Source organism: Bos indicus x Bos taurus, chromosome 27, assembly GCF_003369695.1.
Source record: "Bos indicus x Bos taurus breed Angus x Brahman F1 hybrid chromosome 27, Bos_hybrid_MaternalHap_v2.0, whole genome shotgun sequence".
In the NCBI taxonomy this organism is placed as follows: Eukaryota; Metazoa; Chordata; class Mammalia; order Artiodactyla; family Bovidae; genus Bos; species Bos indicus x Bos taurus.
This window is the reverse complement of record NC_040102.1, coordinates 17,552,044-17,696,222: the sequence shown is the minus strand read 5'-3', so window position 1 is coordinate 17,696,222 and position 144,179 is coordinate 17,552,044. Positions and strand designations below refer to the sequence as shown.

The window sequence follows — 144,179 nt, the reverse complement described above, 5'->3', positions numbered from 1 at the left end:
GCATTTTGTGTTGTGTGAAATAACCACAAGTTTCCAGTGGAGTTACTTATTGTCAAGAAAAAGGATCATTCCGAGTAGGCAAGGTGTTCCAATGGTGATTCTGCTAATATTAAAAGGACAGAGGACACAGAAAAGGTCATCTAGTTGGACAGCTTGTTAGGTACCTTTGAAAGTACAGCCTCTAAGGTGCTCTGTGGGGGTGTGGCGGGGGTACAGATTACAGGGACTTAAAGGAGTATAGGAAGAAAGAAAAGGAGACAATGACTATTAAAATTCTAGGGAAGACAGACAGAAGCAGGATGATGGCTTCCGAGTATCTCAGCAAGATCAAATGAAGGGGAGCAGGAAGAAACCTGTGTTTAACTGCAAACCAAGAAGGAGAAACCAGGGCAAGAGAAAGATTTAAAATCCAGAAAAAATTTAAATAAAAAGGAAGGAACATTATCTTTTTATAAGAGCTATGATGTATTTTGTACTACCTATAGGCTACACCTTTTACTATATATTTATATAAGGCACCTCACAACAACCCAGTGAAGTAGGTGTCATTACACCCATTTTAAAGATGAGAAAACTGAGGCTTCCATGGTTAAATTCTTGACTCAAAGTCACACAAGTTTAGCATGCTCTAAAATGTCTATTTCCCTCAATAACCCACTAAGATTTTGCTCTTTTTTCTAAGAAAGAAGATGAATTAAACAGATCTCAAAGAAAAAATATATACTGAAATTAAGATGTGAGTAATTTAGTGACCTCCTAACAAAATAATTTCTATTTCTCCTAAAAAGAAGCCAAGGTAATTTTTCAAGAACGTGGAAGAAACATAAAATTGAAACCTAACGAGATACAGAGGTTTGGAAAAATTAGTGTAGGAAATCTGGTTGAGAAGTCACAAAATGTTCAAAAAAAAAAGATTATAATCTCTTATTTCTGCCAAGAAAATAAAATGTGGCCCTCAACTGAGTCATACATGAGCTCCAGGACAATTTCACTCACTTCAGTAATCACATTTTTAGTCACAGGTATTATTGATTGGATGGGCTACCCAGGCGCTTCAGCAGTGAAGAATCTGCTTGTCAATGCAGGAGACACGGGTTCGATGCCTGGGTTGGGAGGATCTCCTGGAGAAGGAAATGACAACCCACTCCAGTATTCTTGCCTGGGAAATCCCATGGACAGAGGAGCCTGGTGGGCTACAGTCTATGGGGTTGCACAGAGTCCAACATGACATAGTGACTGAACAACAACAACACTATTGATTTGACACTTAATACATCTTTTCCTTTCTTTTCTACAGATTCAGAGATGACAAAAATCAAATGACATATCCTATGCAGCAGTACAAGCCAAAGAGAACCCAAGTTTTGGAGGGACTTCCTTGGCAGTCCAGTGGTTAAGACTTTGTGTTTCTAATGCAGGAGGCATGTGTTCAATCCCCAGTTGGGGAATCAAGATTCTACATGCTGAGGAACTGGGCCAAACAAAAAACAAGGGAACCCAAGTTCTGGGGTGTTTATTTTTAACCAACTTATACAACATTCTCGTCTGGGGAAATTAATTCATTTCTAAAAGTTACTTTGAACTTGCGTTTGAAGGGACAAGAAGACTTTGTCAAAACACTGCTTTATGTTTTGAGAGAATAAATGGTAGAACAAAATGAGATTGTTATTAACCTTATAGTCCTTTCATTAGCCTCATCTTTCTGACTAGAGAGAAATGAGATGCTAGTAAAATGCTTCCTTTGCATTTTGCCGACCTAACAGAAGATGACTTTATTTAAATTATGGCTCATTTCATTGCCATGGTGCTATATATTAGAAATTGAGTACCCCATTTCTTTTGTAATAGCTTCATTATATTTGGGGGGAGTCTTTTATTTTTTAAAATAAGAAATAATGAGTGTATAAAAGTGAAATCTTTATTTTTATTGTGCCTACGATTTCAAATAAAGCATACTGCGTGTAATTATAGCATGAAATTGAATTCAAGACAATTATTATTTTCTGAGCAAAATAAGATTGCTTACAAGAGGTTTTTTCTTAATCAAATATCACTTGTTGTCAACTTTTTAAAGCTTTAGAGTAAGTCTGACACCACTTTCTAGCAAATAGAAAGAATTGGTCAAAAATGCAAACTCTTCCTAACTCTCTGTTTTCTGAGTGATCTTAACATACCCCTACTCAGAGTAATGTATTTTATGGTCTTCTGAAATATTTTCAAATTTTTTAACTTTTAGTTTGCATTGGGGTACAGCCAATTATCCCAGGGAGATCAACCCTGAATATCCACTTGAAGGACGGATGCTGAAGCTCCAGTATTTCAGTCATCTGATGAGACCAAATGACTCATTGGAAAAGTTCCTGATGTTGGGAAAGACTGAGGGCAGAAGGAGAAGAGGGCATCAGAGAATGAGATGGCTGGATGGCATCACCGATGCAATGAACATGAACTTGGGCAAACTCCGGGAGATGGTGAGGGACAAAAAAGGCCTGGAATGCTGCAGTCTAGGGGTCACAAAGAGTTGGACACGACTGGGTGACTGAACAACAACACAGCCAATTAACAATGTCATGACAGTTTCAGGTCAACAGCAAAGGAACTCAGCCACATGTATACATGTGTCCATTCTCCCCCCAAACTCAAACTTTTAATTAGCTACTCAGCATTTTTTTAATCTCTAAGCTGGTAAAATTTTTAATTAAACTCTTAAATAACAAACAGGAACAAATTCCTGAGGTTTGGGGGGAAGGGTGACGCTAGAAATAAGCAAAGGAGAGTGTGTGCGTGATGGCGCAGTCGTGTCCAGCTCTTTGCACTCCGTGGACTGTAGCCCACAAGAGTGTGTGCGTGATGGCACAGTCGTGTCCAGCTCTTTGCACTCCATGGACTGTAGCCCACAAGAGTGTGTGCGTGATGGCTCAGTCGTGTCCAGGTCTTTGCACTCCATGGACTGTAGCCCACAAGAGTGTGTGCGTGATGGCACAGTCGTGTCCAGCTCTTTGCACTCCGTGGACTGTAGCCCACAACACAAGTCAAATGAGACACAGTTGTCTGAATACTGAATGCCTTGCACTGTTTTTCATGTTCTCTTTAGAACTTATTTTGTGTGATATAAAAAAATAAGCTGAAGTGATCGCCTCTGCCCTTGAAGAATTTTCAGTCAAAGGGAAAGTACATATATAAGTGAAAATACTGAAAAGGAACACCACGATGGCATACTGGCACACTCAGCAGTCATCGAGTGGAACAACCCGCTGGTCTGGGTTATCCACTCAGGGTTTGAAAATAAAAATGATGACTGGAGCTGAGGTTAGTGACCACAGGCTGACTCTCTGAGGTCAGGGCCATGAGGAACGCTCTAGGAAATAGAGGATTTAAATCAGGGCCAAGTTGCCAAAGCAGTATTTCTTCTTGTGACATAGCCTACATTAATTTCCCTAAGTGATATTCAATACACAAAAGAATTCAGTCCTTACACTGTCTCCTTAAATTGGACAATACGCTTATTTATTGAAAACTGTTTTCAGAGAATCAACCATATGCTTTTATTTACTCTATAATTTAAGACAGGGACATACAACTTCAGTATTAAAAAGAGATGCTCAATATAGAATGATAGGTAGTTACAAGTTATAAGAGGAATTATAGATACCACTTAAAGAGCAAGAATGAAACAACTACTTTAAAAAATGGTTTGCTTTTTTAAAATCCAAAGATGCTATGAGAACTCCTAGGACACCATGTATTTAAATATATTCCATTTCCAAACAAGTGTCTAACAGCACTTTTATGAAATTGAGAGAAAAAAAATTTGCTGTTGCTCGTCCTCATATTCATACTGTAGGAACATCCTCAATTAGTTTTGGACATGGATAATGGTAACCAGTACTAGCCAAATCTTACGATTTTTATTAGGTCAATCTCAGTTTTTACCTCCTTGCCCTGGCTCTCCACAAAACTGTGAATCTGAGATCAGAGACTATGATTCAGTAAGTCTTGTGGGGACTTCCCCGGTGGTCCAGGGGTTGAGAATCCACCCTGCAATGCAGGGGACACACGTTCCATCCCTGGTCGGGGAATAAGATCCCACCTGCTGCAGAGCAACTAAGCCTCCACACCGCGACCAGAGGGTCTGTGCACCACAATGAAAGATCCCACATGACGCAATTAGGATCTGATGTGGCCAAGTAAATAAACTTAAAATCAATCAATAAATGAATACATTCTTGTGCCTGGAAAGAAGTAGGTGCATCATGAGTGATAGTGAAAGAAGGAAAAAGAAAAAGAGGGAGGAGAGGAGGAAGAGGATAAGGAAGGGAGGGAGGGCTGAGTGGAAGGAAAGAAGGAAAAGAGAGAGGGAGGGAGGGAGGAAGAGGGGGAGGGAGACAGAACAAAAATTCAGTCATGAAAAACCCAGATCCCCAACCAGTAAAACAAGTTAAGAAGGAAAGACAAAACTATTTATCCAAAATAGTACTGTATTTCAGAAATAAATCTGTATTTCAGACTTTGAAAACTGTTGTTGTTAAGGATCCTCTTAAATCCTTGGATAAGCATCCTCTGCAGTTCCTGCCTAGTGGAGAGATGGCAACAGAGGTCTGTCCTGACAGGTACAGTACAAGGGTGGTAAATCAACATATGAAGTTTAAATAAATGCCTTCCATGTGACTGGATTCCTACCATCTTTTATCGCTACCATTTTTAAACAGTAATAGGCCAACGCAGTGTTATATATTTGAAGTAGAAGAGGGAAGAATTTATGAATGCCTCCCACAGAGCCATTTTATCCAAATGCCCTCCTTTCAGCATCTAGAAATCAATCATGAGCTGTGTACAGAGACAGCTGTGGTCCTCCAGCACTATGGGATAATGAATTTTTAAATGCAGTCCCCACACTACTTCTGAGACTTAAGGAAACTTAAGAGACTCTCAAGCCCCTCTGAATGATGTTCTTGCGTACAAAAGAGAAGTATCTTGAATATTTGGCTCAGAAGAAGATCTTCATTTTTTTTCAGCGGCTTCAAAGTTTATGTTGTAAATAATGCTTCAACTTCATATGAAATTCTGAAAGTTTTACAGCATGCTAATGAAATTTGGACCTCAGGACTGTGTTTTAGAACGTGGAGATGTCTTCTGTACGTGTGCCTGTTCGCCCCAGGAGGCATCCAAAGTCTGGATGTATACATCTTTGTTGGCTGGGAAACCGGACTGTCTGCTTATTACTATGAAGTCTGAGTAACAGGACAGCCTTAAGGCTGACAAAGCTCTTCAAGGAATAATGAAAATCAGGGATTTTTTTTAAAAGATGCAAATTAAAGGTAACTTTAGAAATTAATTCAGGAAGAGCAATGAGCAGGGAATGCCATTCTCAAGCTGAAAGTCAGAAACAATGGCAGAACTGCCCAAATGGAGAAACTGCTATTTTCATAAATGGTCAGAACTAGGAGTCAAGGCTATGGTTTTCCTGTGGTCATGTATGGATGTGAGAATTGGACTGTGAAGAAGGCTGAGCGCCGAAGAATTGTTGAATAAGACTCTTGAGAGTCCCTTGGACTGCAAGAAGATCCAACCAGTCCATTCTGAAGGAGATCAGCCCTGGGATTTCTTTGGAAGGAATGATGCTAAAGCTGAAACTCCAGTACTTTGGCCACCTCATGCGAAGAGTTGACTCATTGGAAAAGACTCTGATGCTGGGAGGGATTGGGGGCAGGAGGAGAAGGGGATGACAGAGGATGAGATGGCTGGATGGCATCACTGGCTCGATGGACGTGAGTCTGAGTGAACTCGGGGAGTTGGTGATGGACAGGGAGGCCTGGCGTGCTGCGATTCATGGGGTCGCAAAGAGTCGGACATGACTGAGCGACTGAACTGAACTGAACTGATACAAAGTATTTGCCCAAGAGAGTCCTGGTTTAACACTACTATACAATGACGCCCGTGATTTAACATTCACCCTAGAAAATTTTATTTTTAATGAAGAATCACTATTAACAGTTACAGCAAAGTAAGTCAGAATGCTTTTGATAGACTTTCTCTTTGTACATCCAGCTTTGACACAGGTCTCATATAGATGGTACGGGGCACGTGTACAGTGAACAGAGTTCTCCCTTTAGTGGGTGGTTATATCTGAGAGACTGAAACCCACCACTCTTTTCCCAATATTTTCTAAATGCAGCATAACTAACCCCCTCCTTTCAAGAACAGTTTGTGGGTTCTCTGATAAATGGAATGTTCTCAGCAATCCCACTTCTGAGTATACATCCAAAGGAAATGAAAACAGGGTATCAAAAACACAACTACATTCCCGCATTCACTGCTGCATTATTCAAAACAGCCAAGATAAGGGCATGACCTAAGTGTCCATTACAGAATGAACGAATGGGTCAAGAAGATGTGGTATATATACAATGGAGTATTACTCAGCCGTGAGAAAGGAGGAAATTCTGCTGTTTGTGACAACATGGATGAACCCTGAGGGCATTCCGGCAAGCAAACTAAACAGATGAATACTGTGTGATCTTATTTATATGTAGAATCTAAAAACAAAGTGAAACTCACATAAACAGAACAGAAAAGTTGCTGTTCGAGGCTAGAAGGGTGAGGAAAATAGGGAGAGATTGGTAAAAGGTATAATATGAATAGGGTCTGAGGATTCAATGTAAAACAGGATGACTAGAGTTGACAGCACTGTATTATATATCTGAAATCTGCTAAGACTGTAGAACTGAAATGTTCTCACACACAAAGATATGAAGTGATAAGTGTGTTAACTAACTAGATGAGGGAATCCTTTCACCATGTGTATGAGTTTCAAATCACCACAATGTCCACTTTAAATATCTTTCAGCTTTGTCAATTTTATTTCAACAAAGCCAACTTTTAAAATGAAATATTCTCCAACATCAGCAGCTGTGGTATGCCAGCTTTTTCTAATCTTAACAGTGATAGCTGTATTCTAATTACCAACCCTGCAGACTACCTTGGTCTAGCAGACAAATTGCGAGGTAGCAATTGTCTGTCCCTCAACTTGGGAAATGCCAAGAAGCCACCGGACTGAAAATCTGTAGGTCAGTGAGAATATGGAAAGGTACAAGCTAAGTGTATACAGCTTAAATGTAGGGATAGAGGCAGAGTAGTTTGGCCATAGAATACAGATAGTTTTTCTTTTTTTTTTTTTTTTTAAACTCACTGGTTAATCACTGGGATTTCCATCACTATAAGACTATGGTGTTGCCCAGCAGTGTAAATCAGCAATAGAAGTCATTTCTGACGTGCACTCATGTTTTACGAGATGTTTTTAGAGATAATAGAATATAATGATTCACACTACACTCTTGAAGACATATAGACATATAGACACATAGATATACATATATAACTTGATTTGAATTCCAGATGTGCTTGCTATTCCAGCTTAAAGACCTTGAACAAATTTCTGTGTCTCAGTTTCTCACCTATAAAGTGATGAAAATACCACTGCCAAGTTTATAGAAGTGAGTTAAAAGACCAGTGAGTCAACATAGGTAAAACACTCAGAACTGCATGTACTTGGCACAAGGGTTACGTAAGTGTAAGACATCATTGCTTATTAAGCACCTAATATATGCTGAACATTGTACAGAATCTAAAATTAAAACGTTGACTGCCTTCCATTTTAATAGAATTCTAATTCTTGATTACAGTACTTACAACTATAGATGAAAAGTATTGGTTTAAGAAAAAAAATCAAGAAGTTTCAAAAGCACTCATAGAAACCAATTTTAAAAAATACTGCAGGCATTAAACACACACTTCAATTGGGCATACTTTTTATTTCATCGCCACCATTTCTAATAAGAAATCCTTGGTAACCATCTGAAAACTTTATCCAGGGACAACACAGGAAACAGAACTAACCTATATAGAGAAGGTAATAGCTTCCATTTATTACATGCAGACTTTGTGCCAGCCACTGTTCTAAGCACTTTGCGGACCTAATTCATTCACACAACTCCAAGAGGTCTCTTCCAGGCTGGGCCAGACTCCGCAGGGCAATCCTGGCTTCACTCCCAACAACAGTCCACAGGGCAAACTGGATGTGGAGCAGAGAGCTGGGCGAAGAGTCCTCCTCCCGAAGCACTGTTGCTTCATTTTTGTTTCTATGTTTCTCTGCGGAACTGAACAGCCACAGAGGAGTGGTACTTATGAGGGTAGTGGGGCAGGCAAAAAGGGGGTGGAACTCATCAGATAACAAGAGACCAAATTCCAACAAAAGCAGCAAGAAGTCTCCCCACCAGGCTATACATACTCTTAGATTTTACCCCCAGTCAAATTAGCAGGACCTCATCCAGGGTTCCCAGGTGGTGCTAGTTGTAAAGAACCCGCAGGCCAACGCAGGAGACGCAAGGGACAGCAGGCCCAATCCCTGGGTCAGGAAGATCCCCTGGAGGAGGAAATGGCAACCCACTCCAGTATTCTTGCCTGGAGAATCCCCATGGACAGAAGAGCCTGGTGGGCTACAGTCCATGGGGTCGCAAAGAGTCGGACAGGGCTGAAGTGACTTAGAACACAAAAAACCCAGGATTAAGAAGACACAGAAGAAATGCAAAACCGCAGCAGCAGAAACTCAATCAGCTTGGGAGGGTCTGCCCAGACACCTTGATATCTGCAACGGACGCTGATCCACAGACAGGGAGCGAGCACAGCGGCCTGACAGATGTTAACAGACCCAGCTGGACTCAGAATCTTCTGGGGTCCTTATCCTGGATCTGCTCGTTGTCGGGGTCAAAATGACTATGCTGGACAAACCAACTACCTTTGGTAAATCACTCCTGGTTCCAGCTCTCCTCACTTCACCCCAGGAGCCCTTCTATACCCTGACTACTCACGCAGGAGAAAGAAGTCTGGGTACAGACTGCTTAGAGTCAGCAAAGGCCATCTTTCCTTTGCTATCTGTCAATTTTTTTAATTAACCTATTTTTCCAAGATTCAGATAGGCATGATTTTATGCAACCTAGCACACTAATTGATAATCATGTGAAAATCACTGATTAATTCATAAAAATGTTTACACTGAAAGCTGACAGTTGCACGGACGGATGGTGGCTGTTTATGAGTCTTTATGTTCTTCTGTCTTTTGGGGAAACTAACCTTATGATTTTTACAATGTGTATTCTGAACTTAAACGTACTATGTGAATATATTTATTTGAACAGAACATGAGTGAGGCATACTTAATATATCTTATAAAATCTGTATGGAGTGACAAGTACCAAATACTGTTCTCACCATTTTGATCAATGAGCTCATTAAAAGTTGTATCCAAGGAGAATAAAATACAGTATACAGATTTTAAAAATGCACTGATGTTTTATTACTAACTATTAAGGTCCACTAGAAGGATATGTTACGCCACGTGAACATGAAAAATGGTCCAGTGACATGAACAGAGAGTTCAAAAACTAGGAAATGCAACATATAAACACATTCATGAAAAATTAAAGGAAAGTGCAAATAAAATACATTTCCCTTTTAAATCTCTTCAATTAGGAAAAAATGGTTTTAAATTATAATATTTCATGCTGTCAAGGGAACAAAGAAATGGGGATGCTCATGCGTATCTGATCGTGTTTTTAAATGCTCCAACACTTTCAGAAAGCAATTCGGCATTATGTTGGAACCATAAAAAATATTCATACTTCCTGTGCCAGAACCCCCTTTTATGTAAATCTCTCTTAAGGAAATAACCTGAAACACTGAAAAAGTTATAAATCTGATTCAGTATTATTTATTATAGCACCCACATAGAAATAAATTCCCAAAGATAAAGAAATAATCAAATTATAGCAAATTCCAATCAGTAGAACATAATGCATCCTAATACATTTAATAATTATAAATGCTTATGCAGCAATATGAAAATGCTCATGACATAATGGTAAATAACAACCTCCTATCATTTGGGAGCAACTGGTAGAAATAAAGACGAATAATATATTTTTTAAAAAAACTATTCATACAATTCCATAAAAACAAGTGTGTATGTGGGAAAAGATGATAAAAATTTACAAAATGGATCTAAGTAATTATTTTAGCATGATGGCTTTGCTTTTTATCTTTCTTCACAATTTTTGATGCAATTATACTACTCTTTAAATAATAAATATACTTTGAAGAATTCCTGAGTTAACTATATGAATTTAAAGAGACACAGAATGTCATACATTGGGAAATTTAAAAGTATTTTTTCCTAAAGAACACCAAGGTCAAGAAAAAATTGAATGCATAACAACATACTGTTTAGAAAACTGTGAAAATCAATACATTTCATATTAATTCCCATGGATCTAATCAAAACAAAGCTAGAGTCCTAAATTTAAATACTTTTTCTAAGAAAAACGGAAAAATAAACTTTATCAACTAAAGAATGTTTTAAACACACAAAGTGAAAGGAAAGAAGGAAGGAGGGAGGGAGGGAGAAAGAAAAGCAAGAGATGCAATTTAATGTATATATACATTTTGGGCAAAATTTATAGAAATTGCTACCTAAGTCTAGGATCAGATAGAAAGGAAAATATAATTTTATAATTTAATGTTTGAAATGTTTAGCTTCCTTAGAAGCTATTCGACATTACAAATTAGTGTACAATGTAGTGTAGCAAATTTCAACTGTATCTCATATCTAAAGGAATATGATCTGGTAATTAGGATGTGAAATAAAAAAGTAGTCCATTCATTTTGGAGCAAGATTTCAGAAAGCAGGACCCAGCTTTGTAGGTTTTATTTTCCTGTGGGGTGGGGCGGGGGGAGGGGGTGGTAGGTAGAGAACAGTAAAAATGGAAACAATGGTCAATATAAAAGAATGAAAGAGTATTCCAACTTCAGCCAAATGAGTGTGATTCCATAAGGACTTAAGTACTTGTCAGACAATAAGTGATCGGGAAAACAAAACAGGAGCCTAGACTCAGTTTGTGTTCCTCAACTGGAAACTCTTAAGAAATTGGATTCAAATTTTCTTTGGGAGCTTCTCAAATCAATTGGGAGGGAGTTTGAGAAAGCTCCACATCCTCCTCCTTGAGAGACACAGGTGGACAGAGAAGGAGGAGCTGTCCAACAAGGTCAAAGAGACCTCCATGGTTGACCAGAAGGACGGGACAAGTCAGCGCATCCACTACACACAGGTATACAGAGTTGGCAAGAAAAGCAGGGACTGGGGAACAGACAAACGTATTGAAAGCTCAGTGCAGGCATGATGAACCCTAGGCTTAGGAGAGTAACATTAATTTCAGACACCATAGGTGGTTGATATCTACTCATTTTCTGCCGCCAGGATATATAGTCTTAAGTATGTGCAGCTGAACGGGACCAGTGTAGGCTGTAGCTGAACACCATCACCACAGGTTAAAAGAGATTTTATATAGAGAGGCACTGGGCTTCCCCAGTGGCTCAGTGGTAAAGCCTGCAACGCAGGAGACGTGGGTTCAATCCCTGGGTCACAAAGATCTCTTGGAGTAGGAAATGGCAACCCACTTCAGTATCCTTGCCTGGAGAATCCCACGGACAGAGGAGCCTGGCGGGCTACAGTCCATGGGGTTGCAAAGAGTTGTCCATGACTGAGCACCCACACACACACTGTACATACGTATGTATACGTACCTATTTGTATGCATACATGTGTGTATGGTTTCCCAGGTGGCTCAGTGGTAAAGAATCTGCCTGCAATGCAGGAGACAGGAGTTCGATCCCTGGGTCAAGAAGATCCCCTGGAGAAGGAAGTGGCAACCCACTCCAATATTCTTGCCTGAGAAACCCCATGGACAGAGAAGCCTGGTGGTTATAGTCCATGGGGTCACAAAAGTCAGACACAACTGTGCGACTGAGCGTGCAGGCACATGTATGTATATGCACATCATTTCATAATGTCAGAAGATTACTTTGCTTAGCAAAGGGTCAACATTTACTCCCAATTAAATATCTGGAAACAGGAAGAAACAGTTTCTTCCTCAATAAAACAAAATTCCTTTAAAGGTTAATATTAAAACTCAATCCAAAATCCTAGTCATTCCCTTTAAAAATGGGACGAAAATCAGAATGTCAACTACTGCCATTCTGTAGTATTTGTGAAGTTTGGATGATATACTAAGATATAACCAGAAATGTTGGGATTGGAAAAGAAATTAACAAAATATTATCATTTGCTTATAATAAAATAAATAAGAAACTTATTGAAATGTCACTTGGATTTTTTAATGACCTTATGAAAAAGAAAATGATACAAAAGAAAACCTCAGTAATGGGCACAACTGTCAACAACACACAGCTGAAAATAATGAAAATTAAATGTTGTATTTGTATTAGAAATTTTGAGAATGAAAGTAAAAGTATAATACATGATCCTATGCAAGAGAAACTAAAAATCTTTTTTATAAGCACTTTCTAAAAATTAACAAGGTTTTCTGACTTCTAGATAGCTCTCCACTTGTGTCCCTATACTAAAATAAAACTTCGTTGAGACCGCTAGTTTACTCTTTTCCAAACCCAAGGTTTCATGTCAGTTCTCATCCTACTGGACCTCTTCTCACGACTTATACGTGCCAGCCACGCCCTGTTTGGAAAATCTTATCCTCCCCTGGACTATTCAAAATTCTTTCTCTTCTAGTCTCCTCTAAGCTCTAATTTCTGCTTCCCATCTGCTTTGACTTTCCCTTTCTAGATATTAATATCTTAATTTTGAGCTCCCTCAGTGTTTTTCCTTATTATCACTTGCCACCAAAACTAAAATATCTGTTTATGTACTCTAGTTTGACCTTTACCACGACTAGCATATCTGCTACACACTCTAGACAGCAAGCATCCAATTTACTTTTGAAGAGCCAGTACCTTCTTAGCACAGAGCTCAGCACTTAGCAGATACTTAATAAATGTTTGTTAAATAAATGAACAAATTAAAAATTATCTTACACTGACTTATAAACTAAATTCTAAATAAAATTTTGGAAAGGATTTCTAAAGTGTTTTCCAAAATGTTCTGAAACACTATGGTTAAAATATTCTTAAATGTAAGAATAGCTTTTAAAAAAAGGAATCTGAGAGGGTTCTCCTAGACTATATTACTCATCACCAGTGAAAGTCATCTGGAAAAACCACTATGAGATACGACTACAGATACCATAGAATGTCTGAAATTAAAACAATCGACTTACGAGGGTTGCCAAGTATGTGACAAAACTGTAATTCTCACATGCTGGTGCTGCAAATGTATAATTGTATAGAACTTTAGGAAACCATGCACCAATTTCTTTAAAAGTTGTATATACCACATGACTCGGTCAATTTTAGGAAAGTTTTCAGGAAGTCCAAAGAAAATAAAAGCATATGTCTGAACAAAAAGTCATACAAAAATGTTTAACGGCAACTTTGTTTGCAGAGAAGGGAGGAAGAAAGGAAGACCAGAAAAGTCAATGTGATAACTTTCTACATAAAACTTTTTTTTTTTAAGCTCTAAGACAGTTAATATATGAGGAAGAGCTATATTAAGGTAGTAGGAATTGGGAAGCACAAGCAGGTCTTATCTAGGGTGGGTGACTGACCGAGTATAGGAGCAAAACTACACACATGCATTGAATTTTTGCCCTTAGCTGGACTTTGTGTTCCCAGAATGGGTTTTGCTTAGTAGATAAGTTGTAAGCAAGGATGCTTGTTTGTTTGGGGTGATGTCAGTCAGACTGACTGAATGAATGGAAGAATGGACTATCTGAGTAGAAGACATCAATCTAAAATTAAATCTTCCTCAAACCTGCCCAGAGCAACTTATGCTATCCTTTCAAGGGTGAGATGACTGATAGCAAAGCAGCAAGTACATGGATTCTTAAATAAATCTACGTGTGTGGTTCAGATTTATGCTATTCCATGAATTCTTTCCGATACACAGAGATACAGCTTGTTGCTGATGTCTCTGCGGTCCACCAAAAACATTTTCAGTGTATTTGTTTTTCCTCTGTACTTCTACATGGCATATGAAATTATTTATTCCCCACAATGGTCTAGAATCATATGGGCAGTACAGAACAAGCCACGGAGCAAGACAACTGAAATGTAAAACAAGTGACGGAGATGTGGCCAATGCGAGACAATCCTAAGACGGGCTGGGGTTGGGGTTCATAGACAAAGACCACAAACCCGTAATTTATCCTCGAAACAGGAGGCAGTTTTTAAGGCACAAGGTGTGAGTCTATACCAGTATAAACAGATGACTGGATAAATAAATAAATGAGAGGAAAGAGGCAAATCTCTCTTGCAGAAGAATTTCAAGTAATTTATGGAGATACTTCACCCTTGATGTGGGGGCAAAAATCACAATTCCGTTGAGTTGCACATAGCGACTTCCTTCCAAAGAGCACAGTGTGGAAAAGAGTGGAAGAAAAGCAACTTTCAATGGAGAAACCTAATCAACACTTCCTCAGTCAAGTGATCACTGTTAAGATCTACAATAATAAATCATTCTGACAGCATGTACCCTTGATATGATATGATGAAAATGGCCCATCACCCCTATTCTCTTCCTCCCCAAAACCCATCATCCCAGTGTAGTCATGAGAAAAACACTAGGCAAATTCCAATAGTGGGACATACTGCAGAATAATTAAGTATTCTCAAAACTGTCAAGGTTATTGAAATCAAGGGAAGTCTGACAAACTCTCCCCAGCAAGATGACCCTAAGGTGATAGGGCAAGTGAATTTAACGTGGGTTCTTGAATGAGATCTTGAAACAGAAAAAGGGCATAGATAAAAGTAGGAAAATCTGAATCAAATATGGACTTTAACAATAATGTATCAAAATAGGCTTATTAATTGCACAAAGCCTGGTAGGCTCCAGTCCATGGAGTCGCTAAGAGTCAGGCATGACTGAGCGACTTCACTTTCACTTTTCACTTTCATTCATTGGAGAAGGAAATGGCAACCCACTCCAGTGTTCTTGCCTGGAAAATCCCAGGGACAGAGGAGACTAGTGGGCTGCCGTCTATGGGGTCACACAGAGTCGGACACGACTGAAGCGACTTAGCAGCAGCAGCAGCAGCATGGTACTAGTATGACTTCCCTTGTGGCTCAGATGGTTAAGCGTCTGTCTACAATGTGGGAGACCTGGGTTCGATCCCTGGGTCGGGAAGATTCCCTGGAGAAGGAAATGGCAACCCACTCCAGTACTAGTATAAAGGGCTTCCCTGGTGACTCAGTGGTAAAGATCCACCTGCCAATGCAGGTGACGTGGGTTCAATCCCTGGGTCAAGAAGATCCCCTGGAGAAGCAAATGACAATCCACTCCAGTATTCTTACCTTGAAAATCCCATAGACAGAGGAGCCTGGCGGGCTACAGTTCAGAGGGTCACAAAAGAGTCAGACGTGACTTAGCTACTAGACCACCACCACCACCATAGTAATATAAGATGCTAATAATAGTGGAAACTGGATATGGAGGATGTGAGAACTCTCTGTACTCATTTTTTCTGTAAATCTAAAACTGTTCTGAAAACAAAATTTATTATTGAAAGCTGCAAGATGCAATCATCTAGGCAAAGGGTGAAAACATTCAAAATCAATCCCTGAAGGATCAGAAAAGTTTCAAGAGCAGACTTTTATGGTGAATATTTATAATCTTTCCCAAGTATGCATCACTGGGCTTTTATCATTTATAATTTCTACAGAATTTCAGTTGTGTTCAATTCACCCACCATTACTTTTGCTTCTTTTAAGCTAAAACTGTATTTATTTTTTGACCAAGTGATACCATCACACAGTCCTCAAGTATGAAAAGTACGCCCACCAAAAAGTCTACCTCCCAGACTCGGACACCAGTTGTTATTACTTCTTTGTGTATCTGCCAGAGATAGTTTATATGTCCATCAAGAAAATATGTGTGTGTGTGTTTCCTTTCTTCTATTTCTAGACAAATGCCTGCATACCACATATGCTGTTCTGCAAGTTGCTTTTTCTAAGTAGCCATACATCTTTGAGATTTTTTTAAGTAATTAATAAGCTTTGTTATTTTAAAAGTGTAAGAAAGGCCAAGAATTATGCTCAAAGAAGAGGTGAAACTAGAACTGTAGTTGACAAAGCAGGATGTATGGATGCAAGAATGGAGGAATGAGGTAATATATGCTCGTCGGGGTGGGGGTGAGGAGGATTAAACTTGACTGTATACATTCTATAGGCTCGTATAAGCAAAGGTAACTAATTATCAGTATTGCATTATAAATGTCCATAGGAAAAATATGTGCTTTAATGTGATCTAATATAGGGACTGAACTTACATTCTCTTGTGAAAAATGAGGAGAAACAAATCCCTGAATAAGAGAAGGAAGCTCCAAACAGAAGGCGTCCTAAAAATAACTCCAGGCAGGCAGAGTCTCCTTAAAGTCATTGATGGGAATTCCCTGGTGGTCCAGTGGTTAGCAATCCACACTTTGACTGCAGGGGGCACAAATTCAATCCCTGGTTGGGGAACTGAGATTTCACATGCCACACAGCATAATGTGCACACTCAAAATGGAACATTTGATTACGGTTCATGAGGGGAGACATTTTTGTCCATTCTGTTCACTGCCTGTCCCCGGAGCCCACAATATATATTTAGTTAGTTGCTTAAGATGTATTTGTTGAATGAACCAATCAGTAGAGCTTAACATCAATCGAGGTTAATCAATAAATAGAAGTAGAATAAATGACAAATTAAGAAGGAAAAATCAGAGTGCTAAGAGACCCACAAAGGCAGCACTGTGCAATGAGTTACAACACCAGGATTACCAGTTTCCAAGCTCACTTGGGGAGGCTGCCTGAAAGTGAAGTCAAAGTGTCATTTGCTCAGTTGTGTCAGACTCCTTCCGACCCATGGACTGTAGCCGCCAGGCTCCTCTGTCTATGGGATTCTTTGCTGAAACTTAGATTTCTCATTTCTAAAACTGTATCAGTAATGCACCACAGTGAAAAGTATATGCCATACTGAGTTACTGTAAAGATAAAATGCACATACATACCCACACACAAAACATATATACATGTACATGTAAATATAGCATATTCAATTATATCAATATGTATTTTGTATATATTAATACATATATATATATACATACATACATACATACAGAGAAAGATTACCATGTTGCTTAGTCTTTAAAACAGTGGTTATGATTATAATCAATGATAGTGGGAATGACTTCAGTGATGCCATGGAAATCTGGGAACTGGGCATTTCAAGAAAGAAGTTAGTAAAAAATCATAATCTTATATAGCAAAATTAAACTCAAACACAACTATAAAGGTAAATGGATAGATTCACCTGTTAATAGAAAAAACTACAACTAGAGTCCATGAGCTGCAAGGAAAGATCCCATGTGTCACAACCAAGACCTCACACAGCCAAATAAATAAAATTTAAATTTAAAAAAAGAAAATCTGGTTCCTATTGCTAAAAAATAAAAAACTGCCTCCAAAGAGAAGCTAAGAGGAAGCGACAGATCATGACTGCATGTAAATTACTAGACAATGATAGAGAGCAGACTGTTACACACAAAAACAAACACAGACTCAACTATGAATATCAGACTACATGACTCAAGGCAAGTGGAAAGAGAAGGGCACTCGGTAATGATACAGATATAATTCACAGTGAGAATATAACTCTCATAAACCTTTATTTTGTGAAATTAAACTGTAAACTAAAACTGCAAGAACCAATGGAAGTGCCATCATAATGACAGATTTTTCACCTACTCACCCAGCTCCACAACAGATCAAGGAAATCAGGAATAATGGATACAACTGACTGAATAGTATAATGAAGATTTTTTTATATTTGTATGTATCAAACTCTATAAGCTAAAAACATTTACAGGGAATATTTATTGGAAAGCGTATTTCAGGGACTGCCCTGGTGGTCTAGTGGTTAAGACTTCCCCCTTCCAATACAGGGGGCATGGGTTTGATCCCTGGTTGGGGAACTAGATCCAACATGCTGTGCAGTTGTGGCAAAAAGAAAATGTATTTTATACCATGCCAAAATCATGACTTCAGAGATTTCAAAAAAAAAATTATAAATAATGCCACTAGAATATCTTTAAAGTAGCAATAACAAAAATACTCAAACTATGAGATAATAAAGCTTTATACACAGACAAATGTAAACCTTAAACTTTGATAGTCTAGTAAAAGTGAATATAAAATAATTATGCATTCAAAGAAAAGACTACAAAAAGAGAAACTATTAAAATAAAGCAACCAATAACAAAAATAATATCCCAGGGTCAGAGAGCTTCACAGGTGAATTCTATTAAACATTTAGAGAAAAGCTAATGCCTATCCTTCTAAAACTCTTTCAAAAAACTGCAGAAGAAGGAACACTTACAAACTCATCCTACGAGGCCACCATCACCCTGATACCAAAATCAGACAAAGACAACAACAAAAAAAGAAAATTACAGGCCAATATCATTGATGAACATAGATGCAAAAATCCTCAACAAAATTCTAGTGAACAGAACTCAACAACACATTAAAAATATCATATACCATGATCAAGTTGGGTTTATTCCAGGGATGCAAGGATTCTCCAATATACTCAAGTCAATCAATGTGATACACCATAGTAACAAATTGAAAGATAAAAACCATATGATAGGGAACTCCCTGGCGCTCCAGTGGTTAAGAGTCTGCCCGCAATGCAGGGGATACAGGTTCAATCCCTGGTTGAGGAACTACGATCCCACATCCCACACAGTAACTAAGCCCAAGGGCCACAATTACTGAGCCTTGCATGCCACAAGTAGACAGTCTGAAAACAAACAAACAAAAATATGATAATCTCAACAGATGCAGAAAAAAAACTTTGACAAAATTCAGCACCCATTTATGATTAAAACTCTTCAAAAATGGGCATAGAAGGAACCTACCTCAACATAGTAAGGCCATATATGATAAACCCACAGAAAACATTATTCTCAATGGTGAAAAACGGAAAGGATTCCCTCTAAGATCAGGAAAAAGACAAGAGTACCCACTCTCACCACTATTATTCAAAACAGTTTGGAAGTCCTAGATACGGCAAATAGAGAAGAAAAAGAAATAAAAGGAATCCAGATCAGAAAAGAAGTAAAACTCTCACTGTTTGCAGATGACATGATACTATACACAGAAAACCCTAAAGATACTATCAGAAAATTACTAGAGCTAATCAGTGAATCTAGCAAAGTCACAGGATACAAAATCAGTACTCAAAAATCACTTGCATTTCTATATACTAACAATGAAAAATCAGAAAAAGAAATTAAGAGATTAATCCCATTCACCACTGCAACAAAAAGAATAAAGTATCTAGAAATAAATCTACCTAAGGAGACAAACGGAGAAGGCAATGGTACCCCACTCCAGTACTCTTGCCTGAAAAATACCATGGGCGGAGGAGCCTGGTAGGCTACAGTCCATGGGGTCACTAAGAGTTGGACACAACTGAGCGACTTCACTTTCACTTTTCACTTTCATGCATTGGAGAAGGAAATGGCAACCCACTCCAATGTTCTTGCCTGGAGAATCCCAGGGACGGGGGAGCCTAGTGGGCTGCTGTCTATGGGGTCACACAGAGTCGGACACAAGTGAAGCGACTTAGCAGCAGCTGCAGCAGCAAGGAGACAAAAGAACTGTATCCAAAAAACTATAAGACACTGATGAAAGAAATCAATGACAACATAAACAGATGGAGAGATATTCCATGTTCCTGGGTTGGAAGAATCAATACTGTGAAAATGACTAAACTACGAAATGCGATCCACAGATTCAATGTGATCCCTATCAAATCACCAGTGGCATTTTTCACACAACTAGAACAAAAAATTTTACAATTCATTTGGAAATATAAAAGACACCGAATAACCAAAGAAATCTTGACAAAGAAGAACGAAGCTGGGGAAATCAACCTTCCTGCCTTCAGACTATAGTACAGAGTTGCAATCATCAAGACAGGATGATACTGGCACAAAAACAGAAACAAAGCCCAATGGAACAAGACAGAGAGCCCAGAGGTACACCCACACACCTCTGAGCACTTTATGTTGACAAAGAGGTCAAGAATATAAAATGGGGCAAAGATAAATTCTTCAATAAGTGGTGCTGGGAAAACTGGACATGTTCATGTAAAAGAATGAAACTAGAACACTTCCTAACACCATACTGAAGTGGTTTGCCATTCTGTTCTCCAATGTGACAAAATGTTGGCCACTGGAGAAGGGAACAGCAAACCACTTCAGTATTCTTGCCTTGAGAATCCCATGAACAGTGTGAAAAGGCAAAAAGACATGACAATTAGAGATGAACTCCACAGATCAGTCGGTGCCCAATATGCTACTGGAGATCAGTTCAGTTCAGTCACTCAGTCATGTCTGACTCTTTGTGACTCCGTGAACTGCAGCACACCAGGCCTCCCTGTCCATCACCATCTCCCGGAGTTCATTCAAACTCATGTCCATTGAGTCCGTGATGCCATCCAGCCATCTCATCCTCTGTCGTCCCCTTCTGCTCCTGCCCCCAATCCCTCCCAGCATCAGAGTCTTTTCCAATGAGTCAACTCTTCGCATGAGGTGGCCAAAGTACTGGAGTTTCAGCTTTAGCATCATTCCTTCCAAAGAAATCCCAGGGCTCATCTCCTTCAGAATGGACTGGTTGGATCTCCTTGCAGTCCAAGGGACTCTCAAGAGTCTTCTCCAACACCACAGTTCAAAAGCATCAATTCTTCGGCGCTCAGCCTTCTTCACAGTCCAACTCTCACATCCATACATGACCACTGGAAAAACCATAGCCTTGACTAGATGGACCTTTGTTGGCAAAGTAATGTCTCTGCTTTTCAATATGCTATATAGGTTGGTCATAACTTTCCTTCCAAGGAGTAAGTGTCTTTTAATTTCATGGCTGCAGTCACCATCTTCAGTGATTTTGGAGCCCCCAAAAATAAAGTCTGACACTGTTTCCCCATCTATTTGCCATGAAGTGATGGGACAAGATGCCATGATCTTAGTTTTCTGTATGTTGAGCTTTAAGCCAACTTTTTCACTCTCCTGTTTCACTTTCATCAAGAGGCTTTTTAGATCCTCTTCACTTTCTGCCATAAAGGTGGTATCATCTGTATATCTGAGGTCATTGATATTTCTCCCAGCAAACTTGATTGCAGCTTGTGCTTCTTCCAGCCCAGCATTTCTCATGATGTACTCTGCATAGAAGTTAAATAAGCAGGGTGACAATATACAGCCTTAACGTACTCCTTTTTCTATTTGGAACTAGTCTGTTGTTCCATGTCCAGTTCTAAATGTTGCTTCCTGACCTGCATACAACTTTCTCAAGAGGCAGGTCAGGTGGTCTGGTATTCCCATCTCTTGAAGAATTGTCCACAGTTTATTGTGATCCACACAGTCAAAGCCTTTGGCATAGTCAATAAAGGAGAAATAGATGTTTTACTGGAACGCTCTTAGAGAAATAACTCCAGAAAGAATGAAGAGATGGAGCCAAAGCCAAAACAACAGCCAGCTGTAGATGTGACTGGTGATGGAGTAAAGTCTGATCCTGTAAAAAACAATACTGCATAGGAACATGGAATATTAAGTCCAGGCAAATTGGAAGTGGTCAAAGAGAAGATGACAAGAGTAAACATCAACATTTTAGAAATCAGTGAACTAAAATGGACTGGAATGGGTGAATTTAACCCAGATAACCATTACATCTACTACTGTGGGCAAGAATCCCTTAGAAGAAATGGAATAGCCATAACAGTCCAAAAAAGAGTCCAAAATGCTGTACTTAGGTACAATCTCAAAAATGACAAAATGATTTCTGTTCGTTTCCTAGGCTCACCATTCAATATCACGGTAATCCAAGTCTATGCCCCAACCACTAATGCTGAAGAAGCGGAAGTTGAACGGTTCTATGAAGACCTACAAGACCTGCTAGAACTAATATGCAACAAAGATGTCCTTTTCATTATAGGAGACTGGAATGCAAAAGTAGGAAGTCAAGAGATACCTGGAGTAACAGGCAAATTTGGCCTAGGAGTACAGAAGGAAGCAGGGCAAAGGCTAATAGAGTTTTGCCAAGAGAATGCACTGGTCATAGCAAACACCCTCTTCAAACAACACAAGAGAAGACTCTACACATGGACATTACCAGATGTGACGTCAACACCAAAATCAGATTGACTATATTCTTTGTAGCCAAAGATGGAGAAGCTCTATCAATCAGCAAAAACAAGACTGAAAGCTGACTATGGCTCAGATCATGAATTCCTTATTGCCAAATTCAGACTTAAATGGAAGAAAGTAGGGAAAACCACTAGACCATCAGGTATGACCCAAATCAAATCCCTTATGATTATATACTGAAAGTGATATATAGATTCAAGGGATTAGATCTGATAGAGTGCCTGAAGAATTATGGATGGAGGTTTGTGACACTGTACTGGATGCAGGGATCAAGACCATCCCCAAGAAAAAGAAATGCAAAAGGCAAAATGGTTATCTGAGGAGTCCTAATAGCTGAGAAAGAAGAGAAGCTAAAGGCAAAGGAGAAAAGGAAAGATATTCCCAACTGAATGCAGAGTTCCAAAGAACAGCAAGAAGAGATAAGAAAGCCTTCCTCAGTGATCAATGCAAAGAAATAGAGGGAAAGAACAGCATGGGAAACACTAGAGATCTCTTTAAGAAAATCAGAGATACCAAGGGAACATTTCATGCAAAGATGGGCACAATTAAAGACAGAAACAGTATGGACTTAACCAAAGCAGAAAATGTTAAGAGATGGCAAGAATTCACAGAAGAGCCATATAAAAAAGATCATCATGACCCAGATAATCACGATGGTGTGATCACTCACCTAGAGCCAGACATACTGGAATGTGAAGTCAAGTAGGCCTTAGAAAGCATCACTACGAACAAAGCCGGTGGAGGTGATGGAATTCCAGTTGAGCTATTTCAAATCCTAAAAGATGATGCTGTGAAAGTGCTGCACTCAATATGCCAGCAAATTTGGAAAACTCAGCAGTGGTCACAGGACTGGAAAAGGTCAGTTTTCATTCCAATCCCAAAGAAAGGCAATGCCAAAGAATGCTCGAACTACCACACAACTGCACTCACCTCACACGCTAGCAAAGTAATGCTCAAAATTCTCCAAGCCAGGCTTCAAGGTCAACCGTGAACTTCCAGATGTTCAAGCTGGATTTAGAAAAGGCAGAGGAACCAAACATCAAATTGCCAACATCTTCTGGATCATCGAAAAAGCAAGAGAGTTCAAAAAAACACATCTACTTTTGCTTTATTAACTACACCAAAGCCTTTGACTGTGTAGATCACAACCAACTATGGAAAATTCTGAAAGAGATGGGAATACCAGACCACCTGAACTGCCTCCTGAGAAATCTGCATGCAGGTCAAGAAGCAAAAGTTATAACTGGACATGAAACAACAGACTGGTTCCAAATCGGGAAAGAAGTATGTCGAGGCTATATATTGTCACCCTGCTTATGTAACTTCTATGCAGAGTACATCATGTGAAATGCCAGGCTGGATGAAGCACAAGCTGGAATCAAGATTGCCGGGAGAAATATCAATAACTTCAGATGTGCAGATGACACCACGCTTATGGCAGAAAGTGAAGAAGAACTAAAGAGCCTCTTGATGAAAGTGAAAGAGGAGAGTGAAAAAGTTGGCTTAAACCTCAACATTCAGAAAACTAAGATCATGGCATCCAGTTCCATCACTTCATGGCAAATAGATGGGGACACAGTGGAAAAAGTGAGAGACTTTATTTTGGTGGGCTCCAAAATCACTGCAGATGGTGCTTGGAGCCATGAAATTAAAAGACACTTGCTCCTTGGAAGAAAAGTCATGACTAACCTAGATAGCATATTAAAAAGCAGAGACATTACTTTGCAGACAAAAGTCCATCTAGTCAAAGTTATGGCTTTTCCAGTAATTATGTATGGATGTGAGAGTTGGACTATAAAGAAAGCTGAGTGCTAAAGAACTGATGCTTTTGAATGGTGGTGTTGGAGAAGACTCTTGACAGTCCCTTGGACTGCAAGGCAATCCAACCAGTCCATCCTAAAGGAAATCACTCCTGAATACTCATTGGAAGATGATGCTAAACCTGAAGCTCCAATACTTTGGCCACCTGATGTGAAGAACAGATTCATTGGAAAAGACCCTGATGCTGGGACAGATTGAAGGCAGGAGGAGAAGGGGACGACAGAGGATGAAATGGTTGGATGGCATCACTGACTCAATTGAGGTGAGTTTGAGCAAGCTCTGGGAGTTGGGGATGGAAAGGGAAGTCTGGCATGCTGTAGTCCATGGGGTCACAAAGAATCAGACACGACTAAGCAACTGAACTAACACCATACACAAGGATAAACTTAAAATGGATTAAGACCTAAATGTAAGACAAAACACTATAAAACTGTCAGAGGCAAAGAGAACACTCTTTGACATAAATCACAGCAAGATCTTCTATGACCCACCTACTAGAATAATGGAAAAACAAAAATAAACAAATGGGATCTAATTAAACTTAAAAACTTTTTGCACAGTGAAGGAAATAAGGTGAAAAGACAACCTTCAGAATGGGAGAAAATAATAGCAAAGGAAACAAAGAACAAATAGTTAATTTCCAAAATATACCAGCAGCTCATACAGGTCAATACGAGAAAAACAAACAACCCAATCAAATATTGGAAAAAGACATAAACAGACATTTCTTCAAGGAAGACATTCGGATGGCTAACAAAGACATGAAAATATGCTCAACATTGCTCATTATTAGCAAAACGCAAATCAAAACTTCAATGAGATATCATGTCACACCAGTCAGAATGACCATCATCAAAAAGTCTATAAACAATAAATGCTGGAGAGGGTATGGAGAAAACGGAACTCTCTTGCACTGTTTGGTGGGAATGTAAATTGATACAGTCACTATGGAAGATGGTATGGAGATTCTTAAAAAACTAGAAATAAAACCACCATACGACCCAGCAAGCCCAACTCCTAGGCATATACCTTGAGGAAACCAAAATTGAAAAAGACACACATACCCCAATGTTCACTGCCACAGTATTGACAACAGCTAGAACATGGATGCAACCTAGACGTCCACTGACAGATGAATGGATAAAGAAGCTGTGGTACATATATCCGATGGAATATTACTCAGCCATAAAAAAGAATGCATTTGAGTCAGTTCTAATGAGGTGGATGAACCTAGAGCCTATTATACAGAGGTAAGTCAGTCATAGAGAGAAAAACAAGTATCATATACTCACACATATGTATGGAATCTAGAAAGACAGCACTGATGAAATTATTTGCATGGCAGCAGTGGAGACGCAGAGAACAGACCATGGACACGGGGTTGGGAAAGGAAGGAGAGGGAGGGATGGATGCGTGGAGAGAGTAACACAAAAACTTACATTACCATGTGTAAAATAGATAGCCAGTGGGAATTTGCTGTGTGACTCAGGGAACTCAAACTGGTGCTCTCTAACAACCTAGAGTGTGGGATGGGGAGGGAGGTGGGTGGGAGGGGACATATGCGTGCCTATGGCTGATTCATGTTGATGTTTGGCAGAAACACAATTCGGTAAAGTTATTATCCTTAAAAAAAAAAAGCCACTGAGAACAAAAAAAAGAAAAAGAAAATCATAAAGTGGTAAACAACTACAATTGTAAAATTGATATAGTAACAGCTTTTTCAAAATTTATTCGTATTTTTTCATTTATTCCCTCAGTTAATAAAAACCAATGAAACTGTTGAATTACCTAATGTTAACAATGACTTTCAGTGTGACATACTCATTTTTCTGTTTTACACAATTCCCTAACTTTGGGGCTTTCCCCAGTGGCTCAGTGGTAAAGAATCTACCTGCAGTGCAGGAGCCATATGAGATGCGGGTTTGATCCCTGGGTTGGGAAGATTCCCTGGAGGAGGGCATGGCAACCCACTCCAATATTTCTGCCTGGAGAATCCCGTGGACAGAGAAGCCTGGCAGGCTACAGTTCACAGGGTTACAAAGAGTCAGACATGACTGAAGCAACAGCACAGACTGGTTTTGCATCATTTTGAATGATACTCTTAGATGTTGTTTTATCTCATTAAGAATTTCTTCTCAGTATCCTAAATAAAAATGTACACCCCATGAATGTTCTTTTCCTTAGTGTAACTAAGTTCTTGTATAGCAAGAAGAAAAGAAAAGAAAAAAAAAAACTGGCTCTGGCCATGTTAAACAGGAACAGAATTTGTTGGAAGCGACCTATAACTTCCTGGCTCAAAGTGAAGGCTTAAGAAACAGATTTATTTATAAAAAGGATAAGATGCCAAGGCAGTCTTAGGGATCTGAGCTATAAGGACTGAGTGTCTCACCAGACTGCATGATCTAAAATAAATACTCTCCAACTATTTTCTTTTAATTTTCCTGTCCCGGGGCCATTCTACTCAAGACATAGTGACCTAGAAGATTTCAACCTCATCTTGTAACTAGAGCAGGGAAGAGCAATTGTTTTTCAGCACACCAAGAAGGAACACAATGGCTAAAGAGGTCTTTGCCCAAGAGGAAATTAAGATACTGATTATCAAAAGAGCCAAGACCAGCCAACCAGCTTTCATCACACTCAGGGTCCTGCCCCAGTCGCTCCTCCCCACTTCTCCCTTTTCTCGTCTTCGCTTACCTTCTCATCGTACACACACTGTGGAAATTTTATCCCTCACCCCTGCCAGCAGGGCCTCAGTTATCATCTATCAATATATTCTGCAAATTCTCAAATCTGTATCTTAATCTCAGACCTCTTCCTCAAGCTTCAGATATTTATTCCCAAGGATCTACTATAAATTTCTTCATTTAAAAAGGCGGCATCTCAAACACTCACATTCCAAATTAAATTCATTTCTCATTCCACCACTGCACCCTGGAGTATTTCTTGGAATGGCCATGATGACTGCATGAGCAGTGACTACGAGAAAGGATGGAGTCTATTGGAAATGGAACCACTGATACAGATTCTGGAACGGTTTCAGGCAAAGAAATGCCTGAGGTGAGACTCATGGACTAGCAGGAGGTGACAATAGTCAATTCCAAGAAGTGTGTGGGAGGCAAGAGAAGAGGCCTTGGGATAAACAGGGAAGTTTCATTAAAAAAAAAAAAAGTTACCTGAGCAAAATGTCTGATATCAAAAAAAGAATATGAAGTGGGCAGTTCAATATGGATGAAGCACAGAAGAGTATGAGCGTATCTGTGTGTGTGAATGTGTATGCGTGTGCATCTGCAATAAGGAAATGAGGTCTACTTCCTAAGGACTAGCGTTGAGACTTCGCTGGCGGTCCAGTCGCTAATACTCCATACTCCCAGTACAGAGGGCTAGTGTTCCATCCCTGGTCCAGGAACTAAATCCCACATAACGCACCTAAGAGTTTGCATATCACAACTAAAGATAAAAGGTTAGGGCTGATCGAGCATAAAGGGTATGTGACCTATTTGGGGAGCCATAGGAAAATATTAGGAAAGAAACTCATCTGTAAAATGTAATTTTGGAAAAATCTAGAAAATGAATTGGTAAGGTTGGAAGCAAGAAGACTAATCCGAAACTAGTGTAATGTTCCCTGTTGAGAAATGAGTGCGCTTAGGTAGATGTGGTTATGCAGATAGAAAGGAAGGGAATTATTTAAAAAGAAACTTCAGAAACTGAACTTCAACTTGGGAAAGAATTGAATACAACGTGAGAAGCAAATGATTGCTGGCTTTAGAAACTGACGTGTTGGTGATGTCATTTGTTAATGTTGGAAATAAAAAGGAAAAAGGGGTTTAGAGGGGGCAGTGGGAATGACTAAAATTTACGCTTTGAAACATTTAGTTGGAGGATCCTATAGGGGAAGTGCAGTAGACTGTCAGATGTACATAGGTTTGTATCTCGAGAGAGAGGGCCGAGTTGGAGCTGATAAATTTAGGAGTCATGAACCATGGACATGATACCATGGCATTAAGTCAGTAAATGAAAAAGATGAGTGACCAAAACGGAGACCTAGAATAGCTTTGAAAGAAGAGTCCTAGAAAGAGCATTGCAAAGGATGGCCTCAGAGAGTGGGGGAAAAGATAGCAAGTGTTCTCTAGAAATTCAAAAAATGTGAGCTTTTAAAGTAAAAGCAAAAAATAAAAAATAAAGTAAAAGCAAAGCTTTTAGGGTTGTACTCAGGACCAAGTATATTTCTGTTCTTGGGGAAAGCAGTTTTAGTGCTATGATGGTGACTGTGTTCACTTTGGAATAGATTAGCACATGAAGGAGATACAAAAAAAATAAAGAAACACAAGTTTTGATTTTGGTTTTAGTTTGTGTTACAGTTGGAAAAGAAACACATGTTTAACTGCTGATAAGAAGTAGATTATAAAGGCTGAGAATGTAATAGGAAAGGGTAATAGGACCATGGTTCCTGAGTTACTGGAAGGAGACAGGATACAGAATATAGATTAGAAAAATAGAATTACCTAGAAAGTATAGCCTTGTACACTATTTTAGAGGAAAAGCAGACGATGGACCTGGATACAGACACTTGCACAGCACTGGTTTTGTGCGTTAGGACATTGTGGGGAACCTTCTGTTTCTGCAGGGTTTGCTACAGGAGGTGAAATGGGGCAGGGTTTGGGAGTCGGGGTTTGAGGAGAGTAGAAACTGCCTGAAATACCTCATGAAGCGAAACTGACAAGAAACGAGCAGAAACTCCTAATTACTGAGGTCAGATACCATGAATTCAGAGTGGCTCAAATTTCTAAAGTTGTGCAATTATTTAAATTCTGATTTACTTAAATCACTGACTGATTCTCCCATCTGAACAGGTGGGCAAGGCAAACCTCTAAATGCTGACACACTGGGATCTGGGCATGATGGACTAGAGATATTTAAAAGAATCTTCAAAGCGATACATCACGAAGAGGGTCATTTTTAAGATTTCATGGTACAACAATTCTTGATGACAAAGTGCAGTGGGAAATAACGGCTAAAATGAAAGGAAAACCATGGTCTCTCATGATACAGAAGTTAGGGGATTTAGAAATTAAGGTAATGAATGTGTCAACCATATGAACCCTGAAGTCATTTTTAGATGATGCTGTAGGATTCAGGAAGTAGAAAACACGATCCGGATTTTTTAATCTCCAGTGAATAATGTAGGGTGACAAGAAGCACAATGATAAGAGCAATAAGATAAGTCAGAGGATGTCTAGCTGGAGGTCATGAGCCTCAAAAAGCACATTTCATGAAAAGGTATTAGAACAGCTATACACAAGTGGCCATTCTGAGGTTTTTAGTTTGCAGGACAATGATTGACCTCAATCTAAAGAGCTGAAGGCAAAATGCTGTACTTGGTGGAAACCCAAGTTTTAGTTAAAATAAGTAGATTAGAATAATAGTTAAAGAAATGTATCAAAGATCTAAGGACCAATGAAGGTCTAGGGTCACAATGACAATTTCTGGACACAGTAGAAAAGATGTGATAGGGGAGATGAGCAGAGATTATTGGGATAAGAAGACAGAGGACCAGAAATGCTAACATCTTGAGAGGTTAGTAAGAAGAGCAGGGATTTTAGAGATGGTGAGTGTATGTAGCCCCAACTTTTCAAATTGATTAAACCTAGAATTTTCCTAATCCTGACTGCAGGGGCTGGGTGGGGGGTGGTAACTCAAACCTGTGATCACATGCTTCTCTACAAAATACATTTCCTCATCTCTTGGCAAGCACACCACTGTAAGGCAAAGCCACAGGTATGAAACAGAGGTCATCTGCAGAAGCAAGCACAGGCCTGGAGACTAAGAGATACGCTAATGAACTGAAACTCAACATTTCAGCCTTTGGGTGAGAGTGTCCCCAAGGATGAGGAACGCAGCCAGAGAGTCTCCTTGGCTACGTGGCAGTGGCCCTCTAAATGCATCCCCAGTCACTACACAGAGTCTCAGATTGATTCTGAGCCCACAGTGGTCTCAGACTTACAGGCAGAGGAGCAGAGTGATTAAGACTCTTGATCTACTGCTGCGCTGGCTTTGGGCAGTTATCTTACTTTTCTCACTTTCGATGCTTATCTGCAAAACAGATGTAGCTTCCTCCCTGAGTTGTTGTGAGGATTCAACTAAACAGATCTGAAACACCTGGCACAAAGGTGGAATAAAATATGTGTTCAATAAATGGTGGCTTCTATTATTGCTTCCCCCCTACCCCCAAATAATGTTCTGGCAAGAAGCACACAGAGCTCTTCTGAGCCTGTGCTCATAGGACCTCGCTGAAAGGTGGTGGGGGGGGGGGGAAATAAATCCAAGTTTAGAATAGGTGTCTCACTTCCTTCACTGAATTTTCCTGGTACTAAGCCAGTCTTCTCTCCCTGCCTACTCCTGCCTTTAAAAAAAAAAAAAAAAAACTGCAATCCGGTAGTATTTTGGACCTCGGCACTGGAAATTCTAATTCTTAATTCCAGGGAGGGACCACACAGTTCTGTATTTTCAATACCTCATGGAGGAATCTGGTGCACAGCCAGGATTTCAGATCACTGTAGACTAGAAAGTCATGAGTATCTTTGTCAGTATAGGCGTTAGGTGAAAATGACATTCGTAGTGAACAAGCAGTATCTCACAGATTTCACCTCTAAATAAGGGAAAGTTTGGAATAACCTCTGTATCATTTGGCTCAGTTGTCAGTCTTTACTTCCAGCTGAACGTCCAGACCAGGACTGGTTTATTCTTTAGTCGCAGATCATTTCAGATAATGAAGGTCTTGAAGGTCTACCCAGACTTCACCCCACCCTCTCCCAAATTACTTCACATTCTTGCCTCAATGTCTCTGCTTCTTCTTTGCCTTTATTTGTTTCAAAATCCAAAGCTAAAAATAAAAGTCTGTGTTTCCTTTTTAGTAGATATTACATCTACACACAGTACATAATTCAGAAAATCTGAATTGCATATAGTGGAAAGTAGATTTCCTTTTCTGTTTCCTCGCCACCTACTCCCACTACTTGGAGACAAGCATTGTTAACCGTTTCTGGAATATCCTTTGCAAGATAAACATGTTTTTACATACACATGGAGTGGATTATACCTGTTTTGCCTATTTTTCACATTACAATGGGTACTGGAGACTTTTCTATATCAGTATATATAGACAGTTATCCTTTATAAGAGCTGTATGTTCTCCAATGTTTGAATAGAACAACGTTTTATTTAGTTTTCTTGTTTAAAAAAAAAAAAAACTACCATTTTCAGGCAGCTTTATTTATACCAGGAAGAAACAATATTCACACATTATGTTTAAAAAGCAAGGCAAGGAGGGGAACTTATGGGACAGCAAGACTAGGAAGAATAGCAGACTGTTTGGTTTTTTTATGAAAAAAAACCTTTTTTGTGACACAGAAAAGAGTATTTGTGACAGATATAGATTACTATATAGACAGATTTTTATGAAACAAAATAGAGAAATACCTCTGATCCCATCACCCAACTTAAGAAATAAAATACGACCCATAACTTTGAGGCTCCCTGTCTGTCCCTGTCCATTCTATCTGCCAGCCTCTGCTTCTCTTAATCGTTCCATTAACATACTTATTGAATTTTATATTATAGAATTGTACTGTATATTTTTTTGTGACTTGCTTCTTTTATTTATCCTTTTCTAGGATTCAACCTTTCTGACATATGTAGTTTCACTGCAATATAATGTCCAATTCATGGACACTGGACAATTTCATTATCCATTTTTCACAAATGAATGTTTGCATTGCTTGCAGGTTTTTGTTTTTACTATTATTAGCAATGCTGCTTTTACATGATTTTTTGTATGAGGATTCCTTGTATTCCTTGTATAAATGGGCAAACATTTCTCCAGTGCATACGCTAGGATTGAATGTGCTCATATTCAATTTATAAGATAAAACCAATTGTACCAATTTATATTCTATAGTTTCAGTGTCCCCCTTGTCCTACATCTTGTCAAAATTTGCTATTGTCATACTTCAAATCTTTATCAATGTATTGAACATATTATGTTACTTCACTGATTATCAATATGCCTTTCACTGGTTATGAATTAGAGCATCTTTTATATATTAAAATATACAACCAAACATAATATTTTTATATATTTACTGAACATTTCTATTTCTTCCATGAAACACCAGTTTGTATCTTTTGTCCACTTTTCCATTATTTCCTCTACTGTGAAAATTTTTTTTCAAATTTTGCCTATTTTGATTGGTTTAATACTTCATTTATTTTGAATAGTACTCAAGTTTTCAATTTCATGTATAATATGACCAAAAAAATCTTCTCCTGGCATATGGATTGCATTTTTCCTTTATTATATCTTTTGATGAAAAGAAATTGATAACTTTAATGGAGTCAAATTTATCAAACTTTTCTTTTATGCTTTGCACTTTGTACATGTTATTTAAGAAATCTTTTCCTACCTGAAGACTATAATGAAATTACTCTACATTTTCTTCCAATTTCCTAAGTTTTCTTTTCACATTTAAATTATCAGCACATACTAAAGTTAATTCATGCACACACAGATAGGTATATAGACAGATGGATAGAGAGAGAGTTGTTTATGGAATAAGACACATTTTCTCCCCTGATGCTCAGCGCCCAACTCATCACTGATCAAATATTCACACCTTCATCATGGTGTTCCTCGACTATCAAATTTCTGGTATCTATTGGCCTGTCCTTGTGCCAAGACCAGTATCGTATTCTCTGTAGATTATAATGAATCTTTATATTTAATAAAGCCTATCTTCCCACTTCATTCCATTTGAAGAATTTTCCGTCACTCTTGGCTCTTTGCACTACCATGTAAATTTTTAAATTAATTTTTCCCATTTCCTCATAAGTTCTGTTGGATTTTAGTCAGAAATGTGGTCTCTGTGATACTGATATTTTTTTAATATGTTGATATTTGCTTTATGGCCAAATATATGTCAATATATATAAATCACCTGTGTGCATTTGGGAGAAAAAAGTTAGTATACCTCAATGTTACAGAAGTTGATGCATATCCATTGTATAAATATACGAGTTTTTTCCTTCAGTTTCTATGCTTTCACTGGTATTTCTTTTCCTGCTTAATCTCTCAATTACTGAGTAAGTTTGCTAAAGCTTCTCACTGTGAAGATGGATTTGTCAATATCTCCTTGTAGTTACATCAATTTTTGTTTTATATATTTTCAAGTTATTCCATCAGTTATGTACGCTTTTAGAATTATTATATCTGTTAACTATGAGTAAACTCTTTTTCCCTTCTAACGCTTTTTCCATAAATACATTTAGTTGCTACTTCGGCCACCTCATGTGAAGAGTTGACTCACTGGAAAAGACTCTGATGTTGCGAGGGATTGGGGGCAGGAGGAGAAGGGGACGACAGAGGATGAGATGGCTGGATGGCATCACTGACTCGATGGACGTGCGTCTGAGTGAACTCCGGGAGTTGGTGATGGACAGGGAGGCCTGGCGTGCTGCGACTCATGGGGTTGCAAAGAGTCGGACACGACTGAGCGACTAATCTGATCTAATCTGATTATAACTATATAAATTTCTCTTGGTTAGTATTTACACAATATATCTTTTCTGTCTCTTTGTCTCCATCCTTTTATTATCCTTAAAGTTGAAGTCTGTCTTGCACAGAGCTGGATTTGTCTTGTTATCAAGTATGACAACTTGATTCTTTTTTGTAAGAGTTCAATTAATTTACATTAATTATTAGCATTTTTTACTCATGGTATACAATGATATTTTTATTTTCTATTTGTTTTATCTTTCTATGTCTTTTTTCTCCCTTCTTTTGAAATAACAATCTTTTCTCATTCTATATTTTTTCCCTCTACTGATTTAGAAGATATGCATTTTATCCTTTTCATGGTTACTACTGAAATGTTTAATATAGAATCTCTATGCCTCACGCCACCTCAGGGCCACTTTGTTGCACAACTCCACAAGGTAAAGCACAGGAGGAGCCCAGCCCCACACTCTAAAATCTTTAACAATAAACGAATCTTTAAAAGCTTTAACCCCATCAGCCTCCTCCTGGTTGAAAAACTATTTTTGCCCTATGTTTTAGCTTTCTCTATATTTTTAATCTTACATATTAGATATTTTGATTATTTTTTATTCAGTCAATGTTTGCTACAATTTATCCACAATTTCTTTTACTTTTCCTTCTGTCTTGAATCTCAGACCTTCATTTCAAGATTCTTTTTCCGTTAAGTGCATCCTTTAGGCAATACTTTAGTGAGGTCTTTCTTTTTTATAATAAGCATTGACTTTTATATTTGAAAAAAAAGTTTCATGCTTGTTCTTGAGAGTTTTATGATATATACAATATTTACAGTTATAGCCCCTAAACACTTTGAAAATATTAATATAATTCTACTGTTGACCATCTATCTCCATCGTCACCGTGGAACCTAGCTGAGAGTCTAATTGTTCCTTTGTAGGTAATCTGTCTTTTTAACTGAGCTCTTCCATGATTATTACTATTGTTGTTGTTAACTTTATTTGTAGAGCTGTTTTAGGTTTATAGAAAAATTGAACAGCAAGTACAAAGAATTCCCATATACCCCTCACCATCTCCATGACCAACCAGTTTCCCCTCTAGTTTTAACATTTAGCACTAATGTGGTATGGGTTTCCCAGGTGGCTCAGTGGGTAAAGAATCCACCTGCCAACGCAGGAGATGTGGGTTCTATCCCTGGGTTGGGAAGATTCCCTGGAGAAGGAAATGTCAACCCACTCCATTATTCTTGCCTGGGAAATCCCATGGACAGAAAGCTTGGGGGGCTACAGTGCATGGGGTCACAAAAGACTTGGATGTGACTTAACAACTAAACAACAACTCGTGTGGTATGTATGTTACAATCAATGAGCCAATGTGATGCATTAATATGAACTGAAGTACACAGTTTATATTAGGGCGCATTCTTCCTGTTGTGTATTGTACAGAGCTTCATAAATGTATGATGAATGGTCACAACATCGCTCCACTGCCCTGAACATGCCCTGTGCTCCCTCCCTCCCTACCCTTGGTGAACACTGATCTTTTTACTATCTTCACAGTTTTGACTTTTCCAGAATGTCATGTAGTTAGAATCACACAGTATGTAGTCTTTTCAAATTGGCTTCTTCCACACAAAACTCAGCTTTTAAGGTCCCTCCATGTCTTTTCATGACTTGACAGCCTGAGGTCTGTGGGGCCTCCTTACAAATTCATCTAAGATGCAAGCATACCTCTAAAGTAAGCTTCTATTTTTTTTTATTTTTTTAAAAAATGTAATTGAAGTATAGTTGATTCACAATGTCATGTTAGTTTCAGGTGTGTAGCACAGTGATTCAGTTAAACATATATATATATATATTTTGGATTCTTTTCCTTTAAAATATTGAGTATAGTTCCCTATGTTATACAGAAGGTCCTTATTGGTTATCTATTTCATATATAGTTGTGTGTGTGTGTGTGTGTTGTGTCCAATTCTTTGTGACTCTTTGGACTGTAGCTCACCAGCTCCTTTGTCCATGGGATTCTCCAAACAAGAATACTGGAGTAGGTTGCCATGCCCTTCTCCAGGAGATCTTCCCAACCCAGGAACTGAACCCAAGTCTCTCTTGCATGGCAGGCAGATTCTTTACCCAATGAGCCATCAAAGAAGCCCAAATATAGTAGTATGCATGTGTTAACCCACAAGCCAGACAGAGAAAGACAAATATATGATATCACTTACATGTGGAATCAAAAAAATGATAACAAATGAACTTATTTGCAAAACAAAAACAGACCCACAGACATAGAAAATAAATTTATGGTTGCCAAAAGGGAAAGATGGGGGTAAGAATAAGTGAGGGGATGGGATTAACATATGCATGCTTCTACTTCCCTGGAGGAAGCAGTCTAGTTTCATAGGAGGAAAGACTATTCTCCCTGATGGTAGAACACTGATCCTGCCCCTTGTGAATCAACTGTCAGCCCACTGTGCTAAGGAGCACGTAACTCTTTTCTTGGCACGCCTGAACACTGCAGGGGCTTTTACACTGGCTGCAACGGACTCTTAGAAACCCAATAGCACTACTGTCTGCTTCTGTTAGTTCAATTTAAAAATCTTACCTATTTCCCATCTGTCCCTGTCAGTGGGCAAAGGGTTATTTTCCAATACACCTGACCATGTGATAAAATCATATACAATAGAGTCATTCTTATCCTAAAGGAAATCAGTCCTGAAAATTCATTGGAAGGACTGATGCTGAAGCTGAAGCTCCAGGGCTTCAGCCACCTGATGCAAAGAGCTGACTCACTGGAAAAGACCCTGACGCTGGGAAAGATTGAAGGCAGGAAGAGAGAGAAGGGGACGACACAGGATGAAATGGTTGGATGGCATCACCGACTCATATGGACATGAGTTTGAGTAGACTCCAGGAGTTGGTGATGGACAGGGAGGCCTGGCGTGCTGCAGTCCATGGGGTCACAAAGAGTCAGACACGACTGAGCAACTTAACTGACTAAAATAAGATTATCTTCAAATGTTGGATTAGCCAAAATCTCACTATAATTTTCACCAATCTATGATTACCTTCATTCTAATATTGTTTCCATAGCTGTTATTCAAAGCCAGTCATCCTCAAGGCAGTGTTAGTATTATTTGAGAAGCACAAATAAAGATTTCCCAGCTGAAAAATTTCCTTCCCACTAAGCTGCCACTAGGGAAGGAAAGAAATTAACATTTATTGAGTTTCTTCTAAATGTGAAGCATTCTCATAAAAAGTTATCTCATTTAATCCTCACAACACCCTGCAAGATGGGTATCATAATCTAAATTTTGACACTTGGGGACACTAAAAGCTGCCAGTTCCCTCTGCAGGGAAGGGATTCTGCCCTTTGTTATTCCTTCAGGACAGCCCAGCAGTGGACCCAACAGAGGGACTCAACAAAAGGTCAGCTGAATAAATGAGACTTGAAAAGTCTAAAAAGAAAAAACTGAGGTCAAAAACTTTCTAAGAAACCAAGGAAAAATTCAAACCCCATACTGATTCCAAATTCCTATTGCTGCTGCTGCTAAGTCGCGTCAGTCGTGTCTGACTCTGCAACCCCATGGACTGTAGGCCGCCAGGATCCTCTGTCCATGGAATTTTTCAGGCAAGAATACTGGAGTGGGTTGCCATTTCCTTCTCCAGGGGAATCTTCCCGACCCAGGGATCGAACCCAGGTCTCCATCTTTGGAGGCAGATGCTTTACAATCTGAGCCACTAGGGAAGCCCCAACCTTTATTAAGAGCCTAAATTAATATGCATCCCTGATAGCTCAGTTGGCAATGCAGGAGACCCCGGTTCAATTCCTGGGCCGGGAAGATCCACTGGAGAAGGGACAGGCTACCCACTCCAGTATACTTGAGCTTCCCTTGTGGCTCAGCTGGTAAAGAATCCACCTGCAATGTAGGAGACCTGGGTTCGATCCCTGGGTTGGGAAGATCCAGCTGGTAAACAATCTGCCTGCAATGTGGGAGACCTGGGTTCGATCCCATTCCAGTATTCTGGCCCAGAGAATTCTATGGACTGTATAGTCCATGGGGTTGCAAAGAGTCAGACACAACTGAGCGACTTTCACACACTCACACACAAACTACGACTTCCCTGGAAAAAAAAAGACTTCCCTGATAGTCCAGTGGTTAAGACTCTGCTTCCACTGTAGGGGGCATTGGTTCAATCCCAAATAGGGGAACAAAGATCCCATGCATACCACCCAGCCAAAAAAAAGGGCGAAAAAATCCTAAATTACATGAGGTGCTAAGATTGTGCTACTTGAAAAACTTACATCATGGCATAACTCAAACATTGCAAAAAAGTAAAAAAAAGTATGTGCTCTGCATTTTAATCAGTACCAGGGACACAGTTGAGATACAATAATATTACCTCCCTTTTCCTATCTGAATAGAGCTACGTTAGACCTTTCTGGAGCCAGTTCTCTCTTGGATCATCCAGACCACGGACATCACTGACATCTCACATGTGGGGCTAACATGTCAGTGCATTTTCTTGGCTTGAACCTATAGCAGTACTTTCCAAGACTGTATTCTGTTCTTTGAATTGTGTGCCCATCACTATGGTATTATTACGAAAGAAGAACCAGACCAAAAGCAACATTTGGCGTACATTTAGCATGTAGCAGACCTGGACCCAGCCACCCAGCTAAGCGTGAAGGACTTGGAATCCAGTCCAGCTCTCCTGGATTTCCATTTCACAGTAAGTTAAAAAGTAAAGAAAGGTGAGAGGCAGGGAGTAAAACTGATTTTAGCATTCCAACCGAAGATAAACCATATTTCTGTTACATCAGTGAAATCTAAATGCAGAGTCAAGTGGGAAAAGAAATAGAGAAGGAAAAGGAGGAGACAGGGGAGAAGACACTCTTTCCTAACTTTTCACTTACTGACTCCATCACAGCCCAAAATTGCACAAACCCACTGAGCTCGCCAAATCTGTCCTTCCACTCAGCTTGCACACTTCTAACATCTTTTCACACACAAGTGCTCCCAGCAACTTTCCCTGTTACTGGTACAATGGGCTGCTTGGAATTGGCCTTCCAATCATAGAAGGATCTACCCAAACCAGAGTGCATAAAATAGACCCCAATTCTAATGAGCCCTAAGGAGTTTACTGAAAATCTTTTATGCCTCCAATTTTGCTTGTAAACACGTCATCTTACTCCCAGAAGAAAGGTATTTTGCCAATAGCAACTAGAATATGTCATAAACAGGATCAATACAGTGTGTCTGCCTGGAATGAGTCCCCTGGGCCACTGGCTGGGGCTCCACCAGATGGTCTCAAGGCACCGAGGTGCCTGTTCTGGTCCGGAGAGAGGTTGCCTCAGCCCCTGGAGCTAAGCTGGCACTCAGTGGACAAATTGCTTTCAGGTAAGAAGTGAAGGTCCTTCCCTCACCTTCTCCTTCTCCGCTGCATATACACTTAAGTATTCGTTTTCTATCTCTGCTGTAATGAATAACCACAAACCCGGTGATTTAAAATAACACAAGTTTCTCATCTCACAGTTCTGGCAATCAACAGTCTAAAATCCTTTTTTCCTAGATTAAAATCATGGTGTGGGTAAGCCGGCTTTCCTTCTGGAAAATCTAGGGGAAAACCTGTTTCTCTGACTTTTCCCACCTCTAGAAGCCACATACATTCCTTGGCTTGTAGCCCTTTTCTTCATCTTCAAGGCCAAGAGAGTAGTATCATTTCTCCCTTCTGACCTCTGCTTAATCCTGACATCTTCTCCACAATTCCCCTGGCCATCATTTCCAGTTCTTCTCATAGTCTATGACGGGCTTAATCACTTAGTCATGTCTGACTCTTTGCGACCCCATGAAGCCCACCAGGCTCCTCTGTCCCTGAGATTCGCCAGGCAAGAATACTGGAGTGGGTTGCTATGCCCTCCTCCAGGGGATCTTCCTGACCCAGGGATCGAACCCAGGTCTTCTGCCTTGCAGGCAACTTCTTTACTGTCGGAGCCACCAGGGAAGCCCGTAGTCTATGACACACTCCACTAAATGGTTACTTCAGACAGCTGTGGCAGGATATACAGAAGGGAGCGTTCAGCTACTGAAGCCCACACACCCTACACCCCATGCTCTGCTGCAATGAGAGGCCACCGCAATGAGAAACCTGTGCACCAGAAGGAGAGAGGAGCCCCCACTTGCCACAACTAGAGAAAAGCCTGCACAGCAGTGAAGACCCAGTACAGCCATAAATCAATCAATAAATAAAACTTTTTTAAAAAGGGGGTGGGGAATACAAAAAACCCCGAATAGCCAAAGCAATCTTGAGAAAGAAAAATGGAACTGGAGGAATCAACCTGCCTGACTTCAGGCTCTACTACAAAGCCACAGTCATCAAGACAGTATGGTACTGGCACAAAGACAGAAATATAGAACAATGGAACAAAATAGAAAGCCCAGAGATAAATCCACGCACCTATGGACACCTTATCTTTGACAAAGGAGGCAAGAATATACAATGGATTAAAGACAATCTCTTTAACAAGTGGTGCTGGGAAATCTGGTCAACCACTTGTAAAAGAATGAAACTAGAATACTTTCTAACACCATACACAAAAACAAAGTCCAAATGGATTAAAGATCTAAACGTAAGACCAGAAACTATAAAACTCCTACAGGAGAACATAGGCAAAACACTCTCTGACATACATCACAGCAGGATCCTCTATGACCCACCTCCCAGAATATTGGAAATAAAAGCAAAAATAAATAAATGGGACCTAATTAAACTTAAAAGCTTCTGCACAACAAAGGAAACTATAAGCAAGGTGAAAAGATAGCCTTCAAAATGGGAGAAAATAGCAAATGAAGCAACTGACAAACAACTAATCTCAAAAATATACAAGCAACTCCTACAGCTCAATTCCAGAAAAATAAATGACCCAATCAAAAAACGGGCCAAAGAATTAAATAGACATTTATCTAAAGAAGACATACAGGTGGCTAACAAACACATGAAAAGATGCTCAACATCACTCATTATCAGAGAAATGCAAATCAAAACCACTATGAGGTACCATTTCACGCCAGTCAGAATGGCTGCGATCCAAAAGTCTACAAGCAATAAATGCTGGAGAGGATGTGGAGAAAAGGGAACCCTCTTACACTGTTGGTGGGAATGCAAACTAGTACAGCCACTATGGAGAACAGTGTGGAGATTCCTTAAAAACCTGGAAATAGAACTGCCTTATGATCCAGCAATCCCACTCTTGGGCATACACACTGAGGAAACCAGAATTGAAAGAGACATGTGTACCCCAATGTTCATCGCAGCACTGTTTATAATAGCCAGGACATGGAAGCGACCTAGATGTCCATCAGTAGATGAATGGATAAGAAAGCTGTGGTACATATACATAATGGAGTATTACTCAGCCATTAAAAAGAATACATTTGAATCAGTTCTAATGAGGTGGATGAAACTGGAGCCTATTATACAGAGTGAAGTAAGCCAGAAAGAAAAACACCAATATAGTATACTAACGCATATATACGGAATTTAGAAAGATGGTAACAATAACCCTGTATATGAAACAGCAAAAGAGACGCTGATGTATAGAACAGTCTTTTGGACTCTGTGGGAGAGGGAGAGGGTGGGATGATTTGGGACAATGGCATTGAAACATGAATAATATCATATATGAAATGAGTCGCCAGTCCAGGTTCGATGCATGATACCGGATGCTTGGGGCTGGTGCACTGGGACGACCCAGAGGGATGGTATGGGGAGGGAGGAGGGTTCAGGATGGGGAACACATGTATACCTGTGGCAGATTCATTTTGATATATGGTAAAACCAATACAATATTGTAAAGTTAAAAAATAAAATAAATAAAAAGGAGGTGGGGGAGTATTGATCAGTGTGGTTCAGACCACGACAGCCAGGCTGTAGGCTTTCTTCAAGCATGAGGCTGACACCATCCCATGTGCAATCACGAGCTTTATGGATCGCAATCATCCAAAATCCCTCTTACCAGGCATGAGGTGAGGGCAAGTAAGTGCTATCCTTCTCCCACAAAAGGGGGATGGTAGTAGTAGTGTTAGTTGCTCAACTGTGTTCAACTCTTTGTGACCCTATGGACTGTAACCTGCCAGGCTCCTCTGACCATGGGGCTTCTCCAGGCAAGAATACTGGAGCGGGTTGCCATTCCCTTCTCCAGGGGATCTTCCCAACCCAGGGATGGAACCAGGGTCTCCTGCATTGCAGGTGGATTCTTTACCATCTGAGTCATCAGGGAATACAAGTCACAAGAATAACTTGTGTGCTTGGGACCTGTGTACTTTCTCCAAAGAAAGCCTGCAACTTCCCTATAAACCTCCAGCTGCATCAGCTTTTAACACTGGCCCACCTAAAGCAAGAGTAAACGAAAAAGCTATTTTTTTTCCAACTTCTTTGCAAGTTTAACACAAGGAAAAATGAGGAAATTGTCACATAGATGATCTTGATCCTCAGTGGAAGCCTGAAAGAAAGGAGCTCCATTTTAACATCCTGTCATATACAGTCAGTTCTGCTAGGATGCTACATATGTGTTCCTAAAAATCACCACATAAAAACCACAGGGCTTAAAGGTTTATGGACATAATATTTAAAAACTTTTTCAGTGACACATTTAAAAAAATAGAATTCTAATAAATATAGGAGCACAGTTTTTCGCTTGTTGAATGGTTAAGAAATACATAAATGGGTTGCAATAAATACGACACTTTACCTTGAAAAGACTTATGGTGTGCTTGTGGACACAGGCATCAGAAAGATTGCAACTTGTGAGTTACTGTGAAGTGGTGAAAGGAGAGTCACCAGGAGGGAGAGGAAAGGAGGGGACTCAGATGGAAGGATGGACTCCAAAGGTTAACGATGTGGCTTGTAACATGTGTAGTGAATGCAGGTAGCTGGCAGAGGTTTGAGGTGGGTGTGTGTGTGTGTGGGTGTGTGTGGGTGTGTGTGGGTGTGTGTGGGTGTGTGGGTGTGTGTGTTCCTGCTCTGTGCATTCCTTGCTGGCTAGGCTTAGCTGAATGCAGTTTACTGCGTTTGCCTAGTGTTTCTTGTGGATGAAATCATGCATAAGCAAACATGAGATTTCTGTTATGCTCGAATTATTATCTGATACATCCATTGTGTTGGAACAAATTTGCATTTTCAAAACAAGCATTATAGCAAAACTGAACATATTTGTGTATGAGTGTTCTGATAAGATCCTCCTAAGGGAGATAAGCCAAAGGACAGTAGCCTATCAAACTACTACGCACAAGTTGTTTTCACTTTTCAGGCATCTCTGGGTATCACTGGACAGATGTTGAGAACTAAGAATCATTCCCCTACATTAAAGGTAAAATGGAGAAGAGAGTGGGAAGATGTCTCAGGGAGACGCAAGAGGAAATGTAAGCAAGGAAGCAGTCTATCACAGTATGAAGTAAAGTAAAAGTGAAGTCGCTCAGTTGTGTCCAAGTCTTTGCAACCCTGTGGACTGTAGCCCACCAGGCTCCTCCACCCATGGGATTCTCCAGGCAAGAATGCTGGAGTGGGTTGCCAAATCCTTCTCCAGGGAATCTTCCCGACTCAGGGATCGAACCCAGGTCTCCCACATTGCAAACAGACGCTTTAACCTCTGAGCCTTCCACTGAATTTCTGGTTCAAAAACATCTACCTACATACTGTAGGTATGATTCCAACCATATGAAACTCTGGAAAAAGCAAAACTATGGAGACAGTGGGACGTCCCACGTAGCCCAATGGCTAAGACTCTGAGCGCCCAATGCAGGGGGGCTGGCTTCCATCCCTGGTAGGGGAACTAGATCCCGTATGCCACAATTAAAACTCAGTGCAGTCAAAGAAATTAAATAAGCAAATAAATTACTATGTAGGCAGTAAAGAGGGGCTTCCCAGGTGGCTCAGTGGGAAAGAACCCGCCTGTCAAGCAGGAGACATGGGTTCGATCTCTGGGCTAGGAAGATCTCCTGAAGAAAGGAATGGCTATGCACTCCGGTGGCTCAGACGGTAAAGCATCTGTGTACAATGCAGTAGACCCAGGTTCGACCCCTGGGTGGGGAAGATCTCCTGGAGAAGGCAATGGCAACCCACTCCAGTATTCTTGCCTGGAAAATCCCACAGATGGAGGAGCCTGGTAGGCTACAGTCCATGGGGGGGTCACAAAGAGTCTGACACGACTGAGCGACTTCACTTTCACTTTCATTCTTGCCTGGAGAATCCCATGGACAGAGGAGCCTGGTGGGCTACAGTCCATGGGGTTGTCAAGAGTCATACATGATTTAGCGACTGAACAATGACGACAGGAAGAAGGTCAGTGGTTGCCAGGATTTAGGTAAGGAGAGATGAGTAAGCAGAGCTCAGAGAATTTTTAGGGCAGGGAAGCTATTTTGCATGACACCACAACAGTAGATACCTGTCATTACACATTTGTCAAAACCCATAGAATGTACAACCGCAAGAGTGAACCCTAACGTCAACTCTGAGCTTTAGGTAACAATAACGTGTCAATGTAGGTCCATCAGTTATAGGAAAGGTACCACTCTGCTGGGGAATCTTGATGGTGGGGGAGGCTGTGCGTGTGAGGGTGTCAGGGGGATATATGGGAAAATCTCTATTTTCTGCTTAATTGTGCTGCTAACCTAAAACAGTTCTAAAGAATAAAGTCCGTTTTTTTTTTTTTTTAATCCTTCCTTTGAAAAGAACTTAAATGAAGACATTACAAATATGTGTGGAGTATGAGTTCAATGCAGCAACCAGTTGTCAACAGAAAAGCCTTAAGACTTTCTCAAGCAATACTGTTCCTGCTATAGAGAATTTCCAACCCGTGTTTCTCAGTCATAGTACCCTGAAGAGAAGTTGAGAGCATCCAAAGGGGGAATCAGATTCGCATCTCTTACACCGATCAGCCACAAGCCCCTGCGGCATGTAACTTGTACGTCTGAACCAGTTTATCCTGAGAACAAACAAGAAGCACTAGTTTTTGCATCCTGCATAATGCTGACTGTGAGGACTAGCCTGGTGACTCGGAGAATAAAGGATCCACCTGCAATGCAGGCAACCCGGGTTCCATTCCTGGGTTGGGAAGATCCTCTGGAGAAGGGGATGGCAACCCACTCCATTACTGTCGCCTGGAGAATTCCATGGACAGAGGTGCCTGGCGGGCCACAGTCCATAGGGCCTCAAAGAGTCGGGCACGGCTGAGTGCAGAGAGGCAGGTAAGTGTACTAAGGGATTACAGGGAGCAAGCCCAGAAGAAAGCATGTCCATATGAGGATGTGTTTTGCAAAAAGGAAGGTGAGAAGGAAAGTGCAGCACAGGGCTTACAGAGGCCTAATCTAGTTACAACTAATGGGGAGAGATCCTGGGGCTAGGCTAGCAGAGCAGGTCCTGGATGAGACAGAAAGTGGTGTTTTGAGTGCAGAACTCATGTTGCTGCCTCCAGTGCCTTTGTCTCATCATCTTAACAACCACAATGGCAATATATTATCTTGTTCTTTTCTTCCCAGAGAGCACAGGGCCTCCCCTCTTCCCAACTCCTCATCCCCTCCTCATCCCTGCCATCACTTCCAACATCCCTAGTTCAGTTCAGTCGCTCAGTCATGTCCAACTCTTTGTGACCCCATGGACTGCAGCACACCAGGCTTCCCTATCCATCACTTACTCCCGGAGCTAACCGCTAGCTGGGTACTGGGTTGAACTCCAACATCTCTAACCTTGCTGCTACTGGACATGGGAGCTGTTTTAGCTACTTATTCCTAGACTTCTAAGCCATCCTGTTATTATTTAAGGCGTAGTTGTCACAAAATAGATGCAGAGTTAAGGAATCATAAATTTTAAAATACATATATAACTTAGGGGGCATAAATTGGGAAGCTGGGATTGACATATACACACTACTATATATAAAAGATAACTAATAAGAGCCTACTGTATAGCACAGGGAACTCTACTTGGTGCTCTGTAAATACCAGTATGGGAATGGAGTCTAGAAGAGAGTGGATATATGTACATGCATGGCTGATTCACTTTGCTGTACAGCAGAAACTAACACAACATTGTAAATCAACTATACTCCAATAAAAAGTTCCTAAAAACTAAAATAAAAAACCAAGAACATGAAAAAATACATAAGAATTCTTTCACCTTATATCTTTATAATTGCTTTTTAAATTTTGCTTTTAATTACTTATTCATGCTTAAATTACATGGTTTTAGTGTTGATTCCATAATTGCTTATGTACATTATCAAATTCCAAAGCTAAAACTGCTTTCCTCAATTTGGTGCAAACTTATTCGGAAACTGAGTTGGAAGCCATGTCCCAAGCGGTGCCAGAGACACTTTGCTAGCCACAAGTGTGCGTGAATCTGTGGAGCAGAGACCACTTAATCAGCAAGCGCTGTTACCTAAAGAAAAAAGGAAACTTTCTCCACTATTTAATCCACAGTATTTTGGGCTTATCTTTGTTACAACACTTAACTGCTACACAACAACCTAAAGGTCACCAATCTGAAATTAGCATGTTGGTTTCACTGTTTCTATTTAAAATGTGTATACAAATATTTGAGTGGGTTTCTTTATTTAAATAAGATGCCCTTTCAGCTCACTGGTTTTTTCCCTCTCATTAAATCTTAATTAGCATGCAAAACAATTAGCTGGTCAGCACTGGCCCAAATCCACTAAACTGTTTTCCTTCCCTTTGTTTCCAGTCATTTAATAGTAAGTTTCTTAACTACCAACTTTTTCAAACAGTGTTTGTTTCTCTCAGATAATGTACAGGAGCAGCCCTCAAGGCTGTCCCTGTGTAGATTTCAGTAGAAGGAAAAGACAAAGAATCTTGAGTCTCTTTTTAAAAAGATCTTTCTAAATTGTACTAAGGGGATAAACATATACAAAATATAAAACTCTGGGAATTCTTTTTTATTTTATTCTTTATAATTCTTGAATTTCTAATCAGTCTAGCCTTGATCCATTCACTAGCTTTTTATTAATATTCTAAACATGCTAACCAAGACACTGAAACTCTATCCAATCAAACCAGACTGTCAGGAACATACTGATAGACCTCCAGATGAGTCAGTCAGCAAATCCTGAGCTATATTGAGAAAACTACTGGTTATCTGAGGATCCAGAGTACTGATACTTGATTAGAAATATCATTGGTACCCTCTGGCTACTTAACAACCAAAAACAATGAGATAATCCGCAAATCTTCACAGGGAGAAAGCTATTGGTTGAGAACCCAGAGTATTAATATTTGGTTTAAAATACTGGTGGTATCCTCTAGTCACTTAACAACCAAGAACATGGTTTTATTATATGTTATCCTCTGTTTTATGCCTACATTTTGCTATCATTGTAAGATCTTAAATTTTGTGCCCCCCAAAAGTAAATGTTTTTCCACTTACTTGGTCAACTAAATGCAGAATGAAGAAAGAGAAGAAGGAAACTCAAACATGGGAAGGAAAAAAAAAAATTGAGTGTAACGTAGCATCTTATTCCTTCCCACCTGTGATTTTTCTCTTAGAAATTCTTTATGAATGAATTCGGTACATTAAAATAGTACAATATTTCCCAGTACATCGATGACTTCTCTTAATTCAAATACTTTTTCCAACAGACTTTTATTTGATATTCTTCTACCCTTCTGATCTGCTGCTGCTTTAAGCTAACCTGAGGATTTCTTCCAAAGCTCAATACTTGGTCCTATGTTCTTGATCTCCAGTCTTTTCTAGATATAAAGTGATGTCATTTCTCACTTCCATTATTTTATATATATGACAATCACTGTAAAAACCCTTCATGCAGTCTGAATCTGTCAAAAAAACTGATTTTCTGTCTCTAAAAGCCAAGGAAGGGACTTGCCTGGTGATGCAGTGGCCAAGACTCTGCACTTCCAATAGAGGGGGCCGGGGTTCCATCCCTGGTTGGGGAACTAGACTCCACCTGCTGCCAACTAAGAGTTTGAATGCCACAACTAAAGATCCTGTATGCCTCAACAAAGATCAACAATCCCGTGTGCCACAACTAAGACCCGGCACAGCCTAATTAATTCATTTAAAATAATAAATCAATAAAAGCCAAGGGATTCACTGTTCTTTCCCCACTATGTGCCACTGCTGCTGCTGCTGCTAAGTCGCTTCAGTCGTGTCCGACTCTGTGCGACCCCATAGACGGCAGCCCACCAGGCTCCCCCATCCCTGGGATTCTCCAGGCAAGAACACTGGAGTGGGTTGCCATTTCCTTCTCCAATGCATGAAAGTGAAAAGTGAAAGGGAAGTTGCTCGGCCGTGTCCAACTCTTAGCAACCCCATGGACTACAGCCTACCAGGCTCCTCCACCCATGGGGTTTTCCAGGCAAGAGTACCGGAGAGGGGTGCGATTGCCTTCTCCAATTATGTGCCACAACCTCCCTCAAATGCAAACGTTTTATCAAACAAACTGGATTCTTCACTTAATTTCTACTGAAGAAAAATAAAGCCCAGTGGTTAAAGAAAACAGACTCTGAAGTCAGTACAGCTAGGTGGATATTGTACACCTGGCCTCTTCCACTTGACAAACTTGTGGCATTGGGCAACTCCTTTAACCTTTTCACAGTAGCATAAACATTATACACAATACTTTGCCTACAACAGATGTTTAATAAACGTGAGAAAATATTTTCCACCTGGGATACATTATCCAACAGAATATAATCTTAGTAGAGAGAAAACACATATGCATAGAAAATACTTCAAGTCACAGGTGTTCTCTCTGCCTCTGTTTCATCAATGCCCTAAAGAAGCTTCAAAGCAATGGCTTAATTACCTAAGCATGAAGGTGTGATAATCAGTCATCAGGGTGGAAAGCTGGGGTACAGCCCTGAGAGGGCCATGCTTCTAGGAAAAGGGAAAGAATCTGAACCCAGGCAGCCAAGATACCATCCATAAATGGAAGATAAAGGTGGTAAAACTGAAAAGAGGTGCATAAAATAGAATGTGATTTCTAGCAGGCACAACTGCATCGATGAGTCTTCCACAGCATGCCCCTTTTAAAGACTTATTCTTTGCATCTTCATTAAGGAGCTAGTAAGAAAGAAGATCAAATTATCTGTTCAACTCCTGAAGAGTTCAAAAGAACACTGCTGTACATTTAGTATGTGAAGGATACATTTTCTTCTCCAACTATGATAATGGTTAAAAATAACAGACTTGGAGCCAGACCACTTGGGTTCAAATTCTATTTCTACTCCTTGCTGGCTCTTTGAACATGGTCAAAGTCAAGCAACCTCTCTGTGCTTCATTTTCCCACCTGGAAACTGGTCATAACAATGGTAACTATATCTCTGGATTGTTGTGAGAATGAGTAAATGTGTTCAAGGATTTAGGATAATCCCATACAAAGAGTAAGTGCTATAAGCATTTGCTTTCATCATTATTACTATTATCATTCTATTTTCAACACAATTCTTTTCTCGAAGGAATTGTCCCACTGATGACAGCAGAAACCAATTTAAATACTAGTGATGAGGTCAAAAGTAATTCCCTGCCTGTTGGGATTGTTTATCAGAGGGTGGAGCTTGCTCTTTATCAGCTATACTCATATCAGCTGTACAGACACGTATGTATGATGTTGAGCGCTGAGGGGAGGCCAAACCTGGGCCCTAAATGGACATTCATAACCAAACTCCACTGCATCTATCTTCACTCTGAATCAACTTACAAAGCATGTGCTTTACAGCATTTTAAGCCACATTAACTGATAGTGTTCACCACCTGAGTCACAGCATTCTTCTCCCTTCTGACATACAGGCAGATAAACTCTTGCAAAGAGTAGCAAGGAACAGCCCAAGACTTCACCACTGTTTCAACAATGCAAAAGTACAAACATTTCATCAGCTTCAACAAATTTCATTTTTATCATCCTTTCCTTGGTATGCAAAATGCCCGTGTTGTTCTACAGGCAAAGGCAAGCCATACCAGAGGAGGTCGTTATCAAGCCTTAAGTAGAACTTGAAATGGCGTTCCTTGTTTGGAGCGTCTTTCCTCTTTGACAGAAAACGAATTTATTTCTTGTGTTTTTAGTTGAAGGCGTAACAAGCATACAAAGACCAGGGCTGCTTTCGCCATTACATCCTCAACGCCAAGCACAATACGATGGGTAGATGCTCAACATTTGTTGAATGAGTAAAATTCATGTCAGGCAGGCAAAGTCTGGGCTTTTAGGGTCCTCAAAATACCCGGACATCTATCAGCTACCACGTGTTGGACAGACTTCGGTTTTAGAATGTATGCCACGTCGTTTACACAAATTACTGGCTAATTCACCGAAACCGAAAAAGTAGATTAATTTCCTGCCACACGAGGAAACCGGGCCTGAGTTAGAAATGAGGTTTCCCGAGGTGGGACGGGGGAGACAAAGGGCCTAGGGTGGCTGCGACCCCGGAGCCCAGACGGCGCCCCAACTCGCGAGGCACAGGGGATCCGGGGGGGAGCTCGTCCCGGCCGGGGGGCGCCCGGCCTCCGGGATGGAGACCCGCCCGGGAGGTGGAAGGGCTCGGCGGGGGCGCGGGACCCCAGGCCCGGCCGGCGTCGCGGGCTCCTCGCCACACCGCCTACCTCATCCGATGGTGCCTGGCGACGCGCTCCGGGCGATGGAAGTCGTGCCGTCGGGGAGGCAGCTCACGGGCCTGCGGGAGTCGCAGCCGCGGTTCCCGTGAAGTAAGCGCCCCCGGCCCCTGGCGCCCACGCGCCGCTGGGACACTCGCGCCTCCGCCGGCCACGCGGCGCCCCGGCCTCCGCTCCGCCCACCCCGCCCAACCGCTCTGCGGTTTTGGGAGCGCGGCTTCCCGCAGCTCTACGAACAGGAATTCCGAGCACACATGGGCACATCTGAGCGTGTTCAGGTGCGCTCACTGAGTGTCGTGTTGGGCTTCCCTGGTGGCTCAGCTGGTAAAGAATCACCTACAATGCGGGAGACCTGGGTTCGATCCCTGAGTCAGGAAGATCCCCTGGACGCGAGCCTAGAAACCCACTTCAGTATTCCTGCCTGGAGAATCCCGTGGACAAGAGGAGCCTGGCGGGATACAGTCCACGGGGTCACAAAGCGTCAGACATGACTGAGGGACTAAGAACAACACAGCACAGCAAGGCTCTGAGAGTTAAAATAACTTGGGGAAGTTGAAACATGACTTTGTGGTGAAGTTAAGAGCTCCAGCCAAGGACTATCTAGTTTCAGAGCCCAACTGCTGCTCCCCAATTCCTCCCAGGATAGATTTTTCTGGGGCATAAATACAGTGCCTCTGGCAAGACCATAGGGCACAGAAAAACATGTTCTTTCACTTGTCTTAAAGCTGTGTCTGCTTCTTCAGAAATGTCGGTGAGTAAGACATTCTGGACTCCCTGCCATGCACATTAAATTTTGTAGAGGGATGTTATGGCCTTCAAACACGTGCCCACAGGGTCCGCAGGCAGTTTTCCCACCTGCAGAGATATTCCTGGGGAATAATTAGAAATGTACCCAAAGGTTTATGAATATGTGCGTTCATCACAGTGCCGGTCATGAAATAGCTACAAATGGAGAACAATCTAAATGTCCCACAGTAGGGAAATGATTAAACAAATTAGGGATACTCAAATGGTAAAATATCACTCCCCATTAAGAACTATGTTTTCCAAACCAATTACTTTTAATACATGATCCTATATTATTTCTGGATGCTGAAGGAAAAAAAAAGAGTCGTAAGAAACATTATAAGACTAATTTAGGAATTTTTAATATGGACTGTTTATTAAATATCATCAAATAATTACATCAATTACTGAGTACATTTTTATATAAATGAAATTTAACAAATGTACTAAATTCTTAGAAGATACATACTTACACATTTAAAGATAAAAAGCTGTATTTTTAAGAAATATGATGAGAAGGCAGTCCACAATATAATTTAGGGTAATTAATTTTCATTTTGCTTGAAATATATATATATATATATACACACACACACATAGAAAAAAAATTAGAAAGACACATACCAAAAATTAACATTGGTTATCTCTGTGTAGTGAGAGTAATCTTTTATTTTTTGCACATTTGTGCACACTTCTATTTTCCTATTGTGACCTATAATTATTTTGTTTCCTCCTCTCCAAGGCACAGAGAGAAATCTAAGACTAGGAAAAGATTGACACATCATTGAGTTAAATTAGTATAAGAGAGCCTTGTATTCAAAGTAAGATAAGGCACCAATACACACAAAGAATAATTAGATCAAAGTTACATTTATGTTGTAAGGGAAGGGATAATTAAAGTAGCAAAATAGATAAAAACCTTACTTGAAGAATGAAGTTTTATTGGAAAATTTCAGGACAAGAGAAATATTATATAATATTTCATTTTTAAGTTACTCTAAGGCAAACAAACAAACAAAAAAAATGTTTTAAAGGTTATCAAACTGCAGTCCTGAGTGGAATCTTGGGTGATGTCCTCCAACCTTAGGATAGACTGTCCCCTCTCCTCCAGCCAGCTGGGGGGATACGTGGTGGTTTACTCGCCAAGTCATGTCCGACTCTCGTGACCCCATAGACTATAGTCTGCCAGGCTCTCTGTCCATGAGATTTTCCAGGCAAGAGTACTGGCATGGGTTCCCATTCCCTTCTCCGGGAATCTTCCCAACCAAGGGATCAAACCTGGGTCTCCTGCATTGAAAGCAGATTCTTTACCAGTTGAGCCACCAGGGAAGCCCCTGTGAGGATGTAGGGAAGGAAATGGCTATGATTGTGCATTCTATCTGGTGATATTCACTGCAAGAAGCTACCAGTGCCTTGCTGTCTCCTGGGGAAATTGTCCATTCAGGAAAAGGTGGAATAGAGCGATTCAGGAAGGAGAGAGGAAGTTAATGGATGGATAATAGGCAGCTTGAGTGATGGGAGCAGGTTCTTTGTGGGACTCCCTTTATGTTGAAGGAAATGCTTTTATCACATGTTTTGTCTGAGACAGGGAGACCCAGGTCCTTGAACAGTGCAAGGGGGTGTCTTCGCCAAGCAAGGAAGTATATCTTTTCATTTTTCTGCTGGCCAGTCTTGCTCCCATCCTTCCTACCACATCTGCTTGGCTTGGAATTTATATCTAGAAAGCTTGGGTGAAAATTTTCTTGCAAGTTTTATATCATTATTTACACAAACCCAGAAGGATAAGAAAAATGTAGATTTAATCTTCCCCATCCCTCCCCTGCACACACACTCAATCAGTGGCAGTCCAGTGTAGATAGGGATGCAGCCAAGATCTACTCAGGATAACTTTCTCAGAGGAGAGGGAAAAAAAAAAAAGGCTGGTTTCCTTGGCAATATCAACCCCTCTGGGACATAGAGAAAAAATAAATAAAAAGGCCATTGCCAAGATTATTCTACAATTAAGTGTAATGTGCACTAAATTAAAATGTATTACTTTTACATTCATTTATCCAAATATTTAAAAATTCAATTTTTTGTAATTGAAGATGGCATACTCCACATCTGCTTGGTGTCTGTTTATATTTTGCTTCTTAGCTTTTTGAGAGAACAAATCAAGAAATAAAATTTAATAAAATAAGAAATAGAAAGACTTCCCTCTCAGCCCAGTGGTTAAGACTCTGTGCCTCCACAGCAGGAGGCACAGGTTCGATCCCTCGTCAGAGAAGTTCCACGTGCCTCAGGGTGCAATCAAAAAAAGAAAGAGAGAAATATAGCCACGGATTATCTAAAACAGATGTGACTGGTTCACCTTTCCACAATCCTCTGAATATACCTGATGTCAGGGTGAAAATGCAAATAGGGAACACAAAGAGCAGAAGAGGACAGTATCTGGGATTCATAGTCTAGTTCGTATCTGCTCCCTGCCTTTGAGGGCACAGGATTAAGATGTATAAGGTTGAATGACCAAAGAGGTCTAGATTAAAGAGAAGGGTGAACAGAGACCCCCAAAATAAGCCCAGTTACTTATTGACCTCCTTCTATGACTTTCTATGCTGATTAAGAGGTCCCATTATCAAACTTTCCTCATTTATTCTCTAATTTAGAAATTAAAATTTGTGAGAAACTTTTTCTTAATAATTAGCAGTCATTCATAGGTTAGATCCATGCGTTTTCTTGTCAAAGACTAAAAATACTGACACAAACTTATCTGAGTGGGAAGAGTGGATGAAGGTGTGCCCTCTGTGATAGGTGACATCCTGCAATGGGAGCAAGGAAGAAAAAAAAAAACCTTAGGGACAGAGCACTAAGAATGTGGAGCCTGAGTGAGACAAGACAAAAGAGATTCTGCTCAGTCACTATCCTCTTCCTACACCCTGGCATGTTGGGATAAAGAAAAAGCTTGATTTGGTCTTTCAGAGATGAAAAATCTTCTGCTTATAGAAAATAGCAAAAGCTCGGAAAATAACCTAATATAAAACTCAAAAGGTAAAGAATCAGCCTGCAATGCAGGAGACTGTGTCCGATCCCTGGGTCAGGAAGATCCCCTGCAGAAGGAAATGGCAACTCATTCCAGTATTCTTGCCTGGGAAATACCATGGACAGAGGAACCTGGAGGCCACAGTTTGTGGGGTCACAAAGAGCCAGACACGACTGAGCAACTAACACACAAAACTCAAAAAATCACTCAGCACCCACAGCCTTGATATTTGCTCTGTCACCTTTGTATATATTAACAAACAACAGAAGGCTCCATGATCTTGTGAATATGGTAATGTGAATGCCACGATGATATTCACACATATCTTTGTAGCATTCTGAACACATAACTCTTCCTGAGGACCAACTCTTCAGGCCCCACAGGATGGGAAGAAAAGCACTTTTTCAGAGAAGGCCGAGTCATGAACAATAAGGAGAACCCATGCCCCCAGCCCCCTGGAGCTTTACACAGAGCTTTACACAGAGCTTTACACATAAGACAGACACATGCAAATAGTAGAGCTTTTTAGAGTCAAATAAATAAATACACTTGAAAAAAATGACATAGATTTATAAACCTGGCCTATGACAATGGGATTCAGGTTACTAGGAACTAGTTCTATCTTTACATTTTCAGTGATCAGCACATATAGGGGGCAGTCTAGATAATGAATTTGATTCAAGACAGGATAAAGTCAGCTTTCTCCTATTGGTGTTAGAAGTTGATTATCCAATTTGGCTGTTCAGTGGGGGCTCAAGACAATGGAAACTCTTGAGGGTTGTGGGGGGGGGGGCGGTGCTTTCTTTCAGATCACCTGATGTTAATACTATCAATGCATTAATCATCCTAATGAATGGTTACAGCTGGTCTTAGACCTCACTCTCCGAGAAGGCTGAGGGCGTCTCCCTCAGACGTGGTGATTCAGCGAGCAGATGACAAGAGGGCCTGTGTTGGTCCCTTCGTTTGGGAGACAAGGGGAGAAGATGGGCCTGAGAGCCTCTTGGAAAGAGGCTGGAGGGAAGCTGTAGATGAGGGACTCGTCTGTCACGTTGTAGAACGCTATATGTCCGGACTCATAGTCTAAGAAAATGCCAACCTTATGCACTGGCTCTCTGACGTGTTGGCCTTTCAAAGGTGATGAGACCCAAAGACTATAATCATCGCCAATCTTTAAGCCTATAAGTGAGAAGAGGTCCCCAGGAGGCTTGGGGAGATTCCCCTTCCTGCTCACTGAGTCCTTACAGATGCCCACCTCCCACTCGGTCTTGTTGCCTACTTCCACCTCCCAGTAGTGTCTCCCGCAGGTGAAGACCTGAGTGCCCAGCACCGTGGCAGACTGGTCAAATCTTTCAGGGTTGTCAGGCAACTGCTGTCGGATTCCTCCATGTTTCACACTTTTCAGATCCTCAGACAAGACTAGGTAGGCATTGGCTGTGGCTGGATCTAGGGTTATATCCGCTGCAAAAGGAGAAAAGAATGAATCCCCATTTGCATTCTAGAAAACTCTCTTACGTATGTGGAATTTAAATTAAGGTCTTAGTATCTAGTCCTTTTTTTTTTTTTTTTTTGACTGAGCCACTCAGCATGCAGGATCTTAGTTCCCCTACCAGGGACAGAACCCATAACCCCTGCAATAGAAGCATGGAATCTTAACCACTGGATCACGAGGGAAGCCCCTAGTCCTATTGTTTAAAATTTAATTTAGGTGACGGTGGTGGGAATTTTTGTCCTAATTGGAACAGTGTCTCTGAGACCCTTCTTTTACTGTATTACAAAACATAGAGAGTGGATCTCTAAAAGGAAACCAATAAATCATGTGGAGAATGATACTGGATCTCTGATAATGGAGTGGAAGTGGTTCTGTTTCGTATAGATCAGTCTTATGGACTCTGTGGGAGAGGGAGAGGGTGGGGAGATTTGGGAGAATGGCACTGAAACATGTATAATATCATGTATGAAACGAGTCGCCAGTCCAGGTTCGATGCACGATACTGGATGCTTGGGGCTGGTGCACTGGGACGACCCAGAGGGAGGGTATGGGGAGAGAGGAGGGAGGAGGGTTCAGGATGGGGAACACAGGTATACCTGTGGTGGATTCATTTCTATATTTGGCAAAACTAATACAATATTGTAAAGTTTAAAAATAAAATAAAATAAAAAAAAAAAAAGACACTTGTAGAATTAAGAGCTGTTTATCCACACAGGTCATATCTTTTGTCATTTGTATTTGTTTTAGCCAGGGTTGGTTATGGTTCTTGAGTTTGAGTGGGAGAAAAAGTTATCGGTTACTGAACTACTTGGTGCCAGGCATTTTCTGTACATTATCTCATTTAATCATGGCAAATATTATTATCTTCTTTCCATTTTTATAAAAGAAAAAAATACTGAGGTTCGTAGAGGTTAGGAAACTGGGCCAAGATTACAAAGTTGCCGAGTGTTTGAATAGCAATTCCTAATCCGCATTTTTCATTATCTCAAGCTTAAATGTATTAATAACTTCCTATGAGTTAGGGCTCCCCAGATGGCGCTAGTGGTAAAGAATCTACCTGCTCATGTAGGAGACACAAGAGTCACAGGTTGGATCTCTGGATCTGGAAGATTTGCCTGGAGTAGGCAATGGCAACCCACTTCAGTATTCTTGCCTGAGGAATCCCATGGACAGAGGAGCCTGGTGGGCTACAGTCCATGGGGTCACAAAGAGTCGGACCTGACTGAGCACAGATATAGTGCAACTGCCAATGATCATTCAATGAAACTCGTTTTGAACCCCGTGAGAGACCACCTCTCCCAGCCTCCTGGGAGTAACTATCATTGATTATCCAGACAAGATCAGGCACCCCCATCATATCATTTTATACTTTTCTTTGTAGATCAAATCCCAATCATCACTATCTGTTTGATTAACATCAGTCTCCTCAATCTCACTGTAAGATCTACAAAAGCAGAAGTAAATGTCTCATTCATCATTGTAAATATGTGCATGCGTGCTGCATGTGTGCTAAGTCGCATCAGTTGTGTCTGCCTCTGTGCAACCCTGCCAGGCTCCTCTATCCATGGGATTCTCCAGGCAAGAATACTGGACTGGGTTGCCATGCCCTCCTCCAGCGGTCTTCCTGACCCAGGGATCAAACCCGTGCCTCTTATGTCTCTCTTATGCATTGGCATGTGGGTTCTTTACCACTTTGCACCACAGAACCTAAGAGCACAGTCCCTACTATAGCACATAGTAGGCACTTCTCAAATATCTGTTGAGTCCAGCATCCATTAGGCCTTTCTCTGAAGGTCAGATTGTCAACAAGATAAAAGGTGAAACCTAGTGCTCACCTCTCTAAGTCTTAGCCAGTGTAAATATTTGGAGCATTCTAAAAGGATAGTTCTTTGAATGTTCCCTCACTGAGATTTAAGAGTTTAGATCAGCTTTTATCCTCACAAGAACAGAGGGAGCAACGCAGAACCCCCTGAGGAGGTCTGTGTGTGTGCATGTACAAGGAGACAGGATGGACAAAACAGGACCATGCAAACAGAGGAAGGAGCAGGACTCAGACAGAAAACAAAGTCAGATCAAACATCAGTCAAGTCTCAGTGCTTCTGCCCATTCCAGCAGAGATGGTCTGTGCCCACCCTGCACCCATCAACTCTGAAAGCCCCTAGAGGGTTGACAAATCATGCTGACTTACTGCTGAATTTTCTTAGCATCTCCCTCATTCCTGTGATGTGGCACAGAGTCAGCTCCGTGCTGATGGCCTCCGGACACTGAAGCAAGAGGGGCTCGCTCCTACGGGAGGGCAGAGACGGTCACTTGGTCTCCTCCGCACAGACCGCATGACCTGCTCCAACGTGAGAATCCAGCCCTTTCTGCCCCAACAGCACGGACACTTTCATCCCCTCTCTGAAAACCTATTGCATCAGCACCACCACCCCATTCCTTACACGGCTGAACACAGAAGAAAAACCTACCTTTCCAGTATTCCTCTCACATCCTAAGGGTATAAAAGAAAGAAAGTTAGTTTTCTGCACTCTGAGCGCTAGCAAAGACAATCCATTTTGAATACAGTCCTTTGCAGATTTCATAGAGTCCCCTTCCCATGGCTCAAGAATACTTTGAATGGGAGATCGTGTGGCAGAAAAAAGTCTCGAACTTCTTCTAGGATGAGTGCTTGTGAATGTGAAATGTTTCTCACAATAACTAAAGATCTCTTTTTCTCATACCATCCTTTGTCAACAGAACTTGGCTGAGAAAGGAGTCAAACTATTGGCCTTTTTATCTAATGATGTCTCTGGGAGGTAGAAATAAGCAAAGGGAAGTAGCTTTGTGAGAGGTGAAACTAAGCCTGTGTATGGTTAGACTGGGTTATTGTACGTGCTAAGTCTCACTTCAGTCGTGTCCGACTCTTAGCGACCCCATGGACTGTAGCCCACCAGGCTCCTCTGTCCATGGGATTCTCCAGGCAAGAATACTGGAGTGGGTTGCTGTGCTGTCCTCCGGGGGATCTTCCTGACCCAGCGATGGAACCCAGGTCTCTTAGGTCTTCTGCATTGGCAGGCAGGTTTTTTTTTACCAGCAGTGCCACCTAGAAAGCCTGAACTGGCTTATTGGGAAGGCAATAAATTAAATAGCAGCATTCTGGGGAGCTAGTCTAGGAAAGTGATTTGAAGCCGGAAACAGGAAACTGGAACACAGCTTATGTTTAGAAAGGTCCCAAAGAACTCAATAGTAGCCTAGAAAGTTAGTAGAGGAAAGATGGTGAGGAATGTGGACTCAGTACACAAATACATGGGTTCTATCACCTACTAGCTATTTGACAGGCAAATTATCTGAACTACTAAATAACTGCCACTATTACCTGGATGAAAGTCAAGTTTTGGGGAGAATGGATACATGTATATGGATGGCTGAGTCCCTTTGCTGTTCACCTGAAACTATCATAACATTGTTAATGGGCTATACTCCAATATGAAATAAAAAGTTAAAAGAAAACAAAATAACTGCCTCCATTAACCCGTTTTAGGGCTTCCCTGGTGGCTCAGAGGTTAAAGCGTCTGCCTCCAATGTGGGAGACCCGAGTTTGAACCCTGGGTTGGGAAGATCCCCTGGAGAAGGAAATGGTAACCCACTCCAGTATTCTTGCCTGGAGAATCCCATGGACGGAGAAGCCTGGTGGGCTACAGTCCATGGGGTCACAAAGAGTCGGACACGACTGAGCAACTTCACTTCACTTCAACCCATTTTATCACTACCAATCACCTATAGTAAATATCATAATAGTTAAATATCATAATAGTTAAATAATAGTTATATCATAATAGTTAAATATCATAATAGTTAAATAATAGTATTTAACCTCATCGGGTCTTTTTGAAGATGTAATTTAAAGTGCCCAGTACACAATGTTCATTAAATATAAAATATTTGGCAAAGCTGAGATTGCAATAAGGCAGGTACACAAAAAAATTGGAGTCATAATTTGACTTGTTTGGATGGACATTCCTCTTTTCTTTTTTTACCTTTTCCTTTTCAAAATTTTATTTACACTATACAGAGAACAGTCATTCTTTAAGAAAGTTTTCTTGGGGGGCCAGAACTTAATTTTTCTTTTTTTTTTTTTTCAGAACTTAATTTTTCAAGTAAATAAAGAAAACTTTATTCTGTGCAACTTGAAATATGATAGATGACATAAGGGTTTTTTTTTTTCATTCGTTTCTCCAATGTTCTTACCTCGAAAGACTCTATAATCGAGTTCTGACACGTGGACTCTATCTGTTCCATCATTTTGCTCAGGCTTCGCATCTGCTGGGTCAGCCTGATCTCATTGTCCCGCAGTTTCTTCAGGTTCTCTCGTTCCTCCATTTCCAGCAGCTGCAGCTGCAGCTGCTCCTCCTCCTTCAGGAACTGGTGCATTTTTGCATATTCTGACAGGACAACCTGCTTACAGGTCTTTGTCTCTTCCTGCCGTCACACCAGCATGCACACACGCGCGCGCGCACACACACACACACACACACGGACAATAAAGTTAGTCACAGAATCACTTAAGTAGATTTTTAACTCTTACAAAGTCCTAGAGTTTCACTGTGACAATTCTTGAAACCTGACACATAACACACACATTCTGTTGACTAGCTAGGTGGATAGTTTGATATTTTAGGAGCTGTGTGTTGTAGCTTAGAGTAGTAAAAAAAAAAAATCAAAAATTCTACTCCTAGGAGATTGTCATTCTAGTGGAAGCAACAAAAAATAAACAAGCAAATTATGATAGGTGGTGATAAGTACTATTATTTTTTAAAAGTAAAGCAAAATAAAGTTAAGACAAAAATTAAGGTGGGGGAAGCGTGCATTAATTTATTCAACAAACATTTAGTCAATGAAAGTAGACAATGGATCACATACTAGGAATAGAAATGAACATCACCAATGCTCCCATGTAAGAAGTCAGAGGTTACTGAGATAATCAAAAACATGCTTTTAAAAAATCTAATTAGACATTTAGTTCTGCTTTTTGCTATACAGCTTAAATTCTAGTCTGCAGCTAACCTCCAGCTCTTGTTCAGGTGTACCAATCCACACCGTATTTTGCTTCAATTTTCCTTCCTCTTTGTTTCTTTTTTATCTGCCCTTTTTCCCCTAAATCATTTGAGATATTCTTTTTTTCAATCAGTTTCCATTCTATGTGATATATCTATAACGTATATTTCATAATTATAATCAGAGCAGAAATATAGGTAGCCACCATGTGGTATAGGTACACAGAAGGGAAAAATAAGCCAGCCAGGCGATGGGAGAATTGAGCTGAGTCTTCAGATGGACAAACAGAGGTAGGCAGCCCAGAGCAAGGATACTCCACACTGCAGCACTGGAGATGGTAAATTCTGTCATTTCCTTCTGATGCTCCGTGAAGCATCCCTCTAGGCCCCCTTGTAGAATCACATACAAAATGGAAAAGTAAAACAGATACTGACCTTACACAATATCACTCTCTCCTTCTCATGGTTTAATATAACCTCTGTTTCCTTTCTCTTTTTACACAAAATGTCTAGTATTTCCTGGAGTTTCTCCTGCAATAGAAACAAACTCTTTGTGGTAAATGAGCAGAGCACCAGGTCATGAAGGGGTCTTGAGGACCACTAACAAGATGACTGAGACTTTAGATCAAAAGGGGAAAAAGGATCCATGCCCAGATTTGTGATATGGTGCCTGGAGATTAACACCCATGACTGTCACCCATAGAAAATATTATGGCAGTTGGGGCTTCCCTGGTGGCTCAGACAGTAAAGAATCTGCCTGCAAGGTGGGAGATCTGGGCTTGATCCTTGGGTCAGGAAGATCCCCTGGAGAAGGACATGGCAACCCACTCAGGTATTCTTGCCTGGAGAATCCCATGGACAGAGGAACCTGGTGGGCAGAGTCGGACGTAACTGAGCAACTAACATCACCTTATGTGATAGAATCTGATTTGTGTTCTGAAATTTATATGGAGCCTCCCATCTTACTTTATGATGCTCCTCAGCCTCACTGGAGAGATTCATTCTGTTTACTCCATGGCCTTGGGTTAAGAAGTTGTGGCCCCCCGGCTCCTCGTCAGACAACATCCTGGTGGCAGCCAGCATCCTCTCATAGCTGCCCTGGTTGCCCTCACTCTGCAGCACCTGGGATCTGAGCTGCTTGCCGATGCCAGCCAGCCTCCCCAGACGCTCGTTGGGCTGGAAATGCGGGATCTCCAAGGTCCTCCAGCACTCAGGACATGACAAGGGGGTGTTATGTTCCTCCCAGCTTCTCAGGAGACACACCAGACAAAAGCTGTGCCCACACTCGGTGGTCACTGGGCTGGTGAAATAGTCCAAGCAGATGAAACAGGTCAGCTCCTCTCTGAGATTCTCCATCAGATCTGCTGTAGACATTTTCTCAAAGAAGGACATCTCAGCAAGTCTCTATTCTGGGATTTGAAAATGCTCCCCCAGAGTCTATTGTTTCGAGTAACAAGTGGGTAATCATTTGCTATGTTGTTATTACACAAAATTCTTACTCTCCTCTGTGACTAATTTCACCCATTGACACAAAGCCAATTATGACTTAATTTGGAACTCCTGTATGCTGGGTTCATCATCAACCCCAAACTTTTAAGGAATGTCATGCAAGCCACATGCTGGATTCTGAAGATACTTGCTGCTAAGAGTTGTCATTTCAAGAGTTGATTACTATGTATAAATAGTACCATCAAACCACTGAGACACATTGGTTTTAGGCTGGAGGGTTGGGTATGCTATGCTAAGTCACTTTAGTCGTGTCCAACTCTGTGTGACCCCATAGACGGCAGCTACCAGGCTCCCCCGTCCCTGGGATTCTCCAGGCAAGAACTCTGGAGTGGGTTGCCATTTCCTTCTCCAATGCATGATTGAAAGTGAAAAGTGAAAGCGAAGTCGCTCAGTCATGTCCAACTCCTAGCGACCCCATGGACTGCAGCCCACCAGGATCCTCCATCCATGGGACTCTCCAGGCAAGAGTACTGGAGTGGGGTGCCATTGCCTTCTCCGGAGGGTTGGGTAATTTGGTATAAACCAGTACAGAGATTTAAATTATAATGATCTCTGATAATATCGGAATTGGAGTCTCAGCCAAATCTTTCCACTAATGGAATCTAGTTGAGATACTGAAGGAAGAAAACTATAGTATACATTCCTTCTCTCTTTAGGGCCTTTTCTTTCTTTGCCCAAAGCCTACAAGCTTTTCGCTCCTTTATCAGGTACTGTGTCCTTTGATTTAATTTTATTTATTCCCCCAATTGAGACTAATGCCACTGAAGCATTCCCTGACTTTTGATGTACAGTGGATTACTAGAGTTACATGTATTGCTCTGCCCTACAGACCATGATACTCACCTCTCTGCCACCACAGAAAGCACCAAGAACATCTTTGTTGTTGGAAGTTGCCACGGGGAGCCATGACACTGTGGAGTGGATGGAAAGAAATTGTATTTCAGGATAAACATAATTTTGCCCATTTCTTTTCACCCTTTGAAAATTTTTAAACTAGACGTTCTTAAACCTCATCACTTCTTACTGTACAGAAATTAAGTATGTAGATGTTATTTTTATACTGATGAAAAAACTAAATGTTCGATTTGCAGACTGTGTACAACCACCTCTGAAATTAGTGCTGAATCCTATACATTTGCTGTCATATGTTCAGAAGAATCGAGTCTTGTCATGGCACGTCCTCCACTCCCTGCATACCAGGAAGTGGAATCTTAAAAGCTCTTCCTCAGAGTCTAACCAGCTCTATACCCCCATCATGTTCATCATACTTTATTTCTATTTTTCTCTTCTCACTCTCCAACTTGGCAACCTTTCATGGTTCTCCGTACTCGTGTTATCCTAATAATTTCTTTCTGACATTCATGCTCCCAACTGATTCTTCTTTCCCAATCATCTCCAACAAGATGTTAAATGTTTCCTTATCCTGAACTTTTGTCAAAAGACGTTTTCAAGCCTGAAATGATTCTGCCTCCACCTTCCATCCTCCTAGTCAAAACTCATTTTTCTAAAGTCATTAATGTTTTAATCATATGTATATGGGAATGACTGGAGTGAGAATTTATGCTAGAAAAAAGAAGCACCAGAGCAAAGAGTTATACCAAAGTTTGGGGTCATGAAATATCTAGTGTTCAGATTTCTTATAGGCTAGAAATTAGGGGCACAGCTTCAAAATACTGTTAGAAATTAGTCTTGAGTAAGGGTCTTGCAAACACACACATACATGAGATAAAAACTACACTGCCATGAATTGCCATCTCTGGGAAAAGGATTTATGTTACCATGTACAGTCGATGTGTTAATTTCCCACACAAACTCAGAGTCTTTCACACTGACCAGAATTATTAGAATAAGCCCTTCATCACAGAGCCCGTATTCCAGTTTGGAATGAGGGGACTCTCGTGTTCTGAGTCGACTCACACTGATCTGTTTCATCCCACTTCCCTCTTCCAAATAAACCCCTTCCGTAACTCAACACAATAACCATATCTTATTCATCACTGACTAAAAGAACCTTTTGCTCATAGAAAGGACTCAGTTTCCCTGTAAATAAGTTTCAGATGAATAGGTAGGGGAACCATATTGTTGTAGAATCACAATCTTCTGTCTAACTGGAAGCCAAGAGGTCATACAGTCCAACCACCTTCTAAAGATGATGAAGAAATGGAGACTAATAAATTGTGTTAGTTCCCTGAATACTTAGTGTAGGAGTCAAGCCTGGGCTAGGAAGCTGGGTCTCCCTCCTGCCTGTCATTCTTTTCTGTCTACACTATGCTGCAACTTGCTTATTGTCTTCTTTTAAAAAATAATTTCTATTTATTTTGGCCACGCCTTGTAGCACATAGAATATTAGTTCCCAGTCCAAGATTGAACCCAAGCTACCTGCATTGGCAATGCTGGGTCTTAACCACTGGACTGCTAGGGAAGTCCCACTTACTTACTGGCTCAAGTGTCTTTCAGAAGGAAATTAGAGAGCTCTCATTATGGTGTGATCCTGTGATAAGCATCTGCAATCAATGGCTACACACTCACTATTGGGAAAGCAGACTTCTTTACCTTCTGTCTGAACACCTTGATTAGATTTAATTCAAGATGAAGTTTATAGAGTGGGCCAGCTTTCCCAAAACCCATTATACCAACCCTCCGAGCCCTGTACAGCCAGACAGGATTTCTGAGATTAACAACTCAAACAGCTGCTTCTCTGGCCTGTCTCCTCCTGCAGAGGTAACCAAGAGGTAACTCAAGAGGTCCGCAGTCACAACTATCACCCACTTGCAGCTAGGTGTGAAACACACAGAAAAGAGGAACCTCAAATACACAGGGAGGGCTAAGAGTTCCCAGGTGGTCCAGTGGTTAGGACTCCACGCTGACACTGCCAACGTTGAAGATTCAGCCCCTGATCCCGGAAGATCTTGTAAGGCATGTAAAAAGAGCCTTAAAAAAAAAAAAAGTGGTAGAATTTAAATTTCTTGACTGCTTTGGCATTTTTGTAGAAGAAATATTTCCTTCTTGATGAAAAACCAGGGAAAACTTCATTTGACCTGGACCTTTAAACTAACAGCTTAGGCACATTTCAAATAAAGGAATTAGCTACTATTTAGAAGTGAGAAAGCTGTGGGGATATTTGAAGAATAAAATACAAGATCTGACAGTGGGTCAAGGTATTATCATAACAAAAAATATAGATTGTAACATTCTCTTTATCTAAGACAAATTAAAAGACCCTGTTTGGCTTGTAAATATTCGCCTTTGTTATTCTTTCTAGGTAGCCTGTTGTTTCTACCCACTACACCTGGAGGGCAGATCAGAGGGGAGGGAGCTAGTGCTAAAAATTCACACTCCGTTCAAAGTTGTAACCCAGCAGCTCCTGCTGAGTTACCAAGGTCGGAGGCTGAGAGTTGCCTTCCAGAGCTCTGACAATTTATATGTCTTATGTGAGAATTTAGGCTGAGGTGTTTTGTTTGTTTTTCTGGAGAATAAACCCTTTATTTGTTCATCCCTTTACGTTAAGAAAAGTCAACTGTTGAAAATGTACTTGTTCCGGGCTTCATGCTGAATGCTTTATGTACTTTATCTTCTAAAGAGATAAAAAGGGAAGCCAAGGAAAAGAAGAAAAACATCTGAGTTAGGAAGCCTGAGCAGGAAAATTTTTAAAAAGCAGTTTGAACAAATAGTGAAAAATAAGGATAAAAAGACATAGTCTAAATTTAGGTTGGACTATTAAGAAAAAGGAGTTATAGTTTAACTTCCCTCTCCATTTTATTTGTTTTTTCGGTTCCAATCTTTTTTCTTTAATTATTCTTTAAAATTCATTTTTCATTGGAGGATAATTGCTTTACAATGATGTGTCTGTTTCTGCTGTATAACGACATGAATCAGCCATAAGTACACATATATATCCCCGCTCTTTCCCCTTTTTTAATGGGGAGGATGGGATTTGAGATTATTACAGATAAATAATTTTGAGTACCATGCAAACAGGATTTAATATTGGTAAAGGATAATGCTAGATTGAAAAAAGAGAATGCAAAAGTAACTATTTTTTTTTAATTTATTTATTTTTAATTGAAGGATAATTGCTTTACAGTATTGTGTTGGTTTCTGCCGAACAGCAACATGAATCAGCCATAGGTATACATATGTCCACTCCCTCCTGAACGTCCCTTCCACCTCCCTCCCCAAGGTCGCTAGTTTTGTGTCTTGCTTTTATCATGTGACACTCTTTAGGAGATGCCTATCACTTAATCCTCCAGGAATTATTAAACATCTTTATGTTCCAGGTGTACTATACCCAGTAAATTAGAAAAACAATTATCTCACATAGACATGTATTTTATAGGTAAGGAAACAGATGCTTTTGTGTGTATATGTTGCTTCCTCATCTTTTTAATGGGAAGGTCTGCTTTTCTCAAGGAATTATTAACGTTTATTCCTAAGATTCTCACACCAAAAAAACAGTTATCTTTAGGGGAAAAAAGAATGAGAGTAGCTAGTATAAAATGAGAACTTTGGCTCTTTGCCAAACACCATTCTCTCTCTGTCCATTTTTTTTGTTGTTGTTTGTGGCCACGTGTACAGCTTGAGGGATCTTAGTTCCCAAACCAGGGATGAAACTCCACTCCTTCACAATGGGGCTTCCCTGGTGGCTCGGACAGTAAAAACATCTGCCTGTAATGTGGGAGATTGAAGTGAGATTCATGGGTCGGGAAGATCCCCTGGAGAAGGAAATGGCAACTCACTCCAGTATTCTTGCCTGGAGAATTCGATGGACAGAGGAGCCTGGCGGGCTACAGTCCATGGGGTTGCAAAGAGTCAGATACAGCTGAGCAACTGAGAACATACAGCACTCACAGATGAAACCGTTTACCTCAGTTTGGAACTCAAACCCAGCCAAAACCCAGTTTGGGACTTAACACCACACGGCTGGGACTCAAGCCCAGCCAAAACCCTGTTTGAGACTTGTACCCACGTGGCTGGGACTTGAGCCCAGCCAAAACCCGCAGTACCTGGTTTCAGGACCTAATGAAGCTCAGGTTGTTGATGTCTCATCACAGAAAGAATTCAGTGAGAGACAAAGTAAAATGTGAGAACTGGATTTATTCAGATACAGAGAGAAACACATTCCACAGACAGAGTGTGGGCCATTGCAGAGGGTGAATGCACTGTGAAATTTGGTGTGATTTGTTTTTATAGGGGGAGGATTATTCCAACTATTTTGGAGATTTCCAGGATTTGGGCCACCGCCCACTCCTTGGTCTTTTAACAGTGCCTAGAACTGTCATGGGATCTCTGGGTGCATCATTTTGCTTTGTTGATTGAGGATTAAGGTCTAGTCTTGTCTGCCATCTTGGTCCCATTTGATTCTAATCAGTTTTATTGTGTCCTTGGGCTATGTCATTCTTTCAAAAGTTGTGGTGCTGGTGGTGATTTAGTCGCTAAGTTGTGTCTTGCGACCCCATGGACTGTAGCCCGCCAGGCTCCTCTGTCCATGGGATTTCCCAGGCAAGAATACTGGATTGTGTTGCCATTTCCTTCTCCAGGGGATCTTCCCAACCCAGGGATGGAACCCAGGTCTCTTGCATTGCAGGCAGATTCTCTACCAATTGAAGCCCTGTCCCTTTCCCTCCTGTTACACAATTGAGCAACTAATACTTCACAGTGGGAACACAGAGTCTTAATCCCTGGACTACCAGGGATTCCTTCTCAACACTTTTTATATTTTTACTTAATGCTCCCAGTGGCCCTCAGTTCAGTTCAGTTCAGTCACTCAGTCGTGTCCGATTCTTTGCGACCCCATGAATTGCAGCACGCCATGCCTCCCTGTCCATTACCAACTCCCGGAGTTCACTCAGACTCATGTCCATCGAGTCAGTGATGCCATCCAGCCATCTCATCCTCTGTCGTCCCCTTCTCCTCCTGCCCCCAATCCTTCCCAGCATCAGAGTCTTTTCCAATGAGTCAACTCTTCGCATGAGGTGGCCAAAGTACTGGAGTTTCAGCTTTAGCATCATTCCTTCCAAAGAAATCCCAGGGCTCATCTCCTTCAGAATGGACTGGTTGGATGTCCTTGAGGTCCAAGGGACTCTCAAGAGTCTTCTCCAACACCACAGTTCAAAAGCATCAATTCTTCAGCGCTCAGCCTTCTTCACAGTCCAACTCTCACATCCATACACGACCACTGGAAAAACCATAGCCCTGACTAGACGGACCTTAGTTGGCAAAGTAATGTCTCTGCTTTTGAATATGCTATCTAGGTTGGTCATAACTTTTTTTCCAGGGAGTAGCGTCTTTTAATTTCATGGCTGCAGTCACCATCTGCAGTGATTTTGGAGCCCCCAAAAATAAAGTCTGACACCGTTTCCACTGTTTCCCCATCTATTTCCCATGAAGTGATGGGAGGAGGTATATATTAGTTCTAGTCCCACTTACAGATGAGAAAACAAACCTTGCTTGTGAACCTTGCCCTAGATATTCAAGGTGGCCTAACTCCAGTTGTTGTTTAGTTGAGAAGTTGTGTCTGACTCTTTTGCAACCCCATGGACTATAGCCCACCAGGCTCCTCTGTCCATGGGATTTCCCAGGCAAGAATACGGGAGTGGGTTGCCATTTCCTTCTCCAGGGGATCTTCTCAACCCAGGGATCAAACCCAAGGTACTAGGGCATCCCTGTTGCCTTACTCCAGAGTCCCTGCTACTACCCACAGAGCTGTACTTCCATTTCCACAGGATTGAATGAGCCACAAACTTTAAACTCGAGGAGTATACAACTGTGACCAAAAGCAGGTTTGTTGGTTGTGCAAAGATCCAGTCAAATCAAACACTGAAGGTCAATGGGGTGTCTCCCCCTCCAACTATCCAATGGTAATTGGTGCTAGATACTGCCAGGTGGCGCTCCGCCCATGTTTATTGATTGCAGCCACAGAGGTTAAGTTCCTAAGAGGTTAAGCTTATGACATAGCTTAAGAGAGCAAGTGGAATCTCTTGAGAAAAACAAAATGACACTTTTCCTCACCACCCTTGCCCTTTCTTGGATATTGAGGTGCAAAGATCTAAGAAAATACCTGTTGGGCTAGGGCATGAATTATAGTTGGGAGAATCCTAGAGTTGGAGGTCTTAGGCATAGCTGGGAATTCATGAATTATAGTAATTCATGACAATAATCAGGTACTGTGTTTAAGTGTGCTTGACAAAAATTGCTGCAAGTATAAGAACTAAGTGCTAAGCACCCTTAAGGAGCTGTTAAAGGGAAGGTTAAAAAACAAACAAACAAAAAAAGACTTTTAGAAATGCTTGTGGAGGAGCATCCCCAAAAGATCGAATCTTTCCTGGCAAAGCAGCTGGGGACACAAAGCATGGTTCACGGTCACAGGTTAGGCTAGGTCATTGAGGTTTCATATATGCAACCATATAGATGCTCCAAAATGTTTCTTTTTAAATCCTTTCAGTATCTTATTAGAGTCGTCGTTCTCAAACTTAATTGTATATATTCACCTGGTGAGTTACACAAAACCTGTAGCCTATAGATTACCTCCAGAGGTTCTGATTGACTTGGTTTAGACATAAAATTAAAATATGTTTGCTTCTTCGAAGGAAAGTTATGACAAACCTAGACAGTGTATTAAAATCAGAGACATCACTTTACCGACAAAGTCCGTTCAGTCAACCTATAGTTTTTCCTGCAGTCATGCACGGATGTGAGAGTTGAACCATAAAGAAGGCTGAGCAATGAAGAACTGATGCTTTCCAATTATGGTGCTGGAGAAGACTCTTGAGAGTCCCTGGGACTGCAAAGAGATCCAACCAGTCAGTCCTAAAGGAAATCAACCCTGATTATTCATTGGAAGGACTGATACTTGAAGTTGAAGCTCCAATACTTTGGCCACCTGATGCAAAGAGCCAACTCATTGAGAAAGACCCTGATGCGGGGAAAAATTGGAGGCAAAAAGAGAAGAGGGTCACAAAGAGTCAGACATGAGTTAGGAACTGAACAACAGTGCCCTAACTGGTACAGTACTTCTCAACATCATGTTGAACTTGTTGAAAATATAAATTCTTGAGCACCACCCCAGACTTACTGAATGAAAACCTCTAGGGTGGAGCCTAGCAATCCCTGTTTTAACAAGATCTCCTCTTGACACGGATGAACTGTAAAGTTTGGAAGCCACAGCTTTAGGCATCACAATTGTTAGAGCTCTCCAGAAGACTCCAATAAGCAGTGAAACTTGAGAAGCAGGACTTTAGTGAAAAAAACTACTCCCTAGGACTGGGTTCCACCGCAATGCAGACTGGTTCCTTGGTCATGTTTTCACCCTGCCTTTTACCAAAATCATACGTCTACCTCCTTGTCTTAGAAACAAGAATTACCAGCAGGAATGTGAATGGAGAGTAACATTCTGAGAAGAACATTCTGGGTAGAGGAATTGAAGTCCCACACAACTTAATGGGGTAAGAATGGCAATTAAAGCCAATATTTTATAATAACTATAAATGGAATATAACCTTTAAAAATCATGAATCCTTATATTGTACACCTGTAACTTATATTGTGGGGCTTCCCTAGTAGCTCAGTTGGTAAAGAATCTGCATGCAAAGCAGGAGACCCAGATTCGACCCCTGGGTCAGAAAGATCCCCTGGAGAAGGAAATGGCAACCCACTCCAGTATTCTTGCCTGGAGAATTCCATGGACAGAGGAGCCTGGTGGGCTACAGTCCATGGGGTTGCACAGAGTCGGACATGACTGATGCGACTTAGCAGCAGCAACAGGAATTTGGAATCAGTATGGAGTTCGAATTTTTCCTTGGTTTCTTAGAAAGTTTTTGACCTCAGTTTTTTCTTTTTAGACTTTTCAAGTCTCATTTATTCAGCTGACCTTTTGTTGAGTCCCTCTGTTGGGTCCACTGCTGGGCTGTCCTGAAGGAATAACAAAGGGCAGAATCCCTTCCCTGCAGAGGGAACTGGTCCACGGGGTTGCAAAGAGTTGGACACGATTGGGCGACTCACTTTCACTTTCACTTCAATTTATATTGTACATCAGTATACTTCAATCTTAAAATGTGAAAAACAGTGGGGACAAAAGACAGCGTTAAGTGAGAAGATAAGAATGTGATTATGAGTTGACTTTGAGACAAATTTCTGATCTTGCAAAATACCAGGTTAAAGTGAGATTTCTTTCTTCTTAACCCCTCTCTGCCTTCCTCAAAAGGACACTGGCTGCCTTGGCTCTACCAGATCTCCTGGAAGAGGTGACTTGTTCTATCTGTTCACACAATTTGAAGAAACCACTTGCCGTTGAATGTGGACACAAGTCTTGCTGTGATTGCCTCTTATGAAATTGGAAAGGAATCTGATTACAGCACCTGCTTTAAGTATAAAGAAATTTGCAAGGGAAGGGACTTCCCTGGAGGTCCAGTGGTTAAGACTCTGCCCTTCCATTGTAGAGACACGGATTTGATCCCTGGTCAGGGAACTAAGATCCTGCACACTGCATGGCATATTCAAAAATTTTTTTGAATAAAAAATAAAATAAATGTACAAGATAAGTGATCTGAGGTGTAACCTGCAGCTGAGGATGACGGCTGAGACAGCAAAATCCTCACATGATGGATTTAAAGGCTAGCATATGTGAGATCTACCAAGAAAAACTGAAGAGGTTCTGTGTGAGACATCAGATGCTCTTTTGTGAGATCTGTTTTATGTCTCAGGAACACAAGCCTCATGGTGCTTACCACTGAGAAGATGAAAGATTTCAAGGTAAAATTGTCTTTTAAAATTTCAGGGATTCATTCTTATCATTCTTTCCTCTTTAAATACCTTGGGTTTTCAAAATCATACAGATTGAAATCATTTTGCTATCCCTGATCTGTCAAATATGGAGATTTGGGAGCCCCAAAGACCTCATTTTTGTTTTACAGTAAAACTTCTATCTCAAGCATGCATACTTATCTTTAAAAAATGCAAGTAACAACAGTTGTTATCATTGTGGGGAGGAATGAACAGTGACTAGGTGAGGCTGAGGGTGGCATCTGAGAAGTTGATAATGTTCTATAATAATATTGTTTTGGGGTATGGTCATATGGATATTCATTTTTTGATAATCACTGAGCTATAATTCTTAAGTATAATTTTTTAAAATAATTCTTAAGTATAGGTATAGCACTTCACAATAATAAAAGTTTTTTAAAGAAAAAAAAAGACCCCATTTTGACAAGGAGTAATTAATTTTCACTTTAGAACTCATTCCTGAGTTTGTGCTATAACTTCTATTACATAGATCTAGCATAGCAACCTCCAAGAGGAGTTAAAAGCAAGCTCTCCTTTTCTGAATGAGATCCAGGAAATCCCAGATTTTCTGTATAAGACATTAGAGTCTCACAAGACAGCCCCTTCCTCAGAAGAGAGAACTCTATTGAGTCAAGGAAGAAAATCATGTAAAAACCTATAATTATGTGTATATGTTGCTGAGAGGGGAGGCAAACTGTATTCAGTTTTAGGAATAGGAAGCTATAGGGCTGCTAACATAGTCAATAAAATTCAAAGCCCTACCAGGGTCTCTGAAAAGATCCTAATCATCATTCTGGCAGATGCATCTGGTCATTATGTCACTCTGTGAAGGGTGAAAGGGAACTGCAAAATAATCACTTGGGAAGGGATTGATTAGAATGAAGGTAAGATGTCAGTTTGCTTGATAAATACCCTGGATTCCCGCAGCCCCAGCACTCAAACCCAGTGGAAGTTTCCAGCAAAATATAAACTCACTTAACTAAGAAGCAAATTATCTCCTAGTTGGTTAACCTTTTAACCAATCATAACCACACTCTTAACGTTTACATCTACTAAACACATAAACATGTATTAAATATTAAACACTTAAACATCTACTTAGTGTCATTTCTAAGGTTTAAGAGTACATAGCTTATGGTAATAGCCATATAATTGTAATCTAAAATATACAATTGAGACACTGATTTCAGATTTGTGAATTTAAGTAGAGACCCAAATATATTGGGCTTCCCATGTGGTGCTAGTGGTAAAGAACCCACCTGCCAAGGCAGGAGATTCAAGAGATGCAGATTTGATCCTTGGGTTGGGAAGATCCCTTGCAGAAGGGTACTGCAACCCACTCCAGTATTCTTGCCTGGAAAATCCTGTGGACAAAAGAGCCCAGTGGGCTACAGTCCATAGGGTTGCAAAGAGTCAGACATGACTGAAGCAACATAACAGGCACCAAATATATACAATGCACTGTAATATATAAAAACTCCAGATTTACTGTATGGATTTATGTATGCTGCTGCTGCTGCTAAGTTGCTTCAGTCGTGTCCGATTCTGTGTGACCCCATAGACGGCAGCCCACCAGGCTCCTCTGTCCCTGGGATTCTCCAGGCAAGAATACTGGAGTGGGTTGCCATTTCCTTCTCCAATGAATGAAAGTGAAAAGTGAAAGTGAAGTCGCTTAGTCGTGTCTGATTCCTAGCAACCCCATGGACTGCAGCCCACCAGGCTCCTCTGTCCATGGGATTTTCCAGGCAAGAGTACTGGAGTGGGGTGCCATTGCCTTCTCCATGGATTTATGTATACATACGGGTTTATGTATGGATGTGAGAGTTGGACTAGAAAGAAAACTGAGCGCTGAATTGATTCTTTTGAACTGTGGTATTGGAGAAGACTCTTGAGAGTCCCTTGGACTGCAAGGAGATCAAACCAGTCAATCCCAAAGGAAATCAGTCCTGAATATTCATTGGAAGGACTGATGCTAAATCTGAAGCTCCAATACTTTGGCCACCTGATGCGAAGAACTAACTCATTGGAAAAGACCCTGATGCTAGGAAAGGTTGAAGACAGGAGGAGAAGGGGATGACAGAGGATGAGATGTTTGGATGGCATCACCGACTTGATGGACATGAGTTTGAACAAGCTCTGGGAGTTGGGGATTATAGGAAAGACTGGCGTGCGGCAGTTCACAGGGTCGCAAAGAGTCAGACATGACTGAGTGACTGAACTGAACCCAGGTTTACTATTTTTATAAGCTTAATTTATCACAAGAATTTAATGCTTGGGGGAGATTTTTATTAAAAAAATAATTTTATTTATTTATTTTTGGCTGTGCTGGGTCTTTGTTGCTGCACAGGCTCTTCTCTAGTTGTGGCGAGTGGGGGCTACTCTCCAGTTGCAGTGCAAGGGCTTCTCATGTGCTGGCTTCTGCCATTGCTGAGCATGGGTTCTAGGTCACGTGGGTTTCAGTAGTTGTGGCTCCTGGGCTCCAGAGCACTGGCTCAGTAGTTGCGGCACACGGGCTTAGTTGCTCTGCAGCACGTGGGATCCTCCCGGACTAGGGGTCGAACCAGAGTGTCCTGCGTTGGCAGGTGGATTCTTTACCACTGAGCCTCTTAAGAAGTTTGGGCAGGGGGAGGTTGGGTAGGGGTTGGGGCGGTGGATTTTTAAGTGAAATGATTGAAATACTTAAAGATATTGACTATACTATTGGGGGCCTATGAAAGTACTTTGTGATAAATTTTAATTTAAATTTGAGGTACTTTCTTTTATAAGTTGGCAAAAATTTTTAGTTACTAGAAGTAAGGAAGTATTGTAAAGCTTGGTTGTGATTCAAATCCAATATCTGTAATTTTCTGTACTGAGTGCTCTGGGTCACTTACTCAACCTCAAAATCATTAGCTTTATCAACCATAAAATGTATTGATAAAATGTTTCTCACAAGATGGTGGGAAGTGGTGGTGGTGGTGGTTTAGTCTCTAAGCTGTGCTTGACTCTTCGTGACCCCAGGCTCCTCTATCTATGTGATTTCCCAGGCAAGAATACTGGAGTGGACTGCCATTTCTTTCTGCAGGATATCTTCCTGACCCAGGGATCGAACCAGATCTCCTACACTCCAGGCCAATTCTTTACTGATCAGCTTTATCAGCTATAAAACATATTGATAAAGTGTTTCTCACAGGATCATGGGAAATATACAGATATAAAAAGAGCTTAACATATTGTGTTGCATAGCACTTTCTAGAATTATCTTAGTTTAAATATGTGGTCTTCCAGAATAATTTACTATTTACTTAGAGTCTAGACTTCCCTGGTGGCTCAGATGGTAAAGCATCTGCTTAAAATGCAGGAGACCCAGGTTCGATCCCTGGGTCGGGAAGATCCCCTGGAGAATGAAATGGCAACCCACTCCAGTATTCTTGCCTGGAAAATCCCATGGACGGGGGTCCCTGGTAGCCGACACTCCACGGGGTTGCAAAGAGTTGGACACGACTGAGCGACTTCACTTTCTTTCTTAGAGTCTAAGATAGACCTCATATGTCTCCACGACATGAGAATTTTGCTTGATGTTTTACCTTTCAATTCAAAGGTTATGTTTTCCTGTCTCAGAATGAAATCATATAAATTATAAAAGCTCAGGACAATAAGAATAAATGACCAAATAATTGATAAAATCATCACATAATTTGGCTGCATCAAATGTTAAACGAAAAATGAGGACTGAGTAGAAAAAGGAAAGAGATGGAGGCTGAGGAGGGAGGGATACTTAGAAAAGAATGCGAGTGATTTGAAGGAGAAGAGGGTTTGGTGGGGAGTGTCATTTGAGATAAAGAGAAAGGATGTATACTTAAGATTCCATAGGGTGGAACTAGGTTTTGGAAGATCAGATAGCAAGCAGAAGAATTTTTTCATTGTCCTGTCTGGTAGTTTTAAAACCACCACCACAAAAAAAAAAAAAAAAAACAAAACAGGCATTGATATTTGATCAGTGGCACACTGATTGATGCAAAATATTTAAATTAAATTTTAAAAACACAAACTTTTCAGAGACAGAATTATAAAACTTGTGGAGTTGTGCAGATTGTCCTTCTGCTGAGGTCATGATAAGTCACTTCAGTCTGTCTGGCTCTTTGAGAGCTTAGCAGGCAACTAGCCCATGGGTCTCAGAGTCTGACAAGATTGAGCGGCTTAGGATGCTCGAACAGACGCACGGACTGTAGACCCCCAGGCTACTCTATCCAGGGTTATTCTCCAAGCAAGAATACTCTAGTGGGTTGCCATTTCCTTCTCCAGGGGATCTTCCCAACCTAGGGATTGAACCAGAGTCTCTTATGTTTCCTGCACAGGCAGGTTCTAGCTCCATCTGGGAAGCCATCCAGTGAGGTCAACTAAGAGCTATCTGAGATTACCCTTGACCTCCCATTCTAGAGCACATTCCTTAGTCAGGCAGCTGTTTCTCTCTTTCCTACCTACAAATAAAGCAATGATCACTTCTTTCAGCAAACAATGAACTCGGGCATTGTTCTCTAATAAAAACTATTCAATGGTTTAGGATAAAATGGGATGGCTAAGGAAAGAACTGAATCAGTCTCAGGTAATGCTTGTGAAGAATTTCTTCCTGTGAAAATTGTCACTATATACATGATGTTCATGAAGAACAAAAATAAACCACCAACAAAAACATTTATGTAGTGCCTACCAGGTAGTAACCCCTTAATTAGACCTTGATGGTGGTGTAGTCGCTAAGTCCTGTCTGACTCTTTTGACCCCATGGACTGTAGCCCACCAGGCTACATGGGATTCTCTAGGCTCGAGTGCGTTGCCATTTCCTTCTCCAGTGGATCTTCCCAACCCACGGATTGAATTCCGGTCTCCTGCATTGCAGGCAGATTCTTTACCAGCTGAGCCACAAGGGAAGACATTGGAGGTATAGGAAAGAATGAAATATGCACCTGGCCACAGAGACTGAAATGCCTGAAGAAGGTCCCTGACTATTGGGCATTTCTAAGAACTCATTAAAATGCAAATTAGGGCTCCACCTCAGATCTACCCCAAGAAGACTGTTAGGGCGGGGCCCAGAAATCCGTTTGAATAAGCTGAGATGATCCTAGTGTTCACTGAACTTTGATAACCTCTGGCCTAGATTTATTGTATGGATAGGATGTGAAATGTGACCAGTTCCCTACCTGATGATGAGAGGGAGGGATTGAGGGAGTAGCTGAATAGATCAAAGCTCCTAGGTTTCCATTTTTCTTGCTCTTTCCCCGAAAGGAAATACTCAGGATTACAAAGAAAGGGAAGCTTTTCTCTGAAGAAAATCATGTGCGTGCTCAGTCGCCCAGTCGTGTCAGACTCTCTGCGACCCCATGGACTGTAGCCCGCCAGGCTCCTTTGTCTATGGAATTCTCCAGGCAAGAATACTGGAGTGGGTTGCCAATCCCTTCTCCAGGGGATCTTCCCCACCCAGGGATCGAACCGAGGCTTCCCACATTGCAGACGGATTCCTCACCCTTTGAGTCACCAGGGAAGCTTCCTTAATCATGGTTTTCTTTAAATACCTAAGCTTGATTTTAGTATTCAGGGAAGCTTTAGGAACATATATACAATGCAATGGTATAAAAGGGTAAGAGAAAAAAGCCAGGGCAAAAAATAAATAAAATTATAAAAAAACAAGAATAGGTACGAATTTGGTGCATAGATAACGTACTCATGATCTCCTACTTTGTTTTCACCTGGCTCCTGTAAAAATATTTTATCTCTATTCTCTGTCCTTCACTGATTTCTCTTTGTGCTGGTTTGATTTAAAATATTTACTCAGTGTTAGATAAAATAGATACAGAGGAAATGATTATAAATGGTGGGAAGGTATTTCAAGTTGGATAGTTAGAGAAAGGAATCTCAGAGGAAGTGATATTTGAGCTGAGAACTGTAGGGAGGAAAGAGGGCTGAAAGAAAAAGCGAACGTGTTAGTTGCTCAGTGACCCCAAGACTGTAGCCCGACTCTTTGTGACCCCAACGATTGTAGCCCACCAGTCTTCTCTATCCATCGGATTCTCTGGGCAGGAGGCCAGATCATCTAGAACTGTGTTAGCCTTTGAATTTTATCCTAAGTGCCATGGGAAGTTATTAGAAATGATTAGAGGGAATTCTCTCCAATGGTAGGACCCTGAGATTTCACTGCTGAGGATGCCAGTTCAATCCCTGGTGGGGGAACTACAATCCTGAAAGCCACACAGCCAAATTAAAAAAAAAAAAAGAAACTCGATTAAGGTTTTAGTATAGTATTCTGGTTGTTGAATTCACAGACTGAGGGAACAAACTTATGGTTGCCAGGGTACAAGGATCAGGTGAGGGATAGTTGGGGAGTTTGGGATGGACATGTCTACGCTGATATATTAAAAATGGATAACCCACAGGGGCTTACTATATAGCATGTGGAACTCTGCTTATTGTTATGTGGCAACCTGGATGGGGGTCTGGGGGAGAATGGATACGTGTTTATGTGTGGCTGAGTCCCTTGCTCTCCACCTGAAACTGTCACAACATTGTTAATGGGCTATATTTCAATATAAAATAAAAAATTGTTTTTTTTTTTTTTTTTTTTAAAAAAGCTCTTACCCCCCAAAAGATAGTATTCTGGCTGTTGTGCTGATGATTTAGAGATAGGAGTGGGGCAGGATTGAGTATGAACTAATAGAGGTGAGGAATTGATGGTGGCTTACATGGTGCTTCCAAATGAAATTTTAAAGTGAGTTTGGGGTCTGACTCAAGAATACTGGAATGGGTTGCCATTTCCTCCTCCAGGGGATCTTTCTGACCCAGGGGTCAAACAGGCATCTGTGCATTTGCTGGCAAATTCTTTATCATCTGAGCCACCAGGGAGTTGGGGGAGGGAAAGCATTATTGATTAAAATCCACAAGTGTTACAGGTATGTTAATGTGGGGTGCTTATTAGACATTGAATTGCAGATGAGTTGGGAGTGCCGGGTCTAGGTAGATGATTAAATAAACGTTTGGAAGTAAATGTGGATTACCTAGGGAGATATTAGAACTAGAAGGAAAGGAACCAACACTGACCCTTGAAGCCTGTGAAAATTTAGAGGTTCAAGAGGATTCAAAGCCAAAAAAAAAAAAAAGAATGCTGAGAAACAGGCAAATTAAGTAGAAGGGATGTCATTTACAAGATCCTGATTGCAAAGAAAGGAAACTGTTCCTGGCCAACTATTTTGACTGCTGAGAGCTCAAGATAAGGCCAGGAGTTACCACTGACTTTCTAAAAGCCTTCATTTTTGTAATGGATCAGTGTTCTGCTTTGGTTTTTCAGTCTACATTATGTTCAGGGAGGCAAGACAAGCTCAAGGATTTGAAAGGACCCAGTAAAAAACAACTGGACTAAATTCAAATCCAGATGATAAGTAGAGGATAAATATTTGCAATTTGTATAATAAGGGGATGGTCTATTTAATGTATATCTTAAAATTAAGAAAAAAAGACCAAAAACCTGTCAGGTAAAAAACAGCTGAAAGGCTTAAACATGGTTCACAGAAATATTAAAAATAAACATTTTTATGAAGAACCTTTTCTAAACAGTTCTTCAAGACAAGAGGCATGATTTTAAAAATTTGCATATCTCTTTAATTTTTGATTTATATCTATTCTAACATTCTATCCATTGCAATGTTATTTTAGCTGGAGTCCATGAAGAAAATCTGTCCTCACACTAGGACATAGTTGGGAAAGGGGAGATCATTCTATACCTTTTCAGATAATTATTTGTTTTTAAATCATATTAATGAATGTTGTGTCCTCGGTAACACCAAAGTTCACTGATTTTATACTTTGAATCCACTTTACCCTTTCATAATCTTGTAATATCATGCATTGAGCTTTTAGAAAATAACTTGTTCAGTCACTCAGTTGTGTGACTCTTTGTGACCCCATGGACTGCACCATACCAGGTTTCTCTGTCCTTCACCATCTCTGGGAGCTTGCTCAAACTCATGTCCATTGACTTGGTGATGGCATTCAGCTATCTCATCCTCTGTTGTCCCCTTCTCCCACCTTCTAACTTTCCCAGCATCAGGGTCTTTTCCATCAGACATTTCTTCATATCAGGTGGCCAAAGTATTGGAGATTCAGCTTCAGCATCAGTCCTTCGAATGAATATTCAAGACTGATTTCCCTTAGGATGGACTGGTTGATCTCCTTGCAGTCCAAGGGACTCTCAATCCTTTTCTCCAACACCACAGTTCAAAAGCATCAATTCTTTGGTATAAAGATCAACCATCTTTATACTCACCTCTCACATCCATACAAGACTGCTGGAAAAATCATTGCTTTGACCATATAGACCTTGGTTGGCAAAGAAATGTCTCTGTTTTTTAATACATTGTTTAGGTTTGTCATAGCTTTTCTTCCAAGGAGCAAGCATCTTTTAATTGGTTCACTGAATTTGCAGGTTTTCCAAATGTGGACAGATTTCATTTTACAATAGCAAAAACAATGAGTTGTTAATATCTCTACTAATTTCATCAGAAAAGACCAAGTATCGGGAAGCTGTCAAGCTTAGAATAGTAGATACAGGTTTTCTAAAACTCTCATTTTTGCTTAAAAGCTCAGATTTTATCACTGGGAACTAATGCACTTAGTTTCCTTGAGATGACAGTGTTTGAAAAAACGTCTTTCCAAATCACTACATGTGAATGACCACAGTCTTTCTACTAAAAATGACCTATGAAAAAAATAGCACTAGTATAGCTTGCAACTTAATCAGAAAAAATGCATTTTTGTGAGACATCCATTGTTTTTCCATAAGCAACATAAATGTTTTACACATTTCTATCTTGTCACCTGGTATGCTAAATCCTATCTTTTTTTTTTTTTTTTGACAGCATGGCTCAGCATTTGAGATCATAGATCCCTGACCAGGGATCGAACTTGTGTTCCCTGAATTTGAAGTGCAGAGTTTTAACCACAGGATTGTGGGAAGTCCCTAAATTCTGTCCTCAATGGTTGAGATTTAATATTTTACCACAGCAACAAGAAATATGAATGTTTTTAATTAAAACAGATTTTTTTTTTTTAAAAACTGGAAGTCTACAAATAGGTAGAGAAATACAGTAAATGACTGTGGTCCTGTTTGCTGCTACTTCCTTGATGGTAGGACACCAGCAGTTTTATCTACTATCAGTGCAAATGTCAACATAGTGAAAAGGCAAATCAAGTCTGCTGCTTTAGCATGTACCCTAGCAAAATAACAATGTCTTCATACATTGAATATATAAGAATAACAGCTTCAGAATTTTTATTGTTTCATGTATCTTAAAAATTAAAAAAGAGTAAAAGGCCTAGATGATGTCATGGTCCATGCATGGGCTGGAAAAGAATTTTCAGACATCAGGCAGAATGAGAAGAGAATAAAGTTTATTAGAGAGAGAGAGACAGAACAGTATTAGAATAGTGGGTTGGTTCAAGGGAGAGCCGAACACTTCGGCAGGCTTGCAGCCAATATTCATAGCCTCAAGACAGAAAATTCCTACTGGAATGGTGTCATTAGGTGTCAGGAAACTGGCCGGTTTAGATCTGGAGGCTCATGGCAACAATTGCTATGGGGCTTGGTCAGTTCCAGAGATTTTTATCCTGGGATCTTGGTACAGGGCTTCACACCTGTGACCTTGGTATAGGGCTCCACAGTAGATGGTCAAGTTTGGGCGGAATTGCAAGTATGAGAGGCAAAAAGAAGCCAATGAATCCAGAAATAAAAGTTTTGGAGTTCTGCTTTCTTTCAAGTTAATTCTTTGCAAGAGATGTTGTTAAAAAGAGCTGGCTAATGAGACAGAATGGGCAAATGTAAATCTGGTGTTACAGTGTCATCGGCAATGGCTACAGATGGGGTTAGACAAGGAAACTAAGGCGATTCCTCATTGGGAAAGATTTCCAAATTCAGTAGGTAATACATTTTAATAATATAATTAAAATATATCTAGTGAAAAGGTAGAATTGTTGCTCAAACGTTATCAGAATTGTCTGGAAATGGGGATGCACGGATTATAGATCACTTGTTCTGTTTTCTTAAAATATATTTGTATATATGCACATATGTGCATATGTATTACCTACATGTATTTATGCACATACTTTGTTGTTTAGTAGCTCAGTCCCGTCCCTCTGGCAAGTTCCTCTGTCCAGGGACTTTCCCAGACAAGAATACTGGAGCTGATTGCCATTTCCTTCTCCAGGGGCGGGCGTGGGGGGTGGGGGTGGGGGTCTTCCTCACCTAGAGATGGGACCTGTGTCTCCTGCATTGCAGGCAGATTGTTTACCACTTAGCCACCCAGAAAGCGAAAATATGTACATTTGTGCTGTGTTGCGCTTAGCCGCTTCAGTCTTGTCTTGACTCTACGACCCCATGGACTGTAGCCCGCAAGGCTGCTCTGTCCACGGGATTCTCCAGGCAAGAATAACTGGAGTGGGTTGCCATGCCCTTCTCCAGGGAATCTTACTGACCAGGGATCTAACCGATGTCTCTTACGTCTCCTGCATTGGCAGGCAGGTTCTTTACCACTAGCGCCACGGCCAGATCCCATATGTACATATAAATACGTGCAATTTCCCTTCAGTATTTTTGAAAAGGTTTATTTACTTGGGGTTTGTGGCTTCCCTCATGCCTGCAATGCGGGCGACCTGGGTTCCATCCCTGGGTTGGGAAGATCCCCAGGAAATGACAACCCACTCCAGTATTCTTGTTTGGAGAATCCCATGGACAGAGGAGCCTGGTAGGTTATAGTCATGGGGTCGCAAAGAGTCAGAGACAACAGAGCGACTTAACTTTCTTTTTTTTCTTTCATTTATTTTTTTAGCAAACATCCTTCAACGGCCTAGTCTCTGGTGTGACACGCCTTACCCTTCAGGCACAAAAATGGCGCCTCAGCCAGGCGCATGCGCACTTGTGGAGCTCCAGGGCGCGCCTCTCAGGCAGAAAGAAGCTTGCGCGCCTCCAAGCCAGACGTGAAAAGGAGTGCCTCCTTGGAACGCGGCGACACACCACTTCCCGTCCGTCTGGTTTAAGAAGCCCTCACTTTGTGGATCTCTGCGAGCAACTAGGTGAGTGAGGGATTCCTTTGGCTTGTGACTGGAGTGCCTGAGGCTAGGCTCTGTCTGCTTTTAGTTCCAGAAGTTCCTTTCCTGCTCTTTGCCACAGTGTGCTTTCCTTTGAGCGTGATTTTTCTTCTTTTCTTTTTTTAATGACTTACTGGGAAGCACTTTGCTATTTTGTCACTTGTTAATTATTTTCAATAACTTGAAATTCTCGGAGAACTTGACCATTGGTGGAATTCATCGTGTCTCGTTCCTCAGGCTCGTGGTTGCAGAAGGTTTGCTGGATCCAAAGAGTCCAGGACCCTTGACTGCGGAGGACGGAGGCTGCCGAGTGCGTCTGCCCTAGAACCCCGCACTCCTTTCCCGTTCGGCGTGTGGGGAGGTGTATACCGCCTTAGAAACAGCCTGATCATCTCCACCGAGGACCACCTGCCGGGATGTCCAAAAGGCCCCGCTCCCAGTTAGAGCAAGACACCCCAGGAGGTGTCCGCTGTGAGACACGCCCGCAGCCACCGCAGCTGTTCCGCAGTGGTGACCAAATGGCGGTTTGTGGCCACAGCCTCCCGCCCCAGGAGCGTGGGAGTCCCGTGGTGGTGAATGAAGTGCCAGAGGCGGCCGAGAAGTACAGGGTAAGCTTCGTACAGATCCCAGACCACCCTGCCATTTTGGCTGCCTCCTCTTTTCATTAATTACCTTATTTGTTTGGGGAACAGGTATTCTGATCCTTCAAGGCCATTCCCTTAGTTGATGTTGATCAACGGAATACTAGATAAGTACCATATGCAGACCTTCCACATGTAGTCAGGGCTATTGGCCTTTCAGTTGTCTAAGGTTAGGAATCTAGCTGTTGTAAAGCAATTACTGTGATATATTTCTCTGCAGAAGTTATTCCAGGAGATGTTGGACACATTGAAGGAGAAACTTGAAGCAGCTAAAATCATACTGGCTGATGAACAAGAAAGAATGGTGATGATGCAGGTCAGTGCTTATCTTGATTCTTGGGCGGAAATTACCTATAATGTTGGCTAGCAAATAACATAAACAGCATCATAAGACCAATGGCACAGCAGGAAAAGTTACTTAAAAATCCATAGGTAGGAAAAGTATTAATTTCTTCATGTATAAAGAGCTCTTAAAAGTCAATAAGCAGGGGACTTCCCTGGAGCTCCAGTAGTTAAGACTGGACACAGTTCCACTTCAAGGGACATGGGTTCAGTTCCTGTTCAGGGAACTAAGATACTGCAACAAAAACAAAATGTCAGTAGGAGAAGACTAGAAACTCCATAGAGAAATGATCAAAGACATGAGCGCTTGCAGAAAAGCAAATGCAGATAATCTTTTGAGTAGACTGAATTGGTTCATACGCTCGTGTTAAGAGAAATACAAATTAACTATATTAAATTTGTTAGGGAGATGGCATTTTTATACCTTATTTATAAATATAAAAAAGACTGATAATGCAGTTAACAATGCTGTAGGAGATTGAGCATCATTTGTACTTTGGATGTGGCAGTGTAAATCCTGAAGGCATTTAAAGGTCAATGTAAGAATTTCTATTCGGGGCGTGTCAATTAGGAGTTTGGCATTGACATGCACTGCAGGAGGATTGCAGGCCGATTCTTTACTGCTGAGCCACCCAGGAAGCCCTAACATATTCACAGTACTATATATAAAATAGAAAATTAACAAGGACCTACTCTAAAGCACAGGGAACTATAGTCAATATCTTGTAAAAGTCTGTTAAGGGAACAGAAGCTGAAAAATAATATATAGACTGTAAGAGGGTGAGACCACAGGTAGGGAGTACCTGAAGGGGACTGTTTGCAATATTCAGGGCCACGTGATGGTGAACTGTGGCGGGAGGGGTAGTGGAAGTGGTGAGAACAGTCAGGGTCTTGATAAATCTTCACTCAGTAGTGTCATGAGGTTAAATATGGTCATTTTGTTGTGGTTGTTTTGGCTGCATCATGCTGCATGTGGAATCTTAGTTCCCTGACCAGGGATCGAACCAGTGCCCCTTCAGTGGAAATGCAGAGTCCTAACCACTGGACCTCCAGGGAAGTCCCTAAATACAGTTGTTAAGCCAACTACTCCCAATATATGTCTCTAGCTCAGACTTTCCAAGTAGTGGGCTTTCATGTCCAACTTTCTGCCTAGTATCTCTCCTTGGATGGCTGACTTATCAAAATCAACATATCCTAAACTGAGTTGCTGATACACTTCCCCATGTCTAGAATCTGTCCCATCCATAGTTCGCATTTTATGTTTTGGCAGCTCTGTTCTTTATCTAAAAACCTTGGGGTCACCCGTTGATTCCTCTTCTCTCATCCACTGTCCAAAGCATCAGCAAAAGCTGTTGGTCCTACCTTCCAGTTTTCCTGATCTCCTGCTCTTTGGTCCTGAAGTTGTGTAGATTCCTCAGTTTCCTGTCAATGAACATGTCTCTATCTGCATTTCATGTTCTAAAATTGTGTTGATACCTTGGCTGATGTTGACCCTGAAATTCCCTTTGTCCTTTGTATCTATGCCTATTATTTCCTCTCCAGTACTTTCTATTTCCTTGGGTTTATATTAGAATTATAGATGGAAAAGGATGTCTATAGTATTTAACCTGAAATCTCATTTCTGTGTCTATGATGAAGAAAGAGGAGCAGAATTTTAAAGAAATGATTGAGTCTGAATATAGCATAAGGATCCGGTTGATGACTGAAGAAAATGAGATGAATTTGCAAAGCCTGCAAGGCAGATTCAACCTGAATTTAAGACAAACCAGTCAGAACCAACTGATGGAGTTTGCCACGAACCTAAAGGAGAAGTTCCAGGAAACACTACAGGTGAGATATGCAACGTGGCATCCTTACAATATTTGGGAAATGAAAGAAAGAAGAGCTAAAATGTCACAACCACTGACAACTATGCTTTTATTAAAATAATGTGTATATATATAGTCACCCCACAGTTCTATTCCTGATAATTTGTTTTGCAGATACATTTGCATGCATATAAAAAGACACATTCATAAGGGATGTTGTAAAATGATTTCAGTACAGAGCCATGGCTTAGAGAAAGTCTCTGAAGCCAAACCGATGTGATTCCTAACTGGGTTCTGTAATTTACTAGTCTCATTGGCCACTTTCCCTGGTGGCTCAATGGTAAAGAATTCACCTTCGTTTGGTCCCTGGTCTGGGAAGATCCCCTGGAGGAGGAAATAGCAATGCGATCCAGTATTCCTACCTGGGAAATCCCACAGACAGAGGAGTCTGGTGGGCTACAGTCCATGGGATCACAAACTGTTAGACACAAATGAATGACCGAATGACAATAGGTGGCTTTAGACATTCTGCTTAAGCTCTGGCTTACTTTCCTTAGATGTAAAATGATAATGGCCCTGAGTTCATAATATTGTGTGATAATCTACATGAAGCTCTTTAAATAGTGTTTGTACATGTGTTCATTATTGTGTAATGTAAATGTAAGTTTAAGTGTTGTTATTACTTTAACATTTGTTGATAGCAGGAGAGTGGATTCAACCTGTATCCATCAATATTGGACTCATGAAATGCATTGTATAGGACATACAATGGAATGCTCTTTAACCTTTAGAAAAGATAACATGGCTTTAATATGTATGGATAAGGAATGCTCTCCAAGAGCATATTATCTATTAAGAAAAAAAGCAAGTTGCCAGATCAGCAGTGGAATATGACATCACTTGTGTTAAGAAAAAAATAGCATGAACATTCTCATACGTGCCTAGATGGAGCATCTTTGCAAGAGTAGGAAGGAACCTCGTATCAGTGGTTTGATTATGTTTTTTATTATTGGTTGAATTTAATATTTAATTAAATTATAGTAAGTCTTAGTTTTAATGAAGGAAATAAGAAACTTCCTGAACAAAACTGAACAGCCAAAAAAAGAAAGTGACCTGTTTTAGGTCCAAGTTGTGAACTGGTTAAGTAGATAGAAGGATACTGTCCACATCAACATAGATACAGTATGTCAGAGAATCAAGGGTCTGTTGAGGTGTCTTGCTTGACACAGAGGAATATCCTGGCCTTACCCAGTTACGTCTGTTTCTGGGTTGGCAGGCAATAGAGTGGGTTTTTAACGAGATGGTTGAATTAGCCAGTAAGAGAAACTGCCAGTTGTTGAATAGTAATAAAGAGATGCTTCTGCAGAGACTGAACTTTCTGGGGAGAGAGAACATGAAGAAACTGAAGGAGAGTGAAGTCAGGCTTTCTGAACAGATCTGCAGCCTCCAGCAGATCACCACAGAGCTCGAGAGGAAGTGTAGGCAGCCTGCCTCAGTGTTGCTCCAGGTAAGAGTCTGGAAATAACCTTCACTACAGTATTTGAGAAATGAGACGTGGATAGTACTCATTAGGAGTCAGTGCTAGAATACAGTACCCAGTGATCTTCAGGCCTACTTGAAGACTGTCAAAAGCATTATGACTCATCCTAAAATCATAGTATGTACAGAGCTGCTTCACTGATCAATAGTTAAGTTTGAATTGACATGCCCTTTACTAGGGTAAGTGGGCTTCCCCAGTGACTCAGTGGTAAAGAATCTGCCTGCAGTGCAGATTTCCAGCCCTGGGTTGAGAAGATCCCCTGGAGGAAGAAATGGCAACCCTCTTCAGTGTTCTTGCTTGGGAAATCCCATAGACAGGGGAGCCTAGTGGGTATACTCCATAGGGTCACAAAGAGTTTGTCACGACTCACTGCGTGCGCGCACGCGCCCACACACACACAGACACACACACACTGGGAGTAAGAATGCAGAGTCCAGAGCATTCAGACTCAGCACACACACACACACACACACACACACACGCAGAGTCCAGTGAGTGCCAAGGCATTCCCAGTATTGTATATTTTAAATTTTGTTCAGGAGCATGCTTTGGGACTTCCTTGGTGGTTTGGATGGTAAAGAATTTGCCTACAATGCAGGAGATCTGGGTTCGATCCCTGGGTTGGGAAGATCCCCTGGAGGAGGGCATGGCAACCCACTCTAGTATTCTTGCCTGGAGAATCCCATGGACAGAGGAGCCTGGTGGACTACAGTCTGTGGGATTGCAAAGAGTCAGACACGATTGAGCAACTAAGCACAGCACAACATGGTTACCATTTTCAATAAGTACATTTTTATATTTTAAAGACTATACAAAAAAAAAACACTATTCAGATGCACTTGGACATAAACAGTTAGGTTCTGTCGTAGAGCCAAGCCTCGTTCCAGACGGCACAGACAGGTGTGACCCAGTTACGTTCAGTTCCTGACCTCGTTCCAGCCACCGTCCCCAGCGTCACAGGCTAAGTTCCTGCCGCCCCCAGTATAGAAATCAGGTAAATGGGCAGAATTTGAATGAGGAGCATCCTCTATGTGAAGTAGAGAGGATTATTTCCCTTGGGAATATAACAGTGATTTCAAGCATTTTTTTGATTTCCTGTTCAGTGTTGAAATTTGATATCTGAGAATTAGCACCATGAGGCTGAAGAAATTACTTGGAAATCGAGTTTTGTTATTATGAGAGAAAATATTTTCATGAGGACAAGTCACAAAAGGCTTGGCTCAAATACCCCCTAGTAATTTTTTTCCTCTTTTTTCATCCTATAGAATGCAAAATATGCTTTGGAAAGGTAAGTTAATCATTTTGGAAACATTTGGGTCAGATTGACAGTCTGATATGTGAGCACACAAGGGTGGAGTTTTGGGATGCGGGTAGCAATGAGAACCACCTACTGGATGGAGGAGCCTGAGGTCTGCATGGATAACTGAGATTATCATTTCTTTAACAGGAGTGAGTCACTACTATATCAGTTTCTACAGCCCGCCCAAATCACAGACCTGAGTTTGTGCCAAATAACAGGAATGAGCAAAATGCTCAAAGTGCTGCAAAGTAAGTTGACACATGTCCATGATCACAGGACATTTTATATTTGTATAAATTCCAGACAGCTGAAGGATTTAAAGAGACTCTGTATTTGCAGATATTTCTCCCATGGTTTGTATTTTCGTATACCTAGTAGTATCTTTTGAAGAGCAGAAGTTTTAGATTTTGAAGTTCAGTTTATCATTTTCTTTCCTATGGTTTGTTCTTTCTGTGGCCTAAGAAATTTACCGCAACAAAGATTTCCTTCTAGAAGTTTTACAGTTTTAGTTTTTGCTCTTAGGTCTTATTCATTTGAAGTTACTATTTACGTACTATTCAAGACATGGTACAGCTCTCCTCCTTTTTTGTATATATGTGTATTCAGTTGTTCTAACATCATTTGTTGAAAATCACTTGAAAATGAACAGACCTGTTTTGAGTCTAATAGATTCATTGATCGTTATTTATACTTTTGGTAATATCATACTGGCTTGATTGATTATTCTATAGAAAGTCTTAAAATTGGGCACTGTGAGTTCTCCAGATTTTTTCTTTAAAAATAATTTTGGCTACTCTAAATCTTTCTCCACATAAATTTCAAAGTGAGCTTGTTGACTTCTACAAAAAGCCTGCTGGGGTTTTGGTTGGTGTTACACTGAGTCTGTAGAACAACTTGGGGATAAGGTGATATATCTCCACTTATTTAGGTCATCTTTGATTTCTCTCAACGGTGTTCTATAGTTTTCAGCTAATATTGTACATATTTAATTAGGCAGATACGTAAGTGTTTTTTAGTTCTATTAGTGAAATTAAATATCAGTTTATTTCTTCCTTTCTAGTCTGTAAGCCTTTTCTGTATTTTTCTTAACCTATTGCACTTACTAGGACCTTCAATGCTTCAATGTAATGGTGAATAGGAGTGGTAAGAATCTTTTTCTTGATCTTAGGGAGAAAAGATTGACCATTAATGTTAGCTGTAGGTTTTTCCACAGCTGCCTTTTGTCATGTTGAGGAAGTTCCCCATCTATTCCTGATTCAGTAAGATTTCGTATCATGAACAGATGGTGAACTTAAGAGATGTTTTTGTCTGTATCTACCAAAATATCCATTTTTTCTTTGTTAATGTGAATTATGTTTGCTTCATATGTTGAGCCAACTTTGCATTCCCAGGATAATGTTTTATCCATTTTATATATTGCCAAAGTGTATGTACTTTGGCAAGTGTTCTTTTAATGTTTTTAAAAGAATTTTTGCATTTATGTTAATGCATATTTTCTGTAGCTTTCTTTCCTTGTAATCATCCATTGGCATTTTAATACTTTATTTTATATTTTAATATTAAAAATTTTATATTTTAATATTAAAATTTCAATATTTTAATATTTTATTTCTAGATAATCTTATTTAGTTGTCAAACCCACTTAGTCTTGCTTTTTTTAGTTTCCTGTATTCTATAGGACTAGAAGTTTTTCTTTTTTCTTTAAATATAGAAGTAAAATTTATTGTAGAGTTTATGCCTGGCAATTCCAGTAAGTAAAGTTCTTCAGATTTTTTTCTGCTAGTCTCACTTTGAGTGTGTGGTTAATGATTTTTTTTCAATAGTGAGCTTTCCTTTTTTCCTTAGATATTATTTTTATAAGTTCTTTTCAGATAGGAATAAAAGGTGTACATTCTTCCAGAGACAATTTGCATTTATTTCTGCCAGTCTTCTGAAAATCCTAGGATCTTGGGACAAGCTGAAATTTAAAATTTAAGGCTTGTGGTTTTTAAGACCACTTTAATACTGATGTGAATTAGGTCCAGAGATGCATCTTCACTTGCCCATAAAAGTTTCTAGTGGATTAGGTGGTAAAGAAAAAAATCAATGACTGCTACAGTTTTATGGCTTGACCAACTATAAAGTGATATGTTCCACTAAAAAGTAGAAACTGGGAAGGGATAGGTTTGGAGTTCCATTTTGGATGGAGAATGTTTGAAATTCCTGTGTTTTGTCCAGCTGGTATTTGTCATCTTTTTAAAGGAGTAAGTCATGAACATATCAGTTCAGTTTAGTCCCTCAGTCGTGTCTGACTCGGCGACCCCATGGACTGCAGCATGCCAGGCCTCCCTGTCCATCACCAACTCCTGGAGCTTGCTCAAACTCATGTCCATCGAGTCACTGATGCCATCCAACCATCTCATGAACATATAGAAGATATTTAAAACTGAGGCTAAATGAAGTCACTTAGGGTAAAAGAATATGCAGGGAGTAAAAAGGAAGATCCTGGGCCGATCTCTGAGAAGTCACAATATTTAGAGGCTGAACAGAAGGAGATGAGAAGGACCAGTTAGAGATATGAAGACACCTACCACTTTCAGTCAAGTATGAGAAATCACAGTGAGCCTTCTTGACTTCAGCTTGATTTTTCTGGAGGATTCTCACAGGTTTTCAGGCCTCTAATATATTCACTTTTGATTTACTCAGTGTTAGGGTCCTGCAGGCAGCAGTTCCCAGATGTTTCTGCTGCGCCCTGGTGATATTTAAGATAAGGAAGGAAGTTCAGTCACAGGCCAGAGTCATGAATCAACTGCTCTATAGGAGACTCCAGTGCTCCCGTTGGTTCCAGGCTTGGGGAAGATCTTTAGGGAGTTTAGATTTGAGTCTCAGGTGATACTGGGCCAGGACTGGGTGTCAGGTCATTCTTATGGCCTGGCAGAATTCCTTTCTGGTTTGAGAGGTGCTTTTCAACTCTCCGTAGTCCATTATTCATTGTTTTGTTCTTCTTCCTCAGATTGACCGCATCTCCTTCCATTATCTTACTGACTTTGTTTCTCTGTGATGTCCATTTGTTTAAAAATTTTATTTATTTGTGTATTTATTTTTGACCGCGCTGGCTCTTTGTTGCTGCACACAGGCTTTCCCTAGTTGTGGGAAATGGACTTCTCCCTGTCGTGGCGTCTCTTGTGGTGGGACCCCGCTTAGGCACATGGGTTTCAGTAGTTGCAACACACGGGCTCAGTAGTTACGGCTCACAGGCTGAGTTGCTCTGCAGCATGGGGAATCTTCCCGGACCAGGGGTCACACCCATGTCTCCTGCATTGGCAGGTGGATTCTTAATCACTGGACCACCAGAGAAGTCCCTCCATTACTTGAAACAGAGCTCAGAGGTCCCTTCATCTGGACTCTCCTAGATTGCCTCTCCAGTATTTGTGGCTGAGACTGGTGCCATCTCATTAGGAAGCCCCTGATGTTTGAAGTCATCAGTCACTGGCATTGACGAACCCCTCGGGTAACTAAATTTCTTTCTCCCTGCAGGACCTATAACTTTGGACCCTAAAACAGCTCATCCCTATCTGGTCTTGTCCGAGGATCTAAGGAGTGTGAGACTTAGAAACGTGCAGCGGGGTGTACCCGGTCACCCTGAGAGATTTGATTTCAGTGCCACCGTGCTGGGTGCGCAGAGCTTCACCTCAGGGCGGCACTACTGGGAGGTGGACGTGGGCAGGGCGGCGCAGTGGCAGCTGGGCGTGTACAGGAGCTCCACCGTCAGAAACAGCTCCGGAAATAAGGTCTTGCTCACAGGATCTCTCATGGGAACCGATCACACCTTCTGGACTTTCCCCCCTTTCAAAAGGGTCTCCTTGAGAGAGCAAGTGCACAGAGTTGGAGTTTTCCTGGACTACGAGTATGAGCAGATATCGTTCTATGATGCCACAAAGAGCTCCCTCATCTATAATTTCTCTTATCTCGCCTTCCAGGGAGCTCTCAGGCCTATATTTTCTCTCAGTATCTCCAGTGGAGGTGTGAATTCAGACTCTTTGAGTATCTGCCTCCCTCATGTTTCTCCTTGTAGTGATACTCTTAGCCCTCAGCCCTCTTCGGTGTGAAATCTAATAACCACGAGAGCCCAGAATGTTACAAGCATGACTTTGTATAAATAATTTTTCAAAATAAGCCAGTAGAAGATTTTTAGCACTTGAGTTGGAGCCCAGTTGAGCACCCCAGAGCTTTTGCATTCATGTAGCCCATAGCCTCGCATAGAGTCGGACATGACTAAAGCAGCTTAGTGTGAGGGCACAGCACGGCTTTCGATACCCTTTTCATGGAAGTGGTTGGATTTAAGCTGAATCATGAATGATAATAACTAAAGGACCCCATGCTAATTAGAACAGCAAGTGCCTATGTAGTGTAAGATTGGGAAATTAGAGAAGAAAATAGTCTGGGATCCTTAGGACTGGGTTAAGGACTCTTGAGATTTCAGAAAATAGAATTGGGTATAATCAAGACTTTAGATTTGAGAATGTCATCAAAGTGACATGTGGAATGGAGACATCCTATTCCTGATGTTGCCAAGAGTTCTATCATCATTCCACATGAAGGACAACTTAATTTCCCCGGATACCTTATCTTGGTGGGGAGGATGTGTTTCAGAAAATGTGAGTATTTCCAAGTTGTTTCAAGTATTCTATTTCGTTCTTATAAGAAAATTAAATTTCTTAGAAGAAATTAGACAGTTTGATGCTTTGTAACGGTGTCTTGTGTTTGCCTTTGTCTTTCTCTATTTGATCACCCACTGAAAATTTTTTTCTGCGGCCTTGCTCGGGGGTTCGTACAATGCTAAGAAGACAATGAAATATTTATTAGAGGGACTTTTAATGAAAGGTTTATCATGCTGGATCTCCATGTTTTTAACAGCCTGTAAGTGTGTATTAATCCTTATTATTCGAATGTAGAAACTGAGGCTCAAAGGTGATCTTGGCTGAAGTGTTTCTCTGCAAAGCAGCTATACTTGATATAATGACAAATACTGGAACATCACTGCACCAGTTACAGCTTCTTATATACAAACAACAGTTGCAATTTATAAAAATTCTGTTTACTTTTTTATTTTTAGTTTCTGGCTATGCTGGGTCTTTATTGAGTGCAGGCTTTCTCTAGTTACAGCGAGTGGAGGCTATTCTTTACTGTCACTGCAGTGAGTCAGGGCTATTCCTTATTGTAGTTCCAGTCAGCAGGGGCTCCTCTAGTTGTGGTGCTCAGGCTTCTCATTGCATTGGCTTCTCTTGTTGCAGAGCTCGGGTTCTGGAGTGTGGACTCACTAGTAGTGATGCACAGGCTTAGTTGCCCCTCGGCATGTGGAATCTTCCTGGACCAAGGCTTGAACCCCCATTGCCTGCATTGGTTGGTGGATTCTTAACCACTGGACCATCAGGGAAGTCTTTTTTTTTTTTTTTTTTTTTTAATGTTTTGGCCACATTGCAGTGTGTGAAACTTCTCTCACCAGGGATCGAACCCATGTCCCCTGCTGCAGTGGAAGCACAGAATCTTAACCACTGAACCCACCAGGGAAGTCTGCGACTTTATATTTATTTGGACAGTTCTTTGATTGCCTTTCCATGAGATTTAAGTACCATGCCTATTTCTGTTCATTCTTTTGTGTTAAACAGTCCTTAGACCATGAATTCTCAAATATGTATTGTAAATGAGGAAGAAAGCATTAAGTAGTGCTGTATATTATGGCGCTGGGTAAGTGACGCTTAGAAGTTAAAAGTCCTGGAAGAGAGCTGCACTCGTGTCAGAACCAAAAGGTCAATAAACAGATTCAGGCGAACTGGTGGTTGAGTTTGTTACAGCAGCCACAGTGAAGTACCACAGACTGAGTGGCTTACACCTCAAAAGTGCCTTTACTCGTAGTTCTGAAGGCTAGCAATGACGGTGTTGGCAGGTTCGGTTCCTTCTGAAGACGGCTGCATGCCTCTCTCCTGGCTTCTCGTGGTTGGCTGGAAATCTTTGTTCCCTTACAGATGTACCACTCCCCTTTTCTGCCTCGGTCTTCACGTGATGTTCTCCCTGTGTCTGGTCTTTGGCCTTTAAAAAAAATAAATAAGGGCATTAATCACATTGGATTAGGGGTTCACCCTACTGTATGGGCTCATTTTAACTTAATAGTGACCCTGTTTCCAAACAAAGTACAAGGAGTTAGGAATTTTTTCTTGGAGGTGGGTGGTGGTATAGCAGTTGAAGCTTATGTGTGTGCTAAGTCACTTCAGTTGTGTCCAGCTCTGTGTGACCATGTGGACTCCAGGCTGCCAAGCTCCTCTGTCCAAACAAGAATACTGGAGTGGGTTGCTGTGCCCTCCTCCAGGGGATCTTTCTGACCCAGGGGATCTTTCTGACCCACATCTCTTAATGTCTGCCTGCATTGGCAGTTGGGTTCTTTACCACTAGTGCCACCTGGGAAGCCCAAGGTGGGGGATGACAATTCAACCCACAGCATAAGGGTTAATGTAAACATAGTCTTTCATGTACAACAGCGAGTTTGTAAATTCTGTGTATCCTATAAGCACCTGAGGTTTTTTTTTTTAATCCCAGTATTCATCACCTCTTACATTCCCCCACTACACATACATAAATTACATCAAGATCTCTGAGATTAGGGACTTCCCTGGCAGTTGCTGATGGCTCAGACGGTAAAGAATCCACCTGCAATGCAGGAGACCTGGGTTCTATCCCTGCGTCAGGAAGATCCCCTGGAGAAGGAAATGGCAACCCACTCCAGTATTCTTGCCTGGAGAGTCCCATGGACAGAGGAACCTAGCAGGCTATAGTCCTTGGGACTGTGAGTCAGACATAACTGAGTGACTAATATTTTTTCCGGCAGTCCAGTGGTTAAGACTTGGCATTCTAATGCGGGAATGCAGGGGTTGCAAGTTCAGTCCCTGGTCAGAGAGTTAAGATCACACATCCCTTGTGGCCAAAAAACCAAAACGAAAAAAACAAAAAAGATTTCTGGAATTGGAATCTAGGCATCACTTTTCCAAAGCTCTGTGGGTGATTTGCAACATGCAGCCAAGATTAAGAAGTAAGTTTAGTAAAGGCAAACAGAGAACAGCTGATTTGGTCAGTGACTACACCGCCTTTCGTGTGGCTTGTAATTTTAATCTGTCAGAGGTGCTGGATGTGTGGTGCTAGTGCTGGGGGGTCAGGCTGTTAGATCAGAGATCAAGGTGAGCCTGGACGCCTTCCTTAGTAACAAGCATGTGTAGTTCACATGACTGGGACTGCCAGTCAGCCTGCTCTCTTAGGAAGATTGTTGACTGGCTCAGGGGCAGTTGGAAGGTACTCTAAGAAACTATATGTCTTGGAAAACTGGACTCAGTAAGAGCTAGGCACTCTCAGGCCATTGGAAAAAGCTTCCAGTGGTTTAGAATAGGGGTCCCCAGTCCCCAGAATCAGGCCACACAGCAGGAGGTGAGCAGCAGGGGAGGGATATATGCATAGCTATTATCTGAATATATATGTATATGTATGTCTGTATTTTAAAGAGAATGAGGGGGAGACCAAGGCTTCCTTCCCACTGATTCTGCATTATGATGAGTTGTATAATTATTTCATTATATATCACGGTGTAATCAGAATAGAAATAAAATGCACAATAAATGCAATGCATTTGATCATCCCCAAACTGTCCCCCTTCCCCCACCTGGGTCCGTGGAAAAACTGTCTTCCATGAAACCGTCTCTGATGCCAAAAGGGCCGGGGACCACTGCTTTAGAACACCTTGGGTTATCCCTCGACACTGGGAACATATCTACCCTTAGAACATTTCAAGTATGATAAGTGTATGTTGGGCAAAAAACTTAAGTAAAAAAATGCAGTTCCATTCTGTAGTTATAACTTGAAATGACTTCTCTGTCCCTATATAGATCACTTAAGTTGTGAGACTGTTTATAGCTGAACTGCTAACACATTTCTGGGATGAGCCCAGGAAGGCTCACAGCCCATACCGGTCTAGACCTACTAGCCTCCGCTGGGAGTCAGGGCAGTCTGCTTGAAATAATCTGGGGTTAAAAGAAGAAAAGGTAAGTGACCTCACTGCAGTAATTCTCTTAATCTTGAATAAAGATAAGGAATTGGGATAGAGGAGATAATGAATTCATGGAGAATGGGCAAGTGGTTTGAAACTTTGATTTCTTGGAGTGCCTGATTAGAATGTGATAAATGCCATCACTGGTACACTGAAGTTAAAAAGCACATGGATGGGAAATGAAGACAGTTGGCATTTTATCTGTCCTGACCGATGGGAAAGTATACAATGGAGTGGGACATTTGCCCTGAAGAGAACCAAATGTGAGATGAGAAACTCACCGCAAGTGAGAGGAATTATGTGCAATAGATAAATGTGGTACAGTAACAAAAAGATTGAATTTAAGTATTACATGTTAAAATTTAAGTTGGTATATCTACTGTCTGCAAGGTAAGGTTCCAAATGCTTTATATGCATTACCTCATCTGAGTCTTGTAACTCTGAGATAGATGTTGTTTTATTGAGTCAAAAATATGCTAAAAACCTAGAGATAGTGTTACAAACTCTTGAAAAACCAGGCTATTCATTTCTTTCCACCCAGATTGTATCTCCTTAAAGGTATTCAGTGAGATCTGAGATTGACTGGAGGGGAAGGTGTGGGAAGTTGAGTAACGATATGAAAGTGAAATCCATGTTTCTCGAAAGAAGCAGTTGAGGACTTCCCTGTTGGTCTGGGTCAGGGAACTAGATCCCATATGTCGCCACTGAGGGAAAAAAAGATCCTGCATGCCTCAATTAAGACCCATAAGACCCAGCCCAACCAAATGAGTAAATATTTTTTTTTTTTTTTAAAGAAGCAGTCTTTGGAGATTTAATGTAAAATTGTTTTCCTGGAAAGTATTTGTGTATTTGTATAATATTTTGAAACGTTATGTAAGCTTTTTTCCCCCCTAAATGAGTACTTAGTTTTGTGTTCATCCTAATGAATATTCTAACCTGGTAATCTTTAGTGTATATGTGGGTGTTGTTTCAGATAGTACTGTAGTGATTCCAGATGCTGGTGGGTTTTCTCTTTGAAAAAGGGAGTGGTCTAAGCATTGTTGTCCAGTTGCTAAGCTGTGTCCATCTCTTTGTGACCCCATGAACTGCAGCACAGCAGGCTTCCTTGTCCTTCACTATCTCCCTGAGTTTGCTCAGACTTGTGTCCATTGAGTTGGTGATGCCATCCAACCATCTCATCCTCTGTCATCCCCTTCTCCTCCTGGCCCCAGTCTTTCCCGGCATCAGGATCTTTTCCAGTGAGTTGGCTCTTCACATCAGGGGGCCAAAGTATTGGCATCAGTCCTTTCAGTGAATTTGGTGGCAATCTCCTTATCTCTGTGGTCTGTGACATTTCTGAAGCTAAAAGCTATTTCTGTGTTTGATGTTGAGATTCAGAACTTCAAACATGTGAATTTATTTCAGGGACTATAAATGTGAACTTCCTCTGAGAATATGCTTTCTTTATTTTCATTATGGAATTTCTTGGCTTGTGTAGGTAGAGGCGAGGGTACTAGTTTCCTGGACGATTTGGGGAACTAGACGAGGTATATGACATACCAGCCCTCTTTTCAAACAGTTTAAAAAGTACATGTGAATATCCAACAGATGTCTTGCCTTTCCTAGTCAGAGCCAGCTATATTCCCAAATGTGCCAACCTCATGTTTTATGTGAACTTCACAGGTTCACTTTGTCTCAATTTACTTTGAAAATCACTGGCCCCTTTAGTTGGTTCCCATTCTGTGTTCAGCAATACCTTCAATATATATCCCAGGTCAAACTCTTAACCAGGTTCCCTCTTGCCATACGAGTCTAAGCTCTTCTTTCTTACCTAGACTAGCATGGCAGCCTTCTAAGTATGGCTTTCATTCTTGCCTTCCTCCATCTGTCTTTCACAAAGAAAGCCCTCTCCTGAATATTCTATCTCGTCCTGTCTCATTTTCTTACCTCTTACTCTCCATTATTTCCTTTATAGCATCAATCATTACCTGAAGTAATATTATTTAATTTATCTTTCTTCCCTCCGTGGCATGTAAACTATATCATGGCAAGGACTTTGTAAGAATGGTGAATAAGATAACCAACAAATATTTATTAGGTGATTTCTGTATGCTAGGTATTTGACATGAGAAGACAACTCAGATACCTGACATCATTAGTGGATGAAGGCCAACCTTAGAGCTTTGGAGTACAGTTTTGCTTATTGGGCTTCCCAGGTGGCTCTTGTGATAAAGAATCCACCTGCCAATGCAAGAGACATGAGATGCGAGTTCGATCCCTGGGTTGGAAAGATCCCATGCCCTACTAGAGAAGGGCATGGCAACTCACTCTAGTATTCTTGCCTAGAGGATCCTGTGGACAAAGGAGCCTGCTGGGCTATAGTCCATAGGGTTGCAAAGAGTCAAACATGACTGAAGCAACTTAGCACACACATAATTGCTTATTTTTATTTTTTGTAAAGATGGCAGCTCCTAATGAAATAAACTCCTCCAGTGTCATTTCACCATCCAGTTTTACTGAGTATGTCTCTCAATACATGATTTTAAAAATCTGAACTCGGTGTTTTCTGTTTGTCGCTGTTGTTTGCACAGCATTTTATTCTTGCATGGATGGAATATAGTAATCCTGGCCTTAGGGGCAAAGGTCACATAAAGTTTCTGCTAACCAGAGGCTATAGCTACTAGATTAAAAAATAGACCGTTACAGGTTGAAATTGTGTATAAATTAGAAATTCTAAGAGCCATTTCCAAAATTCTCCATGGCTTGCCCATGAGTGTCAAAATCCAAATTCTCTTCAGCCCTGTTTTAGTTAATGGTTTGTCAGCTTTGAAGCACTTGCCGTTTTTCTCATTGGGTACATTTCTCTAAATGAGAGTTCTTATGCAAGGATCAGAACTCTTCTGTCATTTTAAAAAACTAGGTCCAAGAGAAGAAGCTACCTAATATCACTGAGTGTCCAAAAATATATATTGGCTGGTTGAGAACACAATGGGTTCTCCCCCTACCGCAGTGGGGGGTTAGTGGCTTTTCTTTTTGTTTGACAGTGCAGTCATACTTTCATAGAAGATACTTAAAGAATGTATTTTTCCTTTAGAAAAGATGTCTTTATTTACCAGTGTTTCTCTGGTGATTTAAGAAATACTTGTAAAGTGAACGACAGAGACCAACAGTAAGAAGTAGAATTTAAAGGAAAACTTCAGAACTCATTAAATTATCCTCGGAGAGATGAAAAGATTCTAGAAATAGTGTGTTTCTATTAAAAAAATTTTTTTAAAGAACTTAACCATATGAAAAAACTATAGTAACGAAATTCAGATAAAGAGTTTGAAGGAAAAAACCTCCCACAGGAGAGAACAAGAAGATGAAAAATAGCTGAAAAAGCAAAGGTAAATCAATCTATTTATATCTATCTAATCTAGGAACTTTGCCGCCTGACCAGTGGGAGTTCCAAAGAGAGAACAGAAAGTACGGGAAGGACAGGACAATTTCAAACAAATTTTAAATGGATGGGTTTTACATTAAAGGGGCCTCTTAGAAGCCAGGGTGCTGAGTGAAGACATACACACCAAGGCAAAACATCAGGGATAAAGAGAAGACCCTAACAACGTCCAAAAGGAGAGGAAATAGGGTGCAGATGTAATTTTCAGAATGGCTTTGTACTCATCAATGTTGATAGTAGAAAATGGAGGTCAAAAGGCTATAAGTAGAGTCTCAAATAGGGAAGTTAGTGAAGACTCTTAACATGATTTTAGGGCCCGAGTCAGATAATTTTCAAGGTGTGTTTTGCAAGGCGGAGGACTGATGGAAGTTGAGCCACAGTTATGACATCAGAGCACAGGATGTTCCTCCCAGAAGGCAATGTACCTAATGAGGTACCTAATGAGTGTGATGCTGCTGTTTCTGCTTATCAGGCTGTTCATAGGCTTGTCTTTCAGGAGTAAATTGCCTAAAACCAATTGTTAAATTACCTTTGTTTGGTCTTAAGTATTAACAAAAGTGTGGGCCATTAGGTTGTTTTTAGTTCCCATTTTTCGTTTTTGGCTTCTGGGCCCGTGGGATTTTAGTTCCCTGACCAGAGTTTGAACCCGAATCCCCCGTCTTGGAAGCACAGCATCCTAACCACTGAGCTGCCAGCAAAGTCCCATCAGTTCTCAATTCTTAGATAAGAAAAATTTTCCTAGTAGTTTCCAAGGGACTTCCCCTTACCTTAACCAGTATGTTTCTGTACATTTCATATGCAGAGATAGAGCAACATGGAGCAAATGTACCCAATGAGAATACTTCTCTGTATCTGTGGGTAGGTGGTGAGATACAGGGTCATACAAAAATGGGATCATTTTAAAGATGCTACTTTTTTTCCTTTGTATGATCCAAATAATTAGTTCCATTTTTCTGAGAGCCATTATTCAGCCTCCTGTTTTCTTACATTAAATCAGTGTGTGTGCATGCGTGCTCGGTCGTGTCTGACTCTTTTCAACCCTGTAGACTGTAGCCCACCAGGCTCCGCTGTCCATGAGGCTCTCCAGGCAAGAATACTGGAGTGGGCTGCCATTTCCTCCTCCAGAGGATCTTCCCCACCCAGGTACTCAACCCACTTCTCCTGCGGCTCCTGCCTTGGGAGGTGGACTCTTTACCACTGTGCCACCTGGGGAGCCCTCATGTCAGTGTGCGTCTCTTTTCATCTAAATCTCTGGAGATTCTTTTGTGTTAGTTCTCTTGACTTATTGCTCTCCTGGAGCCTGCAAGCCAATTATTACATTTTCAGGAATACTGACAGTCAGCTGACATCATGTTCATACCTTGAGATCCGTCACACTGGATGTATTCACACCACAGAAGTCAGTGAGTGCTCCCCTTAGGGCTGCACACTCCCAGCTGGCTGCCAAACACTGACTAGTACACCACTGCCTGTGTGTCCCACTCTTAAGTATTTCGTTTTATAAGTAATTTTTCAGGAAAACAAAAAGAATGGTTGAACTTAGCTGTTCATTTGCTATAAGAAATGCCGTTTCTTATAAGCCCTCTAAGGTTATGAAACCAAAAAATGTTATGAAAAACATTGAGTTTTAAGTTTCCATGTGTTTGGAAACTGTGCTCAGTTAGATTTTGATATTTTTTGACTCTTGTACTTTAACTCACCTGGCTGCTACCTGTTCCTTTTTTTCTTTAGCTCTATGTTTGTATTTTATCCTGGAGGATAGCTGATTAACAATGTTGTGATAGTTTCATGTGAACAACAAGGGGACTCAGCCGCACACGCACGTGTCCGTTCTTCCCCAAACCCCTCCCATCCAGGCTGCCACGTACCACTGGGTACAGTTCCCTGTGCCGTACGGTAGGACCTGGTTGCTTATCCATTCCTTAGTTATGTCTTTGTCTTCAAGATCTCACGAGCCTTTGAGTAAGCTGACTGGCTGGTGCAGAAAAGCTGATGAACTCCCGCTGGAGATCTTCTTGCCCATCTGAGTAGTTAAAAGCTTCATTTGTAGTCAGATCATTTAAATGAGAATTCAGATGACAACACTGTTATCCTCTGAGCTCATTCTGTGTTGTACTTCTGCTTATGCTTTTTCCAAAATCACCTTTCTACCTGTCCTCCAGTGTGGCTTTCAGAACATCTGACAAACACCTGAAAAAGTGCCTGGTAGCTGCTTAGTATTGGTGACTTGTGATGCAATTAGACAACTGCCAAATTATATATGAGGCAATTTCTTAGTTCCCTAGGACTACCTGCTGTGATAGATTATTACACACTGACCGACTTAACAGATTTATTCGCTCACAGTTCTGGAGACCAGAAGTCTGTGTTTTGGTAGGATGTGTTCCTTCTTAAGGCAGTAGGGAAAATCTGTCCCAGCCTTTTCCAGCCTCTGATATCCAGGCAGTGCTTTCTTTTCTTTCTCTTTTTTTTTAAGGTGGTCCTTTCTTACAGCTGCATTGCTCTACCTCTGCCCCATCTTCAAATGGCTTCCTTCCCGTCCTCCGTGTCTCAGATAAAGACACTTGCCATCGGATCTACTACCCATGGAGTTGCCTAGATCTGCAAGGACCAGATGGTCACAGTCACAGGTCCTGGGAATGAAAGCATGTACATACCCTGATTTTTTTTTTGGTTGCACTGGGTCTTTGTTGCTGTGAGTGGTTTTTCTCTAGTCATGTCAAGTGGGGGTATCTGTGTTGCGGTGCATGGGCTTCTCACTTTGGTGGCTTCTCCTGTTTGCAGCCTCGGGCTCTAAACTGTGATGGTTTCACTAATTGCAGCTGGTGGGCTGTAGAGCACAGGCTCAGTAGTTGTGGCGCATGGGCTTAGTTGCTCCATGGCATGTAGGGTCTTCCCGGACTAGGGATCGAACCCATAACCCTGCATTGGCAAGTGGATTCTTATCCACTGCACCACCAGGTCTACATGTCTTTCTGAGGGCCACCACTCAACCCAGTTACAGGTTCTAGTGCTAGAAAAATGAACAAAACACTGAGCTGATAAGAAGTTTACAGTCTAGACAAACACATAACCGGAGAGCTACAATCTTGTAGAGTCATACCAAGTATTAGCAGAACCCAGAGGAGGGGTACTTTAACTCATTATAGTATATACTGAGTGAGGCGAATTTTTAAAAGAATCTGAGAGGGGGCCAAGCTTCTTCTAAGCAGAAGTTTAAAAGATAAATTTGAGTTATCTAGGACAGCAGCGCCCAACCCTTTTGGCACCAGGGATTGGTCTCATGGAAGACAGTTTTTCCTTGAATGAGGGATTGGGAAGGGGACATGCTTTCGGGATGATCCAAGTGCTCTACATTTATTGTGCACTTTATTGCTGTTACATCTGCTCCATCTCAGATCTTCAGGCATTAGATCCCAAAGGCTGGGCACCCCTGATCTAGGACAGTGTGGGTGACTTGGAGAAGGTCATCTTGGCAAAAAGAACAGCCACTTGAAGTCAAAGACAAGTAGGTGTTTTGAGTAGGAAAATTCCAAGGAGTTCAGTATTGCTAGAATGGAAAATTGCTCGTGGGTAGTGGTGAGTAAAGCTAAGACAGGAAGTGATGAGGGCCTCTCTGATTTGATGTGCTGTGAGATCATCTGGGGCCCTTGTTCTAGTGCAGACTCTGGTGAGGCAGACAGGAAATGTGCCTGCAATTCTGCATCTCTGAATGCAGATGCTGACGCTGTGTATCTCCAGACCTTACAGAGCCACACAGATTTAGACCAGTAGGCCGAAGTCCTGCAGGTGTAGGAGGAAATGAATGAAGCAGGGCAGAGTTAACTGGAGTGATCCAGAGAGCCTTTCCACTCCAAGAAAATGTTGCTTGATGGAAACATCTGTTTCTACCAGATCTTCTCATTATTTTCCAAGAGAAATAGGAATCAGTGTTTTTATCTGAAATTGTTCTAACAACTGAAAAAAAAAGTTGATCAGCTAGTTCTAACTGTTGAGCTGTGTCAGGACCTTCGGCATGCTTTCAAGAAGAGTGTCCCTGTGGCAGAGTGCAACGAAAGAATAGTCAAGAAATAACCTGGGATTTCCCTGGTGGTCCAGTGGCTAAAACTCAGCCCTCTCAATGCAGGGGGCCTGGATTCAATCCCTGGTCAGGGGACTAGATCCCATGGAAGGGCTTGAATGTAAACCTTTAAAATCAGGCTCTAATTTTTATTTGGCAAAATCAAGTAACTTTGAGTTACTTCAAGTCATCCTTGAAGGGATGTCATCCTTGAAGAGGTGGCAAGAATACACAGAACTATACAAAAAAGATCTTCATGACCCAGATAATCACGATGGTGTGATCATTCACCTAGAGCCAGACATCTTGGCATTCGAAGTCAAGTAGTCCTTAGGAAGCATCACTACGAACAAAGCTATGGAGGTGATGGAATTCCAGTTGATCTATTTCAAATCCTAGAAGATGATGCTGTGAAAGTGCTGCACTCAATATGCCAGCAAATTTGGAAAACTCAGCAGTGGCCACAGGACTGAAAAAGGTCAGTTTTCATTCCAATCCCAAAGAAAGGCAATGCCAAAGAATGTTCAAACTACTGCACAGTTGCACTCATCTCACATGCTAGTAAAGTAATGTTCAAAATTCTCCAAGCCAGGCTTCAACAATATGTGAACTGTGAACTTGCAGATGTTCAAGAAAAGGCAGAGGAGCCAGAGATCAAATTGCCAACATCCGCTGGATCATCGGAAAAGCAAGAGAGTTCCAGGAAAACATCTATTTCTGCTTTATTGACTATGCCGAAGCCTTTGACTGTGTGGGCCACAACAAACTGGAAAATTCTGAAAGAGATGGGAATACCAGACCACATGATCTGCCTCCTGAGAAATCTGTATGCAGGTCAAGAAGCAGCAGTTAGAACTGGACATGGAACAACAGACTGGTTCCAAGCTGGGAAATGAGTACATCAAGGCTGTATATTGTCACCTGGCTTACTTATATGCAGAGTACATCATGTGAAATGCCGGCTGGATGAAACACAAGCTAGAATCAAGATTGCTGGGAGAAATATCAATGACCTCAGATATGCAGATGATACCACCCTTATGGCAGAAAGCAAAGAAGAACTAAAGATCCTCTTGATGAAGGTGAAAGAGGAGAGTGAAAAAGTTGCCTTAAAACTCAACATTCAGAAAACTAAGATCATGGCATCTTGTCCCATCACTAAATGGCAAATAGATGGGGAAACAGTGACAGACTTTAGCTTTATGGGCTCCAAAATCACTGGAGATGGTGACTGTAGCCATGAAATTAAAAGACGTTTGTTTACTCCTTGGAAGGAAAGTTATGACCAACCTAGATAGCATATTAAGAAGCAAAGACATTACTTTGCCAGCAAAGGTCCATCTAATTAAAGCTATGGTTTTTCCAGTAGTCATGTATGGATGTGAGAGTTGAACTATAAAGAAAGCTGAGCACCGAAGAATTGATGCTTTTGAACTGTGGTGTTGGAGAAGACTCTTGTGGACTGCAAGGAGATCAAATCAGTCCATCCTAAAGGAAATCAGTCCTGAATATTCATTGGAAAGACTGATGCTGAAGTCAAAACTCCAATACTTTGACCACCTGATGAGAAGAGCTGACTCATTTGAAAAGACCCTGATGCTGGGAAAGATGAAGGGCAGGAGGAGAATGGGATGACAGAGGATGAGATGGTTGGATGGCATCACCGATTCAGTGGACATGAGTTTGAGTAAACTCCAGGAGTTGGCGATGGACAGGGAGGCCTGGCGTGCTACAGTCCATGGGGTCGCAAAGAGTCAGACACAACTGAGCAACTGAACTGAACTGAAGGGCCGCCTTGATGGTATTCTCAGGAAGTGGGGTTGCAATGTAGTCCCCCTGTCAACTGAAAGAATGGTTCTAACACCTCCTCCCCGCAAGGAAGAAGGCAGTTCACTGGAGATGTTTGCATCCATCCTGTTTTCCCATAGAGGGTTGGGGACAGAATTGTATGGTTCAAGTAAGCCGGTTTGTTGATTTAACGAATATGCTATGATTCAACTAATATGCTATGAAATAGGTGTTTGTTGAACGTCCTACAAGACTGACCGAATGTTTTTTTTACACTTAAGAAAGGAACTAAATGTATTATCTTCCTTCAAATTTTGTCATCAACAATGCCTTTTGACAGCTTATGGAAAACACTGGAAGTTTGTGTTGTTAAGTGTCTGAGCTGTCATGAGCGACTACCTCCAGCTCCATCACACAAATACAACTGTAATTAATTTGATGTGGAGAATTTCTTGCAGTTCCCCTTCCACTATTAAGGTTTTAATTTGTGTAACTGGAATCATACTATGTATAATTATAAAATGCACTCTGTTTGCTTTGATGACTAAATTATAAGACAACTTGTTTTTAAAATGTGTTTTTTGAATAAATAATACACTTTTCTACATCTACTCACCATCCAACCAAGTATTTCTCTCTGGAGAGTCTGTAAATATACAAACGTATATAGTTCTTTTTAACAAACTAATTACAGTACTTTTTCACATTTTTTTCTTCACAAAATAATACATCATGGAATTATCTGTTTTCAAAATTTTACTGAAATACATGATATTATAACAGACAGCCTTGTATAACATCATTTCATGTAATGCATGTTCAATTATATTTTAGAGGGAAATTCCTAGTAGAGTCAAAAAGCATATGCCTTATGATTTTTATATATGTCATTATTCTCCACAGAAATACCAACATACATTTTAACTTAAAATTGTTTCTTTCCCTTTGACTCAGTATGATCCTTCTTATAAGCATTCTTAATGCATTTAATCATTTTTTAGAAATATGCATGTATAATATATGTGTATATATATAAGCATAAGTTTGTGTGTATATATATATTTTACAAGTTGATAACCTTTATTATAATAGATTCTACAGCCTTGTGTCCTTTTAAACACGTAAATGGTAACTGAATTTTCAGATGTGCTTTACAAATGGAGTACTTTACTGCTGAGCTCAGAAACTGAAGGACCCTCAGAAGAGGCTGGGGCCTGGCTGGAGGCCACGGATGGTGTGTGTTGAGTGGATGCCATCACTAGCAGAGGATACCGTCACAGTTGCCAATTGTGGGTCTGTGGGTCTTGTTTCATGCACACACATACATATAAATATATGAGTGTATGTGTGTGTATATACACCTACACATATGTACATAGGGAGAATGACTAAAGAATAATTAAACATCTGTGAACCCATCACCTAATTTGAAGAAAGAATGTGTGTGTGTGTGTGTGTATGTATGTATATTACTAGTGTCTTAAATGCTTTCTATGGGCTCTTCCCTGATAGTTTCTCTCTTCCTCCTTTCTCAAAATAATAATATTTTAAATTTTGCATTTGTATCTTTTACATGTTTTTGTTGTCTTGTTTCTTTGTTTTCGTTTTTGGCTGTGCCCCCATGGCATGTGGAATTCTTGTTCCTTGACCAGGGATCAAACCTATGCCCCCCTGCATTGGAAGGGAAGAGTCTTAACCACAGGACCACCTGTTGTCTGTGTGTTGTTTTTTTTTTTTTTAATTTATAAAAGTTGTCTATGTATTAAGGAAGTTATTCTTTTCTAATATTAGTTGTAGACTTCTCCCAATTACGTTTGTTTTATGTTGCTTTGTATAGTTTTTGCAGTTTCTCAGTTTTGTGCTATGTTTAGAAAAACCCTCCCCAATGTGACATTATTTTTTTAATCCCCCTTTTATGATTAGTTTTCTTTTACTCTTGTCAGCTGGTATCTTTGCATATGCTCCTTTCTGAATTTTAGAATCAGTATTCAGTCCTTCCTTAGAATATCACTCCCATCATAGATGTTTCTTGATATTATTTCCGGCCATCTGTGAAATCTTACATTTACCCTTTTTCAGAATCTTCATCAATAGAGGCCGTTTGTTGAATAATTAACAATCTAACCTTGGAATTTTCAGTTTACCTGATGCTGTAGCTGTGGAGTTTGCAGAAAACAGTTCCTAATGCAGACTGCAAAGAATATCTAGCCTGGAAGAATCTTAATGGATTTGAATGTGCTGTTTTCATTCTTAAAGAGTGTTAATACAGAAAATTTGGGTTGACTACATCAATTTCTACCACCTGGAGGTAAACCAGTGTTGTTAATATTTTAATGTATTTCCTTTCAATTTATTCCTTTATGAATGTATACATATTTTTAATCTTAAAAATAAATTAGGAAGAAAAAAATCAATTAGGATTAAGATATTTAGTATTTTATGTCCTGCTGATTTCATATTATAACGTGTAAATATCTTCCTGTGTCAATACAAGTCTCAATCATTTTAATGACTGTATTGCTCCATTCTGTCAGTTTACCATAAATGAATTACCCCATGTTTTGGTTGGATTCAGTTAAGTTACTTATAATTTTGTTTATCTGTACATATGACAGGAAGTATGGCCTGGTTTAAGTCACACATAGTTCTGTGTTTGGGATGGAAGTTCTTGCAAAGTGCTTTTCAAGTGGGAGTGATAAAGAAGTAGAGACTTGGAAACTTCTGGTATACCTGTAGAACAGAGTCAGACCTTGTAAAAATAATGTAGCATTTATGGTCAGTGGTGAGAAAAGATCTTACATTTAAAAAAGTGTTTCTATTCAGTTACTTGATTCATGTTAAAAGAACAAATCATGCTTGGAGAAGTCCATGATGCAAACTGGTTTGTTTGGGTTTGATGAGGAGGAGCCAGTGGCAGCATATGGATTCAGAGCCTACACAGGCCCTCATTCAGTGATGTGTAAAGTTAGACCCATCCATCAAGAGACAGAGCTTACAGCTGTGCTTCTTGAACCGCCCTGTTCAACACTACCCACTAGCCACGTGTGGCTATTTAAATTTAGATTCATTAAAATGAAAGTGAAAGAAAAAATTCAGTTCTTCAGCCATACTGGCCACATTTCAAGTACCCAATTCTTGCGACCAGTGGTCCCCACATTGGACAGCGGTGTAGCTACAGAATAGTTCTATCATTGCAGAAAGCACTGTTCTAAAAAATCAAATAGAGCATTGTACAAAATACACAGGGGTCAGAGAATGCGTTGGAAGGATCCTGTCAGAAGGGTTTAAAAAAAAATACATTTTTATTGCTTTTGGCTACAGAGTGTGGCCAACTTACTTCCTCGAGCAGGGATTGAACTTGTGCAGTTTGCACTGGGAGCACAGATTTTTAACTACTGGACTGCCAGGGAATCCTAGACAACTATTTTTGTAGTCCATTCAAAGATAGCGTTAGTAAGAAGGGAAAAAAAAAAGAAGATTGATGGGAGGTGATGTTCAGTTGTTATGGGGTATTAAACATGGTACTCTATTTTTTAACTTGGAGAACTGGGAGATAGAAATATCATGGAGAGAAATACAGGACACATAAGGGACAGCAGGTGGAAGAGGCAAGATGCTCTGGGATTATGCCCCCTGGATACTTGGGACTGTCCAGATAAGGCAGATCAAAGCAGGGGCACATAGAAAGAGCGTTAGAAGCATGAGTAGATGTTTGGGACAATTAGTTTGTCTTTTTTGTCCGTTTTTATTTATTTGGTTATTTATTTGAGGGACATGTTTGTTTTTCATTTTGACTTTTATTTCTGACTGAGTATGCTCAAGCCTATTAGGGAGCTATTTAAAAAAAAATTAGTTAAAATTTATTTTGAGTAACCCATACTTAAGTGTACAGCTCCATTAACTTTTACACATTTATGTACCAGTGACTCTACCACTTAAGGTTTTGATTCAGGTTTCTGACATTCTCCAAGGTCATCTGGTGCAGCTTCTTAGATAATACCGAACTTCCCCCACAGTAACCACCGCGCTGACTTCTACTGGTCATTAGTTTTGCCTGTCCCTAAATCTCATGTGAATGCACTGATAAAATACTGGTCTTGAGATATTCCATGCTATTTCTTGTATTGGTAGTTGTTTTATTATTGTTGGCATCCTGTGTAGTACCTCATGGTAAAAACAAATGATAGTTTTTATCTCTTCTCCCATTCGCAGACATTTGGATTATTTCCAGTTTTTAGCTTTTGTGGGAAAAAAACGGCTATAAGTGTTCTTGTGTACATTTTTCTCATAGACACATTGATGCCACTTGGGTAGATGTTTAGAAGTGGAGTTGCTGGGCCATAGAGTTCTGCTGCTGCTGCTAAGTCACTTCAGTCGTGTTTGACTCTGTGCGATTCCATAGACAGCATCCCACCAGGCTCTGCTGTCCCTGGGATTTTCTAGGCAAGAACACTTGAATTTTTGAATACTAAAATCCCTAGCATTTTGTAAATGTAACATTAGCAACAACTAAGTAAAATAATGAAAGGGCAAAAAAAGTTTTTCATTCGTTGAGAGAAAAAAAACCTTCAAAGTTACTTGTGGGAACATTAATAATAAAGTTTACTTAACGACCTTAAAAATGGGAAGACATACTGTGCTTCTTGATGGGACACTTTATGTCATCAGATCAGATCAGATCAGTCGCTCAGTCGTGTCTGACTCTTTGTGACCCCATGAATCGCAGCATGCCAGGCCTCCCTGTCCATCACCATCTCCCGGAGTTCACTCAGACTCACGTCCTTCGAGTCAGTGATGCCATCCAGCCATCTCATCCTCTGTCGTCCCCTTCTCCTCCTGCCCGCAATCCCTCCCAGCATCAGAGTCTTTTCCAATGAGTCAACTCTTCGCATGAGGTGGCCAAAGTACTGGAGTTTCAGCTTTAGCATCATTGCTTCCAAAGAAATCCCAGGGCTGATCTCCTTCAGAATGGACTGGTTGGATCTCCTTGCAGTCCAAGGGACTCTCAAGAGTCTTCTCCAACACCACAGTTCAAAAGCATCAATTCTTCGGCGCTCAGCCTTCTTCACAGTCCAACTCTCACATCCATACATATGCCAATTCTCAACTAATTTCTAAAGTGATTCAAAATATAATCCCTTTAGGATTTTCTTGGAACATACCAAATGGTTCTAAAGTGTATATGCAATAATAAATGTGTGAAAAAGAGGCAATAAAAAGTATCCAGTGAGATGGGGACTCCCAACCAGGTATAGACAATAAATTATTCAATAAACAGTTTGGGACAGTTGACTCTCCCTTTAAGAATAAAGTATATACCCTTGCCTCAAACTCAGTAATACATTCCAGATGGATTAAGGGTAAATGCAAACAAATTAATCCAACACTGTGAAAGAGACTACAGAAAAAAGTAGCCTTATAGTTTTGAACTAGGAAAGGCTTTTCTAAGCAAGACATAAATCCTAGATACCATAAAATAAAGGTTGAACTATTTAAAATGACATAAAGTTAAAGACAAATGGCAAACTAGGGAAACTGTTCTGCAACATATATGACAAAGTATTAATAGTCTTAAGAGCTCCAACAAATCAATAAAGAAAAGACAGAGTCCAATAGAAAAATAAGAACACAAAAAAGTATTTCACAATGGCAGACATCAAATAGTAAATATGCCTTTTCCTTCACTAATAATGCATGAAATACAAATTCAGGTGTTAAGAAGAGAATGATTTTTTTTTTTTTACATGTGCAGATATATATAGCATCTTTGTGCCAAGGTTATGGGGAAACAGATACTCTCATAATTGCTTGGAGATGGTGTATGTGAGTACAACTTTATAGGGCACCCTGGAAAAATCTGTTTAAATACTTTGGTTTTGATCCAACAAGTTCACTTCTAGGACTTAACCCATGGAAATTATTGAACGGGTATACAAATATGGATGACAAGGCATTCCTTTTAACATTGTTAAAAGAAGGGAAAAATGTCAATAGGGGAATTCCTAAATAAATTATGAAATGTTATGGGATTGTTAAATAGGGGATGGTTTCATGGATTTTTTTTGGTGGGGGGGCACACTGTTTGCCTTGTAAGACCTTCGTCAGACCCATGCTCCTGCAATAGAAGTGCAGAGTCTTAACCATTGGACCATTAGGGAAGTTTCTAGGATGGATGGATGGATGGATGGATGGAAGTATGGAAAAGATTACTGAAATATATCTTTGAGCAAAATGATGAAAGAAGCTTCCATAAAAACTTGTTTGTATTGAAAACTCTGGGCTAAAAAATTTACATGGATCCTCTTATTTAATCTTTAGAATACTGATATCAAAACATTTATTACAAATATATCTTAATAAGAACTTGCCTTAAGTGTACAGTACAGTAATAACCAAACTTTGTGAAATAAGTCTATCTTGAGATAGCATTTTTTACCTGTGAGGTTGGCAAAAATCCGAAGTTTTGACAGCCTACTGTGTTAGGGCTGTGGAAATAGGCACTGTCTTATTGTTGTAAGACTATGAAGTTCTTTATACCAACCACATGGGCCTTCTTTCATGTCTTTCCTCAGGAACTTCCACTTGAAACTTCCTTTGTGCAGAGCCCAGCGGCTGTTATTCATTTATCAGAGCAAAGTTTAACCTCACCTCCTTAAGGAAGTCTTCACCTCCCACCCCTCAGACTCCTGCCTTAAGCATTCATATTATACTTTCTTAGCACCTCTCTCGTTCCTGTTGTTCAGTCACTAAGTCGTGTCAGGCTCTTTGCAACCCCATGGACTGCAGTGCACCAGGCTTGCCTGTCCTTCACTATCTCCCGGAGTTTGCTCAAACTCATGCCCATTGAGTCAGTGATGCCATCCAACCACCTCATCCTCTGTCGTCCCTTCTCCTCCTGCCTTCAGTCTTTCCCAGCATCAGTCTTTTTCCAGTGAGTCAGTTCTTCACATCAGGTGGGCCAAGTATTGGAGCTTCAGCTTCAGCATCAGCCCTTCCAGTGAATATTCAGGACTGATTTCCTTTAGGATGGACTGGTTGGATCTCCTTGCAGTCCAAAGGACTCTCAGAGTCTTCTCCAGTACCACAATTTGAAAGCATTAATTCTTCAGCGCTCAGCCTTCTTTATGGTCCAACTCTCATATCTGTACATGACTACTGGAAATAGCTTTAACTATAGGGACCTTTACCTGCAAAATGATGTTTCTGCTTTTTAACACCTCTCTTAAATGGTATTTATTCATCTATTATTTATTTTTCCCAATCAAATTGGAAATTTGTGAGGTCAGTAGCCTTAACTATCATTTCTTCCAGTACTTGGCACCTAGTAGGTACAGAAAAGGAAAGTTAGTTGCACGGACGTGTCTGACTCTTTGTGATCCCATGAACTGTAGCCCACCGGGTCCTCTGTCCATGGAATTCTCCAGGCAAGAGTACTGGAGAGGGTAGCCATTCCCTTCTCCAGGGGATCTTCTGACCCAGGGATCGAACCCCATTCTCCTGCATTGCAGGCAGGTTCTTACCAACTGAGCTACTAGGGAAGTCCCAATTATATTCCAATTAAAAACTACTTTTAGTTGTGGGTGCCATTTAATTAAAATCTCTTAGCCTGAATTTCCTCAAGAAAATACACATCTCTTTGGGATGTTTCACCTATTAGATGGGTACCATGAAGTATGTAACATAGTGTGTGATACAGAGAAAACCCTCAAAAAAGGGGAAGCTATTCTAATTATTTGGGAGAAGGCAATGGCACCCCACTCCAGTACTCTTGCCTGGCAAATCCCATGGACGGAGGAGCCTGGTGGCCTACAGTCCATGGGGTCGCTAAGAGTCGGAAATGACTGAAGCGACTTAGCAACAGCAGCATTCTAATATTTAATTACAGTTATCATTACCAATGCAGTGTGTACCTCATTGGCTCATGACAGATCAATAATTATGAAAGGCAAGTCATCCTTATCTGCCTCACTGTTATCGAAATAGCTATCCTCTGTCTAAACCCTTATTTCCTTAATATTTTTCTTTACAATGACTGACTTCTTAAATGTCTACCATAATCTCATGCTAAATTAATATCCACAAAATTATTAGTTTTTGTAACATTTTCTGCAATAAATCATTATCTAATAAAAAATGTTGCTAGTAATCACAGATAATCGTCATGAGAAGGTGCTGCTTGACTCAATCTTTAGAAAATGCTGAGGTAATCACTTGATGTTTATCATTTCTCTTCTTTGCATGTCTCAATTGCACCTATTAAAATTATTTATCTCCATGTTTATCTTCATCATTAACTGGGATCTCTAAGGGCAAGGATTGTGACTGTAAATTCTATTGCCAGTGATTACCAAGATACTTGCTCAGAACAGCAGCTCAATAAATGTTTGCTAAATGAATTAAACAGCTTTTGAGTACCTACACTGATTAAGGAATGTGCTCAGCATGTTGGCAGAATTCAAAGAATAATCAGACACAGATTCCCAATTAAAAAGATAACAAACTAAAGGGGAAATACTTTTTTTAATAAAAATGCATATGTTAGGTACATTTTATATGTATATTATGCACATACAGTTAATTTTCATGAATGTTAATAATAGTAAAGATAAATTACTTTCAACTCAAAATTATACTCAAGCTGTATCTTAAAAGTTAAAGATGTGAATTATTAATATGTGTGTATCAATGCCAATTTAAGATTTTAAGGAAATACTAGAAAAAGTCATGTCAGAAAGAGAATTGCAAGTGCAAAGCCACTGAGATGGGAAAGTGAGGAAGATGTAATTAGGTACTGAAATTACAGTAGAGAATAGTATAAATGAGTTGATAAAGTTGATAATATGTAGAGTTCTTGACAGTTCATAGAAATGAAAACACAAATGTCTTTAAAATGGGAGAATGATTAACAAAATGTTTAATTTCATTTATATTTAAAAAAATATAAAGGTTACAATGGGATATCATTTTTTGTGTTGGCTAGCGTGAAGGAGAATGGTGCCCTTATCCACTGTTAATGGAAGTATAAATTGGTATAATGACTTCAGAAGGAAATGTGCCAATATCGTTAAAATTTTAAATACATTTACTCTTGGATCCAGCAGTCTCACTCCTAAGATTTTATTCTCCATATGAGCAATTGCACATATGAGCAATGCTACCCATACAAGAACATTTATTGCAGTAGTGTTTAAAATCACAAAATCCTAGTACCCTAAGTACACTGTCAATGGAGGTCATAATTATTCAAGAAATACCTATGCCATGTTTATGAAGAAGAGAGTTTTCCAAAAATTAATGTGAAATGACTCCCAAAATACCATAGATGCAAAAGATACACAAATGTGTATAAGTTGTTCCCACTTAAAGGGAGAAAAAATAATAATTTGGTGTGTGTGTGTGTGCACGCACACATCTGCCTATCCCATAAATGCACACATGCTTAGGTGGGCTTATAATAATGCTAGAAAAATACAAAAGAAATTGCTCAAGTGGTAATTGCCTCTCTGGATAGAAACTGGATATCCGGAGAGATAGGAGAGAACATTCCTTTCCCTTTATACTAGCTGTTGAATTTTATAATCCTTGAGCCAGATGGGATTTTTCAAGCAATAGTACCAGAGTGAGTTGCCATTTCCTTCTCCAGGGGATCTTCCTGACTCGGGGATCTCCTGGGTCTCTTGCAATGGCAAGCAGATCCTTTAATACTGAGCCACCTGGGAAGTTCAGAAAATATTTAGTACTTACTAAGCCCCAGGTCCTTTCATAATTGCTGGAGATAAAGCATCTACTCTCATGGAATTTACATTGCATATGTACATGTTATAAACATTTTGAAATCTCATAGGACAAATATGATTAATGTAATATAGCCAAAATAAATATGAATTTTTAAAAATTTCATCCCAATATAAATTTTTTTTCAATTTCATCCCTGTATATAAAGGCTGAAATAATTTTTTTAGCTCTTGCTAATCTAAAACTAGTTTTTAGAATAAAACAAAATCATTAAAATGTATTATTTTTACAGTAAGTACAAGTAAAACTATATATTTAAACTTACTTTTACATTTAGCAGTTCAATTAAGTTCAGTCGCTCAGTCGTGTCCGACTCTTTGCGACCCCATGAATCACAGCATGCCAGGCCTCCCTGTCCATCACCAACTCCCGGAGTTCACTCAGACTCACGTCCATGGAGTCAGTGATGCCATCCAGCCATCTCATCCTCTGTCGTCCCCTTCTGCTCCTGCCCCCAGTCCCTCCCAGCATCAGAGTCTTTTCCAGTGAGTCAATTCTTCACATGAGGTGGCCAAAGTACTGGAGTTTCAGCTTTAGCATCATTGCTTCCAAAGAAATCCCAGGGCTGATCTTCAGAATGGACTGGTTGGATCTCCTTGCAGTCCAAGAGACTCTCAAGAGTCTTCTCCAACACCACAGTTGAAAAGCATCAATTCTTCGGCGCTCAGCCTTCTTCACAGTCCAACTTTCACATCCATACATGACCACAGGAAAAACCATAGCCTTGACTAGACGAAACTGTTGGCAAAGTGATGTCTCTGCTTTTGAATATGCTATCTATAGGGTTGGTCATAACTTTCCTTCCAAGGAGTAAGCGTCTTAATTTCATGGCTGCAGTCACCATCTGCAGTGATTTTGGAGCCCCCAAAAATAAAGTCTGACACTGTTTCCACTGTTTCCCCATCTATTTCCCATGAAGTGATGGGACCAGATGCCATGATCTAAGTTTTCTGAATGTTGAGCTTTAAGCCAACTTTTTCACTCTCCTCTTTCACCTTCATCAAGAGGCTTTTGAGTTCCTCTTCACTTTCTGCCATAAGGGTGGTGTCATCTGCATATCTGAGGTTATTGATATTTCTTCCGGCAATCTTGATTCCAGCTTGTGCTTCTTCCAGTCCAGGGTTTCTCATGATGTACTCTGCATATAAGTTAAATAAGCAGATTGACAATATACAGCCTTGACGTACTCCTTTTCCTATTTGGAACCAGTCTGTTGTTCCATGTCCAGTTCTAACTTTTGCTTCCTGACCTGCATACAAATTTCTCAAGAGGCAGATCAGGTGGTCTGGTATTCCCATCTCTTTCAGAATTTTTCACGGTTTATTGTGATCCACACAGTCAAAGGCTTTGGCATAGTCAATAAAGCAGAAATAGATGTTTTCCTGGAACTCTCTTGCTTTTTCCATGATCCAGCAGATGTTGGCAATTTGATCTCTGGTTCCTCTGCCTTTTCTAAAACCAGCTTGAACATCAGGAAGTTCACGGTTCACATATTGCTGAAGCCTGGCTTGGAGAATTTTGAGCATTACTTTACTAGCGTGCAGTTTAGCACGCTTTACTTTATTGAGCAATTACTTTACTACTTGTGCAATTTAGCAGTTAGAAAGCCAAATCTTAAAAAGTTGGGGATCAGATAAAGGCTGCTAGAACTCGGATGCTAGATTTACAAGTTTAAGAATGAAAAACTCAAACTTGGTGGATTAAGTCAAAGTATTACAGTAGTTTTTTCAAACAAGTTTTATGAACCTGAATGAACAAAAGGGACAGCATAGGTGAGGCAAGAGCAGCAAAAAGAGGGAGCCCAAACAGAATGGTTCAAACTTCAGGTTTGGAGGTTTAAAGGACAAGGTCTCCATGGTGATCCTGAAGATGTGTCTTTGATACAAGATGTGCTAGAATAGGAGGGAGAATAAAATGTTGAGCTCAGTAATTTTGGAAGTGTTCTGAGACTAGAAGACTTTTGTTTTTTTTTTAACAGAAATTAAATAGTAAGCTACAAGAGAAAACAAAAAGTAGAACTGTATGGCTTCCGTAAACTATATAGATTATGGCTTAGCGGTAAAGAATCCACCTGCAGGAGACTCCGGTTTGATTCCTGGGTTGGGGAGATGCCCTGGAGGAGGAAATGCCAACCTACTCCAGTATTCTTGCCTGGGAAATCCCATGGAGAGAAGCCTGGCAGGCTACAGTCCACGGGGTTGCAAAAGAGTCAGACACAACTTAGTGACTCAACAACAGCAACAGCAACAACAATAGATTATTATGAGGTCAAAATAGAAATGATCAAGGCTGTTTATTTCACGCATCTCTTTCAGATCAGCTAATTAAGGTCATTAAAATACGTTAATGTGAATATGGTTTGTGGTGTGTCAGGAGGCTTGCAATTGCTGAGATAGTATTCCATACACGATACACTAGCATTGTATTTACCATGATTGTTCTTGTTTGGTTGATTGAATTAAATTCCTTTTTATTTTATTGAACTGTCTAATTGCTCCATTATAATTTCTATGTATTTCCCCAAAGACTAGCTTCTTTATGATAGAAGACAATGAAGTAGCCCACAGAGATAAGCAAAAGTATAGGCATATTATCCTCCTTTTAGTTGAAGAAGAAATGTATTTATTTTTATTATAATTTAGATTGGATGGGGAGGTGAATTCTATTAAATTAAACCACAGAGAAGTCACATAAATATGGATGGAGAGGATGTTTGTTAGGAGACTTTCCAACTGTGTGCTGAAATCTGAGAGGAGAGAGGAATAGCAAAACTGGAGAAGTGCTGTGAGGTGGCCTGAATCATTAATGTCCTTAAACATTACAGTCCTTGAAAAGCTTGTGGGCATTGGGTGCCCATGCAGTTGAGCTCATGTAACATAAAAGATAGGTACACTTTTTTTCTGTTGCTAACTCTAAGAATTACATTGTCGATGGAAAAAAAAATTGCACAGCCTAAAAGTTGAGAATTGTATTTTATTTTTGGTTGACTTACTGAGGATGTAAGCCCAGGATACAGCCTTTTAAAGAAGACTGAGGAACTGTTCCAAAGAGGTGAGGGAGGAACCAAGATATATAGGGGGCTTCCCTGGTGGCTCAGATGGTAAAAAATCCACCGCAATGCAAGAGACCCAGGTTTGATCCCTGGGTTGGGAAGATCCCCTGGAGAAGGGAATGGCTACCCGTTCCTGTATTCTTGCCTGGAGAATCCCTCTGACAGAGGAGCCTGGTGGGCTGTGGTCCATAGGGTCACAAAGAGTTGGACAGGACTGGAGTGACTTTACACGCATGCACAACTAATGAAATCTTTACATCTCACTTCCACATTACAGGAAATACAGATGATAAGGAAAATAATATCATGAGGAATAGGACAAATCTAGAAGGTGGAATATTATAGTGACTCAGTCTCTTCAATGTCAATATAGTTTTAAAACAAAGAGGGGCTATTTCTTGTGGATTAAAATGTACCTTAGAGGCATAACTAAATGAGAAAGTTTGTCATTTATTGTATTTTGATTTAAATAAACATCTTCTTGTGCCAGAAAATAAAGACATGACTGAAACCAATAGGGACATGTCACAAGGACATAGAAATCAACTTGAAAGCACTCCTGCTTGTGAAATTTGGAGCAATTTGAGCATCCTAAATGAACAATGATAAAGAAGTATTAGAAAAAGTGGATGAGATACATTCATGAGTCCACACTGGCAGGAAAAAATGAAAGAGGAAGACAGTTATTTCTTGAAGAAAAATTCCAATGAATAATTTTTTTAAATCACTATATTATAACCATTCCTATAATTGTTTCTGACAAGGATCATTAATGAACTAAAACTGTTGTGTGAAAGATTCTTGGGGAGCATGATGTTCACACAATATCAAATTATCAGCCAAATGATAGCTTATTAATTACAAAGATAAAAAGTATTTTTTAAAGGTGAGGGCTGGAAGACACCATTTTAACATCCTCAGTAGTCAAATTTTACATCCTCAGTAATGGGAAAAGCTGACATAAATTTTTTGACGTGACATACACACCACTTGTGTTGTTTTCCTGCCAGAAATGTTTTATCATAAATGAATCTACTTGTGAAGAAACCATGTAAAAATGCAAATTGAGAAACATTCTGTAAAACAACTGCTACTTAAAAAGATTAATGTCAAGACTTTCCTGGCAGTCCATTGGTTAAGACTCTGCGATTCCACTGCAGGGGGCTTGGGTTCCATCCATGGTAGGGTAACCAAGATCTGGCATGCTGCACAGTGTGGCTAAAAAATAAAAACAGTAAAAAGATTAATGTCATAAAAGACTTAAGAAACCCATGTGTCAGCCCAGTCTGGTAAAAGAAAATTACTCATACCAACAAGGCTCCTACACCCCTTCCTCAAAATAAAAACATCCTGGAAGCTGAAGCACAGATTTGGAAAGCAAAAAAACAAAAAAAGAAGTACATTTTCCAAGAAGTTATTTCTTTGTTAACCTATCAAATCTAATGTCTCACTGACAAAGAATATTCTTAATGTGACCCAGGTCACCATTGTGTTACTGCTAATTGTTAAACCATAGTCTTCACATTTTAAAAATATTTCTACTTTGGGTTTTCTCTTATTATCATTTAGCTATGAAATAAATGAATATAATTGCATTCACCTTTCATTTCTAATTCTTCATGATATTTTTCAGTCCTAAAGCTTTTTTCACCTTGGGTCGTGATTTGTCAGGTTTTATAATCTCTGAGTATTGTCAGTGTTGCCCGTGTGTGGATTCAAAGACCTCTAGGGAAAATCTAGGTCTGCAGACAGGCATTGGTGATTCAGGAAGTGCTGTTCATTCCTCCAAGTGAGTATTGAACCAATGCCCCAGCACAAGAGGTGCTATCTTTTTGAAAATGACATAAAACAGAGGTCTTAACTTTAGTATGAGGCTCTTTCATAAAAACACCCAGAAACTGCCTCAGTTTCAGATTTCATGAGCAATCTTAAAATTTTTCTAAAACATATGTACAAAACTTTTAATACTTCATAAGAGGAGAGGAACTACTGAGTTGCAAAGGTATCTTTAAACCTGATTACTTTTTCAAAAGGAAAATTCTGGTTTTGTTTTTTTCCTGAGTATAAAGTTAGATATTTTTTGTATAAGAAAAATCCAGAAATAAAAGTATAAATGAAGTGAAAATTTCATACACAAATCCCATCCTTCAGTGGCAACAATTATTAGTATTTATCCAATGTATTACTCTAAAGCCTAGTAAATAAAAAAAAAATCTTGCCTTTGTGTTGTGTGGAGTATGTCTCAGGATAACCAAGAAATTACTTCTTGATACAAATATTAAATGAGATTTTTTATTGTTATTCTTAATTTTTCAAAATGAGTCTCATTTTGCTCAGAAGCTTGTTTTGTTTTGTTTTTTAATTAATTTAGTTTTTAATTGGAGGATAATTGCTTTACAGAATTTTGTTGTTTTCCATTGTTAACTTTCCAGACAATGTGGTAAATCAATCACCTACCAATGACTTAAGTAATTGCATTATCAGCATACCATAATCTATATGATATTAAATATATTGAGGCTTTCTTACAAATTTGGTGTAACATTCTGTGTATGCTTGAAAAAATTAATGTTTTTTCCAGAGTATAAAATTCTTTTTATATCTAGTATTTGAAACATTTTTCAGGTGTTCCCCCCCCCCCCCCAAATATAAGTTCACCTTAAAAATCATACCTATTTATTCCCAAAACCTAACAAATATTTTGGTTACATATTTTAATAAAAGTAGATTCAGAGAGGTTTTATGAGAGAAACAACCAGCCTTTAATGTCTAATTTATTGGTCTAGTCACCACCCAGCAGAGGGTCAGCATACATAGTTGTTGCTAACCCATCTCTCGGATGTATCTCTCAGATGTACCCTCTCTGTCCTAGTTCATTAGTTTCCAGGGTTGGTCAGATCTCCAATTTATCACTTTCCCTAGATACATAATGAATTTCAGTCAGTTTTACTGAGGTTGGGAGAAAAATCCCTCTCCCTTTCAAATAAATTTTATTTTAGCTAATAAACTCACACCAAACAGACACACAAGAGGATGGGAATCATTAAATAACTAGCTCTCTGAAACAAAGTGAAGTTTTTAATCCTATGACCCTTGGCTGTTGTTCAGTCACTAAGTTATGTCCGATTCTTTGTGACCCCATGGACCGCAACGTGCCAGGCTGCCCTGTCCTTCGCTATATCCCGGTATTTGCTCAAAGTCATGTTTATTGAGTCAGTGATGCCATTTAGCCATCTCATCCTCTGTTGCCCCCTTCTCCTCCTGTCCTCAATCTTTTCCAGTAAGTTGGCCCTTCACATCAGGTGGCCAAAGTATTAGAACTTCAGTTTCAGTCCTTACAGTGAATGAATAATCAGGGTTGATTTCCTTTAGGATGGACTGGTTTGTTCTCCTTGCTGTCCAAGGGACTCTCAAGAGTCTTCTTCAACACCACAGCTTGAAAGCCTCAGTTCTTTGGCACTGTCTTCTTTATGGTCCAGCTCTCACAGCGGTACATGACTACTGGAAAAACCGTAGGCTTTTCAATATGCTGTCTAGGTTTGTTCTAGCTTTTCTTTCAAGGAGCAAGCTTCTTTTAATTTCATGGCTATCACTCTATTGCTCCATTTAGTTTTACGAACTGATAATAGCGTTTATTTGTGATTAGTTGTTGGGTGATTTTGTATTTGTCATGGTGAGGACAGAGGTGAGAGGATTCATAAATTATTCTCTGAACTGTTACTGATCCTCCAGTGGGTCCCCAGCAAGAGTTCTTATGCCTGATGTCATTCAAGCCAGTAGAGTGAGACAGCATTCAGTTCAGAAAGAAGCAAAGGAAAGCTCTGTTCTCTGATCAGAGAACGGAAAACTACCATTTGCTCTAGGGTACACGTTCTCCCCAAGACGCCATGGCAGGCCGCTTTAAATAACTCTCATCAGCGGGGAAGGGATGGAGTTCTCGCGAGACTAGTGGGGCTGTGCTGCCCGTGTTACGGATCTCGTTGCGGACGCATCCCCTGTGCACACGGCCCGATGCCGCTGCCGCCATCTTGAGTGGAGGCGTCGTGAGTTTGTTTCTCTTCCCAGCCGCTGGGCTCAAGTAGAGTCAGTTTTCACCAGAAACTCTCATCTGAACTTCCCGCTGGGAGGCCTCTGCATGTAGCGCCCTAGGAGGGAGTGAAACTGGACTGAGCACAAAGGACAAAAAGCAGGTTAGACTTTATTTTATTCTCAAGTTCTTGTTTTCTGTTTTGGAATTGAAGTATAGGTGATTTACAATGTTGTGTTAGCAGGTTAGTTTCATACCCAGGGTAGTCAGCAAGTTTCATACACAGAGTCTGGTTTTATTTCCCAGAAATTACTAGTGGGCTTTGCTGGTGACAAACGCCTGCTCTGCCTTCTGCCCTGCTCCTTATTTTTGAGGGGTGCAGAGAGGCTAAGGTGCGGCTTCTGTAATTGCCTAAGGGTGTCATCCTGACCACCGGAGGAGGAGAGGGACTTCCCCAGCCACCTTCAGACATGTTTGCTTGTTACCAGGCCTCAGGCCTAACTCTGTAGTTTAAGCAACCCCCATTTTCCTAACGTTTTGGAGATGGGACCGCAAACAATTTAGGATGTGTGGGCCATGTATCAGCAAGAGAATAGTGGTCGCATATAAGATTTTTCCTAAAAACAAGTGTCTTGGTCTTTGGTCTGTAGGCAAGTGTGCCATGATGTGGGGCCTGAATCTTCCTACTCACACTTTGTTGTTTTTTGGAAGAAAAACTTCAGGTCAGAGAGAGGTGCCCACAAGTAATCATGGGGACTGTTGCCCCAACTTGTCTCTAGAGTTTGAGGCTGTCTTTCCAGGTTTGGGGGTACAAATTGTTTCTTGGCTGGAAAGGGTGCAGGGCCAAGAGCGATGGGTGCGGGCAGGACCAGTTACCGTATTCCATGAGAGCTTTCACAGTTTCTTCTACCTGGAGGGTACACTTGAGTTGTTTCGTTTCTTTTTTTCTTTTTCTTTTTGGCTGAGTTGCTTGCTTTGTAGGATCTTAATTCCTCAACCAGGGCTTGCACCTGGCCATGGCAGCGGATGTACTGAGTGCTCACCCCTGAACCAGCTGGGAATTCTCGTGTTGTTTCATTGAGGGAGCTTCATTGTTTCATTGAAGGGGCTAAGGTGAACCTTCTCTTGGGTTTGGGGAACGTGTCTAGGGTGTTTGTCTCATGTGTGCTTAGTCGCTCAGTCATGCTGACTCTTTGAGACCCCGTGGACTGTAGCCCACCAGGCTCCTCTGTCCCTGGGGATTCTCCAGGCAAGAATACTAGAGTGGGTTGCCATGCCCTCCTCCAGGGGATCTTCCCAACCCAGGGATCGAACCCAGGTCTCCCGCTTTGCAGGCGTATTCTTTACCGTCTGAGCCACCAGGGAAGCCCTAGTAGGTGAGTTCAAACACACTTGACTTTAACTTATCTCTTCAGGTAATGGGAAGAAACTTAGTCCACTTTTCTTGAGCTTCCTAATATAGCTTGACTAAGGCCCAGCTCAGGGTCTGATTGGATCTCTCTTTCTTACCCTGACAGTTGGGGTCTCCAGGCTGAGTGCAAGGTGTGTTATGCCCAGGGTACTTGTTTCTCCCTTCACCACTTAGATCATTACCGTTTTGTAGGGATCCTGGGAGCACAGACAGGGGGGTTATTTCTTTTACTAATGCCTTACACACTTTAGCTGCTTTTTCAATTATATCGGGGGATACTTCTGTCCACCCAAAACACCCATTCACTAGCACTGAAAGACGCTTGAAATTGCACAATACTGTCAGCATGACTGTGAAATCAGCCTGCTAGTTCTCCACAGGATATGTTACTCTGGTCTGAATGGGCCATATCTAGGGCAGGCGGGGGCGGTCTCTGGGGGCGTCACGTGTTGGGGTTGTTCATTACATAGATGGGGCATGTCACAACTATCCGACTAACTATACTTTTCATGCCTGGAGTTACCAGGACTCAGTTAACCAATCATACAGGGATTCCCTCCAATAATGAGTTCCTTAATGAGCCTCCCCCATGGCTTGACAAGCTGCAATTTGGGGAAAGCAGTATTGCTCACATTTGTTAACTAGGCACCCATGGTCTTCTAGATCTCTATTGAAACATCATTTTCAGGCTTTATCTAATTCGTCCTTTGTGTAGATTAGGGAATAACTGGATGGATGCCCCAGTGTGATCCCCTCTCTCAAGGGGGCGAAATTCAGATGACTCTGAAGACTACGCTGTGAACACACCACACCTGGTTATTGGGTAGAATTGCTGTGAATTCAGCCAACAGCTGCCTCCTTCTACCCATCAGTGTCCTCAAAGATCAGAGCCAGTCATCCTCACATCAGCCTCCCAAAGCCTGTGCTGCTGGAGCCTGCATGAGCCTGAAGCCTAGTGGATGCGCACAGGCAAACAGGCCACAGTTCATCTCTTTGTGGCTGCCAAAATTTTGTTACTGACCTTCCTAAATCAGTCCCCCAAAAGGGTCCTTCTGCCCTTCAACTGATTTCCATTTAGAAGCAAAGGAAAGCTTCATTATCTGATCAAAAAATAGAGAGGTGTGAGCTATTTTTATTTTATTTTCTGGGAATTGTTAATGGGCTTTGCCGGTGACAGAACTATTTCCCTTAAGGTTTGTTCAGGGAACACCTATTAATATGACCCGGAACATACTTTGAGTAATGATGTACCGATAAATAGTGTAGTTGACAGGAAGACTGTCATAATCTCGGTAACTAACTATTATTTCCATCCTTTTGTGGGGAAGGGGACAAAAAGTCTGTCTCTTTCCTCTGCTACTGATGTTTATAGAAGTGACTTTTTCATTGCATTTTGAGTGCACGTCCCGTGATGAGGTCTGCCTATAACATAAGACAACTTCCTAATGAAGCTTCTCATGAAGAGCTCAGCAACATCCGAAGCAGTGGCAGCCATGATGGAAGCATAAGGCACATTTTTGGGAGCCTTTGAAGCCTCTTGGGATGTATGGGTTCTCATCCGTTGTGTTCGTAGATTCTTCATCACGTCACACTGCACCACAGCTGCCATTTTTAATGGGGCTTGTATCCTCAAAGAAAGTGAAAGTGAAGTTGCTCAGTCGTGTCCAACTCTTTGCCACCCCATGGACTGTAGCCTACCAGGCTCCTCCCTCCATGGGATTCTCCAGGCAAGAGTACTGTATCCTCAATTTACCCTCAATTTAGAGGAGTCAGCATTGGTCCCTTTTTGCCTGTATTCCCAATGGGGGACCCATGATGTTTGCTGAGTCATCCAATGAAGATTTTATCTTCTGGATCCATATTATTTTTCAGGCTAGATATTAGCCACTGTACTCTTTCCTCTCATTGGAAAGATCTTTATTTTGTAGAATAAGGCAGCTCCACTGTTCAGAGAAAAATCCCAGCATTTTCTTGTTATAATGATAGTGACCAACCATGATGCTTTCAAGGTCAGAGTCATTTGTCCTCTAGATTGGGGTCAGCAAAAATATATTTTTATCTCTGGAGAAAAAGCAACCAGATACATTTTTCCCATTGAAAAGGGGTTTTTTAGAGTGTGAAAGCACTCCCTACCCATATCATGCGCATATACAGTTGTTCAGCGATGGGAAAATAGGTAACATGGGGTAATCAGCAGACTGTGAAAATCACTAGTCTGAGTTCTATAGGAGACCAAATGCCAGAGAAGAAGCTTCTGGGGACAGATTAGTGGCATTTTGGGAATACTGTTCTCATTTTAAACGTAAATATATACTGCAGTCTAACTTCTTTCTTAACATAAACACACACACAGAGTTATTGAACTGTGGGGTTGTATCTCTGTATTGACTATGGACAGTCAACAGTAGGGGCTTATGCACTGTTATAAAGGGGTAAAACCCAGGTTCTCATATGCCGATTTTTTTTTGTATTGTATGTCCTATTCCAGAAACATGTTCTTTTACTATTACTTGCTTTTTTCTTTTTTTAATTAAAAAGTATTTTATTTTTATTTTAGATAATTGCTTTACTCTTTCCACTAATGTGTTTTATTTATTTTTTATTGTTCTGGCTGTACCGAGCGGGATGTGGGATCATAGTTCCTTGACCAGGGATCAAACACTTGCTCCCTGCATTGGGAGCATGGAACTTAATCCCTAAACTGCCAGGAAAGTCCCATGTTACCTGCTCTTTAAATTAGTTAGCTACTTGAAGGAAAATGGCTTATGGCACAATTTGTATCACATCTTTTCCAAGTTGTGTATTTGTTTTCAGATTTTAAAAATTACAATGAAAAAGTAAAGCGAAAACATAGTATTATCTAAAACCACAATGATATTACCAAACACCTGTTAGAATGGCTGTTATCAAAAAGACAAGGGATAACAAGTTTTCACAAGTATGCAGCAAAAAGGAAACTGTTGTTGCGAATGTAAATTGATACAGCCACTATGGAAAGCAAGGGTACCTCAATTCTCCTCTGGTCTCACCCTGTAGTAGGAAAACCTGAATTAGTTCACATGCCAGAATGATTTCATAAGGAGTAAGAAAGCAAATCCCAAACACACAGTTCTTTTAAAGCCTCTGCATCATGTTTGCAAATTTCTTTTCAGCAAAAGGCAAGTCACAAGAGGGCAAGCCCAGATTCAAGGATAAAAAGCAATGGCCTTCACCTTTTGCTGGGAGAAGATTCAGAACACATTGCAAAGAGGTGTCTGTGAAAAATGGGAAAAAGTATATAACCGTTCTTGATGACTTAGCTTGAATGCTCACAAAAACCTTGAAAAAATAAGAAAAGTAAAAGCACAGGAAATTATAGCCATTCATCTAAAATCAGACAGCAATACCTGAGGGTGGCATTGGTGTCAAACAGTTCATGTCAGTCACTGGAGACTGTGTCTCTTTTTTGTTTTGTTTTGCACATGCCTCCAAAGCACAGAGTTAAACCTGTTCAGTTCCCATCCACTATTATTTAAAGAGTATCTATATGTATGCATATGCAGTTGACATTTTTGCAATATGTAAAGATCTACACAAATACAATATAAATTACCTAGTATCCCTTTCCTTCAGAGATGTTTGCTGACCCTGAACCCCTCCTGTATAGAAATCTTGTTGGCTCTTCTGTATATATGTAACTTCAGGCCATCACCAATCATGAGATTTTTGTAATTGTCTCTTAGATCATAGGCTCCATTATGAATATTCAGTGTGTCATGTGTTTATCAAGTGCCTAATAGAGGAGGTTGTGTAAAGATGTTCAATGAATATTGGTTGAATGAATGAACAGTTAACTGTTAGCATTTACTTTGTTCATCTACGGGTATAACAAATATCTCAGTTTAGATGTAGTATGACCCAGTTACCTCCCAAAGGCCCCCGTCTCCTAATAGCATCACACTGGGAACTAGTGCTTCAATATATGAGCTTAAGGAGGACACAAACATTCACAGTATCCATGTTGATGTTCAGTTGTGACAAATGTATTGAAATAATGTACGATCTTAGCAATAGAGAAAAGTGAATGCAGGGTGTGTGAGATCTTTATGTTTCTGTAAATATAAAACTATTTTAAAAGTAAAAATTTACTTATAGATATCTCAGTTCACAAAAAAATAATATATTCACTTTAAGTTCTAAACAGTTCATGTTCTGAAGATGTGAAAGTAATGATTAAAAGAAGCCCCTTGAGCTTTTCTTTAAAGTGAGATATAGCCTATCTTAAATTAATAAAAGTCATAGAAACATTCAAGAATATGACCTATTTAAGAAAACAGATCATAGTTGAAAATGCTGCCACATTTTCAAGTTATGATTTTTCCAAGAGGCTAAACAACAATTAAGAATTTTAAGTTGATCTCTACCAAATTGCTTGACTTGGTGGGAGAAGACTGACTTTTCATTAAGTCATTTTGTGTCTTTCGAATTTTGTATCATATGTATACATGTATTACCTACTCTTAAAAGATTAACAGTTGGCTCTGTTGGGAGATGATAAATATAGCTAAAACCCTGTATGTGGGGAAAAAAGCAGCGTCTCAGCCAAAAATGACAAGATTGAGGCCGATAAGCTATACAGTTGGTGGTCAGGTAAATTAAGCCAAAGAGCAAAATGCCTTTTTGTGCCTGGAAGAATTTCAGAATTGACACTACCTCAACATTAGACTCATGCCAAATAATACAGCCAGGGTTTGGGGAAAAAAAAAAAAAAAAAATTCCAAAGTCTGGAGATTTTCTACAGATGAAAATTAAGTATTAGTAGAATAAAAATGTAATTTTGTGGTATTAGCATAGACCTTTAGCAATTAAGTGAAACTCTTACAATGTAGTTTTATACTGGCAAGACAGAACCTTTCCCAAAACATCACACTAATAAGGGTGGTCTTTGAATGGAAGATTAATATGTATTCAGACTGCATATGTTTTATAATCATAGAGTTTGGCAATTTTCATTAGATTTTAAGTTATAAAGAAAAGTTACAAACCGGAAGATTTTCCAAATTATACTAGGTGTGATCCTATTTACACAAAGGTGTTGTAAGACCCAGAAGAAAATTGACTAATGTATAGAGTTTCAGTTCTATTCTTGAGTAGTAATTAATGCTGTGACTCTGTGTCTCCATAGGTTATCAAGTTCTTTTGATGGTGATAATAAATTGGCCCATGAACAAACTAAGAATCTTGTGGAAATCTGACAGGCTCCCCAGAAAAAAACCTAGGTTTTCAAGGATTCATAGGATTTTTAGGATGTCAGTAGATTTTAGGGATCAGTTTACTCAAATCTCTTTATTTCACAGATTTTTAAAAATCTAAGAGTCATGGAAGGTAGCTAACCAGTTCATGGTCACTAAGCAAATACTTTGTGAACAAAACTAAAATCCAGATTTCTTCCCAGGTTTCACTGCAAGGAATGTATATATTCCTCTGGTTAAATATACGTGTCATTCACCAACATTCCCAGTATATCTCTTGTTATAAAATTACTGGGATAGAGAAGAGCTATGCAATAGGCAAACTAGGTCAGTACAAATGAAGTTGTGGGAGAGATTTTGAGTCCTAAAAAAAGGAATTAAACAAGGGAGAAAGAAGATGACAATCTAATATTTCACAAAACAGGCTTCTACTCCTTAATTCCATGACAAATTCTCTTCTGCTAGTACATTCTAAATACGCGTCTTAGTTCCCAGTGAATTACCTCTATGTGAACATTCACTGTGGACAATACCGTTTGTTTATCTTTTAAAGACGTATGTATGTATTTTTTGGCTATAGTAGGTCTTCATTGCTGTGATGGGTTTTCTCTAGTTGCAGGGATCGGGGGCTACTCTCCCTTGTGGTGCCGGGGCTTCTCATTACAGTGGCTTCTCCTGTTGCAGAGCACACGCACTAGGGCCTTGGACTTCAGTGGTTGCAGCACAGGGGCTCAGGAGCTGTGGTTCCCAGGCTCTAGAGCGCTGGCTCAGTAGTTGTGACACACGGGTCTAGTTGGTCAGCGGCTTGTGGGATCCTCCTGGACCAGGGATTGAACCGGTATCTCTGAATTGTAAGGTGGATTCTTAACCACTGGAATACCAGGGAAACTTGATACTGTTTTGGAGACACTTCTTGATTCAAGCTAGTTTTATCCATGCTCCTATTTGTGTCCATGCCTCCTATTTGTAGGAAGTCAAGTTTGGAAATAAGGGAAAGGGGCCTAATGCTGGAGCTGAGAGCATCAGAAGCCAATTCTGAGGACGATGGCGGGCTTCCCAGGCGGTACAGTGGTACAGAATCTGCCTGCCAATGCAGGAGACACACGAGACGTGGATTCAATCTCTGGGTTGGGAAGATCCCCAGGAGTAGAAAATGGCAACCCACTCCAGTATTCTTGTCTGGAAAATTCCATGGAATGACGAGCCTGGTAGGCTACAGTCCATGGGGTTGCTAAGCAACTGAGCACACGCATGCGTGCACACACACACACATGCATAATGGCAGTAAGGATGATAGGTGATAAGATGTTAATAAGAATGCAGGCAATAGCAAATGATATACTCGGGATTAGAATTATTCTTAAGAATATCTGTTCACCAATTCCCAGTTTTCCTGGTGCACTGCCATACCTGCAATCATGTTTTTGTTTATAAGCTTTAGCTAAAACAATTCTTTACTATCTGTAATTATAAGTAATATTTGTAAGCCACTTCTCTCCAACGTAGTCTTGCTGCTACAATCATCCGTAATTGTATGGCTTCTATTTTGATCCATTTTGCAGAATTATCCTTGGACTTTGTATTCAAAAAATGCAAATTCTGCATCCTACTGATTCTGCTAATTAGACACACGTGTCAGTAGTGGTTTCTGAATAAAAAGGTGATTACAGAGGACCCCTGTCATATTTATTTAGGAGTTCCTTTATTTTTTTTTTAAGGGGAAAGAACTGTCTAGATATTTTTGTTGCCCTTGCTCTTCAACAAGAGTAGAAGAAATGCAACCCACAATCTCTCAGTAATTCCCTAATCTAGTAACCTGCAGTGGACACTTGACATTCTGATGTCGGGGTTTTGATGTTGCAGTTTTTATATTTTCATTTTGATTCAGACTGAAAAACAAACATTAAACTTTTCTCTCAAGTGGAAAAACTTTATTTTTTCCCACTTATAACGATAAACAGAAATCTTGCTATTAAAAATAGAGACTTGACTTTATCTTTTAAAATTTTGTACATGTCCTGAAATGCTGCTAAAGCTCCTCTCTCTGTGGGATTTCCCAGGCAAGAATACTGGAGTGGGTTGCCATTTCCTTCTTCAGGGAATCTTCTCAACCCAGGGATTGAACCCCTGTCTTTTGAGTCTTCTGCAGTGACAGCCAGATTCTTTACCACCGAACCACCTGGGAAGCCCGACAAAAATGGAGACTTGATTTTATCTTTTTAAGTTTTATATCTGTCCTGAAATGAAACTGAAAACATAGTTATGAATAAAGAAGAGAGATTTCAGAGAATTTTTGGAAATAGGTAACGATGGTTGAGAGCTTAAGTTTAGTACCATGTAAATAAGGCATTATAAATAACCCTAGCTTCAGTGGGTTTAATGCATAGTTGGAAAACAAATCCACCCACATGAAGTATTAAAAGATGATTCATAATTAAGAGGTAAGTTGCATTGTGGGGACCAAGAATGCTACCAGCTCAAAGCATCAAAGGCTGGAACACAGAAAAAAGCTTCCTGATGAAGGGTCTTTCATGACTTCTTCCTCTTCTCACTTGCCTAATTCAGAGGTTTATATCTCCAGAAAAATTACTAATTTGTTCTCTAACCAAGAATATATGAGAGAGCTATAAAGAAAAAAAAAAACTTTAATGATTAAAAAATGTGTACGAAAGATCATTTGGCATCAATTATAATTTTATTGGATGGAATGATAGTATAATTGTATTTTAAATTTTTCCTTATCTGTTAGAGATGCATATTAAAATATTTTTCAGATGATATGTACCTGAAATTTGTTTTAAAAATACTCATAAAACAGATTTTCTGTGCAACAGATGAAATAAAAGCACAGAACATTGATCATTAATGAAACTGGGTAACAGGTACAGGGAGATTACTGCTCTTTATACTTTTCTATATATTTTATTTTCTCTATAGTAAAAAAAAAAGTGAAATTTAAGGCAAAAGTTATGCTTAAAAATGCAAGATTAAAATTAGCAACAAAAATAAACTGTTCTCTGTCCTTGTTTCTTTGGCATCTCTAGAGTTTAGCTATGGAAGAAAACCAGTTTTCTATTTTCCTATATATTGTTTATATATAGATATGAGCATAGTAATAGCACAAAATATAAAAGCCATGAGGGAGGAACTTCCCTGGCAGTCTAGTAGTTAAGACTCCACATGTCCACTGCAGGGGCCATGGGTTGGATCCCTTCTCTGGGATTTAAGATCCGGCATGCTGCGCAACAAGGACAAAAACTAGAAAAAATATTCTTAAATAAAAATTAAAAACCATGGCATTTGGGCAGAAGGGGCTTCTGGGATCTTAGTTCCCCAGCCAGGGATCAGATCTGGGCCCGGCCCTGAAAGTGTGCCAAATCCTAACCACTAGACCACCAGAGCATCCACCGTTGTCTCTTTCTTCTGTAGTGATAGAGCCACTGCCTTGTTAGGTAAGGCCATTTAGCTTAGTACTGATCAATGGACTGAGAAACTAATCTGTGGCCTTTATGGGACTGAGTTTTCAAGCTCATTCCCCTTGGCCCACTGACTTCAGCAGAGAATGGCGGCAACCCAATCTTAATCAAGTAGATGATAAGCGAGGGAATGGCAGAACTAAAGGGTGGAAGATACTTGCATCCCTGAGTGACCGCAGGGAGGAGAGCTGCTGTGGTACTCTGGACTGCTCACATTGAGACCATAGACAAAAGAAATAAAGTATATATTACGTAAACTCATAGTTTTTTTTTTTTTTTACTTAGAAAGTGAAAGTTAAAGTCTCGTAGTTGTTTCCAACTCTTTGTGATTCCCCATACAGTCCATGGAATTCTCCAGGCCAGAATACTGGAGTGGGTAGCCTTTCCCTCCTCCAGGGGATCTTCCCAACCCAGAGATTGAACCCAGGTCTCCTGAATTGCAGGCGAATTCTTTACCCGCCACAAGGGAAGCCCAAGAATACTGGAGTGGGTAGCCTATTCCATCACCAGGGGATATTCCCGACCTAGGAATCAAACCAGGATTTCTTGCAATGCACGCAGAAGTTTTACCAACTGAGCTATCAGGGAAGCCCTATTATTACATTTTATATATCTATCCTTATGTAAAAATGTATGTATATAAACACATTTCTGAAAAAAAGCTGCTGCTGCTGCTAAGTCTCTTCACTCGTGTCCGACTCTGTTCGACCCCATAGACGACAGCCCACCAGGCTCCCCCGCCCCTGGGATTCTCCAGGCAAGAACACTGGAGTGGGTTGTCATTTCCTTCTCCAATGCATGAAAGTGAAAAGTGAAAGTGAAGTCGCTCAGTCGTATCCAACTCTTAAGGACCCCATGGACTGCAGCCCACCAGGCTCCTCCATCCATGGGATTTTCCAGGCAAGAGTACTGGAGTGGGGTGCCATTGGCTTCTCTGCTTTTCCCCCTAATTTATCCTTTTTCTATTTGTATTGCCATCCCTCTCCACAGTCCCCTTGCATAGTTTTATACAACAGGCTCTATCTGGCCACTCATATTTTAGAATGCAAACCCAGGTTTATATTAGCAATTTGGTCTCCCTGCACTATGGCAATATATAGAAATTTCTGGATTTTGGATGTTATTAAGCAGAATTTTAAGAGAGCTGCTGAAACAAGCACTGAAAAATAAAATGATGTTAAGAGGACAAATAAGCTAAGCTAAGTCGCTTCAGTCGTGTCCGACTCTGTGCGACCCCGTAGACGACAGCCCACCAGGCTCCCCCGCCCCTGGGATTCTCCGGGCAAGAACACTGGAGTGGGTTGCCGTTTCCTTCTCCAATGCATAAAAGTGAAAAGCGAAAATGAAGTCGCTCAGTCTTGTCTGACCCTCAGCGACCCCATGGACTGCAGCCTTCTAGGCTTCTCTGTCCATGGGATTTTCTAGGCAAGAGTACTGGAGTGGGGTGCCATTGCCTTCTCCAAAAAAAAAGCTACAATCTTTAATATAGAGTAAGCTAAAATTATTTTTATGTGTATCTACATATTTGGGTAGTCATATAGAGAAGTATTAATACTTAAAGTCTACAAATTATATAGGTCATATGTATGCCTCAATTTTCAAATGTGCTTCCAAAAACATTCTAATTTATAGCAATTAAAATTTTTTTCTTTTTAGTGTTTTGGTGGTATTCTTTTGATGTTTGTTGAATATAATGAACTTTAAATCTGTCAGTCATGTAATTGAGCTTAGGAATCAAGTTAAATATACTTTATGTGTTAATATCATTTGAAGTTCTGAAGAAAGGTATAAGCATTTTGAGTAAAAATTATAATTTTGTGAAACCAAGAGAAATACATACAAAGTTTATTTTACTCTTAGTAGATAATCAAATGACAAATGTTTGACTTTTTTTTTTTTGCTACACGAATAGTCACGTAAACATGGTTTTAGAAGGAAGGAGAATAAACCAATTAAAATACAGAATTTCAATTGGATATTCTAACTAATTAACCTTTTAACAATTATTTTGAAAATCCTTTTAAATTTCCAAATACAGAAATATATTTTTGTTTGATTCTATCTTGATTTTAGTATGAAAAAGTTAAGGTGTTATACTGGACTTAAGTGATAAATCTATCATAAATGGATGATAAAATTTTTAAGTTGAGAAGATAGTTTTACTGAACAAAACTGTTCAGTAAAATTAGCTAAGAATTTTTGAATGCCTGAATTTCTTTTCTTCGTAGTTTGAATAATGTAAGAAGTCAGAAGTAAAATTTTGTGGTTATTAGATATGACTGAAGCAACTTAGCAGCAGCAGCAGCAATGTTTAAACTCAGATGTCCATTGTTAGGGATCTGTTAAGAAATTATGACATGTCCATAAAAATATATAGGAGGCAGCTAAGACACATCATTAAATGAGAAAATTAAGGTGTAGTGAAAGTTGCTCAGTCATGTCTGACTCTTTGCGACCCCATAGACTATGCAGTCCGTGGAATTCTCCAGGTCAGAATACTGGAGTGGGTGGCCTTTCCCTTCTCGAGGGGATCTTCCAAACCCAGGGATCGAACCCAGGTCTCCTGCTTGTAGGTGGATTCTTTACTAACTGAGCCACAAGGGAAGCCCAACAATATTGGAGCAGGTAGCTTATCCCTACTCCAGCAGATCTTCCTGACCCAGGTGTGGAACCAGGGTTTCCTGCATTGCAGGCAGATTCTTTACCAACTAAGCTATTAGGGAGGCCCAATACTGGAATGGGTTGCAATTTCCTTCTGCAGGGGATCTTCCCAACTCAGGGATTGAACCTGCATCTCCTGCATTGCAGGCAGATTCTTTACCACTGAGCCACCAGGGAAGCCCCCTGGCCTAGAACAAAGAGTCTATAATATAATGTATTTGCATAAAATAGGGATACTTTCTGCTTTTAACTACATGAATAAATTATTATATAGTTTTGCAAACAAAAAATAAAAACTTCTGCTAAAATTTGTCATATATATAATGAGAAATAAAAAGTAGAACACACTTCAGAAACAGTTACTCAAATTTAGTTTATTTTGTCAGTAGGACATCTTTTTTTTTTTTTTAAGTTTATTTATTGACTGCTGGGTCACATGCAGGCTTTCTCTAGTTGTGGCAAATAGGGGCCACTCTCTAGTTGCGGTGTATGGGTTTCTCACTGTGGTGGCTTTCTTGTTGCGGAGCACGGACTCTAGAGCATGCAGGCTTCAGTCGCTGTGGTGCACAGGCTTAGTTGTTCCTCGGCATGTGGATTCTTTTCAGTTCAGTTCAGTCACTCAGTCGTGTCCAACTCTTTGCAACCCCATGGACTGTAGCACGCCAGGCCTCCCTGTCCATCTCCAACTCCCAGAGTTTACTCAAACTCATGTCCATTGAGTCAGTGATGCCATCCAACCATCTTATCCTCTGTCGTCCCCTTCTCCTGCCTTCAATCTTTGCCAGCATCAGGGTCTTTTCAAATGAGTCAGTTCTTTGCATCAGGTGGCCAAAGTGTTGGAGCAGACCAGGGATCAAACTGGAGAAGGCAGTGGCACCCCACTCCAGTACTCTTGCCTGGCAAATCCCATGGACGGAGGAGCCTGCTAGGCTGCAGTCCATGGGGTTGCGACTTTCATGCATTGGAGAAGGAAATGGCAACCCACTCCAGTGTTCTTGCCTGGAGAATCCCAGGGGCGGGGGAGCCTGGTGGGCTGCTGTCTATGGGGTCACACAGTTGAGCACAACTGAAGTGACTTAGCAGCAGCAGCAGGGATCAAACCTGTGTCCCTTGCATTGGAAGGAGGATTCTCAACCACTGGACCACCCAGAAAGCCCATGAGGTGATCTTTTAAATAAAAAATGATCACTGAACCTTTAAAGGAATAAGAGATAAAAGAAGACAAAAAGAAATTTAATTTCATAGTATCGTAGTAAATATTTTTAGAATGGTTCGGAAACTGCCAGTGTTTTTAGAGCACTCACTTTTGCTGTTATATCAGTGTCATGTCTATCCAGTTTTTGCATCATTGTTTATCACAGATGAATTTGCCTTCCAGCACGTCATTAACATTTTCACAGTTTCTGTTTGTACCATTCCTCTCTATTTGCTTATTATCTCGCAGGGTTTGAAAGGGAACTAGTTTCAGATTTCTTGATGACACCGTGGCTTACCTACTAGGATATGTATTTTTCAAGTCAAAGCAATTCTCTCTCCTGGTGACTAAGCAGGAGGGTTAAATCTGCACAGTCTTCCAGTTGTTTTGTCACATCTTCCTGAAGAAATAAATGTATTTTGTCACGGAGTGTCTTCCCGATTTCTTAGATTATTAGACATGGCTATATTCAATTTAGAATTGAAGACAATTGAGAAAAGAATTGCTTTTTATCTTTACAAATATATCGTATCCATTTTCATTCACTCCAATTCATGCAAGGAAACAGCAGATATTTTGAGACTATTTTAATATTATCTGTGGCCATAGATTTTCTGCCAAGAAGCTTATATATATTTTTAAATATATATTTTAAATATATCACATGTGAAATGGATTGCCAGTCCAGGTTCGATGCATGAGACAAGGTGTTCGGGACTGGTGCACTGGGATGACTCAAAGGGATGGGACGGGGAGGGAGGTGGGAGAGGGGTTCAGGATGGGGAACACAAGCAGATTCATGTCAGTGTATGGCAAAACCACTACAATATAAAAAAGAAAAAATAATATAACAATATGATATTAATAATAATAGCATCAGATCAGATCAGTCGCTCAGTTATGTCCAACTCTTTGCAACCCATGAATCGCAGCACGCCAGGCCTCCCTGTCCATCACCAACTCCCGGAGTTCACTCAGACTCACGTCCATTTAGTCAGTGATGCCATCCAGCCATCTCATCCTCTGTTGTCCCCTTCTCCTCCTGCCCCCAATCCCTCCCAGCATCAGAGTCCTTTCCAATGAGTCAATTCTTCTCATGAGGTGGCCAAAGTACTGGAGTTTCAGCTTTAGCATCATTGCTTCCAAAGCAATCCCAGGGCTCATCTCCTTCAGAATGGACTGGTTGGATCTCCTTGCAGTCCAAGGGACTCTCAAGAGTCTTCTCCAACACCACAGTTCAAAAGCATCTATTCTTCAGCGCTCAGCCTTCTTCACAGTCCAACTCTCACATCCAATACATGACCACAGGAAAAACCATAGCCTTGACTAGACGAACCTTTGTTGGCAAAGTAATGTCTCTGCTTTTGAATATGCTATCTAGGTTGGTCATAATTTTCCTTCCAAGGAGCAAGTGTCTTTTAATTTCATGGCTGCAGTCACCATCTGCAGTGATTCTGGAGCCCCCAAAAATAAAGTCTGACACTGTTTCCACTGTTTCCCCATCTATTTGCCATGAAGTGATGGGACCAGATGCTATGATCATCGTTTTCTGAATGTTGAGCTTTAAGCCAACTTTTTCACTCTCCACTTTCACCTTCATCAAGAGGCTTTTTAGTTCCTCTTCACTTTCTGCCATAAGGGTGGTGTCATAATAGCATAGGAGTATAAAATATTAAATATATAAGTAATATACATATATTTTTTACAAAGGAATTTGATTACTCAGGTGATTACTCACTTGATACTTGTCAAATATTGTTATTTGGACTTTGTTTCTAGGTATTAGCAGTTTTCTGATTTGCTTAAATAAAAAATACTTACTTATTTCTAGCCAGTAATAGTAAATAAAAGAAATTAGATTTTTTCTTCTGACAATCTGCTCCCAGCTCAATTAAGCTGATTGATTTGCATTGAAGAATTTTAAGCTAGTTTTCTGTGTGTGTGTGTGTGTGTGTGTGTGTGTGTGTGTGTTTTGGCCATACCAACTGGCTTTTGCGATCTTAGTTACTTGACCAAGAATTGAATCCAGGCCCTCAGTAGTGAAGGTGGGGAGTCCTAACCACAGGACCACCAGAAAATTCCCTAAAGCTAGTTAAACTCTTCAAAAATTTTGAGATTAAGTGCTATACTATCTAGTCCAGTGTTCAGGATCAAAATGCAAATTTTAGACTTCACAGTTTTTAATTAATCACTAAGCCATATTGATTTTTGCCTAAATGTCTCTCATTTGAAGTACTGTAAGAACCTTAAAAGTGGTTTTTATGCTTCTCCTTGTCCAATTCATTCTTATCAGATCTTTCTGAAATTTCATTTTCATCAGTTCATTATCTGATTCTAAACCTTTCAAAAAAACCTTGTAATAATTTTAATGACAGTTATTTGAAAAGATTGGGCTGGTAAAACCATCAATGTGTCAACAGGCAGGGGCTGGTTAAATAAATTGAATAATTAATGGCTTTTTTGGAACCAAAGCCTAGCTTCTTTTTTCCCCCCTTGTCTACCATTTGAGAACATGATTTTGTGAGTTATTCTTGAACACAAATCCATGGGGACTTTCTGTTCAGTTAAAAAAGACTAGGTATATGCATTTTTTTCTTCCCCAAATAAGTATTATGTTATGATGAAACATCATATTTACCATTCAGTCTATTGCATAACATTGTGCGGAGTATTATCGGTAAATATTTCATGTTATGTCTTAGAAAGTTATAGTATTCAAATGTGTCAGAATTAAAAACATTTTTTTAAATCATCTGATTATTTGATTGGGAACTTTCAAAACCACTTGGAGAAGAATCTACAAAGGCTCAGGTCCTAGGGGGCAAGCAGAGTTAAATGAACTAATAAAACGTGGCTATAAATGCAGGAGGAGAAGGGGACGACAGAGGATGAGATGGTTGGATGGCATCACTGACTCGATGGACATGAATCTGAGCAAGCTCCAAGAGTTGGTGATGGACAGGGAAGCCTGGCGTGCTGCAGTCCATGGGGTCTCAAATAGTTGGACACGACTGAGCGACTGAACTGATAAATGCTAATAGGCTCTAGGTTCAGTGTGTCTATGTATGTTTCACTCACAATGAGTGCCAGAGATATTGAAGTGGTTCGGTCGAAAAATACAGCTAAGAAATGGATTTGGAACAAAGGTGGTTGGTGAAAATTCTGACGGTGTAAGACAAGTAGCAAAGTAATTTTAGGAGCCTTTCATTTTATCAGCAGTTCTCAGATCCAGGGTAGCAGTACAGGGAGTTGTCTTGAGCAACTGTGAGATGGGTAGGTACTTTGCTGCTAACGATAAAGTACCAAAATTGTAGATTATGTTACACATAAATTAGGAGAGTTATCCTTTAAGTACCTTATTGTCCTGAATTTCTTGAATGAGAAATGAGTTTCAGGTAGAACATGTACATGTGGAAAGAAAAATCATCTGGTTTATGGTATAATTGAAGAACTTGGCGGATGTCCTTCAGTCTTCAATTCCACACTCCATTGCTAAAACATCCTACAAATTGATATTTTATTTTTTGTTTAAGATTATAGTCGTTAAAGTTTCAATGTATTAAGTCAGGGAGGAGGTACAATGTTTCTACAAAATGAGTTGAAGTATAACGGGTTATGAGCTTAGTTGAAATTAAGGAACAAAATATCACCAGGTGAAGGGTATGTTTTAGCAAGATGTGACACTGAGTAGTTAAAGGGCAGCAGGATTATTCTTGGGACTTTAGGAATGGCGGGAGTTGGAGAAAAACAAAACTGGGGAATGAAAGATATCAGTGACCAACAACCAGTTTGGCATCCAGCGTCACAGAATGGAACATAGCACTAGAATGAATTCTAATCTTGGCTTTGAAATATAGCTTTGGAATGCTTCAGAACTTTCAATTTTCTGTTTCTTGGTTGATAAAATAAGGTTTCCAAAGAGGAAAAATACATAATTTCAGATATTTTTAAGATAGACATCTCCATTGCTGGTAGAAAAATAGATTGACACAGCTTTTCTGGAGCTCAGTTGGCCAATCTAAACAATTCATAAAAATTCGTATCATGCCATGTTGCTAACTTTTCATGAGGATATATCATTTTTACCTTTGCTAGTCATTATAACGGAGAAGGCAATGGTACCCCACTCTAGTACTCTTGCCTGGAAAATCCCATGGACGGAGGAGCCTGGTAGGCTGCAGTCCATGGGGTCATGAAGAGTCGGACACGACTGAGTGACTTCCCTTTCACTTTTCACTTTCATGCATTGGAGAAGGAAATGGCAACCCACTCCAGTGTTCTTGCCTGGAGAATCCCAGGGACGGGGTAGCCTGGTGGGCTGGCGTCTATGGGGTCGCACAGAGTTGGACATGACTGAAGCGACTTAGCAGCAGCAGCAGCAGTCATTATAAAGAGTTCAGTATTTACAGAGTTTAATACTAATATATTTTATTCTGGTAGAGATGCAAATGATTTCTGTCTAATAAGAAAGAAAGCCCAAAGATTATGGTGTATTGCTCTGTAAGACATTAACCAGATTTTACAAAAATCTGCCCTACCAATCTTATTCTAGTATTTTTTTCTAAATGCCTATCGATACCAAGTTTCCCAGATGCTTTTGGAACTAGATTAACAATCTTACTGATTCCTTCATTAATGAATTAAATAAAATTTTGACAAATATCCAATTTATATTTCTGTGAGAGCCATGCTTTTAAATTTTAACAATAGGCTTATTGGTATTCTGCCATTAGGTTTATAAATATTATTTAACATGTAACAGATAATAAAGGATTAAAAAAAATACTAACCTAAGGTAGCATCATTTTCATCATTTCTTATTGCTTCACATCTTCAAAATTTTGTGTTGTCAATGTTTCAGATTTTGGTCGTTCTAGTAGATATGTAGTGGCGTGACATTGTTTTCTTTTGTATTTCCTTAATGACATGTGAAATAGCTTTTTATATGCCTATTTGTTGTCTGTACATCTTCTTTGGTGAAGTGTCTGGTAAAGGCTTTGGCCCATTTTTAACTGGTGAGTTTTAGGAGTTCTTTGTATATTTTGGATAACAGTGCTTTGTTAGATGTGTCTTTTACAAATCTCTTTTCCTAGCCTGTGGTTTGTCGTTTTCAGTGTCTTCACATTGTTTTTCTCAGAGCACTTTTTGAATTTTAGTGAAATCTAGGTTAGCAGGTTTTTTTTTTTTTTTTTGACAGATTACAACTTTGGTGTTTTATCTAAAAAGTCACTGCCATACTTGAGGTCATCTAGATTTTTTCCTATGTTATCTTCTAGGTGTTTTATTATTTTAGGTTTTACATTTAGGCCTGTAATCCATTTTGAGTTACTTTTTGTGGAGAGTGTAAGGTCTGTGTCTGGATTCATTTTTTTACTTGTGGATGTCCAATTATTCTCGCACAATTTGCTGAAAAGAGTATCTTTGTTCCATTGTATTGCTTTTGCTCCTTTGTCAAATATAAACGGACTATATTAATGAAGGTCTATTTCTCAGCTCTCTATTCTGTTCCAATGACCTATTTGTCTGTTTTTTCACAAATACCACAGTCTTGATTACTGTAACTTTATACTAAATACTGAAATTGAGTAGCATCAGTCCTCCAACTTTTTCTCCTTCAATATTGTGTTAGCTGGTTTGGGTCTTTTGCCTCTCATATGAACTTTATTTTTTTTATTTTTAGTTCTACCAGTTTATTGCTACCAACCCATGACCCTCCATCCTCATGCACACATGCTCAGTCATGTAACCCCATGGACTGCAGCCTGCCAGGCTCCTCTGTCCATGGACTTTTCCAGGCAAGAATAATGGAGTGGGTTGCCATTTCCTTCTCCAGGTCATATGAACTTTAGAATAAATGTGCCAATATCCACAAAGTAACTTGCTGGGATTTTGATTGGGATTGCATTGAATCTGTAGATCAGGTTGGGAAGAATGGACAGTTTGATGATATTGAATCTACCTATCCATGAACATGAAGTATTGTCTGTTATTTTGTTCTCAGATTTTTTTCATCAAAGTTTTATAGTTTTTTTTTTGCCATGACACATGGCATATGGAGTCTTAGTTCCCCAACCAGGGATTGAACCTGTGCCCCGTGCAGTGGAGCTGTAGAGTCTCAACCACTGGGTCACCAGTGACGTCCCTTAGAGGTTTTTTTCATGTGGATTTTTTACACATTTGTTAGATTTATGCCTAAGCATTTCATTTCAGGGGTGCTAATATAAAAGGTATTATGTTTTTAATTTCAAATTCTACATGTTCATTACTTGTATATAGAAAAATGATTTTTATATGTTAATATTTTGCAACCTTACTGTAATTGCATATTTAACTGAATGTATTTAATGGCAAACTATTAACATATAAGGGCTTCCCTAGTAGCTCAGACAGTAAAGCATCTTCTTGCAATGCAGGAGACCAGGGTTCAATCCCTTGGTCAGAAAGATCCTCTGGAGAAGGAAATGGCAACCCTCTCCAGTATTCTTGCCTGGAGAATTTCATGTACAGAGGAGCCTGGCAGGCTCTGGTTCACTGGGTTGCAAAGAGTTTAACATGACTGAGCGATTAACACATTAACATATGAAAAGGTGATCTATTAACCATTGTTGTTGCTTAGTTGCTGAGTCATATCTGACTCTCTTGCAACACCATGGACTGTGTAGCCCACGAGGCTACTCTCTTCATGGGATTTTCCAGGCCAGAATATTGGAGTGGGTTGCCATTTCCTATTCCAGGGATGTTCCTGATCCAGGGATTGAACCCACATCTCCTGTAAGTCTCCTGCACTGCAGGTGAATTCTTTACCATTGAGCCATTGGAGAGCCATTGGGGAAGGTGGATTTTGAACCAAACCATGGAATTTCAGAACAGCCGTGGCATATATATGAGGGAAAAGTGTGGAAGAAAAGCCTATTTGAAATAGTGTCAGGAGATGGGTTTTATCTACATGCCAGCATCCACCTGTATGCCTGTGTGCTTTGTGGAGTGAGGATGTGTAAAAACAGACAAGATCCTTTTGTATAAGTGCCATATGATGCTATGGTAATGATTATAATAAAAGCTAAGTAATATTGTAATTCTAAAACCTCATCTACATCTGAAAATGAAAAGGAAGAATTCACTTCTCCATAAGTAGTTGAGGAATCTTTGTCAAAGAGTCAGAATTTTAACTTAATTTTTAAAAATGTGGATTTTGACAACTGCTTTGCAATTTTAAATATTAGTCAATAGGATAGTATATGGAGATTATTTGTGAGCAAGTTCTTTTGTGTCAGTGGAAATGAAAATGTAGAATGGGGTCACTAGTTGTCTAAATTTTTCATTACAGGAAAATCTTTCTAATTTCATGGTTCAGACTTTCCTATAATTAATAAACAAAAGTAATTGGGGTCATCAGCGGTTCTTTGGTAATTTAATTAATTCTCTTTCTATCAGATT

General features: G+C 40.3%; 2 protein-coding genes and 1 non-coding gene across 3 annotated transcripts; 2 read left to right on the top strand and 1 right to left on the bottom strand.

Annotated features, from left to right (window-relative positions):
• Window positions 1-54,919: 54,919 nt before the first annotated feature.
• TRIML1 (tripartite motif family like 1) lies at window positions 54,920-61,908 on the bottom strand. Its single transcript, XM_027529942.1, has 6 exons — window positions 61,501-61,908; window positions 60,970-61,065; window positions 59,729-59,959; window positions 57,970-57,992; window positions 57,690-57,787; window positions 54,920-55,470 (listed from the first exon to the last, which is right to left on the bottom strand). The coding sequence occupies exons 1-6, from the start codon at window positions 61,906-61,908 to the stop codon at window positions 54,920-54,922; spliced, it is 1,407 nt and encodes a 468-aa protein (XP_027385743.1).
• A 13,210-nt stretch (window positions 61,909-75,118) lies between these two features.
• Window positions 75,119-75,190, top strand: TRNAF-AAA. The gene has a single exon. It is a non-coding gene; the product is annotated as a tRNA-Phe (tRNA).
• An 8,155-nt stretch (window positions 75,191-83,345) lies between these two features.
• On the top strand, window positions 83,346-93,267 carry TRIML2 (tripartite motif family like 2). Its single transcript, XM_027530043.1, has 7 exons — window positions 83,346-83,537; window positions 83,791-83,886; window positions 85,551-85,742; window positions 87,087-87,227; window positions 88,526-88,548; window positions 88,708-88,808; window positions 92,077-93,267. The coding sequence occupies exons 1-7, from the start codon at window positions 83,346-83,348 to the stop codon at window positions 92,646-92,648; spliced, it is 1,317 nt and encodes a 438-aa protein (XP_027385844.1). The 3' UTR covers window positions 92,649-93,267.
• The last annotated feature ends 50,912 nt before the right edge of the window (window positions 93,268-144,179 follow it).

Bases quoted from the DNA above. Each gene is read 5' to 3' on its own strand.
- TRIML1 (XM_027529942.1), bottom strand. From the start codon at position 61,908: ATGTCTACAGCAGATCTGATGGAGAATCTCAGAGAGGAGCTGACCTGT. The intron at 57,788-57,969 runs GTAGGTTTTTCT...GCCCTCCCGTAG, and splicing joins GTGAGAGGAATACTGGAAAG to GAGCGAGCCCCTCTTGCTTC. The intron at 55,471-57,689 runs GTAAGTCAGCAT...CTCCTTTTGCAG, and splicing joins GATGCTAAGAAAATTCAGCA to CGGATATAACCCTAGATCCA.
- TRIML2 (XM_027530043.1), top strand. From the start codon at position 83,346: ATGTCCAAAAGGCCCCGCTCCCAGTTAGAGCAAGACACCCCAGGAGGT. The intron at 83,887-85,550 runs GTCAGTGCTTAT...TCTATGATGAAG, and splicing joins AAAGAATGGTGATGATGCAG to AAAGAGGAGCAGAATTTTAA. The intron at 85,743-87,086 runs GTGAGATATGCA...ATGCTTCTGCAG, and splicing joins AGTTCCAGGAAACACTACAG to AGACTGAACTTTCTGGGGAG.